Source organism: Tenrec ecaudatus, chromosome 3 (genome assembly GCF_050624435.1).
Source record: "Tenrec ecaudatus isolate mTenEca1 chromosome 3, mTenEca1.hap1, whole genome shotgun sequence".
NCBI classification, from domain to species: Eukaryota; Metazoa; Chordata; class Mammalia; order Afrosoricida; family Tenrecidae; genus Tenrec; species Tenrec ecaudatus.
The window spans coordinates 115,129,326-115,251,221 of record NC_134532.1 but is presented as its reverse complement, the minus strand read 5'-3'; the positions used below and the strand labels follow the sequence as shown (position 1 = coordinate 115,251,221).

At 42.9% G+C, this 121,896-nt stretch overlaps 1 protein-coding gene across 4 annotated transcripts; it reads left to right on the top strand.

Annotated features, from left to right (window-relative positions):
* Positions 1-749: 749 nt before the first annotated feature.
* NPNT (nephronectin) lies at positions 750-76,851 on the top strand. 4 transcript variants are annotated; one of them, XM_075543960.1, is made up of 14 exons: positions 750-1,027; positions 3,336-3,436; positions 16,522-16,572; positions 33,521-33,613; positions 39,176-39,268; positions 44,182-44,301; positions 45,960-46,079; positions 46,766-46,900; positions 47,162-47,284; positions 48,757-49,143; positions 66,573-66,659; positions 67,140-67,238; positions 72,538-72,794; positions 74,175-76,851. In XM_075543960.1, the coding sequence occupies exons 1-14, from the start codon at positions 957-959 to the stop codon at positions 74,283-74,285; spliced, it is 1,848 nt and encodes a 615-aa protein (XP_075400075.1). In that variant the 5' UTR covers positions 750-956; the 3' UTR covers positions 74,286-76,851. The 4 variants fall into 4 exon arrangements, with proteins under 4 accessions (XP_075400075.1, XP_075400077.1, XP_075400078.1 ...); XM_075543962.1 differs by lacking the exon at positions 16,522-16,572; XM_075543963.1 differs by lacking the exon at positions 39,176-39,268.
* Positions 76,852-121,896: the final 45,045 nt, after the last annotated feature.

Sequence of the window (121,896 nt, the reverse complement as noted above, 5' to 3'; positions counted from 1 at the left end):
TTACTGAAAATGGTTTCTCCACGACCTCGACCACATCCGGCACGATGCCACTGCCAAGCAGTGACAGCCTCCCTTTTCTGGGGGCACGTGTCCCCGGCGGAGCCTTGGGTGCTGCGCTCCTGGAGCTCCACGGGGGGAGCTGGCGGAGGTGGAAGCAGGCCGCATGCTGCTCCCGCAAAACTCGCCCGGAGAGCCAGGCGTTTCTTTCGGTTGGTTACAAACTAACAATCAGGCCGGTGCCCAAACTCTGTGGGAGAAGCAGCTCCCGGAGGTTGCTTTTCGCTCATTTGCCCACGTCGGGCGGCAGTTTCGCTGAGCGCGGACGGCGCCCCCCTAGCACCCCCAGCCCCTCTCAGGTCTCGCGCTCCGCTGTCCCCCCCTCCCCCCGCCAAAACCAAGGGCGGCCCCGGGCGGTCGCCACCTGTTCCGGCGGGACCCGCCGAGCGCTCCCCCGCGCCCGGGCTCCCTTCCTTCCCGGCTTTCCCTTTCCCGTTCGGCTCGGCACCCTGCTTTCCTTCTCCCCCGCCCGACTGGGAACTTTTCTCTCCGCCTGAGCCCCCAAAGACGTAGCCTTCCCGCAGCACACCCTCCAGCGAGCCCAGGAAGGCGCCCCGCGCCCTCCGCCCTGGCCTGGGGCTGGGAGGGCGGGGAGTCGGGCGCACGCGCACCCCACTCCCACGCCCCTCCCCTCGGGCGCGCAGCTCCCCCGGCAGCGCCTCCCCTTGAGGGAAGGGAGCCGAGGGGGCTCCCTGCGCCGCGCCGCAGACCTGCTCCGGCTGCGCGCCGCGCCGCTCTCCTCGCCGGGTGGCAGCAGCGGCCGCGGCTTCCCGGGCCGCAACTCGCAGGCGCGGCGGCGAGCGGAGCCCAGGAGGCGAGCGCGCCCCAAACCCGCGCCCAGCACCCCAACCTGTTCCCCACGCCGCCGGGCCGCACAGCTCCGGGACTGGGCGCCAAGCATGGCTTTCCTCCTGGCGCTGGTGCTCGCGTCCTCGCTCTACCTGCAGGCGGCCTCCGAGTTCGACGGGAGGTGAGTTGGGGCCCGGGGCGCGCTCTCCCCCTCTCTGGAGAGCTGCCTCCAGCTCCCTGCTCTGGAGTCCCCGCTGCCAGTGGCTCTCGCGGTCAAAGAGCTGTGTCCCCAGCCCAGAAGTTGCGCCCTGCACGGCGGGGAGAGTCTTCGAGCCTCCTGGAGCGGCTGCGTGCGCCCTGGGTAGGACATCCAGGTCCTAGATCGTGACTCCCTGGTCCCCAAGCTCTGGATGAGACTGGGGCCCGTGGGGCTGGGGGCCCCTGAATGAAGGTGGTGCGCGGGACTTCCCTGGGTGGGGAAACGAGATGGCTCTTCCGTGGGGAAATTGCCCACTTCTCTGACTCACTGCGACCAACTGGGTATATGGCAGGGTAGAACTGCGCCTGTGGGTTTGCGAGGCTGCAAATCTCTGACGAAGCTTCTTGTGGCTTCGAACTGCTGGCCTTGCGGTGAAAGCCTAAGGGGTTTAACCCACTGCACCACTTACTGGAGCGAAATTCTGGCTCCACGCAGTCAGAGTGATCACACAGGAGATGGGGGTCGGGAAGTGCATGGGCCACAAACCGGGACCTGTTTGTCTCCCCACTTTTTTCTATTTTTGGAGGAGGAGGGTTTAATTTAAGGGGAGGGGCGCTGTGTGTGTGTGTGTGTGTGTGTGTGTGTGTGTGTGTGTGTGTGTGTGGAGTGCCCGCACACTGCCTCTCAGACCCGGGCCAACCTGCCTGCTGCGTGCTCTGACAGGCTCCAACCACCCTGGCCCGTCTCTGCTGTCACTCAACTGAGCCTCTGGCTGCCGCCACCGCCGCCACACCCCCGCCCCCCTGGATGCCCGCTCGGGCGTGTGTGTGTGTGTGTGTGTGTAATGACTGTACATGTGTGTGCTGGTAGGGTGCGCGCAACTACAGACTGGACTGTCCCGAATGCAGATGGCAGACGCTCTTGCAGAAACCTAGGCAGGCACTGCCTGGAGGGCTTTGAACCCGGGTCATCAGGCCTCTCAGTCACTCTTTGGCAGAGACTCCGCCCTCCATCCCACCAGGGGCCTCTCTGCACCGCCCCAAAGACCCGCACCTGTTTAACCTGTAATCTCGGAACGAATCAATGCCACGATAGATTGACCGTATTGTACCTGGAAGAGTGGAGGCACTGGAGCGCTGAGACGCAACAGCACAGCTGCTGGTTCACCACCTGGCGGGAGGAAATGAAAGCTGGGGGGTTATTTTGTATTTTGTGCTTCGGGGGTTAGGGCAAGGTAAAGGGAAGGGCGCTTGAAAAGGTCAGGAGAATTTTCAAAACGTGGCTGGCAGCCAGAGGCAAGATCTTTTCAGTAAAAAATTTTTTTTTAAATCAAAGCAGTCTTTAATTAAAAAATTAAAGTGGTCCTTTGTCTAGGCACACAGCGATGTGTTATGCATGTCTCACACACATGTTCCCAACAGGAAATGAATGTACACGCGAAGTTTTTGAACCCCTGAAGCAGCTAATCCAAAACAGCCCACTGAAATGCCAGTCCTTCCTGCATGCTCCCCCAAATGTCATTTCGCAGTGACTGAACAAGGAACCCGTTTTCCAAGTCAAGTGTCAGAGCGGAATCTGGGGGGTGAATCAGGAGTCTAACTTTCTTTAGTCCTGATGTACAGTAGAGAAGAAAATGGAATAAAATCTTCCACGCAGGAGTGTTTCTGGGCACAGACACTTGAGGTGTCAGGTACACGCTCAACTGTCCTTCTTCTCATTTAGATTTCCATTTGGTGTGCTTTTGTTTTTCCTGGGGACTCTTTCTGTCAAACTCGTATACCAAGAAGAGTCCAGCTTCATTTGTTTCTGCTCCCCTCCCCCTTTGCCCTTCACATGAAACAGAAATGAATTGTTTTCTTCATTGACAAGTCCTGCATAATTTAACACGTGTCAGGTTCGGATCCATCATTCAAAAGTGACTACTCCTTCCCCTGGTAACAGGTGCTTGGCTTTGAGGAGTCTGTTTTATTTCAAGCTTCAGAAACCACCCTGGGGAGAGCAGCCTTCAGAATTCTTCATGTCAGCTGATGCTATTTACAGTTAAGAAAAAGTCCCCCACCCTCCTTTGTGTCGTGGATACTTGCGGATGTTGAACAGTCTGACATGTGTCATTAGAACATAACAGAACGATTTCCTTGAGGGTGCTTGATCGCTCAACTTTCTGCAGGCAGAAAGGAGTTAATAGAAAATTGCTGGATGCCATTTAAAAGGAAAAGCTAACAACAAGGAGAAGTTTACTTTTCCAATGTCAAGTGTGTCTTTATTTACCGTGAATCTTTTTGTTTGGTAGGTGGCCCAGGCAAATAGTGTCATCCATTGGCCTGTGCCGTTATGGAGGAAGGATTGATTGCTGCTGGGGCTGGGCTCGCCAGTCTTGGGGACAGTGTCAGCGTGAGTATCCCTGGGGCCTCAGCTACCTGTGAGGTGGGGCTTTCCACAGTCCTTCCACGCTTCCCTCCACACACCACGGGGCTTGTTACGGAGAAAGGCGTGGTGGCGTGGGTCTGCTTCGTGAGTCTTCAGGTATAGTCCCTGCCTCCTGAGTGCTTCCCTCATACAAGCCAGAAGCGCCAGCTTTGTTGTTCTCACAGCCCTCTCAGGTGCTCCTTTGAGCATTTGTGTTCAATGTTATCCCCCATCCCCCAACCCCCCACCCCTGGTTTCTTTATCAGGCTCACTCCTGCCTTTCTTCTAGGCTCGGAGATGAAGGTAAGATAATGAGTCTCGACAGTATTTACACTAAATAATTCCCTAACTGAATGAATAGCATTCATAAACGCCTCCCTGTGGCTTTGGTGTAAATTGGCCCATTTCTTGGTCTGTTTTTGAAATGAGGTTGTATCCACTGTGTTCTAAATGGACCACCCAGTAAAATCAAATAAAACCTTTGAGACACCACGATTCCTAAGTCCTGTAAGTAATCAGCATCCTGTGCTAGGAGCCAAGTCAGAATTCTGGTTTTACCTTCCCGGCATCACAAGCGCCTGTTTTATTGGCATTATTCAGAGCCCCATCACAGGAGTAAGTGAGAAGACTGGGGGTAGAGGGAGGAGTCTGGCTTAGAGAAAGATGCCTTGGCAGGGCGGGGTGTCAGGTAAATTTAAGTTCAGGGAGGTTCAGGATTCCCTCCGCTATTTTAATCTGTGAGAAGTTAACTCTGTGAAGGAGGGAGAGCGATGGTTGAGGATGGGAAATGAGGAGGACTGACACTTGCAGGCCACAGAGCTGACCCTTTGCCATTTGCCCATTACATCTCGTGGGAGTGGAATAGGCAAGATACTGTGCTCCCACCGGTTAGCCTACTGAGCATTGTGTTGACGGGATGATATCCGAAAAGAGAACAGATGTGCATGAGGTCGGGGGGGGGGCGGTGGTGGTGGGGCGGGGGGCAGCTTTTAGACTTCTGTCTAGTATACCAGGGTAGGGGAGAATTTGCAGAGCTGGTGGTCACAGGTGTGAGATGTTAAAGAGATAGGGGATTCCAATGACCAGGAGACCATTCTTTTGTATACACACATGAATCCACTAACCTCCCAAATAAAAATGAACTGCTTTGGTGGTAAGAATGGCAATAGCTTTCTTCTTGGCTGTCTTAATTTGTAGGGCACTTCCAAAGTGAGTTTTGAGGCGCTGTGAGGTAGACACAGCCCCTGAGCCCCACCTAAAGACTAGGGCTGTCTTAATTTGTAGGGCACTTCCAAAGTGAGTTTTGAGGCGCTGTGAGGCAGACACAGCCCCTGAGCCCCACCTAAAGACTAGGCTGTGCTGGCAGCGTGCCAGGAGCAGCACTGAGTGCATCTACGCAGAAGGCAGAGTGGCAGGCTCTCGGGAGAGGTGTAGGAGTATATATGCGCTCTGCCAGATGTGCTAAAGAATTTCAAGAGATAACACGGTGTATTCTTAGAGGTTCACCAACTGTGGAATTCCCCAGGAAAAGCTTCTAAGAGCTGCTTTATTTCTGTTTATTATGTAACTATGTTTTCTTTACTATGAATTGCTTGGCAATTCTGAATTTAACTTAGTGAAAGACCTTTCAAATAGAGTGGCCTTACAACATTTAGTGCTTCAAGCTACTTCTTAGAATTTCTCTTTCTTTCTTAGAAGATAAGGGGACCCTGTGTTATTATTTTTTTATACCTTAGTTTTGTTCTAAAAGAATGTGTGTTAGTCCAGGTTGACTAGAGAGACAAATTCATAGACGCTTATATATGTATAAGAAAAGCATTATATCAAAGAGTAATTTTATATTAAGAAAACATCCCAGCCCAGTCCAAATCAAGTCCATAAGTCCGACACTAGCCCATATGTCTAGAACCAGTCTATAAATTTCTCTTCAGACTCATGCAACACATACAATGATGCCAAATGCAGGAAGATCTCAGACCAGTGAGTGGAAAGTCTTGTGGATCCAGTGGTGGTAGAAGCATCTCCCTACTCGTGTGGGTCTCCAAGTGGTTCCTTCAGCTCCAGGGCTCTGGCTCTATCAACATAACTCCTTGTAATTTGTCATCAGGAAGTATCTTACAGCAAGTGTGTGTATCAACTTTAAGGAGGAAGACAGGAGTTCCCAGAACCCTCAGGAGAAGGCCACGGCCACACAGAGGCATGATTGGCTATGACCTGATTGACAGGGTAAACTCCACCCCTATAACCTATTCAACAAGTTGACATGACATTTGTAGCTACCACAAATGCAACATGGTTATGTGGCGTGTTTGATAGCATGGGCCTTTTCTTTACTCTTCCTCAAGAATCTGAGGAAATGGCCACATAATATGAATTAATTTTTGAGCTAATAAATATAAAGATGTGTAAGACGATACTATAGAAGACCGTTTATTTTAACGTAGGCTTGGCAAAAGCTTGAAGCACTGAGAGGCAGCGTGATGAAAGAGACTCTAGACTGGAACAAAAGTAACCAAACCAAACTGACTGCGACTGAGTCAATTCTGACTCCTAGTGACCTAGATATTGTTTTTGAGACTATAAATCATTATGAGAAGAGACAGCCTCTTCTTTCACCCTCAGAGTGGTTAGTGGGTTTGAACTTTTGACCCTCTGATATCCAGCCCAACACCTAATCCACAGTGTTTCTAGGACTTCAATGTTTTAATTTCAGTTTTGCCTTTTAGTTGCTGGGTGACCTCGGGATAGTCACTCAGTCTCTCTGTGCTGTGTGTCCTCATATCTAAATTGGACATTCAATGGTATTTACCTCATGCCAATATGCAGCTCAAAAAATTACTAGTTGTAAAGCACTTAAAATTTGTAGCATGGAATAAACTCAACATATATGTGTCTGATGAAATTCAAGAAATAGAAATGCATTCGCTTGAGCTATTGTTGCTTGAACTATATCTATGCCTGCCCAGTGGCTTCTTGGTCATTAGACTGGCTGTGTGTCTTATTTTGACATTTCTATTGCATAAATTCAAAAGAGTTTCAAGATTTTCTGCGTGGCATAGAAATACAACCCCTGTTTGCTAAAAAGGGGTGAACGGTTCTTTGCCAATGATATTGAAGATGGGAAGGTGGCACGTTTTATTTCAAAGATTGACATTTCCTTCTCTTGTGCTTGGCTTCCCTCCTTCCCCCCATCTCCCTTTGCCAGAATCTCTGATGCCCAAAATGTATCTTGTCATTTCAGAGCTCTGCCTGCCTTTGTTTTGGTATAAACAGGTAGAGGAATGTAGGGGCCAGAGGTCAGCTCAGAACAGCACCAACAGGAGGCTAGTGAGGACAGATGGAAAATCTCTTGACAACAACTGACAGTTTTCTACAGAGAGCCTGGATGAAATGAAAATCTTGGTTTCTGCGAAAGTGCATCGTTATCTTTAACACCCACATCTCCTTAAGGAGCATCAGCAAACATTCCAAAGCTTCTAGGATATTGAATGGGCCAATTTTTGTTCTTCTTTTTCTTCCTGACCCTTATATAAGCTCAGCGTGTTTCTCCCAAGAAGCATTCTCCCCTCTGGATTGAAGGAGCTGTAGAATTTTCCCTGAATCAGCACAACAAAGCATAGAACCCGATAGAGCCGCCTACATGGAACCAGATGTATCCACGATAAAGGGTGTGTGTGAGCGCATGCGTGCGCGTGCGCACACAGAAATGGGGGAATAGGTATCCAGCTTATGCTGTTTATCAGACTCTACTCTTTTTGTCCACTCCTGACTCAACTTTAATTCAAGAGTTACTGTCTCAGAACCCCGCAGGGTGGGTCTGCCCTGCCCCAAAGGTTGTGAGTCAGAACCAACGCACTGCCAATGAGAACTGCCCCAGAGTTTACGTCTTAGGGCAGCCATCTGGTGAATGGTTTGTTTCCTTTGTGTGAGCATTTATACGACGACGTTGTGACTCTGTCCTTGCGAGTCAAATATCCTTGTCTCTGTAACATTTTGCATTCCATTTTCACTCGCTCTTTCCCTTTTCTGGGCTTGTCTGGAGAGGTGGGCTAACCTCACAGGGTGCTAGAGATGCTCACAGGAGCCCTGGTGGTGTAATGGTTCCGCGTAGGGCAGCAGTTAGAAACCACCAGAAACTCCTCAGGAGAGACATTGGGTTTTCTACTCCCATGACCAGTTGCAGTCTCTGAAACCCAGAGGGGTCCCGATGCGTCAACATTGACTCAATGGCAGTGATTGATGGCAGGGAGGTTGGGGATTTTGGAGAGCTGCCAAAGCAGCCTCATGGCACAGTGGGTTATGCTTTAGACTGCCAACCAGAGGCCCGTATTTCCAGCCCACCAGCTGCTTCTCCACAGGAGAAAGACACGGCCGTGTGCTTCCGTAAGGCTTGCCTAGGAAGCCTGCTGGGGCAGTTGTGTGGGGACGATAGGCGTTGGAATCCACTTGAAGGCAGCGGCTCTGGTTTAATTAATTCAGAGTGGTCAAATTTCCTGTACTGGATCATTCTGTCTAGCCTAATGCCCCAGCCAGGCAGGAGACTGCCTGTCCTCCCCTCTGGAACCGAGGAAGGATCAGCGGAGCTCTCCACCCAAACAGGCATAGGAGTGCCCCTGCTTCCTGTCTGCACCCCCTCTGCCCCAACATTGCTGCCCGCTGGGAAGGCAGCCTGCTCCAGAAACAGGCAGCCCTTGTTTTCAGAATTCGGTTGTAAGTCTGGCTTTTGAAAAGTAGGCTTTGATTCTTGTGTGTGTGTGTGTTCTTGATTCATAAATGGATTTCTGGCATATTGGAAATTCAGTATCTGATTTCCTGGGTGTCTTGGGCTTGACCTTGATTGGCTCATGCTGTGACTCTTTACCAAAAGATAAAATTGACTGATTACATTCCCTCACCATTGGTGAGGCATTCATAGTACACAACTGCTTCGTCACTCAGGGAGCAGTGCAAAATATTTCTGTTGCTTGACCTTTCTATACTGTAACTTTTTCCTCACCTCGATGCACATTTCTTTTTAATTATATTAACGTAGTCCTCTACCCCTACCAAAGGGAGACCTCTGCAATTAATATGCCCCAGTGTTTGTGTGATTTGTTTATAACAAGTTGTGTGTGCTAGAGAAACAAATCCTAACAAAGAACACTGGATGACTCTGGGAGACCCGGGTTCAAGTCCTGACATTGGCATTAGATTAGTTCTCTAACATTTGTCAGCTGCAAAGGTTGTGTGTGTGTGTGTGTTTGATTTTACAAGCTGATTTCTAAAGTGCATTCCCATTTTAAACCCCGTCTGATAATTTCCTTAATGCGGGAAAGCACATATAGGATGTAGACACTCTGTCTATTGACTTGGAGATTTGTCTGCACGTGTGGCTTGTGAGAATACCGTTGCTGCTGAAAGTGTTTCATGGAGCTGTGAAGAAAAATTCAAAAGACAACTTGTTTCAATACGTTTCAACAAAATAATTAGTTTTCTGGGTGTTTGGGCTGTCAGCGAGCAATTTGTGGTTTCTGAAGGAAATTGTGTGAATTGGGATCGTTTTGCAGCGCTTATCCTTTGACCAGGGAAAATGTAGACACGTTGCCATGTTTCTGTTGGAGTTTTTAGCGTGGTATGAAGCCAAGTGTAAGGGCTTGGCTTGGCTGTGTTGCTTCTCCACCTCCTTTCCTTCTGTCTTCTCTTTGAAGTTAAGAAAGGGTGAACAGCTGCTTGGTAAAGTGGCAATTTCTTCTCAGCTTTAGATCAACTCCTAGGTTAGTGCAACATAGCAACTGTGAAATAGTCACCCAGTTTGCAGCATTTTGGAGTTATTAAATAAGACAATGAAAGAAATCTTGGTTGGATAATGCATCTGACTAGTTAATGATTGTGCGCCACTGGAAAGAATGCGTCAAACAGATATATTTTTGTTTCTTTCTGCATTTCACCTGCAAAGACTCCTAGTTTAAGGAGATAACATTTTCTTTTGCTGTATAGTAAATGAAACTAACTTAATATCATGTCTTGTTTCTTATTCAGAAAGCTCCATTTTCAGCCTTTCTTTAGAATAACCAAGAGTCAATTGAAGATATTGGGGTTTGACTTGAAGGTCATACAGAGTGGTCTTCTTAATAAAGAGGTGCTTCTTTGTGGATGTCATTACACTTTTGGTTAAACACAACTGACATCCTCTATTGAACATGAATCCAGTTTTATACATACATGACTTTTAATACCCACAAAACCATTTACAACTGAGGAATAGTTGGCAATGATGGAGGGGGTTGTGCAGTCCAAAGTTCTGGGGTCACTTGGTGGAACTGGGCATGCTCCACTTTCTTAATGTTTATTACCTTCTTCTGCTAATTTTGGGGTGAGGTGTAGAATTTGCTTCTCTGTTGGGAGGTTCAGAATAAAAAGGAGGCAGTGGATAATCTTACCGTATAACACTTTTTAACACTAAACCTGAATTCCCAAATCTGTTTTAGGAAGTAGAGTTTTTGCATGAGATTATTCAACCACCACTTTGCTTGAAAAGGTTACTTAAGAACATCACGTACTTTGAGTAACTTCAAGCAGTCTTGGAATGCAGATTTCAAACTAAAATGAATGTTGAAGAAGTTTGACCTTTTAAAACAGGTAGTTATGAGCATGTGGTGTCTTCAAAGTTAAATTTCAAAGAAATGACTTTTAGTTCTCTCCATCTTTCCCCTCATTAGGGCTGCTCTTTATAGAATACTGTTCAGATCTACTGATTCCTTAGATCCCCCACCCCATAAACTTAATCCAGGCAGGTCTTAGAAATCCTACTGCTTCGCAAACTGAGGGGTCAGGCCAAATGAAAGAAAGCACTTTTGTATCTGCAAATTCAGCTGATAAACGTCCCCTCAGATTTGTGCCTCTGTGATCTGGTGCTTTAAAGCGTGTACACACACACACACACACACACACACACACACACACACACACACACAGTGTTTGGTCCCATAGGCCTTGGCCTTTTTTTCTACTATTTTTCTCTAGTGGTTTTTATTGTAGAGTTCATGTTGCATACCTGTGGAATCAGTAGCATCAATGACACGTTTGTAAAGTGATAATCCTGTCGTGTTCAGTGATTCCATCCAGGTCAGGGCGAGCAAGGGGAGATACTCATCCCTGGGACAGGTGATCATTACTGGGCAGGTGAAGGCGAAGGAGAGAAGGCTCTGATGACCCAACTCTCACCACGCCCACCTTCTCTCCCACAAAGACTCTCTGCCCCAATCTCACCATCAAGCTCTTGACAGTGCTTGTTTGGGAAGGTAATACATGATATATTGCTTTGGAACACCACTGGTGTAGCATAGGCTGAATGTGACTTTGCATCCCCTGGACCTGGAATCTACAAATTAAGTATAATATGTACACAAAGTCAGTTAAAAAAATCTTTTCAAGGTCTAGAGCAGGGGCCCTCAAACTACGGCCGTGGGACACATGCGGCCCGCAGAGGACATTTATCCGGACCACCAGGTGTGTTTGTCCCGTTTGTGTCTTTACTTCAAAATAAGATATGGGCAGTGTGCCTAGGAATTTGTTCATAGTTTCTTTTTTCTTTTAAACTATAGTCTGGATGGACCTCCAACGGTCGTAGGGTGAGTGAACTGGCCCCCTGTTTAAAAGTTTGAGGACGCCTGGTCTAGAGTTTTGTTATAGAATATAGGAGTTTTCCACTTTAATGTACTAAAGATTCCTATCACCCTTTTTGATTTCATCCCAATCTCTACTAGTGCACATTTAAACAGATAATAATGTTTTCAATAGAATTCCTAATAACATTACTAATAAAGCCAGGAAAAGGAGTATGCAGTAGCCCAGTTATAATTAAAATATGAAGACATGTAGTATAATACTGACAGGCATCTGTGTGTTTGCAAAATATTACTCTGCTGGTGCTATGAAGAATGTTAAGGTGGTATAGCTGGTCATGCACTGGGCTGCTACCCGCAGAGTCAGCAGTTTGAACCCACCAGCTACTCCAAAAGAGTGAAAATGAGACTCTATTCCCGGAAAGACTTACGGCCTTGGAAACTAGCGAGGAATTTCACTGTGAGTTGGAAGAGATTTGATGGCCATGAATGGATGGCTAGCAATACTTTTAGTTTAAATTGATCTGATGAAACACTATAAAGTCAAGTATTTATTTGGAATGCTAATGGAAGAAAGAGGAGGCCTGTTGGCTAGTGAGTTACGCCTTAGACTGCTAACCAGAAAGTCAGTGATTCAAAGCCCCGAGCTGTTGTGAGGGAGGAAGATGAGGCTTTTTTCCTCCCAGGAAGATTGACAACCTATAGGGGCGCTATGAATCAGAATCCATGTAATCACAGCAAGTGAGAGAGTGAGTGAGTAGTGAGTGAGGAGTGAGTGAGTGAGGAGTGAGTGAGAAGTGAGTGAGTGAGACAGTGAGTGAGTGAGACAGTGAGTGAGGAGTGAGTGAGAAGTGAGTGAGAAGTGAGTGAGTGAGACAGTGAGTGAGGGAGGGAGACAGTGAGGGAGACAGTGAGGGAGACAGTGAGTGAGTGAGTGAGTGAGGAGTGAGTGAGTGATTAAGTGAGTGAGGAGTGAGTGAGTAGTGAGTGAGAGAGTGAGTGAGTGAGGAGTGAGTGAGGAGTGAGTGAGGAGTGAGTGAGGAGTGAGTGAGTGAGAGAGTGAGTGAGTGAGTGAGTGAGTGAGTGAGGAGTGAGTGAGTAGTGAGTGAGAGAGTGAGGAGTGAGTGAGGAGTGAGTGAGGAGTGAGTGAGGAGTGAGTGAGTGAGAGAGTGAGTGAGTGAGTAAGTGAGACAGTGAGTGAGTGAGTGAGAGAGTGAGTGAGTGAGGAGTGAGTGAGGAGTGAGTGAGTAGTGAGTGAGAGAGTGAGTGAGTGAGGAGTGAGTGAGGAGTGAGTGAGGAGTGAGTGAGAGAGTGAGTGAGTGAGTGAGTGAGACAGTGAGTGAGAAGTGAGTGAGTTGAGTGAGTGAGTTGAGTGAGTGGAAAGAAAAGAGAGAGAGCTGAATAATTACAAACAGCTTCTTAGCTTTCAAATGTAGTAGTGTTTTGAAAAAGAAGTTTATTTTCTTCCTAATTATATTTTCTGCCTGACATTAATGATCTTGGGGACCCTCTTGGTAGTTACCAGTGTAGAGAGGGGAGTCCATTTGAGACTGCAGATTTACCAAAGACGATTAGCATGTGGATAACCTGACTCAACTTAAAACTAAACCTTTCGGTGGTCAATATCTCTTTAAGCATTCTTCAGATTAATATGAATGGGTTAATTAATAAGCTAAGATGAATATTAAGAAGTTCCTGGATGCTGCAAACAGTTAAGCATTCAACTACTAACCAGAGGGTTGGTGCTTTGAATCCACTCAGAGGCACCTTGGAAGACAGTCTGGCCGCCAGCTTCCCTAAGGTTACCCAGCCTTGAGAACCCCATGGAGCAGTTCAGTTCTGCACACAGGGATCCCCAAGAGTGGGAATCAACTCAACAACTGGTTACTGGTTAACTGGTATCATGACATGACCGGTTAACTGGTTAATATGACGTGCCTCCTCCAGAGCTGACATTGTTTCCCTGGCATAACATCATGAGGTCACAAGGTGAGGGCTGCCTTTTGAAAAGACTCTTTTTGACACATCAGGAGATGTTAGGCTGTTAGGCTATATGCTTCCCTCATTTAAATGCGCGGTGATATGCAGAGAATGGAGAAATCACTAGAAATCCCTACATTTGTGCTTACATTATCACAAAAATGTTGTTTTACAATAACCTTGGCCACCTTTCATAAATTGTAGCTCTCACACTCAGGTTCAATTGAAGGTACCCCTGTGGTCCAAGGTATTGGTACTGAATTCACAGCAAATGACTCTGTGGATTAGCTTTCCAATGACAAGTGTTCTGCCACCCCAAATATTCTTTCCCAAACCTTTGATACAGCCTGTTTTATTTTATTGTTAGCATAGACAGCATTTGGTCACTATTTTCTAATTGTTTTCATGCCAACAAAATAGCAAAAGTTTTGAAAATGAATAGACAAACACAAAATCACAGTTCATGCTACTCACTGAACTTAAAAAAAACATATATGGGTGTTCCTAATTGATTTTACATCACATGCGTTTATTATGGTAATAGTTTCTACTGGTTAAGTCAGCCCCCAAGTGCATGATTATAAGCATGTCATGATCTTTCACTTAGAGAATGATGGTTTTCAGGGATTTTGTCCTTTGGGTTAAGTTTTAAAAGATTCATTGTGTATTAGCATCTGTGTCAGACCAAAGTTAAGGCACTCCACTGTATATTTTCATCTCTTAACCAAAGCAGAAATGTTTTCTGAACCAATCGCTTTTTAGGGAAAGTCATACAATTATCAAGAAGTAATTTGCCAATTGGCTAAATGGTCTGGTTTCTGACCTTGGTCTCTTCTACAATTTCAGTACTGATAAAGCAGCATGCTGGAAAAAGGAACTATTCCAAAGTTGTTCCTAGGACGTCTTGTCTCGGATGCATACCCTATAATTGTGCAGAGTGGCGTAGTTGTCTGCGAGGAGAGTCTGCCAGGATAATTTGACAATGAGAAACAATAGTATCCAATTTAAGATCGAGGCATGGAGAATGGTTCGAGTTATTACTAAAGGTCAGGGTTGCAAGTTAGAAGGACCGTGTTCCAGGGGACCCTTTCCTCTCACGGGCGTCGCTGGCATTTGTTTCCTTTAAGGGTTGCATGTGTTATGCTGTGCTTTTTGCTCTTGAGGCTATGACTCCAGTCTGGGTCTGATGACTGCATTAGCATGTAAGTCGTTAGAAAGTAATTATTTCCTTTGCAAAGGTTATGTTGCTCCAACATTGAGCCATTTTAGAATCCTATGTAATGACTAAACTCTTCCCCAGCGGAGACAGGCACTTTTGGATAAGAAAAGGGTGTGGGTCCATAAGGCTTCTCCTCGCTCCTTCTCTTTGACAGTCTAATGCCCAGAATTGGCTTCACGTCCATAAACCTGTGCTTAGTAGAAGAGAAAACCCATAAGCCTCAAATAGTTTAGTTTCTCTGCTTTCTGTGAGCCATCTTTTCATAAAATCACCAGAGGTCTGGTGATTTTTTAGCTACACCCAGTAAGGTGCGTGATATGACTGGGAGTCTTTGTTGGAACTGAAGTGGTGGACCTTGGACAGGTTGCAGAAGGCTCTGCTGTTATAAACTATAACTCAGTGGCTCTCCTAGCAATGCCGCATGTATTTGCCACTGTGACCACTTACCATATCAAGAGAAACTGAGGCAGATGTTTCTATCCCGTGTGCTATTAATGAATCCTATTTTAGTGCTTTTTACTTGAGTGGAGTTTATGATACCACTGAAGACACATGGAGGGTGTTTCTCTTTGGTAACTTTCACAACCAGTGTGCTGGTTGCCTGTGAAAATTTCCTCATGCATCCGTGGAAAATAGATCCCAGAAACTTCTTAGATGTTGCCTCTTCTAGTCTTAACACGTAAGCTTTCTTTTAAAATGCAGTTTTGTGTAGTTTTAAAAATGAAAATTTCCATTAGGTTATCAGCTAACATTTTGTGATAGAGATTCTATTTTAAAAGTATACATATTGAGATCATTGAATTTATTAAATATGTATTTGTTACAGCTATATTATGGTTAATAAGAGTGAATGTGATCTATCTTTAAGATATTATAAGAAAATAAACTATACAGAACTGCATGGCTGCTTGGGCACTAATACAACTAGTCTAAAATAATGATGTTTGCTATTCTTTATTGAGTTGTTTTAGTTTAGGTTTAAAAAATTTAAATATACATTTCCTTATAAATTATATTATTCATAATTGGCTATTAATGAGTACTAAAGAAATGGTATCCTTTTATACTTTTCCTTCTTATACATAATCATAGTCATATTTTTGTAATTATATGATCTAGAATGTAATTTATTACTTATCTTTGATTTATTTCAGCTTTTTGCTTATATTTTATCTGACATATTTTATTATCCTATTTAAAGAAATATGCGTCTACGTGAAGACATTATTGATGAGTTTCTTAAAAATATTAATAACAAAAATAAAACACTGATGTGCTACAAAATCTAACCAATATGACAAACAAATATAATGTATGCCTTTAAAAACACAGAGCAATCATTCTGGATCAGTACTTCAAATTATTGCTTTGATCAGATCAAATTGGATGCCGAACTTCCCCCGCCCTTTCTTTTGCAACTAACTCTCACCCTAATTTTAAATCAGACAAAGAAATCTATACATCAGACTTAAAGCAAATGTTTTAAGAGGAAAGGTTTAATCCAGAAGAGAGTAGTAAAATCACCTCTTCTCTTACATCTAGGACCTCTAGGCGGGTCTGAACACAGCCATGACTGGTGGTATTTCGTGTATCTTCCCTTTACTTTCATCAAACTGGGTTATTTCTGTCTCTTCGTATGAAATGGCTGAGCCTTCACAGTAATTCTTGTTGCTATTGACAACTAAAGCAGCCATGCAAGAAGAAAATGCTGTGGAAGGGAAGGTGAAAAAGCAAAACAAATCCTTAATATCGCCTCCCTAAAACTGGAGAGAAAATTGACTGTACAGTATGTAAGAAACAGGTAAGTAAAGACATCCATTTAAAAATTCCTCATCTTAGTAACTAATTGATCGAAAGTTTCACCTTTTTTTCCAGATGTTTTGCCCAACACTAATTTAAATAAAAGGATACTGTCTCTAGGACCCCAAAATTAATATTCTGAAAATGAAAAAAATTGGAAGGTACAGTGTGAATTTTCATTTAGAATTTGGTCTGGGGAATTTTCATTTAGAATTTGGATTACAGAAGAATAGCATAACTTCAATTATTGGTTAATATTTTTGTTACAAGTTGTTTATTAATAACAAAATGGTGACAAAATATTACTATTTTAAACATGTCCTAGATTTTTTTTTTTGTTTCAGAAAAGCACTGAAAGTTGACTATGTGTAAGTCTCCGGGAATGTAACAAGTTGATAAATCCCCAAGTCCAGCCTCCTTACCGAAAAAAGATCTGGAATTTCTTTTTTTGGATATTTGTTTTGCAGCTTTCTACGTCTTAAGGCAGAGAATAGCCAGGATAAGGTGCCAACTCAAAGGTTAGATGAACATTTTTCTTGAAATAATTTTGGCTAATCGGTGTCTTAAAAGGCATAACTTCTGAATAACTTTCCAAACTCTAAACAAAACTTAGCACTACTTGCGTTTTTGAGTTGCTTTTTGCTGGGGGCATAGGGTGGGGCTATAACTCTTCAAGCTATGCTTATTTTCCTCATAATTTTACTAATTTAATTTTAATTCAATTTTACTTCAAACTTGTCTTTTTCAATATGTAATTTTTTTCTCCTGTTTTGAGTCTAATAAATTGACCTCCATCCTAATACAAATCACAGTTTATATTTTTAATACTTAAAAAAGAAAATATAAAAAACAAAACCCACCAAATGAAATTACTAACACCAGATTATGATTAACTTGAGGGAATTGTATCTCATATTCATTAAGTCTTCATGGACCAATTCAGGTAAGAAAGATTTTATTGTATAAAATACACAAGAAGTTATACTAGAATCTGTGGGTATTGATGGCATTGTTTTGGTACAGAAAACATTTCTTTAAAAAAATCTTCCAATGTAAATAATATTGATTAATAAATCCCCCTTATGACACTGTAGTGGACACTTTTGGTGATATTCTAAAATTGAATGGAAGTAGTCCCAAAAGACCAATGTACTTTGAAATGGACTCATGAAAGATACTACTTGGTGTCATAAATAATCTTTTTTTAAGGTAGCATTTTAGTAAAGGCATTTGAGAACAAAATTACTCTGTTAGAAATAAAAATTAAGCAGTTGCTATATTTAGAGAAATAAAAAATTCAAGTATACATACCCTGTAATTATTACTAGCAGGTAAAAAAATTGATGGGCCGATGGGTGGCTGAGGTTAGGGAGACGCAAATGTAGAGAGGAGTGGAATGTGTGCCCCCACACATCTGGACTGGGGCTGCGGCTGTGGCCTATCAGCTGGGAGATACTGAACATTTCACTCAGTATTTCGGAACTGCGATTTCCCAATCTTTAGACCTGCTTTGCAAGATTGGTGTCGGCCTTAACAAGAGTGCCTTTTGCAAACAGTTCTTGATTAAAACTCCTTATTATTAAAGCGTGAGTTCGGCATCGGGCCGCTCTCTGGGAGATTGGTGATTTGGACTCTTCGGCTCCTTGGTGGGAGACAGATGTGGCAGTCTGCGTCTGTAAAGCTGTGTAGCCTCGGAAACCCTCTAGAGAGATTGCACTGTTCCCTACAGGGTCCCTTTGAGTCAGAATTAATTCACAGTGGGCTAGGGGCTATTCTTCCCATGGTTTTGCTCTTAATGTGTGGACAACTCATAGAATGCCAATGGAGAACCTGGAGCATTGTTTGAGTTCAGCATGCCAGATGGTGGGAAACCCTGGTGGCTCGGCTTAGTAAGGGTTGGACTAGGAATTGCAAAGCCAGCTGTTCAAAACCACCAGCCACTGCTCAGGAGGAAGATGAGACAAGCCGCTCCTATAAAGATGTGCATGTTCGGAGACCCTAAGGAGCAAGTTTCCTCTATTCTGTATCGAGGGGCTCTCGGAGTCACAGTCACCCTGGTGGCTGTGAGTGATCACAGCATTAAGAGCCCTGGGCGTCAGCTGGTTATGGTTTGGGCAGTTAACGGCAAGATCGGTAGTTCAGACTCGCCAGATGCTCAAATGGAAAAGAGAGGAAGCTTGAAGATTTGGGGGTTCTAATCCGCCAACTGCTTTATGGGAGAAACATGAGGCAGTCTGCTTTATTTACAGTTTTGGAAAATAGAGCAGTTTTATTCTCTCCTTTAGGGACCCTGGTGGCACAGCGGCCGGCAGCTCACGACCCCCAGCTTCTCTTGGGGAGAAAGACAGGGCTTTCTGGGAAACTCAAGGGGCAGAGTTCCACCCTGTCCTTATGAGGTCACTATCATTAGGCATAGACTTGATGGAAAGTTTTTTTTGTCTTTTTAAGGGTTGTTATTAGTCACAATTGACTTGATGACAGTATATCTTTAAATAAATATATTATTAAATAAATATCTCTTTGCCAATATATCCTGTGGAAAAAACCAGTTGAAAGTAGTACAACATTCAAATCATTTGCTTCTGAAGGAAACCTTCCAGTGGGTGCCCATCTGTGATTCTGAACCATTCTGTCTCAACTCTTACTGTATTGCCACTGAGCCTCAGGATGGAGTACAGTTTGTTTACCCAGTAGTGTTTGCAGTTGGAAACGGATTTGAAAGGAGACAGAGTGGGTTTATAGAACTTTAGTTATTTAACAGACCTGAGGGGCAAGGAGTAAAAGTTAGATTCTTGGAGCAATACAAGACGGACTAAAAAATGGGTCCTGCTCCAATGGTTGCCTGTTCTTTCCATGAATGTAGAGAGTGAAAAAGCAAGGATAAAGACTTGAGGGCACTTGGCGAAGAATCATTCACTGCCAAGGAGGATAAGGGAAGATTTATGGATGCAGGAGCAAGAACCTCCGTTTGACGGAGTGGGGGGAAATGTGTGAACTGCCACTCATGAAAGGTGAGGGGGAGAATTGTGGATGGATTGACTTATGGAAGGTCTCTGATAGTATGTATACGTTAAACTTTATCTAAAACTTATAGATGAGCATTGTAATATTTGAAGCAGGAAGCCTACTTAATCAAATTACATTATAGAATGAATTATGTTTCTTTGTGTTAACCATATCACCTTACAAGGAAAAGAAACCATTAATTCAACATGCATTTATATCAAGGCCTTAAAAAATTGCCCAAGATAAACGTCATGTCTCTCCCACACTCTTCACCCCCATTTGGTTGGCCTTCCCCCGTTTTACGCTATTATCCTGGGAGCGCCAGTGGTGCGATTGGGTAAGGTTGAATCACTGTCCACAGGTTGGTGGTTCCAACCTACCCACTGCTCCATTGGAGAAACATAAGAATATCTGCTCTCAGAGATGTCTAATTTGAAGCCAATGTTCTACTGACGGCAAGCTATTGTTAGGAATGAATAACCACCACAATTGTTTTAAAACTAGAATGTCCTCTTAAGTCAACATCAAGAAATCCGCCCAGCATCGTGTCCCTGCTCAGATGCCGGCTTCTGCTCTAGGCCTTCCTGACGTTTTCCAATCAGGGCTTCCTCTCTCCTTTCTCTGCGCTTCATTGTTGATACCTGGAGACGCTCTGGAAATTGCTCTGTAATATGATCATCTGCAGGTCTGTCTCAGTTGTTCTACTGGCTGCTAGTGTCCTGAAGATGGGAACGGTGTCTTGTATGCCTCATCAGATCACATCAAATAACTTTGCAATGCTCTCCCAGTGTCGGCCCGGGCACCTCTGAATGGCACCTCAGGAAAGATGATTTATTGGTGAAAGGAATATATTCCATTTGTTTTCCTATCATGTGAGCTTACGTACCTTATGTCTTTTACTCTTGATTGAGATTCTGAAAGGAAAAATCAATTTACATTTACCTCCTACTCGAAAGCCATTTATTGTTCATAATTGTGACTATAACTCCAATTAGTTGAGTATAAGGACTCTTTAGACTGGCAACTCTCTGTGTTTCAGAAATAGCTGTGTGCATTTTTAAAAATATAGGCACAGTCACAATGGACTGTTGCCGCATTTCCAAATACTTTCTGCAGCTTCTTACCTTTCAGACCTTTTTGGCTTTACTTATGCTGCGTATTTCAAGCACAGGCCGTTCACCCCTCCACAGGCTGGATTCCCATCCTTTATGGTGCAATTCGCACTTCCTCTTCAAAGCCTGTCCTGACACCCTTCCTGCTCTCCCCTCCCTGCAGAGAAAGCCCTTCTTGTGTACTCCTTTAATACCTTGTACACCTGTCATGTCATGTCATGTCTGTCTTTGTCAGGAGACTATAAATAATTTCAAAGCAGAAACTGTGTACTTAAAGAGCTAACAGTGGAACTAGATAAAGAAAATAACTACGACATGTATGTGTGTATATAGAAATATGAACCCAGTTTATGCTGGGGATAAGTATGGTAGATGATACTCCAAACTCAATAAAATGAGCTAAAGGGAATCTGGGAGATGGTTACATTTAAGCTGAGTCTTGAAGTCTGTCAAGATATAAGTCTGGCTAACAAGGGGAAAATGACATTCCATATAGGAGTGTGGAGGGTTAGGGATTGTTATTTGCTGGAAATGAGTGTGTTTGTAGGTGTGATTGGAGAAGAAGCTGATGAGATACACCAGCATGGGGTCATGGAATGTGGTGCAGAATGTCAAAGCAAGACTTTGAATCGGTGTGAAGATCTAACTAAACAGGTGGGGAAGCAACAAGTAGATTGGTTTATGAGATCCTTCCAATGCGGTTCGAGCTTGGAGTCAAGTGTACACTACTGAAGCAGGAATACTTTCGTTGCCGCTTATTTAACTAGTCCTTGTGATGAACTTGTAGATTGTTTCTAAAAATTTTTTTTTGGATTCCAAAATTTTGTATAAGTTCATTATCGGGCAAACTTGAAATAAGTTTAAAATGAAAACAAACCAAATTATATGGATCCAGAAGGGCTAACTAACAAATGACTTTCATCATATAAAGCTATGATTGTTATAAAGCTAATTCCCTCTATTTTTTAAAGTAAATATTTAAACATTTTGTAATGTAAATTACATTACATTTGTAATGTAAATATGAGGGGCTTCAAATTGAGGGAAAATGAAATTAATGGAATTTTTCGGGAGACTTTTTGAAGCCGCCTCACTGCACCCCGCACAGCCATTCTTGGCCTATTTGTCTCCTTAAACGTAGCTACTCAAGGAGAGCTTGCTCACCTCTTCGTCTTGATGTCCTCAGTTGTTAGCACAGTGCATTCGACACTGGGGCTCCTGTGCTTGGCCATCCTCCTAATCCCAACCACTGTAACCACCAGATTGCATTCTTACTATGAGATGGACCCCGTTCTAAGTGCCTTCTTAGAGTTTTCTCATTTAATCCTCCCAGTAGCATTATGGGTAAGCATGAACCCTGCGGATTTATTGTTTTGTAAGTAAAAAATGGCGATGTTATCAATTCCTGACAGTTCAGTGGTCTCCACTTGAGAGCGCAGAGAAGCTGGACTCTGTGCATGGTCTAAATTTGTCTGTGGTTTCCTCTTCATCGGATTCAGGTTAAGTCTTTTCCCACCAAGAATATTACATAGGTTATTAAATGTTACAATATTTCCATGCTTCATGTCAGTTCCATTATTGCTGATGCTAAGTTTAATGACTTGGAAAAATCCACCAGATATATTTACCAGAAAAGCACCTTTTATTCTTTGTCATTTGTAAGTAAACTGTGAGATAATACACTGAGATTGCTTGAATATCCAGTTTGCTTATGAATTTTCATCCCATCAGATTTATTTAATATCTATGGATAATCTTCTCAAATCAATTATTTCAGGGCTGGTTGCAAAATGCTGCTTTTCAAATTCTGTTACTCATTCTACAAATTATTTGGCATTCTTCAAGGCTCAGCCCCTCTTTGTTTCCATCACTTAAGACTTATGGGTTTTTAAAACTATTTTTACCTTACTTGCTTTTTCTGAGAGCCTTGATAATTGGTTGTGGTTTGGACTGCTAATCACAAGGTCAGCAGTTCGAACCCACAAACACTTCTGCGAGGGACAGATGAGGCTTTCTGCTCCTGTAAAGACTTACACATTTGGAAACCCAAGGGAGCAGTCTATTCTGGCCTGCAAATGTGGGGTCACGGGGAGTTGGAATAGATTAGATGGAGTGGAATCTTTTTCTTCTGCTCAGTTTGTCTCACATTTGGCCCGCGGTGACCCCGCTCCTCCAGCTTCTGTGATCTTTTCGTATGTTTCCAGCATTCTGGGAGCAACTCCTTGGTTTTGGCAATAGCAAACTATTCCAGCCTCCCTACTGTGCCCTGCCCCGATTCTTCTTGTTAGGGAATTGAATTTATAAACAAGGATCGTGGACTAGACATGCTCATTGCTACTGTCTTCCGACTTTAAGTAAACATTTCTGGGAACTTCTGACTAACTAACAATGCTTGTTAATTAATTAGTTTACAGCCTGCTTTTTTATTACAGCGAAATGGAAATAAAAATTCCAAATGCAAGTAAATGACATTATTGTTCAGAGGAAGGTTTTCTTGTTTTTCAGTGGAAAGGGATATTGCTTAATTGTGATAAATAAAAGTTGGCATGAGATGTAAATTCAGTAACTCATTTTCCCTTGGACTGCTTCAGGAGTTAGTAGTTTCCTTGTGTGAAGTTACAGAGATATTTGAGGTCTGTGTGGATTGGAGGCTCCCGAAGCAGAGTGGCATCATCAGACAGCCCCTGACAGACAGGACGTGGACCAGAGCCCTCTGCTTACTCTCGCTGCATGCTCTCAATCACTAGTTGATGGATTCACGGTAGTTGGCGCTACGTTATGGCTAGTCAAGTTCTTAATGACATCAATATCAGATAAAATGTGAGCCCTGAAGCCAAATAAGAATAAGAGTAATTCATCGATGTAATCCTACCTCCGAAGAGAGAACAATCTTGCACTTCATTAATGGTTAGAAAACTGGCATTTGTACAAAACAGTCAACAAAAAGATTTATTTTAAAGCATTCTGGCAAGGCTATGTTAAGTTGTTCCCCCCCCCCCCAATTACTGATTGTGTTCTTAATTGCAACTTTTCCTTCCTGAAAATGCAATTTAAATACCCTCAGGCCTTTAATCACTATTGACTGTTCTCTGATTTCCTACATCCTCCTCGCCTGCTTCGTGTCACTATGAGCTCACCCGCCACACCAAATCCACTCCAAATGATGGTCTTGCTGGCCTGTTTTCCAACAACCAGAGGAACCAGTGAACTGGCTGTGGAATCAGGATAAGAAATTTTTACTGAAATCCAGCGAATCACTGACCCTTCTTTGCTCTCTGGTGGTAAAATGTGGGTGATCGCTGCCTCTCTCCAGCCTTATATGGGTATCGTGAGACTAAATGTCATCAATCATATGAAATGGGTTTGCGTTCTGTATTCCTGCAAGCATTTTAATAGGTAGTATTTTATAAGGATAACAATCAAAGAGACACTTTTATTTTGTTGGGGTTTTGTTGTTGTTGCAGCACGAATTTAGATTTAGTTATAGGATAATTGATTCCTCTCTAGTTGGTGCCATGAGGATCCAGGGTCTTGGGCAAGTTGAACTTGTTTTCCTCTGGAGATCTTGGATGGTTGGCTTGTGTCCTCTGAGTTTGTTTTACCTGTAATATGAGATGACTTTAGGTGCTTTCTAAGGGACACCTACCAAATTCTACCCAAGGTTCCATTCACCAGCACTGGGTTATTTCATTCTTCTGCCAGCCACATCCCCTCCCCAAAGGCCAACAGCTTTTTGAGAAAAAAAAAATCATCATGGTGCTGTTTTCCTGTGCCCTTTGAATGAGTGTAGGCACCGTATCTGTAACCCAAGCTCTTAGCGTTCCCCAACTTTGTTTCTATCCAGATATTCTTCTGCCTTACATGCGCCTGCACTGTTCTCACCTTTGTTTCTAAGTTGCATCCCGGAGGAAGAAGGTTCTCCTTCCTGCTTCTCGTGGTGCCCTGTCTGAATAACCAGACACACTGACAACATTGCGTAGCTACAGGCATTACAAATGATTCCTTGACCTCCAAAGACCATGTTCTTTGCACTTAAGCATCTTTCTCAAGGTATTATCAACACCTGAATCTAGTCAATTTTTGTCTTTGTCACATCAGCTGCTTGACTTCTCAACCTGTCCTCAGATTCTTAAAACAATATTGGCACTTAAAGACCATTGTGGGTCATTTACATAAGAAACATAATAAAGAACTGAAATTGCATAACTTACTCAAATGCTCACTTAGAAAACACTGCCCACATCTCAGAAGCACAATTTTAACAGTTACAACAAATTCTGAAGATGGCAATTTTAGATTGTAGCCAAGCTGAAGGTCAGATGTTCGTCCCAGAGGCGGAGGAGCAGTGCTTGCCAGTTGAGACTTCTTTTTTTTGGCTAGTAAATGAGTGACTCCGTGGCTGCTTTAAGGACATTTTGGAGGTTATGTTTCAGGGATGTTAGAGGCCATGGTTTGGGCTTATGATGTGCCCATTTTGGGCTTGATTCTAGCAACCTGTTTTAGCAGGGAAGGCGGGGAAGAGAAAGCAGGGGCGGCTGTCTGTTATTCATTGGCAATCTCTGACCCTCATCTGCCTTCTGTTTACTGAAATGCCAAACAATGTGTGGATATAAGGGGAGTCAATCACCAAGAAAGGTCCAAACTTCTTTTTAATGAGCTAGATCGGGGGTCTGAAAATTGTTAAGATGGAAGAGCCAATCCTGTCCCTCATGACAATTTAGGAATTATTCGACCACTATCATGACCCAGTTCTACCTTATGAATCCAGCTAGACCAGAGTACGTACATTGGTACAGACAAGAGCTCTCAACACATGGAATCCAGGATAGAGAAACCCCGTACGCACAGTAGTGGGAGCAGCAATAACATAAGGGTAGGGAAGGGTGGGGACTGGGAGAAAGGGGAACTGATCACAAGGTTGGATATATAGCCCACACCCCCAGAGTGTGGGTACAAATAATAGAAATGTAGGTGAAGGGAGACAACAGGTGGTGTAAGATACAAAATAACAATAATAATATATAGTTGATTAAGGATTCATGGGGGTGGTAGGGGAGAGAAGGGAAGGTGAAAAAGCGGGGCTGATACCAAGGGCTCAAGTAGAAAGAAAATGTTTTGGAAATGATGATGACAACATATGTACAAGTGTGCTTGATGATGATGGATTGTTATAAGATCTGTAAGAGCCCCAAATAAAATGATTAATAATAATAAAACAACTAACCTTAAATATATGTATATATCAATAACCAAAAAAAGAATCAATCGAGAGCCAGCACTATTTTTAAATGAACAAATGAAACCGTTATCTGAATAATATCGAATTTTTCAGTTTTACTAGAAGGATCACATGTGCATGTCAAATGAGCCACATAGAGCTCTCAAGCCGTGGTTTGCCAACCCATGATGAAAGTCAAAGAGGCAATCTGTGTTTTTATGATTAACCATTAGATGCATTGCTCCTCTGAAGCAAGGGCATCCCCTGTTTTTTAAGTGTTTCCCAGAGACCTCAAAAAACAAATCACTTACACATCTGTTTGCTCGCCAGCTGTCCACAGAGCAATGCAGGTTGCGAAGGTTGGTTTGTGATGGCCTCTGAGAGCGCACATTACCGTGGAGTTCAGTTAGCAGCAGGTGGACCCATTCAACAGGTTGGGAATCCTGTCTCTCTCCTGCCAATCTATGTGCTTTCCTTGGTGCTGGGTGACAATACTGATAATAACTTTTATTTTTACCATTCTTAGGGCTCCCTTTTAGAGTATTCCCTATTCTAAGAATATCCTGAGGTGTAGATAGGAAGTTTTCCGCATAGTCCCATGACGATGTGCTTTGTTGTTAGGTGCCGTGAAGTCAGTTCTGACCCATAGCAACCCGAGACGCCCCAGAACAAAACCCTGCCCGGTCCTGCACCCGCGGCACACTGGTCCCTGTGCTTGAGCCCATTGTTGTGGTCACGGCGTCAGTCCATCTCGGTGAGGGCCTTCCTCTGTCACTGTCCCTCCACTTGACCAAGCATGAGGTCCTTCTCCAGGGACTGGTCTCTCCTGACATGTCTAAAGTACTTGAGACAATGTATGACCTACAGGGCACTCTGACCATTCTTCTTCCGAGACAGATTAGTTTGTCCTTCGGGCACTGTCCTGCTTGGTGCGTTCAGCATTCTTCTCCAGCACCACAATTCAGACACATCACTTCTTCTTTGGTCTACCTTTTTCCGTGCTGTCCAACGTGGTATGGTAGGGTAGGTCTAAAATAAACTTGATGAGTTGTATTTCTTTATTAGGATCTACTCACAGCTTTTATAGGAAAACCGTTCAGTAAGGTAAGTTTTATATTAAACATAGACTACAGTCCAGATTTCACTTCATGGGGAATCAATCAGTAAATTATTTTTGGTTGCAATAAGTAATAGAGCTCTATTGCTAGCTTGCCCTTTTAGTTTAAAGTGGTGACTTTTCACCACACCCCTCTTCCATTCTTAACCTACCCTCTAGTCCTGAGGGAGCCGTGATAGCTTTCGTCATTACTTGGGGGTTCCAAAGACAGCCTGGTGGCCCTGGTGAACATTGGAGTGCTTTCCTCCATTCACTCACCAGCTGCTGCACGGAGAAAGATGAGGCAACCCCCTCCCATAAGGATTTGCAGCCTCGGAAGCCCTGCGGAGCATCACTATGAGTCAGAATTAACTCAATGGCAGTCAGTGTGGGGGTTTGGACTTCAGGGGAGTCCAGGTAAGAAGACACAGAAAAACATACTTTTTAGCCCCATTTTAAGTAGCAGTCCAAAAGTCCCATCCACTGACGCCTATAGTTTTCTATAGAGTCCAAAAGCTTCTAGAACAGTGTTCTACAAACTGGATGGCTTAACATAACAGAAATGGATTCTTTCACTGTCCTGCCCGTGTTGGCAGGCCCTTTCTCCTTCACAGATCTCAGGGAGAAAAACCTGCCTTGCCTCTTTTCGCTTCTGCTGGCTGCTGGCAATTCTTCACAGTCCCTGGCAGTGGATGCATCCTTTCATCCTCTGCTTCAAACTTCACAGGACCTTCTCCCCAGTGTATGAGTGTCTGGGTTCAAATGTCTCTTTTTTTTTAATGAGGATGCCAGTCATTTTGGATCTAGGGCCCGCTTGAATTCAGAATGACCTCATCTGAACTCATTTACATCAGCAAAGAGACTATTTCCAAATAAGGTCACATTTACAGGTTCTGGGTGGACTTGAATTTTTTGAAGCACACTGTTCAACCCGCTGTATTTTGCTTGCTAAAATTTAGTCTCATGGTCACCAATATCTGCCAGAGGGGATCGAAAACTCATTCCCCACTTCAAAAAGTAAAGCCATTTTATTAGAAAGAGGGAGGAAAACATAAATATCGGTAAATAAACAGCAGTTTCTGCTATCAAGGCCTTTTATGATCGGCTCCTGACCATTCTTTCAGCCTCAGCTGTTGTTGTAAGCTTTTTACCAAGGAGCCCACTAGCACACTTGACCTTCATCTCTCCCCCCACCCCACCCATGTTGGTTAGTTCCTGAAAGGCTTTTGTCTCCCATTCTCACTGTCTCTGCCTCTTAACCCCTAATGTGTCCTCAGAGCCCAGTTCCTACCTGACACCTTTCTAGGGTCTGAAGTCAGTGATTCCATCCCCCCCCTCCCTATGCCCCATGCGCATGGCCTTTGTCATGATTTCGATAATGTATTATCATTCCATTATTCATTTTTCATGTCCCCTTGTGACTTTTATTCTACCAAATTTGTTTAGCCAATTTTTCCCAAGAGGACTTTGAAACATTCGTGGAAAAATGAAATTGAAAGATAAAATAAAAAACTTTCTTTTTTCAAAAAATCATTTTATTAGGGGCTCATACATCAACTTTATTTCTTAAGATAAGTTCCATCAAGATCAAGACATTTTTTTTTATTTGACGATACCAGCCATTTAGATCTTCCCATAAAGAACTGAGGGGTCTGGGAATTTCACCAGGTCAATATAGTTTTCTTTACCTTATTAAAGACAAATGGGTGCCCTTTAAGTATATTTTTTAAGATGAGGAAGCAAAAAGAAGTCGCATGGAGACAAATCAGGACAGTAAGGTACATGCCTGATGATTTATCATCCAAACTTTCACAGAAACTTTACTTGTTTGATAAGATGAATGAGCCGGAGCATTGTTGTGGTTGAGAACGCTCTCTGAAAGCTCTAGCTAGATTTCCCGGAACACGCTCAAAGTAAGCAGATGTTATCATGCTTTGGCCCTCCAGAAAGTCAATAAGCAAAATGCCTTCTCCCCCAAACTATTACCATAACCTTTTCTTTTGCTTTGACTGGACCATGTCTACTTGGTGCCATTGTTTTCAGTGTGTTTTGCCTTCAAGATGTTACTGATAAAGCCCTGTTTAATTTCCTGTTCCAGTTCTCCCAAGAAATGGTTCAGAATCTTGATTCCACTTGTTTAAAATCTCCATTGAAAGCTATGCTCTTGTCTTTAGCTGATCTAGGTACCAAAGTTTGGGTACCCATTAAGCAGAAAGTTTGCTCAATGCTAATTTTTCTGTTAGGATTATGTAAGATGAGCCAATTGAGAGATGTCTGTAGTGTTAGCTTAGGAGTCCTGGCAGCATGGGCGAACCTGCAACTGCAAGGTCAGCAGTTTGAAACCACTAGCAGCTCTATAGGAGAAAAATGAGACTATCTATTTCCATAAAGAGTTATAATCTCAGAAACCCACAGGACAGTCCTCTGCCGTATAGGGTGACTGAGTCTGACTCCATGGCAGTGAGTATAGTTATTGCTATTGTTAGCTTAGCTATTGTTTGTGCTCTTTATTGTTGGTCCTCTTCAATTAGGATACAGACAAGATGGTTTCCTTACAATTAATATTGATTATCTGCTAAGGCAGGCATCATCTTCAACATCATCTTGTCCCTTCTTAACTCAAGTTATCCATTTGAAAATGGCTTATTGCGTTGGAGGCAATGTCCTCATCAGTTTTGCATAGAGCACCAATGATTTCACCATTCAACCATCCAAACCACACAATGAATGAGATGTTTTGTTTTTGCAGTAGTCCTGCGCTCTGGTAGGGAATCTTTTCATGCTACTATCTTAACCCTTCTTAGGGCCGCAACCTAGATGCTGGTCAGGCACTTTTAGCAAGTTTGTTGTTGTTCAGTGCCATTGAGTCAGTTCCAACCCATAGTGACCGTGTGCACCACAGAAGGAAACTGCACGGTCCTGCACCGTCCTCACAGTTGCTCCTGTGCTGAGCCCATTGATGCAGCCACTGGGTCACTCAACTCTTCCAGCGCCTACCTCTTTCTTGTCGCACATCCACTTTGCCAAGCATGAGGTCCTTCTCCAGGGACTGGCCTCTCCTGACAATATGCCCAAAGTATGTATGACGAAGTCTTGCCATTCTTGCCTTTAAGAAGGACTCCAGCCTTACTTCTCCCAACACAGATCAGTTTGTCATTGCAGGGTCCACAGGACTTTCAATATTCTGCTCCCGCACCACAGTTCAAACGCATCCATTCTTCTGTGGTCTTCCTTATTCGATGACCAACATTCACATGTTAGTGTGAAAGTGGTAGCAAGTTTGTGTGATGTTAGTGGCTTTTGAAATCCATGCATAGCTTCTTCTAAAAATGAATTTTCCATGACCCTATCTACCAAAATTTCCACCCCTTTCTATGAGCACCTATACCAAAATGTTCAGTACATCTCTACTGAATTCAATTTCAGACAAAATCTAGCAAAATTGTAGGAGAATGTCCTGTTACACAGCATTTTTTCCCAAGAGTTTGTTTGTAAAAGAAAAAAAAACAACAACCTGTGTGTAACCTACCACTTTTACTAGCTTCTGAGTGTATTTGGTCCCTTGGGTTGATTGTCAAAGTACAAATAGCAATTTACTTTAAAATCCTGACTTCATAAACAGGTAACAAACATTAACAGTCTTGACCTTTTGGTATGTGTGCTTTTGATGTGCCCGAGATTAGGCACAGCGCTGAGGAAAAACAATAATAAAAGGAAGAGTGGCAGGAAGCAAGCTTTTGTTCTATAAATACTTAACCTCACTAGAAATGAAAGCTCATTAATTTGGTCTGGGGTGGGTGGGTGGGTGGGGAGAAGGGGTGCCAATGACAGAATAGCCTAGGAGTATCAAGTCTAATTGAGGCATAAAGGTCTTCTTCTAAATAATTTTTTTCATATGTTTCAAGGATATTTTCTATACTACATTTTTTGCATATTTGCATTTTAAGAGCTATTTTAAAATTCTGAAAATTCCTGTGGAGGCGTTAAATGATTTGACTTGCATTCAGTTATTTGGAGATGTATGTGTTTTGTTTTAAAATATAACACTCTGGCTACCACAACAATGCTTGATTCATTCGGAGTGTATTCTAATCTAAAAAAAAATCAAGATTTGTGCAACATTTCTTCTAAAAGCATTTTAACACGTAACCATTTTAAAAGTAAATTTTGGTTAGGGTGACATAAAGAATTGTTTTTAGGTCTGTTTTAAACTCTCCTTTTGTCTGCATGCTTTTTAATTAAAACCTCTCCAGCAGCACCATGGACTGGTAGGAGTGAAGGATCCATTCGGGCGACAAGCAAAATAGCGAGCAGAGCTTTTAGAGTATAATTGGCAAGTAAAACTTGTGGGAAACCAGGTGAGGAAAGGGCTGGTGAGGGTCAGTGAGGAATTGTAGAAAGCAACAAAGACAGCAGACACCACAGAAGAGAGTGAAGATTTTGAAAGAAAGCATATTTGAGATTTGCCAAAGAGGAACTTGGTTCCCTACCCCAGTTTGGAGAAGAGCATGAGCTAATATGAGAACGTGTTGGGCTCAAAGGCTTTGAAATTCAGTGTCACTCATGAGCCTTTCCCTTTAGCCTTCAGGGTCTTTGGCAACGCCTTCATGAGTACCGAACCTGTTTCTTCAGTAAATCACGCCTTCCTCATGCCAGACCTGAATGATTCCATTGTTCTTTCTGCCTGTGAGGGTTACTTGTTGGGATGGTACCCAGAAGGTCAGTAGTTCAAAACCACTAGCCACTCTGAAGGGAAAAGATGAGGCTTTCTACACCCTTGGAGATTCACAGTCTCAGAAACGCTCTGGGGCAGCCCTACCCTGTCCTAAAGGATCACTGTAAGCATGGATTGAGAGTTGAGTCTCTCTTCGTAGCATGCTACATATCATCGCCATGCCGATATTCCTAGAAGTTTAATTTAACCAGGTAGTTCTCTCAAGAGTTATGAACTTCCCATTTCTATGGAGTTCATTGGAAATTTAGGGAACATCGTCACTGGATCTCACTCACTATGACTGTCTGCCTTGCTCGCTTCTCCAGCATTACCCTCCTCTTTAGCTTGATAAGCGTCGGGATGCTGCCAGTGGGAAGAAGACGAGGCTCGTGGCTCGTGCTAAGGTTTTCAGCCTCAAAAACCCTACATCATTCTACCATGAGTCAAGTTGACTCCAGGGCCGTGGCTTGGGTGTTTGGGTTTGTTTTGGGCAGCTTGACAAGGGTCTCCATGATCCTTAAGTAAGCAATGCTCTGTCTTGTCGCATGATTCTCCTTGCTTAGGATGTTCTTATCCCTTCTGCCCATTCATGTTTTAAGATCCAACCCAGGCATCTTCGGCAAGGCATTCTTTACAAATCCATGTGGATTTCTCAACCTGACTCTTTTTTTGGCCCATAAATGTGCCATCTGTTTTGATCATAAATAAATGGCTTGAATTGAAAACCTGGGTGGTTTTGCCTCTTCATCTAGGTTGTACGTACCTTGACCAAAGTGTGTAACCCATGTTCATTTCCTGTAGTACATGACATCGTATGACGGCTATTTTTGCAATAGAGCAAGATTTAGTAGTCATAGCCGCATGACATTTTGGGCTAGATAATTTGTTCTTGTGGGGTGGCTGTGCGAACATTGTAAGATGTTTAACAGCACCACCCCCCACACTGGCCTTTACCCAGTAGATGCCAGTAGCACCCCTTCCTAAGTTGCAGTAACAACAGCAACAAAATCTAGGTATCATCAAATGTCTCCTGGGGAGCAGAAATTCACCCAGCTGATTATTGAAACCATGGAGCCATGCCTGTTTTATTAATTTAGTACAGAGTGCTTTATACCATTGGTGAATAGAGTAGACAAAATGACTTCCAAGTGACTGAAGTCTTAGGAAAAACCTGAGAGATGCGGTAACGCATTTTGAGGTCCTGCTGGAAACATAACTCGTTGACAAAGAGTAACAATAGCAAAGTGAGCATTTTGTGCTTTGTATTCATCATGCTCAACCACAATAGGAGGAGTCCGGGTGGTCTAATGGTTCTGCACTGGGCTGCTAACTACAAGGTCAACAGTGCAAAAGCACAACCTGCTCCTTTCTACTCCCGTAAACAATGACAGTTTTGGAAACCCACAGGGGGCAGTTCTACCCTGTCCTGTAGGGTTGCTTTGAGTCAGAACCAACCCGATGGCAGTGGTTTGGGTTCTGGTTTAGTGATCAACTGCAGAAATGCAATTATAGATCGATAGCGGTTGTGATGCACCTTGAAGTAAAGGGGATCCCTGGTGGAAGAGTGAGCTAGTTATGTGTTGGGCTGCTAAATGCAAGGTCAGCAGTTTGAAACCACCCACCTCCCCATCTACTCCCTGGGAGAAAGATGAGGTTCTCTGCTCCCATAAACATTTACAGTCTTGAAACCCACAGAAGCAGTTCTACTTGATGAGTTTGGTTTGATGTGAAGCTAAGGACGATCAATGTGATAGCAGAAATATTCTTAAAGATCCCAGAAATGTTGGGGCTTAGTGTTTATTTCATTTTATGTTCCTTTATGTTCAGCAATACCATTTTCCATAACATATTTTCTATAGAATTTAACTTGAAATTTATCTGGATTTCACATCTGATGTCATTAGAATAAAAACTATTTTTGAAATGTATTGGGAGAGTGAATTTGGAATTAAGAATACAAGTAATCGTTAAGCTATAAGTAACTTGACTAACATCAGTAATGTTTATACAGTCATATATATGCGGGTACTTTAGTCTTTATTATTGGGATATCATCCTTAATTTTAGCAAATTGTCTAGGTTTAAGTGACACACACATGCACGCACACACATACATACACACACATATATATGATAGTGTGTGGTTTAGGTAGTTCTTATCATTTGGCATGAACAGTAATTTTATATCTTTCTGCTACCTTGTTGTAAGTTGTTTCTTATATTTTTCCTTCATTATTAAACTCGTAAACTCATGAAAGAGATGCTATGTGGTTGATGCACTGCTGCTATAAAAATCATGTGAGATGCTCTCTTTTCACAGCTGTGTGTCAACCACCGTGCAAACACGGCGATTGTGTGGGACCAAACAAGTGCAAGTGCCATCCTGGATACGCCGGGAAAACCTGCCATCAAGGTAAGAAATCAGCCTGGCACACAGCCCCTATGCCACGCCCTCTCTATTCCTGCCAAGTCTGAAACGTGGTAAATTCTTGTCCTTACAGGGTCTGCTTGCTAGGGCTGTTTGTCTCCAATATGTGAGCTACCCTTTTGTGAATAGGTAAAACTATGATGAAAGTAAATGTTGTTTAATTGTTTTCATCAAAGAACAATAAAAATGCCACCTTAATCTTAATCTCTACGACTATTTATGAAATCTATTTTGAAGAGCGTGTCTGCAGCAGGGAGGTAACTTTGAGCATTACTTGGGCTCCCTTAAACTAATTGAGTGGCCTTAGGTAAATTGGTAATCTTTTCGAACCTCAGCATTTACTTTAGGTAAAACCCCAGTATAGCAGAAGGCAGGCAGGCTTGCCTTGAAATTTGATGTTTTTATTTTAAACATTTTATTAGGGGCTCATACAACTTGAAATTTGATGTTTCTGAGAACTCTGAGAACTTTGATTTCATTATGAAATTTCACTTCACGAGGGGACCAGTTGAAATGTTCTTTTAAGAAATACGTCATGTCAGAGGAAAAGCACTTTGAAGTAACAGAAACTGACTTGGAGACTCAGCTTTGCCTATTTTTGATTGACATCAGACATGTCTCTGAATCCCTTGACCTAGTGTCCTTATTTGTAAAAATCAAGCGATCTTACTAACAGGATTGTGGTGAGGAATAAGTCAAGCGATGCACTGGGCATAATGCATTGCACATAATGGTCATTCAACAAAAGGACGTTCTAATTTTTTAAAAAGAAATATGTCATTGAGTCATTTAACAAATTATATTTCATTGGTATAAATTACTTATAAAAGCACACATTTATTTAATACTCATCCTGTCCCAGGTATTTCACATATGTCATCAGTACCCATCCTTACAGCAACATTAAGTCATTAAAAAAAGAGAAACCTCTCTAAAACTCACTGCCATTGAGTCAATTCTGAGGAGAGGGATGTTGCTTACATAATAACTTTAAAATAATAACTTACACATCATTGTTCCAATTTTCAGTTGAAAAGACTAGAGCTTAGAAATAGGAAGCACTCCTTGAGGTTCACAGAATTGGTTGTTTAAAGATACGGGATGTCAACTTCGCACTATTGTTTATACAAACATGGCGGGGTTTCTTCTGCCGTATTAGTTGTGGATGAAGAAAATAGCATTAGAAAGGAGACCCTCTGGCTTATGCTAATAAGTCCAACAATGCCTGTCAACATTTTTAACTAAGCTCAGCCACCAAATTCCTGCCACTAAGCATTAAAGCGCCATATAGAAGGAAATCTATAGGGTCAGGTTTAACTAGAACGATAATAGAGAGTCAATTTTCACTTCTTTGTGAAATTAAAGTAATACTCCTGCCATTTTAAGGTTCAAATGAAACTGGTGTGGAGTCTAAATGTCCCATAGATACTTGACCTTATATGAAAAAGAAATGATAATTCTGAAACGCTCTTGCTAATTAATAGCTGGTATTAATTTCAGGATGCTCTCTGAGAGGTGTCAAGTGAACTGTGCTTTATAAACAGTTTTTACAACAATTTCCGACATGGATGTCTGCAAGTCCACGCATTCTTCTTACACTATCTGAGGAAATCCATTCTAATAAAATGCGATATGCTCAATTATAGGCTGAAGTGTTATTGTGAAGTATGCTCTTATATTACCGCTAGTTAATTTATAACTAATATTGGCAGTACTTCTTTTCTGGAAAAAATTGTTTTAACATGGTTTGTTTGGTTTCTTACCAAATGTATCTGGGCAGACTTTTTGAAATCCTGGTGTTCTAAAGATCTTCATTCACCCTTTTAAGTGTCCATTTGATGTTCTTTCCCCAGCCGCAGTTCGCCTGGGAGGTGTGGGATGTTGAGTTATCAGTATTCATGTTGGCATCTCAGTGTATTGCTTTTATAAAGTGGTGCCTACCACCACCCTTATAGTCATTACAGTGGCACCGGGCCACTTTGTCACTTGCGGGGCAGAGCACTGGGGAGTGAGTGACGTCTGTGCAAAGAAGCCAGGTTTGGGACTGTAGACAAACTCACATACGTTTCCTTGCAGGAGCACCTCCACTTTCATAGGCTTCAAAGACACCAAAGCTGTTATTGAAATGAGGATGCATCACTGGTATCTCACATTTTCAGAAAACCAGTTTCCCACGAGCATTTGCCTGTAACATATACTTCTTGCTTTAAAGACAAAATTGAAATACACTGAGTTACAACATTGCTTTCCAAAACCATATTCCTCAGAGGGAAGAGGCATTCAAGATAAGTTTGTACACGTGCAAATCTACCACTGGCATTGAAAATGTCATATCAAGCATGCTCTGCAAAATAAGACTCAAACTTAGCCTAAACATTCCAGTTTTAATGATCTCTTACTTGGACCTCCATGTAAAAAAGCAGATGGAAAGGTTATTGCTCTTTAAGAGCTGGAAGCTCCTTGTCTCTCTCTCTCTCTCCCACTCTCTCTCTCTGCTTTCTGGGTTCCTGAAGAAACTTGTTAAAGTGATGTGCACATAAGTGCACATTAAATATTGGTCAAATAGGCAATTGTTTCCTGTGCTGCTCTTGGTCATGAGAGCCATAGGGACTTGAAAAGTCCATGGCGTGGTCTGGTCCAGTGAGAGACTGCTGTGACTTAACTCACGAACCACTTTTCCTGTACTCAATTTGGACTCTGCCCCCTCTGTTTCAGAGTGGAACTGTGTTAGGATTTTCAGGGCCTGCGATCTTGCAGAAGTAGTTTGCTAGGCCTTTCTTCCGAGGCACTTCTGGGCGGATCTGAGTGACCGGTTTTTAAGTTCATAGCCACGTGCTTACCTGCATTTGCCACCCAGGGAGAACTGCTTATTGACCTCATACAAATGATCTGAGCAGATGTTCCGTATCGGCTTGATCAATGAACTTTGCCTTCAAAATATCCCGGTCCATAAATTGTAATAAAGGAGAAAACGTTTTGATTAAATGTAGGCTCCCTAGTGGCATAGTAGTCATTCGTTGGGCTGCTAACTGCAAGGTAAGCAGTTCAAAAGCACCAGTTGCTCCGAGGAGAAAGACAGATGGGACTTTGTACTCTAATAAAGAGTTACAGGCCTGGAAACTCGCCTCACTCTGTGGTGTCGCTATGAGTTGGCATCGACCTGATGGCAGTGAGTTTGGTTTGGGAATAAACAAGCATTTGCTGAGAATTTTGCTGTGAGTTAGGTACTGTGAGAAATAACCCTTTCTGAAGGGAACAAAGAAGAGCTGATCCCAAGGGCTCAATAGAAAATAAATGTCTAGAAAATAATGATGGCAACATATGTATAAATAAGCTTGATTGATATATTGATGATACATCAATCCAATTGATATTTGGATTGCTATAAGAGCTCTAAGAGTCCCCAATAAAATGATCTTTAAATTAAAGAAAATTTTTAAAAGAAAAAGAAAGAATCCCTTGGAATGCAGCAAGCTTGAGGAAGCCAACAGCCTGAGTATACGGCAGACACTTAAGGAGAGCCTTCCGAGCTGCCCCGGTAGCGGCCAGAAGAGCAGGCCCAGCTGCACTTTGGAACCGGCTCCATGTAACTGCTTTGTCACAAGGCTGTGGTGAATTTGTTGTTGGTGACTTGTTCGTCCCTCTGAGCCATTGTATGGATTTTCCACACCTAGGTCAGATATAGGGCGCGGTACCTAAGCGTGCAGCTGCTAATGGAAATATTGGCACTTGGAGTCCACCAGCTGTTGTGTTAGAGAAGGAGGTAGCATTCTGCTTCCATGAAGATTTTCCATCCTTGTTTTTCTGAAGGAGCTCACCAGATCTTTCGTCTTAGTCCATCTTAACGTAGAAGATCCACTGAAACCTGTTCATCACGGGTGACTCTGAGTTAAAACACTGCTGGGATAGCTGCCCGCATCATATGAACAGATAAGCCACCCTTAAATGACGACAACCTGACAGGGGCAGAAATATGGTGGGCGTAGATACCACCATCTCTGTTTTGCAGATGCAGAAACAAAGGCTAAGAGAAACATATTAATGGATTTGAGGTTAATGGTTTGTTGTCAATGGAACACTGAAGATGAAAGTCTAGGCTTCTTGACTTCCCATGCCAGGCATCTTTCCAGTGAATTCCCTGCTATTTCTGCATGCCTACACTTAGTGTGCTTGACTTAATGTCTACAAATAAGATATGCCTATCACTAAGTGAATTAGCAAGTGTCATATGTATACATTAATGAAAAAAGAAAAAAAAGAAAAATGACTAGCATCTTTGTAAACCCTGTGGGAGCAGTTCTACTTTGGTCCTACAAGGTCAGCATGAGCCAGAATGAACTTGACAGCATTGAGTTTACTTGGTTGTCTCTGCTTGCTTGTTCCGATCAGATGTAAAACCATAGATTGATCATTACTGTGCTCTATGAGGCCCATCGTACCTTTTACTCAGGAGTCCAATAGACAGTGGCTAGATTCTCCTTGATTTCCTACCCTCAGTTTCTCCAGTAGTCTCATTCGTGGAGATCCTTTCTTCCCACTACTTTGAGTCTCTGTAGCTATACGTTTGTTTAGCTCCCCCCAGCCAAACAAAAATGAGTACTATTGTAGGTGGTGGTTTTTTAATGTAATGTTTATAGAACAGCATATTTTCAGGAATGAAAGAATTATGCTTTTGAATTCACAACATGCTTTCTAATATTAAGATTGTTACTTGCAGCTGGAGTTTTTGAAAGATGTGTACATTTGACTCCAGGAAACAATGTTCATTTACTTTGGAGGCTTAGCTGGTTGCTGATAACATAATAGCTGTAATTGATGTGATTGCTTTATTGACTCTCCTTTGATTCTCACCTATCTTAGAGTATTTAGGTAAGCCAGTAACGGCAGCCGGTAAGATTTGGAGCATAAAACTTCCTATGCATGTTCTAATCAAGTGCTACCTACATAGAATACAAATTACTACATTTAACGGAAAGTCTTTATGCTCTTTTATGCTGTTTATTTAAATAAGGCCTTATACAGATCAAGAATTTTTCCATAATATTGAAGTATTTGAAACTATTATACAATTGCATTATTTTTCAATATGATTATATAGGAAATATCTGCTTCATCTATAAGACCTCATGGTCCCTACAAATATTGTTTGTGATCAATATTTAAATAATCTCTTTTAAAACTGAGCCTTCTACTGGTGACTAGTCTACCCTTCTACTGATGACAAAAATCATGCTTTTGAAAATTGCCCTTTTTGTGTAATACATTTTTCAAACTATGCTCAAATAATGAGTAATCAATTTATAAAGTCGGTGTCTTCTTGAGTAGGAAGATAACAGTGCTAGATTTTAGGAAAATTAAAATTTTTAAAAAGGAAAGAACAGGAACTGGCAAGTTGGTTGTGTATGTGTGTGTGAATCATCTTAAAAGCCTTCATTCCAAATATCAACAACTTTCTGTACTTGTGTAATATATACTTGTGAAGATTTTTAGGGTTAGAAATGACATCAGTTAAAAGTTGACTCTTATTACCTTCTTCCTGGGGTGAAGATGACCACCTCCGCCCAGCTCCTCCTGGCCAAGGCAGTGAACAGCCTCTTTTCCAACCCTTGGATCATCAAGCCACAAGTTTGCCTTCAAGGGGTGAGCGTGCATTGTCACAGGTGGTCTGCTCCTTCCACCTGCACGGCTTCCTGCGGTTCTGTCCCTTCTTGCAGCTGGGTGAAGACTAGCCCCAGGTCCCCCAGTCTGCAGCATCCTGAGCATGTGAAGCAAGCAGCAGGAATTGTACCTGGTGCTGACTCGCTGCGCTCTATAAAGCCTGGAGCCTCCACTGTCCTTCCAATGCATAAAGCACCGTCCTTTTTCTTCTTTTCTAGGTTTCTTGTGTATTCTTAAAACTCAGACATGCAAAGTAACTTTTGTTTTCATCAGTAACAGAAGTCAGAATTCCCAAACAATGGAAATTTGGGGTTTTGCTGTCTTTGGCCAGGCACAATTTATAAACAATTAAGTCTTCTTCCCCACCATCTAGATGGAGTGTGTGTACAATTGAAATTGTCTGCAAACTAAACCGACATCCACTTCTTTCATTTTGTTGTACATACTTCAATACTAAAAAAACAAATTGCTGACCCCAGTACAACCCTTCATTAGTTTGATAATTATGAATAAGCCCTTAGATGTATCTGGGTCTTACGAACTGAATTTATACCAATATGGAGAGTGTTGCTGTACCATTACTGCTGCCTCACTTGGAAACAGTGATATGAGACAGAACACCCAAAGCAAGCTGTGCATTATGCTGGACGGCTTTACAGAAAACGAGGCAGTAGCATTATTTTATAATTCTTCTAAAGGACTGTCTCACCCACTTATAATTTTAGGACCTTTTAGTAAGTTTTAATAATGGCTTCCTTTTGGCTGATAGGAAACTTGATACATTAGAGCAATGAGATTCATTTTGGAATCGTTGGTAATTTTTTTAAATGGAAATAATGGCAGTTGATTTATTCTCATCTATTTGTTTATGCCATCCACTTTAGACAGATGACATTCAAAAGCTTAGATTTCTGAATCGTTGCCAGGTCTAGCCTCAAATTTGGAGAGTCCAAACGGATTCAAATGAATGAAGGATAATTTTCCTTAAAAACTCATTATTTTATTCCATTCATTTCTTCAAGATTTGGCAAGCTAATTTTCAGTGTTCTGCATGTTAATGACATTTCTGATTCCTGTTGTTGCCCTCCAGTAAAATCATAATGCTCTGCAGCTTGCATTTCTGTTCTAGACTAGCTCTCCTCGCCACTCTTCCCTTTCCGGCCCACCCTCATCCTGCCAAGCGCCCAAATCCACCAACCTGCTTCAGTTGTCCTCGGACGGGAATACATGTTCTTTAAGCATTTGTTACATAATTGTAGAATCTGAATGTAAGTAATTTAATGGTAGCGTTGTCTTCCGGAGTGCTAATATAGGCACATGATGGTTTCATTAAATATCTTTTTATTACAGATTTTCCTTATAATTTACAAGCTTCTAGACAAAGCATAAAATAATCAAACTTAAAATACATGCACAAAACCTTCCGATTTCCCTCCGAAGTTCTCTTATCAACTCTTAGGATTGACTTGAGACAGTGTCACAGGAGAATTTCCACATTCTTACAATTATTTTTCTTATTAAAACCAGAGCCTTTTACTGTAATTGGGAAATGCCACTTTTGAATTCCTGACTTATTTGATCTGCAGTCCAACAAACAGATAAGGAAAACGGCAGTCATTGGAAGTAGCACATTATTAATTTAACTTGATAAGGTCATTAAGAAAATAAAATATATAGTCATAGACTAGAACTCTAAAGACTATTAAGAAAAAGAGTTTTTCCACTGTTAAAGCACCCAGCTATAGCAAAAAGTGTGTGTTTGGGTAAGTATTGATGATCAGGGAAAACGGTGGATCCTGCTTCATACCTCATTCGTAGTTTCTGCCGTGGTCTGTGTAAAGGTCAGGGTGAAGTCTGTGGGAGACACATGCCTGCGGCAGACAGATGGGAAAAGGGCAGCAGCCCTAGCGAGGTCAGTCCTGGCCAGCTGTCAGGGGTGTCAGCCACCCCGTCAACACTTGTTGAGTACCGTTCCCGCAAGTGGTTTGCAACAAGCAAACGGAGAACGCTTTGCCAGTAAAATGTCACTATGTTTACTCATCGTTATTTGTTTTTCCATGTTGTTTCACAGTGAGTCCCGGATTTTTAGGAATGATGATAGCTTATCTCCCCCTCAACCCCCAACTCCAATCCTTCCTTCCAGAGTACTTGCACCGCAAGAGGAAAAGGAAATCTTGGGGTTGAAACGCGCGTGTGTGTTCCCCCGTAGCAGCCCCAGTGTGGACCACGAAGCCCCGCCAAAGCAGTCCTAAACGGAAAGCAAAAGACCAAACCCACTGCCTTCTAGTCCATTCGGATTCACGGTACCCCGATGTAAGGCTTCTGAGGTTGTAACCCTCCACAGCAGCGGGTCTCAACCTGTAGGTCCAACCCCTTGGCGGGTGGAACAAGCCCTTCACAGGGGTCACCCGATTCATAACAGTAGCAACATTACAATTATGAAGTAGCAACGGAAATAATGTCATGGTTGGGGGTCACCCCAACATGAAGAACTGTATTAAAGGGTCGTGTCATTGGGAAGGTTGAGAACCACTGCCCTAGAGGAACCGAGAGCCTCAGTTTCTCCTGGGGGGCAGCTGATGAACTGCCAACCTTTCCCTTTGCAGCCCAGTGCTTAACCCACTGCATTACAAGAGCGGGGCCCACAGGCTGTCCATGACTCTGAAAATTATCATTGGGATCCTTAATGGACGCCTATTTCATATCCATCACACTCGCTCCCGTGAGACATCAAATGCCATCTTAGCTATCATCTTGTTGTACTGCTCTGTTTGGGTTCAGTGCAAAAAGTATTTAAAAGACAAAGTATGTCTCTAACAATGAACTCAGATTTAAATACTGTGGTATGAATTTTATAATATGTACCTGTACAATTTAGAGATTTTTTTCAAAACCAGGTGGTATATTGGAAAGGACGATGAACTACTTACGAAAAATGAGCAAAGATTCCCTACCGCTGCTTTTTAACGTGCACCGAAGTACAAGGTAGAAGGATATGGAAGGTGATAGCATTTCTCAGTCTTCCTTGATTAAAAGTTTCTACTTATTAAAGGGAGAAGTCAACTTTTTGTTCATAGAGCAATCTATAAAATACTTTCTGTGAGGGAAACTAATGAAATGTTGTAAAAATGTGAATTTGGTGCGACTGAGCAAGAAACAGTCAAGAATTGAAGAGACGCCTCAGAAATAACAAAGACATCTTGTTTGTTCATGTAACTGTCTTAGGCTATCCCAGAAGCCTTGGTCAAGTAGTGGTTACTCACTGATCTGCTACCTGAAAGGTCAGCAGTTTGAAACCACCAGCTGCTGTGCTCAGGAGGTGTCAAGAGCTACAGTCTTGGAAACTCACAGGGCAGGTCCACTCTGTGCTGCTGTAGGGTCCCTGTGTTGCAGGCTATACCCAGCTAAGAATCTGCTTAGAGTCACAGTAAAGATTTAAATTTTAAAAAATCAAGCTAGAAAGTCAGTAGAGTATTTGTAAAAAATTAGATGCAATATTTTTGTGTGACAATTTTATCTAGTAGTTTAGTTAAACAAAATATATAGTCTACTAAATGAGCAGATCAGATTTAAATTTGTTTAGATTTGAAAACTTTGTAAGTACATATTTTATCATTTGTGTTTCTGATTCATTGATTCAGATAAATGGACAATTAAATTATGGTAACCAGGTGGTTCCAGACAAAATTAGCCTGTGGTTACATTTCTTTTTTAATGAAGTTTCTATTTTGGACATTACCATTTCAACATTCACTTGTCATTATGAGTTTTATGACCACTCAAGCAGTGTTCCACATGGGTTGAACATTTTCCATAATGGGAAGGTCAGTAATTCATATAACACTTACATTTAAACCAGTAAACCTAAGATGCATTGCTATAGACCATTATGTATTGTCCATTAATATTTCCATATGTCTACCTTAACTGCTGGATGAGTGAGAGTTGGAGGGTTTTTATTTTAGTTTATTTATCATTTGAATGCTCTACTTAAGTAGGAAACGAAAGTGTCCTTCTTTAACTTGAGATCGGTTTAGAGTAGTCTACCTATTGAACGAGAAGAAAACACAATACTAGTGAGTCTAATTCTCGGAGCTAATCTTCCCTTGAAATATGTTTCCTTTGAGAAGGTCGATGTGTTCTAATGCTTTGAAATCTGTACAAAGTAAAATAGATTCATGAACCAGCTTTAAACAGAGAAAGAAAGACATGGGAGGAGTACAGTGATATTTTCATGAGACATTCGGGAATGACCAAGCTATCCTGAGGACATTGTCGTATAGATGATTGAAGCATGCTGGTGATACAGCGGTTAAGCACTCAGCCGTTGACCAAGAGGTTGGCGCTCTGAGAAGAAAATCCTGGCGATCTACTCTTGGAGAGCTTGCCTGTTGCAATTGAGTTGGTTCTGATCCATGGCGACCCTGTAGGGCTGAGTTGGACTCTCTCCTAGGGTTTCCCAGACTGCTGCGTTACAGCAGCAGCCGGTCACGTCTCTCTCCCAGGAGGGATGGTGGGCTGATCTTTGGGGTAGCAGTTGAGCACCCCACCACTGTGCCGCACGTAGGGCCTACAAACCGTGTATGCAGTTAGTTCTGCATGCTCTCTAGGGAAACGTGTTAGGCACTGACATTAGTGGGGACGCTGCTGAAGACTCTTCCTCGGTTTAAGGCATTAGAGGTCACAAAGGTTAGACAACTCTTGGTCACCCCCCAGTGTAACCGATATGTAAATGAAGATGGCATGAAAGTAAGAATCTCTTTCTTACCTAATTAACCAGTCACGATAGCTCAGCCCACTTTTCTCTCCTATTCTTCGCTATGAAGAAGTATGTTGAATGTTTGACAGCGGTGCCGCGGTTTGGTGACTTCCACTTCCACCCCCATTCTTTACAGATCTAAACGAGTGTGGCCTGAAGCCACGGCCCTGTAAGCACAGGTGCATGAACACTCACGGCAGCTACAAGTGCTACTGTCTCAACGGCTATATGCTCCTGCCGGATGGGTCCTGCTCAAGTATGTCAAGAATCTTAACTGTTTTACAAGCGCGTTGGGCCTGCTTTCATGTGGTGCTCTGGCAAGCTCCCTTTTTGAAAGCGACCTCCCAGCCGTCCTGCGCAGCATACTGTACGTGGGTTCATAAGTGTGCCTGGAGAATTGTAAATCAAACAGAGATGCCCATTTCAATTGTACAACATTTATTTACCATGGGCGCCAGTGTTAAATAGATTTGGACGTGGGATTTAGAACGGGACTCCCCAGACTGTCTTTCCTAGTGTCTTTTCCTAGGCATGGAAACATTAGTCCAGCCAGAAGAACAACACCGTTGGCCATTTATAGCATAGGTTCCCAAACTGATTTGGCCTACTGCTCCCTGTTCAGAAAATAAATTACTCAGTGCCCCCTGGGAATGAAGAATGTTTGTCCTCTAGCTCATAATCCAGGATAAGGAGTAGGCATCTGCTCTTGCAGCAGCCCCCTGGGTGGTTCCCGCATCCCTCAGCCATGGTATCACTCCCTTTGGGAAACACTGACTTAGCACCCATGGTCGTACTCTTAAGGACGTACACTATTGGCTGTAGGAAATGCATCAGATTTGTTGAATGATTATAAACCATTCATAAGTGCCTCTTCCATTTTTATATTTCTATAGAATGGTATAACCATTTAAGTTACTTTCCTGGAAACAAAAAAAAACCTGAGTTAAACAAATAAATGACTGTATGCCATGAAAATAGTAGAATGCATGCGTACCTGGTGTTTCCAACTATTCTTTCAGGGTGACTATAAGATGCTCAAAACCTTAAAATTCGCTACAGGCTGAACATTTCATGGAAGTCATGCTTCTACAGTATCGCACAATTAGTAGCTTGACTTTTCTTATTACTAAGTTATCAGTTATCAATGGCATTTTTTAAACTTACATTCTCCTTACCCATGTGTCTGCTCATCAATCTCCATTATTGCCGGATTTTATGAATAAAAGTAATTACTGCTACTGCCTCTAGCGCTTCCTGTCCTCCCAGCGTGCAAGTTTTATGTTGAATTTTCACTCTGTTGACATCACCCTCATTTTATTATTTTTGGCCAACTTCTCTCCTATTAATGATTTTACTTCTAATACAAAAGGCCAGCTAATATTATCTAGCACGAAGCATGAAATGTTCTGGAAGGCTGTGGGTACATATTTAATAATGTGTGCTGGTGGTGCTGGTGTCTTCCAGCATTGTGCAACTCCATGAGAAATCTCCACTTGGCCTCTGGCGGAATTCAGTGGAGAGTTGAGCCATGACTTGGATGTTTTATTCAAAATAGCACTTAGCTTGTATAAACGAACAAAATCTCTATTCTCCACTTTCCTTGACCACTGAAAAAATTTGCAGACAATCCATGCAGGATACAGTTTTACATTTCTTTTTTAATTCTTCAAAAGGACTCAAGGTCTCCCTCAGAGAATAACAGAGCTGGTCACTAATCTTAATCATCCCTGGTGGTGTTTTTTGACCTCTTGTCTCTACTTTCTCTGCACTCTCTCTAGAAAGTTGCATACTTCAGGCCTCAGTGTGTTCCGGGTCATTCGGGTCACTGATTTCAGGAAAAGAGGAGAACATAGTGATTTCAATTGCAGAGCCTGTTCTCTGTCCCTCTCAGTCAGCCAGACACTCTGCTTCCAGGTGCCCTGACGTGCTCCATGGCAAACTGTCAGTACGGCTGCGATGTGGTCAAGGGACAGGTCCGGTGCCAGTGCCCCTCTCCTGGCCTACAGTTGGCTCCCGATGGGAGGACCTGTGTGGGTGAGTTGTGAAGTCAACATCCATCAGCAGCCTCTCGAAGACAAAAATCGTGAATGGTGATGGGAGTAGCCGTTATTTGCAAAAGGTAGTTCGCTGTCTTTTAGATCTTGGTCCTGCAGAAGGAAGCCTTCAGGATGTGGGAAGGAAGGTGTACTTAATTCCCAAAATCAAGTAGAAACCTTTAAGTGTGGTCAAGACTCCCCGGTCATCAACAAGATCACTTTGGTAGTTGGTTAGGAAATGTTTTGGAGGGATAAGATCGGCATTGACGAGATCAGTTTGGAGACAGACCCCTCTAAGCCTGGAAATGGTAGTCAGGATCAGGGTCATGGTCGTGGGTGAAGAGAAGAGTAGATGGCTTCAAATAACTTTTCTGAGATAGAATTAAGGACGACTCCTGCGTGTAGTTCACAGAATTAAGTGGATACAGGGGCAATATGAGCTGGGGTAGTATAAGAGCAAACTGGATTCAAGGGGTGAGTTGAAGTTTGAAAATATAGAACTGAAGTTCCGGGTGTGTGTGGTGGGGTGGGAGGAGGACGGGGGAGGCGTGCAACTAGATGATTTCTATGCTCCAGAGAAGTTGGGTTGCTTGCTTGCACATAGTTCCATTACTTGCGTGAGAGATCTAGACCGTTGGAACATGCCCTTGTGCTTCCTACGATGTAATTGGCTTATATTTCCAGATATTGATGAATGTGCAACTGGAAGAGCCTCCTGTCCTCGATTCAGGCAGTGCGTGAACACTTTCGGGAGCTACATGTGCAAGTGTCGTACAGGCTTTGACCTCATGTACATTGGAGGCAGATACCAATGTCACGGTAATGCAGCCCAACCGCTGCTCTGCGTTCCTTCTTCGAATAGTGCTTCCTGGGCAGCCTTTACGGGGGTGAGGGCAGAGATGTTTGTGGCTGGGATGGATATTGCTGTTAAACACACAGAAATCCAGTTCGGTCATTGCTAGTTCTGGACTGACTTTTACATTGCCAAAAGAGGAGGGAGAGAAGTTTTTACGTTGGAAACAGTGTTGGGGCAGTTCTAGTCCTCTCCCAATTAACCCCTCGTCCTTCTTTCTGATGCAGATGTCGACGAATGCGCTCTTGGTCAATATCAGTGCAGCAGCTTTGCTCGATGTTACAACGTACATGGGTCCTACAAATGTCAATGTAACCAGGGATACGAGGGCGATGGACTGAGTTGTGTGTGTGAGTAATACTCCCCCCCCCCCATCCTCTAAATGTGAGCAGAAAATACAGGCTTACACGATGGCCATTGTGAGGGAAGATGAGCAACAGGGTGATTTAAGAAGGAAGCGTATGATTCTGCGCTTTCCACGATGAAATGATTTTCTCAGTCATTTCTCAAAAGTCAAGCTTTTAGCGATACATTCTAATCTTACAGCATCAAATCACTCTGCTGAAGACCTCGCCATAGCTCTCCTTAAGTAAAAAAAAACAAAACCAGAGAGTCCGTCCTGAGAATCTGAGTTTGTAGAAATTAGAGAGAAAGATTCGTTTCTCGTTGGCACTGGGGCCGGAGTGGTGGGTTACTCTGAACTTAGTCTACAGTTTTTGTTCCTCTGGTTTTTTCCCCTCCCAACTCTACTATGAAGAAAATCATTCTCATATTTACTTTCTCTGTTTTCTCAACTGCTTTTCAGATTTCCATGAGCTATATTTGGAGTCATGGTTATGTTAGTAGATAAACATGAGAAATGTATAAACCCCCAAAGCATGCATTTCATGTGGCAATAGACAATTTTTAAAATCGCCTGAGTAAAATATTTACTGAAAATCATAGAGCACAAAGTCACGGGGATTAAAAGATTTTCTAAGGGCCATGCAGTCACCCTTGGTCGGGAGTATATCATTCCAGGCAGATTAAATATTGATTCTTTTTGCTAAAAATTATCAAGGACAGATTCCACAAATGATTGTGGTCACCTCTGAAAATTTATTTTTTTTAAGCAGTGGTATAAATTAGTCAGGCTATGAAGACCCACTCCAGAACAAAATGTAGAACTTCACTCAAAATATTTTTGCAGAAAATATTCTTACAAAAGTGTAAATGAGGAAAAAAATTAGTGTTATGGTAATTCTAAACACGATCTTCTACTATAGATAGCATATGGATACTTAACATAGACTATGTATATCTCATTTTAAAAAACAAATTGAGTAACTTTGCCCCACTGTGCATTTTTAAAGTATCATTGAATTTTGATTAGTTCTTAAAACTGTTTCAGGCCATCCTATTCATCCCCCAAACACACCGCCTTTTTTCCTGCTTTCTGACATAGATTTCTACTCTATAAATATTAAAATCTTTTTGCTTTTCAAAAAATACATGTTCATTACAGAAGCACCAATGTAACTTTTGTATACATCTAATGAATGGGTATGTGGATATGTTTGTATGTATAAGGATGTATATATAAATATGTATGTGTGTATATACATAGTACATAAGCACATATGTATATATATGAATATTTCATATATACGTGGAACTGACTTTTTAACTTGTCAGATGTCTTGGTTTATATTAGGGGGATATTCTGAGCATGAAAAGCAACCAAGTTGGGAAGAGATTTTTTTTTTGGTATTTATTTTTAGGTTGTTGCTTTAATTTCCTTTAGTAAGTTAACATATTATATTAAATCCTTTTACTCTTTCAGATATTCCAAAAGTCATGATTGACCCTTCAGGTCCAATTCATGTTCCAGAGGAAAATAATACTAATGTAAAGGGTGATGGCGGACACCATAATTGGATTCCTGATGCCGGAAGTACTAGATGGCCACTGAACACACCACATGTTCCTCCTGTCATTACCAACAGGCCCACTTCTAAGCCAACAACAAGACCTACACCAAAGCCAACACCACAGCCCACTCTGCCCTTACCACCATCAACAGAGTTCAGAACAGCTCCACCACTAACAACCTCAAGGCCAACTACCCGACTGACTACCATAGCAGCAGCGACCAGTACATATCCAAGAGTGATTACAGTTGACAACAGGATACCGACAGATCCTCAGAAACCCCGAGGAGATGTGTTCAGTAAGTCATTTCAATATTTAGACACACTTTAAATAGATCCTTTGTGATGATATTGCAACCACAGGCCACGTCTTGAGTGGGAAACTCATGAAAAGAATCACCAGGACAAAGTATAAATGTGTATATTCCTATGGGTAATCATTATAAAAAGTTTTACAAAGACTAAGTCAATTAGCAAAAATGGAAGACTATGTGGAAATGGGGGAAATATTATGAAGCTCTATGTAGCCCTTAGCTCCTATCCAGTATGGAAATTCTGATTCATATTCAGGTTTACTTGGAAATGTGTGCAATCAGAAAACCTTTTTACTGGCACAAATGATTAAGGACTGACTGCCATCTAAATGGTCTGCGGTTGAAAGCCAAAGAGGGACCTTGGATGATAACGCTGTCTGTCTGCTTCCCAGAGGTCACAGCTTTGAAAACCCAATAGAGCTGTTTCGCCTTGCACGCATATGGTTTTCTATAAGTAGGCACTCTAAAAGCAGAGGAAAGACGTTCACCCAGAAGTGAACCATGGTCTGCGGGAGGTGCTGTGTAAGGTGTGTAGGCAGGACATTGTGGGAGCCGAGGACCCTCATCAGTCTTTGGGCAGAGAGTAGACGGGGAAGGCTTCCTGCATGTAACTGTTCATCGTTCGGAGATTGTGGACACAGGCCCTTCCTTAAAAGGCACTGAGTCACAAGCAGCAGACGCCCTGCAGTAAACTGCCCATAAATTGGTGGTTTGAGGCAAGAGGAGGTGAGGGAAACTGGACAGCTTTTCCCTACGTTTGTTGTCAACTGAGAGTTGGATCTAAGCTGGAGCTGCATTTAGATGTAAGGACTTTCAGATTTTAATGGCAACCTGGTAGAGGCAGGCACCACCAATGGAGATATAAGAAGAAACTCAAATTTAGAAAGAAGAATCTCTTTTGTCCTTTTTATCAAACTGAGCGTGGCATTTTCAGAACATGTGTGCTTATTGTATTTATTTATTCAATGGACATGTTTAACTTTTCTCCTCCTTAGCTACCTTCCCAGTAACTCCTCCTCGCTCCTCTCCTCCTATCTGTAGTACCTCCTCTTTCCTTTCCCCATCCCTCCATGACAGAACTAAACCTTTTAAACTATGGAAAAACTTCATAATTTTTTCATCGGGTGAAATGAGCATTAACATTTCTATTTTTTTATAGTGAGGAATGCTTCTTTTAACTTGTATGTGACTTTCAAGTGCATTTCCTGGGTTATTGTTTCTTTCAGGAGAGATGCTAGCAGTGAGCACGTTGGCAACAAGCCTGCAGAGGATTGGATAGCTGTTAAGACAGATGCTTTATATGCGCATGTTTTTACACTGTGCCCCCACCCCCGCTCTGTCTCTGCTCTCTTTCTCACTGTTTTATTTGTACTCCATCCCTTTGTGACCATATACTATGCTTTCATTCAAGGATGGTTCACTAAATCTGGTATTCACATTCTTCTGTTGTTTGCTTTCAATCGGGCCGTTCAGTGTGGAAAAACAACCCAAACACGATCACATGGATATCAGAACCTTCTGAGCCTTCTTTGTAATGTTTTCATTTTTTAGAAAGCCTTTGGCCTCCTTATTCCCCTCTAAACCCACACACAGCTGAATCAAAAATAATACTGGAATTTAGCAGTAGAATTTACCAGCAGGCTAAAGCAGACACTAGAGAGCTTTGAGAGTGTTTGAGAGCATGCATTATAGAAGAGTGTAATCCTAACAACAGACCCTGGGAATGGATCCCTTTGATCCTATGCCAAGGCTATAGCACGTCAGAGATATAGATCGTTGCTGCCTGCAGCATGTCTGCCAAAAACCTTGCGCCAACTCTCATTTCACCTCCTGCTCTAGCTATCTGCTGGCAAATTTTGGCATGTGTGAGAATATTTATTTGGGGCGCTTCTTACTTACTATGCTGTTTTGTGATTATAGCATGTATTCAAAATAAAGGAAATGTTCTAGGTTTTAACGCAGGTCAGATAACTGGTGTCTATTCACTCGAAAAACAGAAAGGAACCTTAGCACGATTTTGTTTCAACACTATTTCTTCATTGAACTTTTCCTGCGTAGTAACTTCTAAAAACAACCGTAATCCCCACATGTCTAATCCCCACATGTCTAGAAATAAAGCTTGGTGTCCCATATGTCGTTGCATTGTCAGACAGGGCTAATTACGGCCACTGTTTGGTAGTCTCCCCTTGACCCTCCCATTCTTCAATTGTGTTTTTTAAAACTTCAAATAGCTTTGGTATTAAATGAAAAAAATTGTTAAATTATATTTTCTTTAGAATTGATATATGTATGCTGTCCCATAAGAAAAGATTATAAGGATATAGTAAAAGAAAAAATGCATATAACAAGAATAAATATCTAGCCTCTTCTCAAAATGGGATCAGAAGATAGTGAAATTTTTGTTTGAACATTTTTAATCTCACCCATATATCACCTGTCTGTTTTTTCTGGTTGGTTGGATGAAAATAGATATCTGAATTTCAGCGTATCTGAATTTTCCCTGATTTTTTATCAAATCACTCCCCCTGGAGCCTTCCTAACCCTCCTGGATGCTGTCTCTTGCCCCTCCTTCCTTTTCCCTGCCATAGAGTCCATTCTGATTTGTGTGGGCTCCAAGGACATAGCAGAACTGTCCCTGTGGGCTTCTGAGACTAAAGTTTTATAAAAACTAAAAAGCCTTATCTTTCTCCCATGGAGCGGCTGAAGGTTTTGAACTGCTAACCTTGCAAATTAGCAGCCCAAGGCATAACCGCCTACACCACCAGGGCTCTTAGGGCCAAAGAAATGAGAGACATATTAGATTCCTGTTTTCATACTAAACGTCCAGCCTATAAGGAAAGCCTATAAGCTCAACCTTCAAATTATAACCAACGGGCATTTCTTACCATCTCCAGCGTTATCACCAGTAACTCATCTCACAGTTGGAATGTTCTTTCTTAAATTTAGCCTGAATTCATATGACATGCATCTTTCGTGTTGTCCTCTTTCATACTGTCAGGTCCTAAGGGGGGTCATGGTTCGAGCTGATCTGATCTCCCCCTGTATTTTTTGTTGCTAAGGAGTGTCTTGGTGGTGTAGTGGTTACTCATTGGGCTGGTAACCGCCATGACAGCAGTTCCAAATCACCAGCCGCTAGTTGGAAGAAAAATGAGGATTTCTACATCATTTAAGAGTTATAGTCTCAGAAACCCTGCCCTATAGGGTTGTTATGAGTTGAAATTGACTCTAGAACACTGAGTTTTTTGTTTGTTTAAGGACATAAGGTATATCATGATGAGGAAAAATTTAAATAGTACATGATTAACAAACTCTTTCTTGTAGGATTTGAAATATCTTTGTTAATAATTTTCTCTGCCTTTGAAGGTTTGAGTGATACTATGGGGCCCAGCAGGTTTTCACGGAGCCTCCAGACTTGGCTGGAGTAGGAAGAAAGGTTTCAGAGTCTACTTAAAAAAACAAAACAAAACAAAACCACCCACTGAAAACCCTGCGGTGTACAACAGTTTGATCCTGCGGGTGCCAGACCAGGCTGATTTAGCGCCATTGTGCCCGGGGTTACCAGGGATCAGAGATTAACTTGACAGTAGTTTGCCACAACATTATGTACCCTAGATTTCTTAGGTCTTTATGAATACAAATATTAACAGATACATTTCCAAGGCTAGCCCTATTGCATTATTTGAGCGACAGTGACATGTCTTAATACAGTATGGGATTTCTGCTCTGTCACTAGTGTGGCAGACCAGTGCTTCCTCAGTATGTTTTACAGAACATTCATTTTCTGGGATATTATACGATTGTATGTTTAAAGAGTTCTGAAGTCAAGTCGCTTTGGAAAATCCCAGGAGTGGCCAACTTACACAGGTCTGTTAACTGCAAAACTTCTCAATAATGTGCTAATGGCCATTGCAAATCTCTCGGAGAGGCATATAATATGCATCATCTCCCAAGTGGAAGTAATCATCGGATTAGAGTTCAGTGGAACATGAATGTAGTGTAACAAACTTCAAGCCAGGATGACTGAACTAACAAGTGTGGAGACTTGCTCCCCACGGAGCCCAACGGTCTTCTCTGGCTAGCTCATTTGCGTGGTTTCTGAGATGAATAGGTTGGTCTTGGACTCTAGGGATATTCTGGTGAGAGGGTATGGGCAAAGGAGAGGGCAGAAAGTGGCTTGGAGAGCTTCTATCTAAAGGAGAAAAACAGATGTGAGTGGTGGAATGTCTTTAGAAATGCCAGAGGTTTGCTACAAGGGGCTGCTAAAAAAGTTGGGATCAGAGCACCAAAAATAAATGTCTTTATCAGACCTGATGTCCGAGTGGGTAGGAGCTGCCCCTGAGCAAAGAAAATAAGAAAAATTTTATTCAGGCAATGGAAATGAAGGGAAAATACTTTCTACAATGGATCCACTAACAGGGTTCTTGGATAAACACTCATGTTATATAGTGGCAAGGAACAGGAGATACAAAACCATCTATGCCATATGAACCGGTGAGATATAAAATGCACATTTACATGGCTCCATGTAAACACCAGGCTACTCCTTGGGAGAATGAGGAGGCTTTCTACTCCCAAAGTCTCAGAAACCGATGGGCCAGTTCCACACTGTCCTAAAAGTTTGCTGTAAGCCAGTGAGTTTTTTTGTTTAAATATATAAGTCTACATTTTAAAAAGACAGTAAAAGTAACTATAAATATATCATTTATGATATTTTGGGAATTTTCTTTGTCTTTTTTAAATATTCCCATGCAGCGATTCTTCAAATCTTTCTCTCGTGGATATATTTGGTAACACTAATCAGTTATAGCAATGTTTCCTTAGGAGAAGAGGGCAGTGGTGATTTTTTAAAAAATGTAGTCCAGGCGATTCCAATTGTTAATCATGTTGATTTTATTTCAATCCCACCATTGTAAAATATGAATTAATGTATTAGTTTCTGTTTTTAATCCCACAAAACTTTCCTTATAACTGAATATGTCAAGTATGTTCAAGTTTAGCTAGGAAAGTCAGGATATCACTTGGATCAGAAAGTAGATTTTATTTTTCTAAAGTGGTCAGAAGCTCATTTGAACCAGAATAAGCTGTGGTGCTTATTGAAGAGGTATATTTCTAATGGATGCAACAAATTTACTAAATAGGATTTTTAGGGATATATTTCTTAGTTTTAACAAAGCAGTGAGCTACTAACCACAAGGGGGGCAATCAAACCCCCAGCTGCTCCTTGGAAGAGAGAGATGGCAGTGCGTTTCTGAAAGCGGGGCAGTTCTACTCTGCCCATAGGGCCTCTGGGAACTGGAAGCAGGCAGGAGCAGTGGGTCATGTGCGTCCGGCTAGCGAGACTCTTGTTAAAATGCTGTCGATCTGAGGTGCACCAGAAGATTCTGCGTTTCCAGGGAGAGGCCAAGAAAGCAGCTTCTCTGAAGACCACGTTTTGGGCGGCAGAGCTCCTTCAGCCATAATGCTGCAGCTCAGCAGAACTGTGTCATGGATGCAGGGTTTTGAACTGATGAAAACCATGGTCAAGGAAACATAGTCATGCACAATTTGAAGCACAGGGAATGACTAGCATAGGAAAAAATTATAGGCCGACGCCCTGGAATAGGAGACTCAGAAAAGATGGAGTATGCCCCTCCAGAGACTGAGGTGAGAGAATGGATTATGGCCAGGGCTGCAGGCACTGACATGCATACCAAGCAGCCTGGTCTGCGGCCGTCTATGACAGGGGCCGCTCTCTCTGATTGTGCTAATCTACAGGTTTGGTTGCTATGCAACATACCCTCTGCCTTTGCCTTATAAGAGAGAGACAGCGTTTCTCACAAGATGTCAACCTGTAAGTGTCCCCATTCCAGTTTTCTTCCTGGTCCACGCAGTTCTACAAATTTGAGTCTGCTCTGGTTTGACTTCATTAGCCATGACGGAACCGGGAAGACCCCGGAGGTAACCCTATCTTGGTGGTAGGCCTGGCTAGGATGGAAACAGTTAGCCAGGTGTTGATCCTTTGCAATCCATCCCTTGTGCCTCAGCGTGCATCCCCCTGAGTCCAGTAAAACAGAGGGAAAGGTACTGAAGACTCCCGATGACAAAATATATTGTGTCCCCATACCAGAGAGGCAGATGATTGCGGCTGTTCATACAGGAACATGAGGATGGGTGGACATTTTAATTCCCAAGCAGTAAGAATAAAACCATTTCCCTTTTTCTTTTGACTGCTGCATGCTGACCCAAGGTCCTTTCCTTCATTGTCCATCTGTAGATGTGATAGAGCGTGGGACTAGTGTGGGCACACGGTTCTCTGTCCTGGAAAGATCATTCCATCTCTTTCCAACGCAGGATGGTGATGAGTAAAAAGATTGTTTCTACTGAGGGGTGAAGAGGTCCTCAAACTAGTTTGCTTTCCCGTAATCCTGAGGCTTGGAGGCACCCTGAGGAGAAGGCGGACATCACCCTGAAGATTAGATTTCTGCTCGTGTTTTGAAGGAGAGGCCTGTTACTGCTTTACAGGTCAGGAGCGGGTGCAGTGAATTCTGAACAGTTTCAGGATTTTTGATTTATATTTTAATTGGTGGTGGAAAAGGGGAACAACAGTTCTCCCTGGAAAATAAAAATTGAGTTCTTGGTGAATGTCACCAAAGTCAGAAATCAGACCTAAAATATTCCACGAAGATTGGTTTTGAAACTACTCTCATGCAGAACTATAATTAAAAATGCCGTGTTCCTACAGCTCTGTGATTCAGGACATGTTATCATTGACCTATGCGTTTGGAGTTGGGAATAATCATATTATCTGCCTCACTGGGTGGTTGTGGGAATTAAACCAGAGAGTGCTTGGCATTTCATGAGGACTCTCAATTAAAAAATCACTGCTACCGTGTTGTTGAACACGGATATGAGGGTGAGTCAAAAAGTATTGCTGCAAACTCATAGAAACCCTTATTAAATAAAAAGACCAGAATGTGAAACCATGGTTTCTCAACATATTCTCCATCTATACTTCTGAGGTACTATTTCTATCTCGAATCATTCCCCCAAGAATTCTTCATATCATATATACTCGTGTATAGGCTGAGTTTTTCAGCACATTTTTAATGCAGTTTTTGTGGTAAAATTAAGTGCCTTGGCTGATACTCAGGTTGGCTTATACTCGAGTATATATGGCATTTTGCAGGTTTAGCATCTTCAAGGAACTCAAATGGTGTGTTCTTTTAAATGGTCTTTAAGTTTGGGGAACAAGAAAGAAATATGAAAAACTGAGGCCAGGCCTTTGGGTGGATGGGTTACAGGGCATAATCTTAAAGAAACATGTGAGGACAGGACAATAGCATGATGAAGAATAATTCCAATTGTTAAGGGACAAGAAGCTCAAATATGATGAGTGGTGAGGACGTTTGTCTTCTCTTCCCAGTAATGGGAATAAAAGGTGCCACCTATTTACTGCTGATGACTTGTCAAAAAATAGAAAAACAATTCCTGGACACAATTTTCCTGGCCTTTTTTCCCCACCATTGTAGTTTTCAACTTTTTGAAAAATCCTTCATAATACCTCCTCAAGGCCATCCCATGTCCTTTGAGAAAATCTATCCTGATATGCCTTTGGAACCTCCCCAAAGGTTGCTGTGACATTAGCTGACCTCTCTGCCTTGAATGTTACTCCACCAGCAGATCTCCTTAAAAGCCACTGCTTTGATTGGACATTTTGGGGGGAGAAGGTACCCTAGTAAGACTAAGGCAAGTGTAACACGGATAGAACTATCAGCAGCCATCCACGGACTACAGAGACATGTTTACACACGTTTTGTTTGGCATGAACCAGTGCGTGTATAAACTGGAAACCAAGTAGCAATCCTTTGGCGTACCCACATCTATTGTAATAGCGTTGCCTACTGAACCCAGACTTTGGGCGTGTTATCAGGAGGGACCAGTCCCTGGAGAGGGACTGATGCTTGGTGAACTAGAGGGCCAGCAAGAAGAGGAGGCCCTCAAAAAGATGGGTTCACACCAGGTCTGCCACATAAGGCCATTGGCGAGGAAGGCGAGGACCCGGCAGGGCTTCATTCTGCTTTACACAGGGTCGCTGTGAGGCAGAACTGACTCTACAGCACCCAACAACAACAACAACAACACTTAACCCTTTTTAAAAGGCAGCTGTATTTTGTGTTCTGGTTCTGAGTTTATACTTTTCTCAATTATGGCTCATAGGGATTCTATAGTCACTTTTGGCAAATCAGATCCTTTTAAAACAAAATGAGTTACAGGTGAGGCATTACATGAGCTGAGAAAATGTAAATCTTGTTACTTCAGACATCTTTATTACAAAATAATTGGAATGCTATGGTTTGCTAAGGTACTTAAAGTATTTAGCTGAGTAATTTGTATGTTAAAATAGAGACAGCATCATTTCAGCTTCTTTATGACGACATAGAGACTAACAACTGCCTTTTCAGAGGTGCATCTAGATGGAAACCTCCTGTAGTGGGGTTGGGCCCATTGACAGCCCTCCTCTACAACTCATGGACTTCCACTCCCAACCAAGAAGGTCTGTGTGTGCAGACCGACCAGCGAGTGCACTTACCTGGGCACACCCTGTTCTGCTGCACTTCGCTCTGATAGGATCTAAGCCTCCTACTTTTCTTGCTTGGAAATAACAAAAAATAAAACACAATAGCGAGAGAGAAATGCTCCTTGAGTCTGCAGAAGTCACGGTCATGCTTAGAAAAGAACAATCTCTGAGCGAATTTGTTGTCCTGGGGTTGGTCCTGGTGCTTCAGAGCTCCTCAAAAGCTTTAATAAAGACGTCTTTCAAAAAAGCAGAAATAAGTGTGTCGCAAAACCAATCCTCTTACTGAGTCGCTATGTCTATACTTCACCTTTCCCAAATATTTCTCACTCTCTCTCTCTCTCTTTTAATATTCCTGCTCTTTAGTGAAGTTAAAGGGTCAGCAATGTGTGACTCTGGAGGTATATACACGTGGCTCTGGAGGTGTATGCACGTGGCTCTGGAGGCATATGCACGTGGCTCTTGAGGTATATGCACGTGGCTCTGGAGGTATATACACGTGGCTCTGGAGGTATATACATGTGGCTCTGGAGGCATATGCATGTGGCTCTGGAGGTATATGCATGTGGCTCTGGAGGTATATACACATGGCTCTGGAGGTATATGCACGTGGCTCTGGAGGTGTATGCACGTGGCTCTGGAGGTGTATGCACGTGGCTCTGGAGGTATATGAACGTGGCTCTGGAGGTATATGCACGTGGCTCTTGAGGTGTATGCACGTGGCTCTGGAGGTATATGCACGTGGCTCTGGAGGTGTATGCATGTGGCTCTGGAGGTATATGCACAGGGCTCTGGAGGTATATACATGTGGCTCTGGAGGTATATGCACGTGGCTCTGGAGGTATATGCACGGGGCTCTGGAGGTATATACACGTGGCTCTGGAGGTATATGCACGTGGCTCTTGAGGTGTATGCACGTGGCTCTGGAGGTATATGCACGTGGCTCTGGAGGTGTATGCACGTGGCTCTTGAGGTGTATGCACGTGGCTCTGGAGGTGTATGCACGTGGCTCTGGAGGTGTATGCACGGGGCTCTGAAGTTAAACTGAACATATTTAAAGGAGATCATTCAGATATCAGTGATGTCCTTTGTTTGTAAAAATATATTTAGATGGCTCCAGAATAATTTCTAAATTGCGATGAAGGACAGGATTGGCTCTTCCATCTCAACAGTTTGCTGACTCCTGTTCTAACCCCAAAGTATTTCTCTTAATTTTATAGATTCTTTTCATGGGATGAAATCTGTAGAAGGACAAGGGGTTTGTTGTGTGTGTGCTAGTATTCAATACATAGATTTTTCGGTAAGATAGATTTTGTGCTAAGAAACTTCTGCAGTATGTCTAAGGAAATTACAGAGAAAGGTTTTATCTTGATGATGTAAAGCTATAGTGCATACACTTTGGAACTAGAGAGTGATTTTGAAAGTTAAAGACAGAGAGAAGAGGAAATACCCACAAAACTCCATCATTCTGCACCCTCCAATCTATGTTGTTGTTGTTAGGTACTGACCCATAGCAACCCTTTGTCCAATAGGACCAAACACCGCCCGGTCCTGTGCCATGCTCACAGTTGCTACCTTTGAGTCCATTGTTGCAGCCACTTGCAATTCATCTTGTTGAAGGTCTTTGTCTATTTCATGGATCCTCTAGTTTACATGATGTCCTTCTGCAGGAAGTAGTCCCTGCTGATAGCATGGTCAAAGTCTGCGAGACAGAGTTTCAGCATCATTGTTTCTAAAGAGACATTTGTTTGCTTTTCTGGCAGTCCGTGACATATGCAATATTCTTTGCCAACACCATATCTCAAAGTCATTCATTCTTCTCTGATTCTCCTTATTCGTTGTCCAGCTATCACGGGCACGTGAGGCAATTGAAAATCACATGCGTTGCTTCAACACACCTTAGCCCTCCCAGTCCTCAAATCTCTGCTTCTTAACTCCTTAAAAGGGTCTTTTGCAGTGGGTTTCCTCATTGCAATATGTCATTTGATTTCTGGACTGTGACTTCCATGGGAATTGACTGTAGATCCTAGTGAAATGAAATCCGTGACAGACTACAGCCTCTATATATCTTTCTCTCTGTGTATCTATACATTCAATCTATAGGCTCTAAACATTTTGAGGTTCTACCACCATAAAGAACATACAAAATAATAGGAAAATTATGTACCATTTTCTTGAATGAACTAAACCCATAAGCATAGCATTTACATTTGGGTTACCTTTGATCTTTGAGCCTGACACTAAATGCCAGAGCCCATCTGGGCAGTGGCATTGGAGCCATTGCAGTACAGAAATTGAACTTGCAAACTTACCCGTAATAAAAAGTGCTTGCATTTTGCTCTAATTACTCTTTGTAAGAACACAAGCAAAGGATCTCTCTGGTAATATTTACACTGAATGTTCCATGCTTGCTTTGAAAACATTGTCGACAAAAGTGCAATTTATTAATTTGGGAAACTTCATTCATGAATTTAGATTATATATTGATATTATCACATCACCAGGAAATATGTATGTAATATAAAGTTTGGGGTCAGGGTTTAAAAATTTTTTTGGCTTATTTTTATGGCTGATTTCCCCCCTCTGGATCCAGGACTGCATAGCATTATGAAAGAATCCCATGTCCCTAACCCCAATCCAGCTTCAGTTTTATTCTTTTATCTGTTTGCTTCAGCAACTATAGCAGTATTCCCATTACTTCTAGTTTACGCAGAAGCTTTACAAATTAATGTAAGAAATATTTTTGGTGGGTAAAATATCAACCAATGTAAGAAACGTCTGTGAGAAACGAGACTTTTAAAGCATAGACCAACATTCCCTGGTCTATACCAATTTGGGTGGTAACTGGCAGCCTTACACTCACTCCCATCTCTCTCCTATTCCTTCTCCTCTCTGGATACTGCAGAGTTGATTTTAACATGCAGCTCTGCTCTTCGTACTGTGTAAAAACACTTCATAGGCTTAGCTTCCACCAGGATAAAGTCTAAAATATCTACTGAGCTTAAAAAGGCACTCCACGGCCTGCTAACTGTCTCCAGTTACATTTGTTGGAGTCTTCGTGCACCCTGTCCCTCCCCCGTCAGCTCTCCCATGATACTGCTGCATGTGTCCAAACGCTTACATTCTCCAAAGCCCTAGTTCCCAGTAACTCATCCGTTATATCCTCGTGTGAGCATCACTTCCCGGAGAGTTTCCTGATAGCCCTTCTCACCCAATCCTCATCTGGATAGTGTGCATCTTCTGAATAGGTTAGACGTAACGGACTTATCACTCAGGGAAATAATTAGGTATCTGTTTTCCCCTCTAGAATATAGGCCCCATGATGGCAAGATTATGTCTCATCATTTTGTTTCACAACAAGCTCTTAGCCTAGTGCCCAGTGTCCAGTCAGTTCTCATGAATTATTTCTTGGTCGAATCGCATAAATGAGTAGCTTGATGGGAAGGAAGGAAAATGAGTGGTAGATATAAAAATGGTGAGAGGATTACATTGTTAACAATTCTGTTCAATTTTTAATATCTTAAATTATAACCATTCTAAAAATTAATGACCTAACTAAAACGAATATCAAATATGTATGTGTTTCTATTGAATTGCTGATGTTCTCATAGTAAACACTAGCTCAAGAATAAATGAGGATGAAGACTTAGAAATATCATATATAAATATCTTGGGTATGTTTCTACTTTTTGGCAAGGCCAGTTGTTTATGATCCACCATTCATCTGCAGTTTGTTGGACTCCGATGGCTTGCATTTTGTGGTGATTCTGGAAACTATGCCGTCGGTACTTCAAATATGAGCAGGATAAACAAGCTTCATCGGAGCTTCCGTAGTAAGAACAGACCGTGAAGCAGAACAAAGCAGTTCACTCTGAGGTATCCGCCATGACAACTTGATGAATAGCCGCGCAACACTGGTTGCTAGAGTGCTGGAAGAGGCTCTCGTAGGTGGTAGGCACTTGTGTTGGGCCGGGTTGAAAATCAAGTGAGTTGTGGGATGACACAGAGAATATCTTACAAAAGATCTTTTTAAAAAAGAAAGAAAACACAAAAATAGATGTCAGAAGAGACTCTGAAACCGGCCCTTGAACACAGGCATAGCTAAAGCAAGCGTAAAACAATGATGACGTCAAAGAGCTGAACAGAAAATCCAAAAGACACCTGGATAAGACACAGTAGAGCATTAGAATGACATGTGCAAAGGCCTGGAGTTATAAAATCAAAAGGGAAGAGTCTGCTCAGCATATCTCAAGCCGAAAGAGCGGAAGAAAAATTGAGGCTGTTAGTTGCAATATTGAAGGATTATTTGCGCAAAATGTTGAATGATACAGGAAAAGAATAGGGAAGAAACATGCAGAGTCACGTTACCAGAAAGAACTGATCAACATTCAACTATTTCAATAGCTAGCATATGATCAAGAACCAGTGGCACTGAAAGAAGAAGCCCACGCTGCACTGAAGCATTAGTGGAGCTCCAGGCATTGATGGAATCCACATTGAAATGTTAAAAAAACAAAAACAAACCTGAGGCACTTCTGGAAGCACCCACTAGTCCATGCCCAGGAATTTGGAAGACAATTATCTGACCCATTGTCTGGAAGCGATCCATATTGTGCCCATTCCAAAGAAGGTTGACAGAACAGAATCCAGAAATTGTTGACTATGATTAATAGCACCAGCCAGTAAAATTTTGCTGAAGATCATTTTTAAATGGTTGCAGCAGTACATGGTCAGGGAGCGTCCAGAAAGTTAAGCTGAATTCAGAAGCCATAGGGATATCATTCCTGATGAGTGACCGATCCAGCCTGAAAGCAGGACACCCCACCACAACTTTCACTGGTGTTTGATTGAGTCTGCAAGCCATTCAACTGTGCGGATCATCCCCAACGATGAAGAACTTTGCAAAGAGAAGGATATCTAGGACACTTACTGGCACTCAGTGAAAAGGATAGACGTTCACTGAGATGGGATGGACACAGCGGCTGCAATAATGTGCTTGAGCCTAGCCACGAGAATGCACAAGACCGGCCATTGTGTCATTGTGCTGTAGATAAGGGTCATTATGGGTTGGAGCCAACTCAATAGCATGTCACAGCAGTGACACTTCCTTTAACATAGATGGGCGAGTTGCTAGAGAAAGACATCATGCGTGGTAATGCAGAGGGCGGTGGAAAAGAGGAAGACCCTCCCCAGAATGGATTGGCACAGTGTCTGCAGCAATGGGCGCAAACACGGCAGTGATTGTGAGGCTGGTTGTCGTGACGGGGCAGCGTTTGTCTGCGGCACGTGGCCTCACCGTGTTCCTTCTATTGGCCGTGGTATAACTGGATGACCCCACAGCAGCTTTGATCTAAATGGCTTCCTTAGATCCGAGAAAGTGTTCACATTTCACCAATGCATTTCAACTTCAGAGTCTTGAGTTTAACATCATGTATCCAGAGTTATGGTGGGTTACTTTGTAATGTGCTCAGTTATTAACAGAAAGTTCGAGGTTCAAACCCACTAGCAGCTCCGTGGGAGGAAGCACTAGCAGTCTGCTTTCATTTAAGGATTGACAGCTTTGGCAATCTTAAGGGGGCAATTCAACTCTGTCCTTCAGAGTTGTTATGAACCGGAACTCACTTGATGGCAGTGGGCTTGGCTGATTTATCGAGACTCTATTTGATGTTCTCTTTGAGCAAGCAAAACTGAAGTAGGGATAAGGACATGTACTTTGTCAAAAAACTCTTTAGACAAATTTTAGGTAAGATTTTACTCCCGTAATAGAAATTCCTTCTTCCTGTAGACAGGCTTACAAAAATGGAAAAGGGAAAAACAAAGCAAACCATTGAATGAGACCATGCCCCACCACTGGTGTATTTCTTTTTATATGTTCTTCCTAGCTCATTTTCCCCCTATTCATAGTTGATAAGACACTGCATGAGCAATTTTGTCCACTACTTACTTCACCTAATATTTTCTTATAAATCAAACAATAGACTAGATTAGGGTGCTTTTTTTTTTTTTTTTTTTTTACATTTCTTGACTCAGGGGGCTGTGCCCATGTGAGTGAAAAAGGAGGAGGAGTTAAATAACTGGAGAGGATTACAAAATGGAGCACACGAAGTTCTAAGAACTAATAGTGGCTGAGCATCGCAGGCCCCTGAATTCCTTGAGACCTGCTATGGACCATCTGAGGCTTGCAATTTGTAAGATAACTAACTGTTTGAATCACTGTCTTCCAAGTATGTAATCTAGACTGTACTCTTTTCTATAAAGCCACACCCCTTCCACTTTTTCCATTTTTCTGTGGTCTCCAGCCACTGTGAGGCCCTTCCTCATTTTCAAACATTTGAGCACTCTCTCTGTACGTGCTGTCAGAAACACTCCATCTGTCTTTGTCTCAGCATTTCATTTTTTGGCTCGACATGTTCCATCGTCTCAGTTGAAATGGTGGTCCTCAGAGAGAACTGTCTTGTCTCCCTTTATAAACCACCAGCTTCGTCTCTGCCAGACAGTGTATGTGATCCTCCCTCTCTAGACTCAAAGCCTTAACCATTGGACAACCCTTCCTCATCTGGATAAAAAAGACAATCATAATATCCTTTGAGAAAATATCATACTATCCTTGCACTATGGCACTGTACATATTGAGCGATTCCCTTATGGAGATAATGTTGCATAAATTAGAAGGGAAGAGAGGAGAACATGAATGGTTTCATAGAAATATTATAATTTTCTTGCTGTCATGAAAAATGAAGTATGCTTGCCTGTAACTTTGTAACATTTCTGGTCATATTTCTTACAATACTTCGTGTTATTTCTAAAGACGAAGGCAACTCTTTCTCAAAACCCCAAATGAGGAAAGGAAATCCAAATGGGTTGTCATTGCTGTCAGTCTTTGGCACAAAAGAGAGGGGTGGTTGTCTCACCCCAAGAGACCCGTGGTCTGGTTGGGTCCCTAGAGCTGGTCTGTGGAGCAGCTTTTCCTCACAGGCCGGGTACATCTGAGTGTCCGTGATGAGGAGAGAGGGGCGTCACTGGATGGACTCTTGAAACAAAAAGGAAAAGGCGGCAGAAGCAGTACGCTAAGCAAACAGTGCAAGCATTATGAATTGTTATTTATAAGGAAATCTTTATTAAAAACAACAGGAACATTGTTGATAAAAGAACTCTTTTCAATGATGTCTACTACTTAGTGTTCTAAGATCATCCTTTACTCCCTGGCTTATAAAAATAAAGCCAATTAATATATAGTTCTGGTGAAGAAAAGGGAGTCTCTGGTATTTCGTCAAGAATTCCCCTTTCCACCACCAATATTCTCTCACCCCTTTTCCAAGCCAGTGTACTGTTCTTTGCTTGTTTTTCGTTTCTAACCCTTACCACCTCTGGGGCTGAACGCACTCCAGGGAAGTGAGTGAGTGAGAACACCCTCATTAATTACCAAGAATGAGAATACTCCCTTATCTAATGCCCGCTTCTCCCATTAGAAAGGAGGCCTGGTGGTGTAGTGAGTTATGAGTTGGGTTGCTACTCAAAAGGTCAATGGTTCAAACCCACCTGTGCCCCGAGGGAGAAAGATGAGGTTTTCCGCTGCGATAAAGATTTACAGCCTGAGAACCCCCCTGAGTGGGCAGTTCTAGCCTCTCCTGCGGGGCTGCTCTGAGTGGGCATGAGCTCAATGGCAGGACGTTTGAGGAGTGGCTCTCCCATCAGAAGGGCAGCGCTCTGAACGGCAGCCCCTGTTGGTCTCATGCTGTTCACCCTGGCCTCCCACGGGCTTCCCACAGTGCTCGGCGTGTGGCTTACAATCAAATGTAGAGTGGTTGAATGAATAAATTAAAATTTTGAATGAATGAATGAATTTCTAAATGTGTTTTCTTAAGCTCTGTCCCACTTATTTTTCGGGAAAGGGCTGAGACCATACTTGACTTTCTGACAGGATCTTTGTATTCACTCAGCAAACACTCACTGCCTGCCTGTCACCAGGTCATGCCCTGGAAAGGGCAGAGGAGTAAGACGTGATTGATGCCCTCCAGGACCTTAGAGACGCGCAGAGGGACAGGCAACCACCGGCGTAAATAACCGCAGTCCTTTATGAAAAACTGGAATAGATGTGTGCAAACAGGAGCTGTGGACGTTCAAGGGGGGAGAATTTCACTCTGCCCGGAGCATCCAGGTTGTCTCCGAGGCAGTGATGTTTACCCAGGACCTGGAGCCGAGAGGGCAAGCTTGGCAGGTTAATCACCGTGAACCGGGGCATCCCAAGCTGGGGGACGAGGGTGAGAGATGTGAAAATGAATGGCATGTTTGGACAGTGTTGTGTATTTTGGTGGGGTGCATAGTGAAGGCTCTTAAAGAGGTTTGGATTTGATCTTAAAGGAGCCAAGGAGCCTGCGAGAGGATAAGGAATAGAGCTTAGAGTGGAACAATGTGCAGAGTTCTGTTGTTTAAAGAGAAAACAAAACCAAAACACTTGTGGCTTTTCACTGAAGTTGAAGATATTTTTGTTAAACTAGCTTTCATTTAGAGTTCATAATACCGCCATGGAATTCAGTAGAGGTGAATATATTCCCCAAAATTGGTAGTTCTTTTAAGAAATGGTTTGGCTTCTTTTGTTTTAGATAAAGGCATTTTATGTTGCATTTGAGAAACTTAAAAATCAAGCATCATTTTGTTTTTAATTGTACCCAGGTGAGCGGTAGAGTACAAATCATCCCAGTGCAAACTTGATGACCCTGCATAGGAAGCGGAAGGAAGTCTCTGGGACTCTTTCAAAGGCGCAAATTGCTTAGTCTGCTTTCCTCTGGCCCGGACGTAAAAGGCAATGATTTTCCTCAAACCTCACTACAAAAAAGCGTTAAACATTTCTTTCTTGCAGTTCCACGACAGCCTTCAAATGACTTGTTTGAAGTTTTTGAGATAGAAAGAGGAATCAGTGCAGATGATGAGGCCAAGGATGATCCAGGTAAGATGCTCTTATTTTCAGTGCCCTTCTAATCGTTTCCCTGCATCCGTGAACATAGCTCTCCAACTGTAGGTTGACTAGGTGCATCTGGGGAAATGATGCACCTTTAAAAAAATTGTTAATAGCACATGGCTTTTCCTGTAGTTAAATCACTGGAGCAAAAATAATTACGAATCATCTCTCCCCATCTTTCTTTTTTTGAAAATGTATTGAAACATCCCTGAAACTGTAAGGAAATCATCATTTACACGTGATGATTGAACAAGGTCACAGTTTGGCAAGACTCGTGTGCTCTGTCTTGGCAGCTTAGCATGCTTGCTCGATTGTTCCGACAAAGGATGTCTGTCACTTCCCTCCGGGTGGGATAGTGAAGTGTAAGCAGGAAGAACGCTTGTGCAGAGAGCCTGGGTTCACAGACAGGGTTTTGTGATCATCTGCTGCTTTGATGACTTACTCGTCTTTCTGATTATTTCCTTTCAGGTGTTCTCATCCACAGTTGTAACTTTGACCATGGGCTCTGTGGCTGGATCAGGGAGAAAGACAATGACTTACACTGGGAACCCATCAGGGACCCATCAGGTAAAACCATTTCATCTGACTCAGGCACATATTTCATTTGTCCTTCTGGGAAGAGCCTCATTCACACATGTAGCACAGCCCTGCATTTACATAATAAAGGCATTAATAAAACCACCATTCCGTATTTATGATCCGTATTCTTTTAGTCAGCTAGATTTGTTAGCTATCCATTAAGATGATCTTATTCGAAGGTAAGTAGTTAATTAAAAGGTCAGCATATTTCTCCCAAAAAGTTTTGAACAGGAAAACATGCAGACATACTCCGGTATGTCACTTTTAAGCGATTGTAGTGGCTGTTCGTCAGGTATAACACGAGTATAACGAGTATGCAAACTATGTTATTTTCTCAGTTACATTCCACCCCCCGACAGAAAGTAGAAATTTCGCTGAAGTTGTAAATAGCTCTAAAAATTTTTCAATTCTACTCGAATGCTAGAAAACTCATTGTGTGTGTGTGTGTAGATATATACACACACACACACATCCTGCGTTAGGGAGAGATTTTTCAAGAAGTGGTTTTAGAAAACTGGAAAAGTGGTTTGGGGAATCGCCCCTTGGAAAATGCAAAGATTTTCAGTTGCACAATTTTAACTGAGGAAACATTTCGGTTTCCAAATGCTGTTTTGTCTCCTAGTTTTAGGAAGCAAAGCTACATATTGTTGTTGATTAAATTAAATCAGTAATTAAATCTTTAATGGGTGAGACCAACATAATGGAAGGGTAAGGAATTTGGTTTCTTTATTTCCTTTTTAGACCCCTCTTTTTACACCTCAGAATGAAAGATGCAAGACATGAAGGAAAACCTTTAAGTGTATAATTTAGCCTCAAAGGCCAGTGCTTAAATACTGTATCTGTTATACAGGTACTGCACAAACCATACAGAGATTAATTTGAGAGAGCTTTGGATCTGTTAAAACAGTTCTTCTCCAACTTCACTGTGTGTCCATTGCCTGGACACCCAGATTCTGCAGATGCAGCTTTTGAGACAGTACGTCTGATTTAGAGCCTGTGACTAAAAGCTTTCTGAGATACTTGCGGTGCTGGTCCTCAGTTTGCTTACTGAGTAACTAAGTATTAAAAGATCATTCTAACAACAAAATTCATTTGAGCTAATAAGATTAAATTATAAACTTAAAATATGAATTATACGTTAATGAAATTCGAGATCAACTTTTTAAAACTAAGACTATTCCATAGATTTAAATGGCCTTTACATTTTCTTTTAGCTATGAAATCAACTACTACTTAATGTCCCCTCTCCCTCTCCACACACACACCAGGTTCGTCTTTCTCCATCTTCTTCTTAAGGTTACCTTTTCGCTCTTGTAAGGTTAATTCTGAACAACACAGTCCATGAGTCATGTCTCGGACATATGTGGTTAAGAGAGAACCTAATGTTTAACATTTACTGCAGGTAATCAGCAAAAACTCTTTGCTGCCCAGACCAGTCTAATCCGTGGTGGCCCCATGTGTTACAGAGCAGAATGGCTCCTTAGGGTTTTCAACACAGAAGCAAATGGCCAGGCCCTTTCTTCCACAGTCCTGCTAAATGGGTTAGAACTGACTACCTCTAGGTTAGTCATCAAGCATAAGCTACTTGTATCTCTCCAGTGTTTACAATATTTACTATACCAGCGGCATCAAGTCAGCGTTGACTCAGAGTGACCTATAGGGACAGTGTAGCCCTGCTCCCTGAGGTTTCTTGAGGCTGTAAATCTTTATGAGAGGAGATAGCCCCATCTTTCGCTGAGAGAATGCCTAGGGGTTTTGAACTGATAATCTTGCAATTAACAGTCCATCATGTAACCCACTAAGCTACCTGGGCTTCTTACAATAGAGTCCTGGCTTATCCATCATTTTGTTAATATTGTTTACAACATGAGTCTACTCTATGAAGCAGGTAATACTGCCTTTGTTTCATAAAGGAAATACTGAGGTTGTACACATTTCCTAAAGCTAGGGATAGGGGAATTTAGTGTCAAACCCTGGTCTTCTGACTTCTGCCCTTGTGGTCTCATAGGCATTTCAGTGTCTGGGAGATGCTGGGCTTTTTGCTATCCCCCAGTCTGACCTCAGCTTTCTTGTGGTGGAATGCATGATCTGATTAGCAGATTACAGGCCAGTCGATTTGATGGACCACTGACCTGGAGAAGTTTGCTACAGATGGAAGGATCTTTGGCAGTCATGTGTGAGGAATGATAAGTAATGTTCATCGTCATAATGAGTAACTCGCTCAAGGTACATTCAGGAGGGTAATTAATGATAAAATTAGATGTCGTTATACTTCCGTGTTAGTAAATCATTCTGTGTAGATAGTAGAATGCTTGATCTTTAGACGTTAAATACTATACCTAAAGTCAATTTAGTACTTTCCCTCTTTAAAAAATTCTTCAACACATTTATAAATGTTTAAATTTTTTGTGACCCAAATTCCCCTTTCCCTCTAGTGGGGAAAAAAGTAGCAAGAGAGCTAATGACTTAAATTATAAGCAAAAAAGTTTGTTATGATTATTATGCTGTGATGCGCAACACAAATCGAGAGGCCTTGTTGGCTTCATGGGTGATTGGGTAGCTCCTGTGCTCAATGAGATACTCTTCCAGGTTTGCTCCCAGTTTTTACCAATAACTTGGGCAAAGACATTGAGGACATGGTCACTGTACTGGAGATGACTCGAGGCCAGAGGAGAAAGTGGCTGTGGGCACGAAAATAAGAAGGATCCAAAAGATGAGGTCCAAGAGCCACACTTAAAAGGCTGGGATGGGAATGAGTACCAGGTGTGTTGCCCATGGTCCCTGGGAGGGGAAAGGTATCGGTTAGTATTCGGTGTGAAAGACCGCAGACTTGTAGTAGAGAGGGAAGTTCATTTGAGTGAGATACTGTGACTCTGCCACCAAAAAGTTCTTTTCATAGAAATACGGTATTTTCCCCGAGTGAGGGCAGGGTGATCCCAGCTCACTTCAGGTTAGCGAGAGAATTTGTGCGGTTCTTTCGTATCCACGAAGTGTAGACCTAAAGCACCTGAGTCGGCCATTCAGAGGAGAGTGATGGGGTGGCAAGCGTGATGAGGCCCCTGAAAAGCAGACAACGGAATGGGCTGTTTAGCCTGGAGAAGGGATGGTGGAGCAGAGCTGCTGTAGGTCATTGTCGGCTGCCCTTTGACCATCCTGTAGGTGGGTCGCTGAGGCCACATGGCATGATTAGGAGTCAGCTACAAGGAGATTGACTTCCCTCTCAGCCTGGGAGTCAGAACTATCTCAAAACAGACCAGGCTGATGTGGGAGGAGGAAGGTTTGTTTGTTTGTTCATTTGTTTGTTTATGGAGATATTGATCCTTGACTGGTTGACACTCGGGAAGATACTGTTAAAAAGCTTTGATCATTGGATGCAGACTGGATTGAAAATCTAAGTCAGCTTTGAGAGCCTCGGATTCAGAATGGAACTCCCCAGGAAATCTGTGAACAGGTTGTAATTTAGATGGTTATGTCTTAGCTGGATGGAAGACTAAGATGTGACAGAATTAGAAGCAGGGCTAGGTGTGTGTGGTAAAACCAGGCCGGCATGGAATTATCGACAAATCCTTTAGAATATGATGGGATGTTCTAACCATAAACTTGTAGAACGATGGAGGAGTAAAGCTGACATTTCATGGGCTTTATTCCTCTGGGAAGTTCAGGTGGGGTTATGTTTTGGTGTGTATTATTGCATGCTAACATCAGAGAAGAATATAAACTATTTGAAAAATTATTGTGTTATTTTAATTAATAACCTGATTGTTTTTTCCTATCCAAATTATGTTTTTTCTAAAGAACATCTGTTTGGATTTCTACTGATATGACAGATTCTAATTGAACATCTTTTTCCTAGGATACAGATTTGAACATATTGTTATATGCTGAAATCTGTAAGAAAACTCTTAATTAAATAGCCTAAAACCTTGAGAAGGAGGTGAAAAAAGATGTACTGTATAACTGCCCTTTTGTGTGGCTATTTAGTTTTATTTAGCATGGTCAATTGTGAACTGAATTGCACGCTCACAGGGCAGCTCTTTAGAGGAAAATCTATCATAACCTCTGTGTTTTAAACATAGAATCTGAAATACCTCTGCAAAAGGTTTATTTAAAACTTGTATTAGGATGTCTTAGTTTGTTAGCTTGTCTTGCTAGCAGGAACTCTCTAGAAGAATAATAGCGATCTTTGTGGTGTGCTTCCCCACGTAAAATGGCTGGTTAACTGTAATAACCTTATATCTTACCTAAAATATTCAAGATTATTCAAAAACCGACTTATGGGGAGATCATAAAGGCCATGCACATCTGTTGACCCTAAATGTTGGTTTAAATAATTTGAGGACAGGGGAAAATGTAGGAAGTGCTGTGCCTCTTTGTTTTTGTCAAGTCCGTGAATCCAGGACCGAATTCTCTGCAGTTTTGCTGGATTCGTAGAGCATCATTCATTTGTTCCAGAAATAGCCGTAAAAGCCTTGCAATAGCATAGCTTCGGGGGAAAGTTGGTTCCAACGTCAGGGAGTTCACAGACCCCTGAAGAAGAGAAGCATGTAAAGCACCATAGCACGTGGGGCGGACCCACAGGAAATTCTGCCTAACCCAACCAACTCAACTCAGCCTTCAACTGGTGGGGCTCACGAGGTGGTGAATGTGTGTGTTCATATATGTCCACGCCTATGATCATATCCCATGGCTTTTGCTTTGCTAGTTATTTGGCATGACTTCAACATTCTGCGAGAACCATAAGACTGTGTTCTGTCCTCCATCCCCCGGGGAGGAAGTTATAGGTACATCCTTGTCATCAAGGGTCTTTGCAACTTCCTCCCCGGGGGATGGGAAACAGAAAAGTGGATGAAGATGTTGGACAGTGTAAGATATACAAAATAATAGTAATTTATAAATTATCAAGGGTTCATGAGGGAAGGGGGAGTGGGATGGGAGGGGGGAAATGAGGAGCTGATACCAAGGACTCCAGTAGAAAGCAAATGTTTTGAGAATGATGATGGCAACAAATGTACAAATGTGCTTCACACAATGATGGATGTATGGATTGTGATAAGAGTTGTACGAGCCCCCAATCAAATGATTTTTAAAAGAATGTGTTCTGTAAACATTACAACGTAGAATTTAATATATGCAGAGAAATCAGGCCTATTTTACTCCTTTTTTAAAAACACAAATAGCTGTCAGGTGTGCAACTTTTAATGCAAAATTGTAAAACTCCTGCCCATGCTATTTATGATAGAGAGGGATGTTGGCATGGACACACACAGCCCTGCTTTTCCCATTCCAGGTGGACAATATCTGACCATCTCAGCAGCCAAAGGCCCAGGGGGAAAGGCTGCGCGCCTGGTCCTACCTCTCGGCCACCTCATGCATTCAGGGGACCTGTGCCTGTCGTTCAGGCACAAGGTGACTGGGCTGCACTCCGGCGCTCTTCAGGTGTTTGTGAGGAAACACGGTGCCCACGGAGCAGCCCTGTGGGGAAGAAATGGTGGCCATGGCTGGAGGCAAACCCAGATCACCTTGCGAGGGGCTGACGTCAAGAGCGTAAGTAGTACTTCCAAGGAGGCAGAGCCTGGCAGTTTTCCTTTCATAGGAGGACTCTGGGGTCTGGTGATGAAGAAGCCTTGTCTCTTCATTAATCCAAACTCAAAAGAAGATCTTTGGTTTATTTCTGGGTGTGATGATATCACTCATTGCCACTCAATATAATTTCCTTTCTGCTCCTTCATTATAATCTATAACTACCGTTGCCCCACCCTTTCCCCTTCTTTTTAAAATGGGTGGGGAGGAAGCAAATTTAGGAATAGAGTAAGTTTTTAGAAACTCAACCAAAAATATCCAAAGGTGGGGATCACGAGCTTCTCTGGCCCTGCTTGACCTGCTCCTTCCATTCTCTGTATTTCCGATGATTACCGTCAAGCTGACCCTGGCAATCATGCAGCTTTCTCTTTTGATTGATTGATTGAAAGCTTCGTTTTCTTTTCCTCTACCTCAGCCGTCGCAGTTCAGCAGCCTTGAGTGGGAAGCTAGAAAAATCCCCTTAGCAAGTCCTATTCAACCCAGGACAAAATGTGGCGAAATCTGTGATTGAATGTATATAGTTTACATATGTACGCAAGACCCTGGCTGTAGTTGGAGAGGTCTTTTTGTGTTGATGTTTGAACAATATTTGCTCTTAGAAGATCCTGCACCTATGTCTCAACGTAGCATTTGTAGGAACAATTCTAATTTGAATTCATTCAAACTGCAGTGGTGATATTTGGATATGGTTTACAGTCTGATTTTTTAATAATTTTTTCCTCATATTTATATTGCTTAGAGCAATAAAGATAATCAGTTGGTTCAAGTCATAGCACTGAAGGCTTTCTCCTTTTTATTTTTTCAAAGAACCAGGGATGCTTTATAGAAGATAAATATAGAAGGATAGTGAAATTTCGGATTTTTACATAGATCACATCGGGATAAGACGGTGATGCTTAATTTCCACCCCACCCCACCCCCCAATTTTAAGTAGCAAAACCAGGTTAACTCCACAGGGGAGGATGAAGCAACTTCTAAGATAGGCTGCCTAATTTCGACCTCCAGATCTGTGCCTCTGCATTTCTGCACCTTCATTTCCCAGCCCCCTCTTCTGCCTCTGACCTTGATAATCTATGACAGAAGTGTCCTCTTCAGGAGCCTTCTTCGATGGAGCAGCTTTTTAGAGGTTCGCTAGCTGGGAGTGCTGTGGACGGAACCACAGCTTACTTGGTGATATCCATTTTCACCCCAAAGCATGCCCTTCTTCCACAGAGACCCTGGCGGCTGTGCGTCAGGCTTTTCCTTGGACAAAAAGCCTAACACTTAGCTGTTAGAGATTTGTGGAATGAGCGACCTTGGAGAGGACCAGAGGCGGCTTGACTGGCGTGTGCGTTCTCTCCCTAGGTCATCTTCAAAGGTGAAAAAAGGCGTGGCCACACTGGGGAGATCGGACTGGATGATGTGAGCTTGAAAAGAGGCCACTGCTCTGAAGAATCCTCTCGACTCCCGAACTAGCGCGGAAGTCCCGTGCTGCCCCATCCTCGCCGCCTCTCCTCCCTCGTAGCAGGCCTCGGAGAAGAGTGGGTCAGGGGAAAGTCTGGCCGGTGACCCCGCTCTTGCTGGCCTGTTTGTGTGCAATTCCAGTGAACAGCGAAGCCTCCTTGAACTATAAGGGGCACCTCTACACATCGCAGTCATGGTTTAGTGTGACCTTCCACCCATGCCTTCCGCATGTGTGACCCACCCACCCTTCATGTAAAGGTCAAAAGGTGCTCCTTGTAACACATTAGAGAAAAGTTTTCAAAAGAAAGCTTCTGTGCTATTGGCCATCGTGCTGTCTGCTCAGTGTTGTACCGGGAGTGCTTGGGAAGTGGGTTCCCTCCTCCTCTAAGTGAGTTCTGACTTGGACCTCAACTCTTGACTTCTTATACAAGAAGGGCGTGTCACATACCAAGATGCATTTATTCTGACCTGGTTGTCTGTATCTTATTTTGAAGACAATTGTGTAGAGTGGGCACGGACCTCGTTAGTAGTAGTGTGTTTTGTGTCAATGTGCTATCAATATTTACCTGATATTTACCGACTCTAGTTGCAAGGTAGAAGGCAGCTTGGTGTAAAGTCATCCTGTTTCAGGACCTTCCACTGGCAGCAAATGAAAGTTGGAGGGCGTGTCCGAGGGCTGCAGTGAAGTGAAGGCTTTCTTTGTGTTTAACGACACTGAGCTTGATCTCTACGAAGGCTAGCAACCCATCCGCGGAGACAAGAAACGACCATGAACGCATACACCGCTCCCGGTTTAGGTTACAACTTCAAAACAGCAGCTTTTATCACAAGGACGTGGCACTCTGACAATATGTAAGAAGCTTGGTGAAGATTCTGGTTTTACGGAAGGGCTTCGGTTCATGCACGGGAGCAGAGGGGAGGGATGCTCCTTGGACAGATTTCACGTTCATTCTTATTCATCTGAATTCAGGCAGGCCGAGTTCATAACGTGTGTGCAGACACGTCAGGATGGGACAAGTAAACCTGTTCCTTCAGGCTTTGCATGATTGACTGAGATTAACAACACCCATAGCAGCTGGAGCAAGGCAAGCCTGAAGTCTGAACTAAGCTCCGTGAACCCCTCACTACACTTCCTCCCTGTCTATGTTCCTTTTTAAAAACTATGTCTGTGTGCGCATGGAAGTGTAGCTATACATTTCCGTACATATCTATAGCTTTGGAAAAGCAACTTACTCCTGCAGCTCTTTTATCTTTCCATTTCCGCTCGAGTAATCAACTATTTTCTGCTGTTTGGCCAGGACTCACAAAGCTGATTAAAGGGTGGGACAAAAAGATCTGTGATGAAAAGGTAAAGGAACCGGGATTATTCCGCCTGGAGAAGAGGTCTGAGGGCAAAGCATTGGTGGTTTTCAAGTGCACGGTGGGTTGGCCGGGGAGGGTGGCCAGCAGCTGTCCTCCGTGTGCACTAAGGATAGCACCGGAGGAAGCAGGCTTAGTCTGCAGCGTGAGGGAGCGTTTCCTGGCAGGGACACTTGTGAAAGCAGAACCCTTTATCAAAAGAGTGAATTCTTTTATTGGAGGCGTCTAAAAAATGGACTCGAACCTTACTGACGTAAGGTGGTTAAAGATGTTCTGATGCCTCCACGTCAGAATAATGCATAGTCCTCCAAAGGTTTTGATCATCACCATTCAGTGCACAGGAATTCAGAGGCGCTCTTAAGGACAAAGTACTTTAGACTAGGCCAGGAGCTAAGTTAGACATTTCCTTGTTGAACTTCTATGAGTCACTGAGAAGGGCCAGAAGGGGCCAACCAAGTGGCCAACTCCCTAAAGTAGGTCTCCCTTATGCTAACCCCAGCAGTGGTAAACAGAAGCAGAAGAAACCAGGAAAAGAAAGAAACTGTTTCCAAAGAGATTAGCTTAGGTATTTTAATACTTAGTAATATCTTAAAGTTGTGGTGCCTCTTAACATGGTCAGCAGAAGAAGATTGGGATTTTCAGAGACCTTGGTCCAGGGACCCAGTTCACAGCTGTTGTTTTTTCCCTGGGACATTTTCTAAGCCACGTATGTGAGAACTTAACCTGACTACTGAAATACTGCACTGCCTAAGGTTTCCCTTCACGAAATCAGTGTAATTCAATTTGATTTAGGGTTTGAAATCTCTCAGCTCCCATGAGACTGTAGTTTGTGTAGGTGTGTGAGAACAAATGAGAGAATGCCTTTCGTAATTTCACTTGGTGGAGAGGGGTGGGTAGGTTAGAGGGGGATTTCAATCATTGAACCTTTGAGCAGGGTCCAGAAAATAGGGCCTGAGATCTTTTTTTTTTTAATGATAACTTTCCTTTTTGGTCATGTAACTGCACAGCTGAAGAAGAAAAGGGGAAATAATTAAAACTTTCACTTGTAGGTGCCAATAATACATTGCACTAAGCTGGTGGAAGAAGTTATCCAAAGTACTGTATAACATTGTCTTGTTTATTATTTAATGTTTTATAAAGTTACCACTGTTAGTGATTTTCCAAAGCAGTCAAATAAAAATAATTCTTTGTAAATTAAAGACACTGTTAATAATGCCAATGGTTTGCTTCTGATTATTTCGAGTTTTATTTCTTGTGCTTGGGAGGGTTGGGGTGGGACATTGATGTTTCACAAAAGCCATCTATTGTAGGGATGCCCTTTGGGAGAAGGGAGATTATGACTTTACTTTCTAGATGATAAAATGTGAGACTTTTTAATTAGCATGCACTGGGAAAGAGATGAAAAGATCCCCAGGTTTTCCTTAGCAAGTTGATTTATGATTTATTATATATATTTGCCTCGAATCCTTTTATAGAAAGGCAAGATAAGCTATACATAAATGCATGAGTAAATTTTAATTTTAGGTGAGCCGTGTTTTTAATTTCAGTGATGCTGTTCATTTCTGATATTTTACTTATACACCAGCAAACATATCTGATGAAGACAGCTACCTAAAATATATATATTAATTAAAAGATGAAAATTCAGTCTTGCAGAATCATGTTATTGTTGTTGTTAGGAGCCATTGAGTCGGTTCCGAACCGTGGCGACCCCGTTCCAACACAAGGAAACACTACCAGATCCTGAGCCACATTCACAATTGTCCCTCTGACTAAGATCCTCTGTGTGGCCTCAGTGTCAGCCCTGCACAATGCAGATTATACATGTCTTCTATAATTCTGCAGCATAACTCAGAACGCCCTTACCAAGTGGGAGACTCACATCTGGGGTGAATAAACACTTCATGCTTGAGGTGAAGAAGAGACCAAAGCTTCAAACCAATGTTTGTTCAAGCACTCTGCTTAGAATTAGCTTCTACACTGAATCAATGTATACTATACATGAATTACAGAGCCGACTATCTCTTTCAGAATCCCCTTGTGATCTTGTTAACTAGATTTTGATTCAGTTATTCTGGGTGGGAGATGCAAAGTCTCAGCTGAAGGCCCAGCCGGAATGAATTGCTTCCAATCTCGAAACAAACAGGATCCTTCTTAATCATCGAGCCCTGAGAAGGTTCATATTTTCTGAGTTGTGTTTATTAAAAAGTTAAACCTCTTCTGAGACCCATTTGTGGCCGGTGGGGAAGCAGGCTAGTATGAAATTCCAGGGTTCGGTTCATTGATTTACTTAATAGAGTTTAGGACACTGAACTTAAGGAGTTCAGTGCTTAAAGAGCCCTGAGCCCTGGTGTCACATCTGATTAAGGGCTTGCTGGCTAATAGGTTGGCAGTTCAAAGGCCCCCATGGGTTTCCCAGGAGAGGGACCTGCAGGTCGGCTTCCCTAAAGGTGACAGCCTAGGCAGCCATGTGGCAGGTCCACTCTGTTAGCCTGGGACTGCTATGAACCTGAATGGGCTTGACACCGAGCAACAACTATGCGTGGCTTGGAGAACAACAGCAGATTTGCCTTTTTTAGAGTTCAGTGTAAAGTTAAAGATGGGCATTTATTTATGAAAGTCAACTAACTCAATGTAGACTTCCTTTTCTGATCAGTAGTGTGCAGTGCCTTGGGGGGCTTTGAAGGCCACAGTAAGTCATGGAAGGCTGCATCTTTGAAACCAGAAGAACTAGATGGTACCTGTCCACCAAGGCCATTTACTCTGAAAGGGGCCACAGTAGAAAGTCCTGGACATAATGTGAGGAGAATGTGAACATAACTCAAATTCATTTAAAAAAAAAAGTGGGCAGTGGTGGGCAGCCTTACTGGTTTCACAGATGGTGGGACCTCCCAGTTTGCAGAAAAGCAAACTCACTACCATCGAATCAATTTCAACTTAAGCAACCTTATAAACCAGAGTAAACATGCTGTTAGGGGTTTTTGAGACTAAATCTTTTTGTAAGTAGAAAGCCTCATCTTTCTCCCAAGGACCAGCTGGTAGTTTCAAACTGCTGATCTGGTTAACAAGCCAATGTGAAACCCACTATGTCACAGGGCACCTCAAGACTATGGCATTTCCACATAACCCTGGAAACCTGGAACTGAATTCACTCCCAAGGTCAACCTTAAGCCAAACAAGAGGCAAGTTTATGGGGTGAACAGTTATCCAAGGGAGGTCACGTACGAGGTCTGGGGGGCAACCTTTGCCCAGGGCTGAAGTTCTGAAGACAGAAATAAGAAGGGTCAAGTGAAAATATGAAAGAGTTCTGTTACCTTGTAGAGCTTACAGTTAATGTCACAAAGCAAAATGTCCAGGAATTGCTAAATGGAAAATGAATTTATTATATAACTCCCCCCCCCCACCGCCCAAATGAATGGTTCTCTATGGAGTTGACGCTGACTCCTGGCAACTCCTGTGTGTCAGTAGAATCGGGACCTGTGCAATTTCCAGTGGCTGTGTTTTCAGAAACATGTAGCCAGCCCTTTCTTCTAAGGTGGCTCAAGGTGGATTTGAACCTTCAACTTTATCAGTTGAGCACGTATGCATAACTAGGGACTCAGAACTTTAACTCCGTGCTTTTCACACTTTACTAGCCACATAATCACCTGGACAGCTTCTGAAAGGGTAAATCTGTGATGGAATTTAAGATTCTGCCTTTCTGGCTTGATCACCAGGCGTGGCTGATTGATGTGGCTTGTCCTGGAGCCTCGATTTGAGTAACATGGTTGTAATATTTCTGTAAACAACCAACTAGTGGAAGGCTTAAAGGTTCATAATCATAGGGCCTGGAAGATCTCCACGCATTATGTTCCATTGTATATTTTTTCTTTTAAAAAATACTTGATGTGGAATATTGAAACTTACCCACCTAGCCCAGAATATTTCTTTGCCTAACAAATGGAGGGACCTTCTGATGAAGTCACAATGGAGGATGCAAACATCAGTGAGGCTGTGTTCCTGGAAGCCTGCATCTTAAAAGAAGAAGAGACAGTCATCAATTGAGGATGTTGTTTTATAGTTAAGTGCTGTCCAGTCGGTTGGGTAACGGAATGAAACCCTGCCCGGTGCTGCTCCAACCTCACAATTGCTATGCTGATGCTCATTATTGCTGCCATGTTTGTCAATCCATCTCCTTGAGGATCTCAATTGAGGATGATTTACTAAAAATCATTCTTGGAGTACCAGGATATAGAATCCAGGAAACAGCCTGGAATTACAGCGATGTCCGTTCCAGCTTGATAGCCCATGGTTAGGACATTTGGAACTGAAAGGAGAGCCTTTCATTATAATGTAATAATTTAATTTCCACGTAACAAATGCACAACTCAGGATGTACTAGGCCCTTGGTAGGCTCTTTTCCAATGTTCACTGTTATGCATAAACTTTATCTTCCAGACCATGCCCTTCTGCTGGTGCTGTGGGTTTGCTCGCACTGTCTCTTCCCAATAAGTTGACCTGTCCATCAGTGGTTCTCGACTGGAAGCAATTTTAACTCTCAGAATATTCGGTGATGCCTAGAGACACTTTTGGTTGTCACAACTTGGCATATGCTAGTGGCATCTAGTGAGTAGTAGCAGGTCTGTTGAAAAGATCCTATAATGCACAGGAAAGCCCCCACAATACCAAATGATTTGTTCCCCAAAATCCATAATGTTGTGGTAAGGAGCCCTGATTTACCCCCAAAGGAGCAGTAGCAGCAACAACACTGAGAATAACTTACAAATGTAGACTCTAGGCTCCATGTTTGCCTACAGAGTCTGAACTTCTGGGGGTGGGTTCCATAAATGTGTGTTACAGCAAAATTCCAGATGCTTCTAGTGCACTTTAGTGTAAGATAATTTTGACTTTTCTTACTATTTAATATTTATTTTCCCTATTCTACCTAGAAGGAACGACCAACCTACAATGTCTTCTTACCATACTACTTTTCAATGTCTTTCTTTATTTTAAAATAGGATTTACATATTTTATTTTTCTCATTACAAATGTACACCAACTCAATGATTTCTACAGGTGTATTTAAATGAAACTGATTATATTCTTCAAGCCTCACAACTGTTTTCATCTTCCTTTTCTGCACAATTAATACTTTAAACATTAACAATCCCCCCCACAATTAACAGAAACTCCTGACAACCAAGTCTCCCCAACCTTTTCAAGTTGCTCAAGATGGCTCATTACAGGTAGTTCTACAGAAGAGCAGAAAGTCTAAGGCAGATGTTCTTTATTAATTAAACTATTGTTTGGATTAAAGGTGATTCCAGGGGATATTCCTGGCTTTTTAAGGTCTTCAGGACAGGGATTTCAAAGGTTCAACCAGACTCCGTGGTTCCAGAAAGACTGGATTCCACTGGAATCAAAACTATTGTTCTGTACTTCACTCCCTTTTGATAAGGATCATGCTATGGAATCTTGGATTAAAATGTCTAGACATGGTCGAAAGGCGCCACCCTGTTCTGGTCTCTTGACAAAGGCATGGATCAGGAGGAAAATCAGCCACACATTCCATCGCCTTTTCTTATTCCTCCCTCCGGTGCTCCAGGCCAAGAGAAACCAGCTGTGGGGCCTCCAGTGGATTCCACCCACAAACTCTCAGAGCACTAGCAACCCCATTAGGCCAATAATTGGGGTGTCTGATGAAGATGTCCCTAAACCTTCATCTGAAGAAACCAAATCTCATGGTGCTTGGCTATACAAAAGCAGCTTTAGCAACAGCTTTTACTCTTGTTGTGAACATAGGAAGGAGCTTACTACTCCATCTTAATACAATGCCACACTACCATCACGGTTTCAATCTTAACTCTGCATTTTAATATCACTCTTTTTTTTTTTTAAGCAAAAGGGAAGAAATTTATTGGAGCCCATGCGGGAAACTCTAGTGGGGCCCAGCTTACCCTACTGTGTAGGCATGCCCAGCAAAGGGTCATACCATTCACTGTACCCCCATGTCCCAGAGGGACTCCCCTTGAGCCAAGCCCCAAGGCCCCAGGACTGGCTGAGGATGGGGATGTTAACATTACTCTTCTACCAAGACACTCTTTTGAAGGCTTTTATTATTTTGCATATGGCTCCCATGCTCCATCACCACGTATCATTACCACGGCAGCACTTGGCAGTGGTGCCTACACTCACTTTCTTGAAGTTCTCTTCTCCTTTGGTGCCCTTGAACCACACTTCCCCATTTTCCATACTGTGATCAAAAAATCCAAGGGACGTCATGAGGGAACCCAAATTTACCACATTCAAAACAAGTCTCAGTCTCACCTTTCTTTCCTCCCCCAAACCTGCCATCCCAATCCTGACTAACTAGGGTTTCCGCCTGTGAATGACATCACTGTCATATCAATGTCATTTCATCCTTGAATGCTTCACTTTCGTATTGTTTGGTGCCATCAAGTCAGTCTGACTCAGCAGCCTGTGGACAACAGAACAAAACACTGCCTGCTCCTGTGCCGTCCTCAAAATTGTTCTTCTATTTGAGCACACTGTTACAGTCACTGGGTCAATCCATTATGCTTTGGGTCTGCCTCATTGCCACACTGCCCCTCTAGTTGACCAAGCATGAAATCCTTCTGCAAGGACTGGTCTCTCCTAACAACATGTCCAAAGTATGTGAGACAAAGTTTCACCCTCCCTGCCTCTAAGGCTGTACTTCTTCTGAGATAGATTTGTTGTTCTTTGGGGAGTCCATGGTATATTCATTATTCTTCATCAGCCCCACAATTCAAATATACCAATTATTCTTCCATCTTCCTTTTTCAATGTCCAAATTTCACATGCATATGAGGCAACTGAAAATATGGCTTGAGTCGGGCCCACCATAGCTCTCAAAGTTGCATCCTTGTCCTTTAAGTCTTTATGAAGAGGTCTTGTACAGCAGACTTACCCAATGCAATGCGCCTTTGACTGGACTGCTGAGCACGAGCATTCATTGTGGATCCAAGCAAAACGGAACACTTGATAACTTCGATCTTGATTCTGTTTATTATAACACTACCTATTGGGCAAGTTCTGAGGATTTTTGTTCTTTACATTGAGTTGTAATGCAGGCTGCAATCCATGATCTTCAGCTCATTAATGCCTGGGCTATCAACCTTTATGTATTGAATTTCACTTGTGACAACTTGCAATTTTCCTAGATTCATACTTTAAAAAAATCATTTTATTGGGGGCTCATACAGCTCATCACAATCCATACATCTATCCATTGTGTCAAGGGCATTTATACATCTGTTACCATCATCATTCTCAAAAGATTTGCTTTCTACTTGAGTCCTTAATATCAGCTCCTCATTTTCCCCCTCTCTTTCCTTCCCCCCCATGAACCCTTGATCATTTATAAATTATTTTTGTCATATCTTACACTGTTCGAGGTCTCATTCCAAGTTCCAATTACTAGTAGATTTTTGAAAATGTTTCTTCTCACTTCATTAGCAAATGCAGATCCTGAAGCATCCATCCCACAGACTTCACTCAATTCATGTCACCGTGGTCAACTTTACTTTGCAAAAGCAGCTCCCCCGAAGGCATATTCCTAGTGCTTTCTGACCCAAGGGGCCCATCCAGTGGCACTGTCTCCAACACGGAGCTGCTTCTATTCGCCAGGCCTTCAGTCGTTGGCAATGTTTCCATGCTATGTGTACGATATCCAGGGCCTCCTTCCGCTCAAGGGAGCACCCGATTCTTCTTCGTTGGCTCTTCTTAGTGTGCAGCTCCACTGAAACCTGTTCACTTTGGGGGACCCTACTGGCATTTGAAATACCAGTGACCTAGCTTCCAGAGTCACAGCCACACATAAGCCACCACAATAGGACACACTGGCAGACAAGTGATGAGTGGTGCTGCTGGTGAGTTTGACTTGCTGCCAGACTTGCATTCAGGAACCAGTGATAATTAGGTTTTGTGTTGGCTTGGCTGGGCCAGCACTCTCAGTGATTTGGCAGCTGAAACCCCGTGATGTGACCCAATACAATGTATTCAACTCCAGGACGGGATCTGCTTTGAGCAGCCAATTAGCTGTATGAGGTTTGGGATGAGGTACAACAACCCTACTCAGGTCACAGCCCGGATGCAATTGAACAGAAGTTTCCTTGGGACTGTGGCACTCTTTCTAGATAAGTGGATGCTTTGGGGGAAATTGTTTGCTTTTTTCTCTTGGACCTGGATACAGCATATATGTCATCAACTTCTGGTTCTTTGGACTGGAGCCAATGGCCTACCATCTGACTTGAGGGCCTGAGATTCTTTCACCTTTCCAGTTACATTTCTTATCTACTGATAATGGATTCATCTGCTTCTACAGACACCCGCCTGTGGTCTTCTGAGAATATGAAAGTCTGGAGAAGACCAAAGCCTAACGTATTACCCATGGACTTGAAACCTACCTCTATTCGGATTGTATTTGTCTGAAATGGGGCGATCCATTTCCTTGCTCCAGACTTTGTTCTGTACATACAGACATAGGTAAACTTTGCGGATTTTGCTTCTCTAGAGCTCCCAAACTAAGACACGGTCTAAAACTTCACCCACCTTGTGGTTCTATCGACCAACAGCTATGAGGATGACACAGTTTCCATGGTGGCTCCTGAGTAGCAATTGATGACTCAATGTTATTTTATGTTAATAAACGTGGATCATATGTACATGTAAATAGAAAATCCCGTTTACAGAAAGGTTTCTGCAGATTAGGATACTGACATTGAGGACAACTAAATGACTTGCTAAAGGACATACTAACATATTACGAAATGGGGCTGGTCTTGGAACCAAATATGCTATTACAAAGTGATCTTCTACCAGTTGTGTGAAAAGTTGAAGAGACTTCCGGGAAGATGGCGACGGAGTGATACACACCAGAGGGACTCCGCCGAATCCAGCCCAGGAGAGTTGCTCAGAGTGAAATTCAACGCCACTGGATCGCAGGAGGTGCATCATAAAGATAAGTAGGCACAGATCCACGGGGTTTTGAGGGGCTGGGGGCTTTTGGCTTACCTCAGTGGAAGCCGGCTAGGGCTCGACCCTAGTCCAGTTGCCGGATCTGCCCAAGCCGGGACCATTTGGAGCCTGTAGCAGGGCCTGGTCTCAGTACAGCCACAGTTTTTCCCTATCTGCCTCAGGGCAGGAACAGGACTCTTGCGGCTCCACAGGCAGGGATCGGGGTTCATCTACATTGTTGCTTCTGTTTGCGTCTCTGCTTTATATTCCCACACAGCCTTGGAAGGCTGCGCAGGGGCTTTTTCAAGGCACAGCCGCAGCCACAGCCGCGCCGCGTGGTCTGAGCAGGGAATAAACCCAAACCCCCACAGCTCCATAGGCAGGGATCAAGCTTCAGCTACACGGCGGCGTCTGTTAACATCTCTGCTCTCTGTCCCCCCTCTCTGCTCTCTGGGGGTGGCTCAGCAGTTTTCTTGCGACCCTTCTTGGGGCTCAGCTGCGAACTACCACTGGGGCTTGGGGCAGGGAGTAAGCCCTTGTAGATCCACAGGCAGGGAGTGGGACTCAGCTACATAGTTTCTTTTGCTTCCCTCGCTTCCCTGTACCCCTGCACAGTCTAGTCTCACTTTTTGATTTTTCTCACCCCCCTTGTTCCTGCCCTGCTCTCTCACACTCCATTGCGGACTTACGGGGCACTCCCATTGCCCTAGGGCATTTGCGCCTGGGTCACACCCAGCTAGGTGAGCTCCACCCTGCATAGATAGCCCAAGGCTAGGGTAAGGCCTGCTTGCTCTCCAGGGGAAACTCCTCAGACTTCTCACCAGGGAGTTCCTGCCTGTGTACCTGGGGACAAAAGGCAGCTCAGCCAACACTTATCAATATTCAAACCAATATCGGGAACTTCAGCCCAGCCTCTGCAACACTGGTGCAGGCAGTCGATCTGCCATCTGGGGCACTCCCCTAATAGGGAAGCCACAGGAAGATAAAGTGGTAGGTTAATCCCATAGCAAAATCAGCTGTAGGCAGATCGAAGAAGAATTCCTATAAGTCTTCCAGAGAGAGACTAGAAAATGGCACCTGGTCCCTCAAAAACAACTCAACGCAAACAGCCATCACCCCCAATGACCTCAACGAAAAAACAAGAGAAACAAAAGGCAAAGGAAGAAGATGTCCTGAACATAACAACATACATAGAAGAAGCAGACATTGAGATGCCATACAAAGAAGCTCTCAGAATGGTGCTTGGAGCGATGCAGAATATGAGGGAAACACTACAGAAAAAGGATGAAATGATAGAGGATATAAAAGACACATACCAAAGGAAAATACAGGAGCTTGAGGAGCAGGTAACGAAACACAATAGCAGAATCATGTTCCTTGAGAATCGATAGGAGGAATCAGAGAACCGCATCAGTGGCGTGGAGGACAGCCAAGCAGACTTTAATAAACGTGAACAAAAATCTAATAAGAGCATCAGAGAAGCCGAAGAAAACCTAAGAGCTATGTCTGATGCTATGAAGCGGAACAACATTAGAATTATTGGCCTACCGGAGGAAGACACAACAAAGAAGTCATCTGCAACAATAGCGAGAGAATTCTTGGAGGAAAACTTCCCCAGCCTAATGAATGAAAACCAAGCAACCATCCAGGAGGCTGAAAGAACACCAGCACGACGGGACCCCAAGAAGAAATCACCAAGGCACATAATAGTTAAACTTTCAAACTTTGAGGAAAAGGAGAAAATCATGAGAGCAGCTAGGGAAAAGCAAGCAATCACATATAAAGGTTCCCACATAAGGATATGCTCAGACCTATCAGCAGAAACTATGAAAAAAAGGAGAGAGTGGAGTAACATATTCCAAAAATTGAAAGAAAACAACGCAAATCCAAGAATACTCTACCCAGCCAAATTATCGATCAAGATCGATGGAGAAGTAAAAGTCTTCCCAGACAAGGAAAAACTCAAAAAATACGTTACAACAAACCCAGCATTACAAAAGATCCTCGCCGACTCAGTATGGGCAGAAGAACAACACTCACCAAGCACAAATAAGACACCAGCACATAGAACAACTTCACCCAGAGCACAACAAAGAGAAAACAGACCCCAAGATAGCAATGACTTAAGGATGGAAAGAAGTCAAGAATGATACACACACAAAACACACACTAATGAGAAAGGAAAGTAGGAAAACTCCCAACACAAAAAGTATAAAATGGCATCACAGAGTCCGCACATGGAGATAATAACCCTGAATATCAATGGCCTGAACTCAGGCATTAAAAGACTGAGACTTGCAGAATGGCTTAGAAAACACAACCCATCAATTTGCTGCCTACAGGAGACACACCTCAAGGCTACAGACAAAAATAGGCTGAGAATCAAAGGCTGGAGAAGGACCTACCAAGCAAACAGCAACACAAAAAAAGCAGGGGTTGCAATCCTTATCTCGGATAAAATTGACCTCAAAGTGCAAACCATAAAAAGAGATAAGGAGGGACACTATATAATGCTCAAGGGAATGATAGACAATGAACCACTAAGCATTGTAAACATATATTCCCCGAATGAGAGACCAGCTCAATACGTGAACCAAACACTCCAAAAGATTAAGAAAGAAATCACAGACTTGACAATTATAGTGGGTGACTTCAACACACCACTCACTGAGAAAGATAGATCACAGGGAAAGAAACTCAACAAGGAGACTAGAGAGCTAAACTCCACAATTAGACAATTTGGCCTAATAGATATTTACAGAGCTTTTCATCCAAATACAAAAAATTTCACATTCTTTTCAAGTCCTCATGGCACATATTCGAAGATAGACCACATGCTGGGGCATAAGGCAAATCTACATAAATTTAAGCACATTGAAATAATACAGACCTCTCTCTCTGACCACTGTGCCATAAGACTGGAAATCAACAAAAGGAAGACAAAGAAAATAAGAGCAAATAATTGGAGGATGAATAACTCTCTACTGCAAAAGGAGTGCATACTGGTGCAGATCCGAGACGAAATCAGGAAATTTCTCGAAACCAACGAAAATGAGCACACGACGTACCAAAACTTATGGGACACAGCAAAGGCAGTCATCAGAGGAAGGTTCATAGCAATACAAGCACACCTGAGAAAGGAAGAGAGACACATGACGGATACGCTGACACAAAATTTACAAAAACTAGAGCTGAGTCAGCAGGACAACCCTACTAATAGCAAAAGAAAAGAAATTATAAAAATCAGGGCTGAGATTCAGGAGAGGGAAAATAAAAAAACTTTGGAAAAAATTAATATCGCTAAAAGTTGGTTCTTTGAAAAGATAAACAGGATCGATAGACCATTGGCAAACCTAACCAAAGAAAGGAGGGAACAAATCTCAATAGCAAGAATAAGGGATGAAAGAGGGGTCATTACAACAGACCCTAATGAAATCAAAAGGATAGTTACACAATACTATGAAGGATTGTACTCCAATGAATTCAACAATTTGGAAGACATGGACAAATTCCTGGAAAAACAATCCCTCCCTAGACTATCCTCGGTGGACATCAAAAATCTCAACAGACCCATCGCAATAGAAGAAATAGAAAAGGTTATCAAGGGATTACCAACAAAAAAACCCCCTGGACCAGATGGATACACTGGAGAATTCTACCAAGCATTCAGGGAAGAACTAATACCAATCCTACACAAACTTTTCCAGAACATAGAAAAAGATGGCAAACTCCCAAACTCCTTCTATGAAGCTAGTATAACTCTGATACCCAAACCGGGCAAGGATCCCACAAGAATCGAGAACTACAGACCGATATCCCTAATGAACATTGATGCAAAAATCCTTAACAAAATACTAGCCAACAGAATACAAAAGTATATAAAACAAATAATTCACCATGACCAAGTGGGATTCATACCAGGGATGCAGGGATGGTTCAACATACGAAAGACCATTAGTATTATTCGTCACATTGACATGAAAAAGTATAAGAATCACATGATAATATCAATAGACGCAGAAAAAGCATTCGACAACATCCAACACCAATTCCTGTTTAAGACACTAGCGAAGATAGGAATGGAAGGAAAGTTCCTCAAGACAATACAAGCTATATATGAAAAACCAACAGCCAAAGTGGTAGTCAATGGAGAAAAGACTAACACAATCCCACTGAAAAAGGGAACCAGACAAGGATGCCCCTTGTCTCCACTCCTATTTAATATCGTGCTGGAGGTTTTAGCTAACAGCATAAGGCAAAGAAGTGACATCAAAGGTATTCGTCTGGGGAAGGAAGAGGTGAAACTATCGTTATTTGCAGATGATATGATTTTATATATGGAAAATCCCAAAAGTTCCACAAGGGGAGTACTGGAAGCAATAGAGGAGTTTGGCAGAGTGGCAGGATACAAGATCAACAAACAGAAGTCCATCGGACTGTTATACACATCAGATAAGACCACAGACGAAGAGATCAAAAAGGTGGTACCCTTCACAATAGCCAAACACAAACTGAAATATCTAGGGATACACTTGACTGAAAAAACAAAAGATCTATATAGGGAAAACTATAGAACACTATTACAAGAAACCAAGAGCGACCTCAACAAATGGAAGAATATTCCGTGCTCTTGGATTGGGAAACTTAATATAGTTAAGATGTCAGTTCTGCCAAAGGCACTATATAAGTTTAATGCTATCCCGATACAATTACCATCATCTTTCTTCAAAGAAATGGAAAAACTGATTACCAACTTCATATGGAGAGGGAAGAAGCCCAGAATTAGCAGAGAGCTCCTCAAGAAGAAGGACACCGTGGGAGGGCTTGCTTTACCTGACTTTAGCACATACTATGCAGCCACAGTTCTCAAAGCTGCATGGTATTGGTACAATGACAGATACTCAGACCAATGGAAAATAACTGAAAACCCAGAAATAAAAGCATCAGCATACACACAGCTGATCTTTGACAAGGGCCCCAAAAAGAGCAAATGGGAAGCAGATGCCCTCTTTAACAAGTGGTGCTGGAAAAAATGGATATCAACATGCAGAAAAATGAAGCAAGACCCTTATCTCACTCCATGCACAAGAATAAACTCAAGGTGGATCACAGACCTTGAAGTTAAACCCCAAACTATTAGGGCCATCAATGAGGGAATTGGGACCAACTGGAGAACTTTGGCGCAGGGAATACACAGGCTATCAGAAATAGGGAAGGACACAAACACAGAGGAGGCACAAATCGACAAATGGGATATACTGAAGATAAAACACTTGTGTACATCTAAAGAATTCACCAAGAGAGTAATAAGAGAGTCCACAGACTGGGAAAACATCTTTAGCAATGACACATCAGACAAAGGCCTTATTACTAAAATCTACAGTACTCTGCTAGCTTCCAAAAAGAAAAAAACCAATAGCCCACTTGAAAGGTGGGCAAAGGACTTAAACAGAAGTTTCACAGGGGCAGAAATCCGAATGGCCAACAAACATATGAGAAAATGTTCCCGATCTTTAGCCATAAGAGAAATGCAAATTAAAACAACAATGAGGTACCACCTGACACCCTCAAAGGTAGCCCAATTCAAAAAATCAGAAAGCAACAAGTGTTGGAGGGGCTGTGGGGAGACAGGAACTCTCATCCACTGCTGGTGGGACTGTAAGTACGTACAGCCACTATGGAAATCAATCTGGCGATACCTAAAACAGATGGAAATAGAGTTACCATATGACCCAGCAATCCCCCTACTGGGCATATACCCAGAAGAGGCAAGAAACAAACCAAGACCAGACATCTGTGCTCCAATGTTCATTGCGGCACAGTTCACAATTGCAAGGAGTTGGAAGCAACCCAAATTTCCATCAACTGACGATTGGATTAAAAAACTGTGGTATATACATACAATGGAATACTACGCATCACTAAAGAGCAGTGATGAACGTATGAGGCACATAGCGGCATGGGAAGAACTGGAGGAAATCATGCTAAGCGAGGTAAGTCAGGCACAAAAGGACAAGTACAACATGAGTCCGCTGAGGTAAGAATTAAAAAAAAATTTTTTTTTAAAAAAGCAAAAGTGGCACAGGGAAAAAAGCTACTATATACAAACATTTTAGGGGTGAAGACGGGGTAGTATGAAAGAGACCAGACCAAAACCAGGGATGTACATGGTAGACAATGGTGGAGGAGGTGGGGAAAGGAAAACAAAAGGATAAATACAAGGAAGAAAAGGGTAGTGGGGTCATAGGGCATTAATCCACCCAAGGGGAGGGTATTGTTTATATCTCCACAGGGAAAGTGGGACCAGACTTCAACCCAGTGTCGCAAGGTGTGAACGCAATATCCCGGTGTGGAGGAGGGAACCGGTGGAGAGGTCTGGGAGGCTGGCCCCAGCACCATAAATTAAGTGGATTCCTGCCCCTCCCCCGAAAAGAATTTTTTCCAAAGGACGACATTGACTCTGCAGCTCTGGGAGATGGACATATTTGATCAGAGCACACGGGAGCAGATGAAGGGGCAGGAGGAGAGAGTGGAGCACAGCCTGGCCCACCAGGCCGTGATGATGATGTTCCTGAGTAGAGCAGCCAGTCTACAGAGAGAACAACATGGCTGGCCCCACTATGAGACATGATGCCCCTCAGTGACTAAGGGCGATACAGGGGACAGCACCGGAGACACAGTGTGGGAATTACACCTGACCTGATCCCACCACACCGAGGCAAATCACTGGGGGAGTGCAGCGGAACAGCAAGGGAATGGAGTGGCAAGGTCCCCAGGGAATGCTGAAAGTGGACTTCGGGGCCAGGGCGTGGTGCCCCAACAGACTGGACTGGAAAACGCTCCTAAGGGCCAGCAAATGATCCCTGAACTAACTACAAGCTTTTCTCTTGTGAACTGTTTTATTCTGTTCTTTGTCAGTGGTTTGTTTTTGTTGTTTTGTTGTCTGGTTGTATACTGTTGCTTTGTTTTCCTCTGTCTAGTTTTCGTGCATGTTAGTGACTCCACAGGTCTGTCTGAATAGGACAGGCTGGAGGAACTATCTGGAGGAAAAACAACGGGACCGACAGTTTTGGGGGGACTTGGGGTGGGGGGGGTAGGGGGGGGTAAGGAAGTGGTGTTAACAAACCCAGGGACAAGGGAAAAACATGGGACCCCAAATGGTAGAGAAGTGGGAGTGGCAGGCCTGCTGGGAAATGATCAAGGGTAAGGTTGCTTAAAGAAGAGGTATACTCTAGCCCAGGTGGCGATGAAGCATGGTAGTAGGGCAGGAGGAAAGTCAAGGGAGATGGAGGAAAGAGCTAGGAGTCAAAGGGCATTCATGGAGGTCTAGACAAAGACATGTACATGCAAATATATATAGGAGGATGGGGAAATAGATCTATGTGTCTATATTTATAGGTCAAGTATTAAGGTGGCGGAAGGACCTTGGGCCTCTACTCAAACACTCCCTCAATGCATGAATACCTTCTTTTATTAAATTGGAACTCTATGATGCTCACTCTCCCGACACAACGGCTGGAGCCAAAGTGGGTGAACAAGTAAATGTGGTGAAGAAAGCTGATGGTGCCCGGCTATCAAAAGAGATAGTGACTGGGGTCTTAAAGGCTTGAAGATAAACAAGCGGCCATCTAGCTCAGAAGCAACAAAGTCCACATGGAAGAACACACCAGCCTGTGTGATCGAGTGGTCCCAAAGGGATCAGTTACCAGGCATCAAAGAACAAAAAATCATATCATTGACTGCACACCTCCATGATAGGATCGCTGAAGACAAATGGGTGCATAAGCAAATGTGGTGAAGAAAGCTGATGGTGCCCGGCTATCAAAAGAGATAGTGTCTGGGGTCTTAAAGGCTTGAAGGTGAACAAGCGGCCATCTAGCTCAGAAGCAAATAAGCCCACATGGAAGAAGCACACCGGCCAGTGCGATCACGAGGTGCCCAAGGGACCAGGCATAAGGCATCATGCAAAAAAAAAAAAAGATATAAGTGTGTGTATGTATGTGTATATATGTGTATATGTATATATGTATGTATATATGTATATATATATCATATTAAATGAAGGGGGAAGTGCAGAGTGGAGACCCAAGGCCCAAGTGTCGACCAATGGAGATCCCCTCATAGAGGGGTTTAGGAGAGGAGATGGGTTAATTAGAGTGTGAGGTAGTATCGATGAAGAACACAGCTTTCCCCCGGATCCTGGATGCTTCCTCCCCCCAACTACCATGATCCGAATTCTACCTTGCAGGGCTGGATAGGACAGAGGCTGTACACTGGTGCATATGAGGGATGGAGGTACAGGGAATCCAGGGTGGATGATACCTTCAGGACCAAGGGTGTGAGGGAAGATGCTGGGAGAGTGGAGGGTGAGTGGGTTGGAAAGGGGGAACTGATTACAAGGATCCACATGTGACCTCTTCCCTGGGAGAGGGACAGCAGAGAAGGGGGGAAGGGAGACTCCGGATAGGGCAAGATATGACAAAACAACGATGTATAAATTACCAAGGGCATATGAGGGAGGGGGGGAGGGGGAGGGAGGAGGGGAAAAAAAAGAGGACCTGATGCAAGGGGCTTAAGTGGAGAGCAAATGCCTTGAGAATGATTGGGGCAGGGAATGTATGGATGTGCTTTATACAATTGATGTATGTATATGTATGGATTGTGGTAAGAGTTGTATGAGTCCCTAATAAAATGTAAAAGAAGAAAAGAGAAAAAAATGAAAAAAAAAAAGAAAAGAAAAGTTGAAGAGAGGACAGAAGTGAGACTAAAAACTCTAAAATGTCTTCTGCCTTGGGCAAAAACAATTTCAGATACTCACAATAGTACAGAAAGACCTGTGGGAAAAAAATCACAACTTTCTTTTCAAAAGTTCAACAAAAACATTATATGGATGTATTTGGCCAGGTTGACTAGAGAAACAAATCCAGAGACACTCATATATGTGTAAGAGAGAGCTTCCTATCAAGAAGTAATTACGTATCAAGAAAGCATCCCAGCCCAGTCCAGATCATTCCATAAGTCCCTCTTCAGACTCACACAGCCAAATGCAGTGATGCAGAATGAGGGAAGGTCACTGACTGGTGGGTGCAAAGTCTTGTGGCTCCAAGGAGGTCGATGCATCTTCAGGGCTCACAGAGGTCCCCACATGACTCTTCAACAGGAAGGTGAAACCGAGAGAGAGAGGGAGGTTATGATCATGCCCACAAGAAGGCACCATGAGGCTGTGACCCGGTGGATGAGCTAGACTCCACCCCTACACTTCAAGCTGAGATGTAATTATGTAACTGCCACAATGGATATACAAAGGGACTTTCAAAAGTTCATGAGAAACTTCCATTATCGTTTAATTCCATTGTCCAGGCACTTCCCAAAGCCCCTTGTGTTACACACATATATTACATATACGTGAGGAGATACACACACACGCACACACACACACACACACACACACACACACACACACAGACCATGAAAGAGAATCAACAAGGCCAAATGTTAGCATTTGATAAATGTAGTTATTCTGCCAACTTTTCCCCCAAAAATAAAATATTAGGAAGACAGCCCTAGGAATCTACTTCTAAAAATCCACCAGTGAAACCCTGTGGATGGCAACAGTTTCAGCCACAAGCAGTTATGAGACGGCACAGTGTGCCATGGGTGCCCATGAGTGAGGGACAAGACAAATAACTCATACATGCCTGCACTGTGAGAAAGCAGAAAAGAAAGATGAGTAATAATTTTAAAATGCATTTAACATTTTCCCCTTTTGCTGTAAAGCAGTACATTTAAGCATATGTTTTTAATGGGGTCAGTGATTCATTATCAGAAATTACTAGTCACAAGTTAGTTACTTGTCATTAACAGGGCTGTGTTCTGGCATAGACACCAACCCATTTCACGGAGAGCCTTCCTGGAGATTTTTTAAAAGAATTCTTATTTGACTTTAATGTGCTGCTTTGACCCTGAGGTTCTGAAGCCATGGCCACATTTGGCCATGTCTCGGTGCATTTCATAAACTGTTCCTTCTATTTGTAGACCATTTGGCTCGTTTCCCGGCTCGACTTTCGTAAAACCTTTCTAATATTTCCATAGACCACGCGAGTGGCACAGCGGCTGAGCACTCTGTGTTTCTAGCCCACCAGCTGCCCTCAGAGGAAAGAGCTGAGAGTTCGCTTTGGAACCTTATGGGTGGTTCTGTTAGATTTCTCAGGTGGGAAATGCCTTGGTTCTTGGCTTCGCACAATAAATACTTTGCGCCAAATCCTGGTTTATGATCCAAGTGGGTTTTTATAAAGGACAGAAGAAGTTTCAGGTTTTACAATCACCGAACACTGGGAACCTCATGGGACTGTACACTCACACGTGGTCGCAGCAAGGTCGAGCAGAACAGGACAGGAGCCAAAGGGTAAAGAAGAAGGGGTTCTGGGGATGAGGGCTGGCGTCACAGTCAAGGTACTTGAGGCCTATGGCTGGAAGGTGTGGTTGAAGGTATTGGTTGACCCGATTGGCTGAATTAAGCCCACCTGGGCCTAGTTTGGACCTGGTTTGGGCTTGAATTGGCACAGGTACAGTTAATCTTTGTGGCTGGCTAAGGGCTCTCCTGATTCTCCTCCAACCTTCAATAGGGGTCTTCAGGCATAGAGAGGGACAACCCCCAAGCCCTGTTTCTCACTACCTAACAGTTCTACTTACTCTGATAAAATGGTTCTAGATCAGCAGCAACGAGGGTGCTGTGCTGTGGCTAGGTTAAGTTACTATCTCCACTCCTCCAACCTCTACCCTAGGCTCTTTCCATTGGTCTCTTACCCACGTTATAGTTACATAGCTTTCTGTCTCTCACAAGCAGGGGTCCACTGTGATGGAATCTTCTGATGGTACTACTTCTGGGAGGAGCTAGTTTATGGGCCTGTTTCAATCCTTGGTAGAGTTTGTGCCGGAGTACTAGCCAAAAGTTTGGTAGTTCAAATTCACCCACAGCTGCTGGAGGAAAACAATCCTAGCAATTACAGTCATCGGAAACCTCAAGGAATGCAGTTCTTCTCTGAAAAACAAGGCATTGCAATGAATGAAAATGACTCTAGTAATTTGCAAAACTGTATACGCTGTAAACCTTGATAAAAGGATGGATGAGTGGATGGATGAATCTTTTGAAAACAGAAATTGATATTTATCTCTCTATTTTAAAAATAATTTTATTGGGGACTTGTACAACTCTTATCACAATCCATACATACATCCATGGTGTCAAGCACATTTGTACATTTATTGTCATCATCATTTTCAAAACATTTGCTTTCTACTTGAGCCTTTGGTATCAGCTCCTCGTTTTTCCCACTCTCTCCCCCCTCCCTCATGAACCCTTGATAATTTATAAATTATTATTATTAAGTGATGTCTTACACTCTCTGATATCTCCCTTCACCCACTTTTCTGTTGTCTGTCCCCCAGGGAGGAGGTTATATGTAGATTCTTGTGATCGATTCCCCCTTTCTATCTCATCCTCCCTCCACCCTCCCAGTATCGCCACTCTCACCACTGGTCCTGAAGGGATCATCTGTCTTGGATTCCCTGTGTTTCCATCTCCTATCTGTACCAGTGTACATCCTCTGGTCTAGCCGGCTTTATAAGGTAGAATTGAGATCATGATAGTTGGGGGAGGAAGTATTTAAGAACTAGAGGAAACACTATGTTTCAAAAAAAAAGTGTTATATGTTTCATCAGTGTTATACTGCACCCTAACTGGCTCATCTCCTCCCCATGACCCATCTGTAGGGGGATGTCAAATTGCCTACAGATAGACTTTGGGTCCCCACTCCACACTCTCCCTCATTCGCAATAATATGATTTTTTTGTTGTTTGATACCTAATACCTGATCCCATCAACACCTCATGATCACATAGGCTGGTGTGCTTCTTCCATGTGGGCTTTGTTGCTTCTGAGCTAGATGGCCACTTGTTTATCTTCAAGCCTTTAAGACCCCAGATGCTATATTTTTGATAGCCAGGCACTATCAGCTTTCTTCACCATTTGCTTATGCACCCATTTGTCTTCAGTTATCGTGTTGGGAAGGTGAGCATCTCAGAATACTGGATTATTAAAACAAAGTGTCCTTGCATTGAGGGAGTACTGGAGTAGAGGCCCAATGTACATCTGCTTCCTTAATACTAAATCTATAAATATATGTACATAGATCTATTTCTCATCATCATATATAAATATGTTTACATATGTACATGCCTGTATTTAGATCTCTATAAATTCCCTTTGCCTCCTAGTTCTTTCCTCTATTTCCTTGAACTCTTCTCTTGCCTCACTATCATGTTCACCCTTCATTTGGGTTTCATTAATTCCTCTCAGTTACATTGCCCTTGACCAAGCCCTACCAGACCTTCTACACCCTTCTCGCCATCAATTTTCGGTCACTTGTTGTTCCCTTATCCCTGGGTTTGTTAACACCCACCACCCTTCTCCAGCCTCTTCCTCTCCCATATTCCCCTGAAACTGTCATCCCATTGTTTTCCCCTCCGAATTGTTTATCCCACCTATCTTATTTAGACAGACATGCTGAGATAATAATGCGCACAAACACAAGACAGAATAAAACAAAGCAACAATAGAAAATAAAACAATAACTCCAACAACAACAACAAAAGCCAATTGGCTCAATTGGCTTTACAGGTTGTGCTCCACTCTCTCTTCCTCCCCTTTCATTTGCTCCTGTGTGCTCTGATCAGACACGTCCCTCTGCCTGAGCTGCAGATTCAGTGTTGTCCTCTGAAGTGAATTCTTTTGGGGGGCAGGGCGGGGTAGGGGAGGGCTGTCCACGGAATTGGTAATGGGTCCGGCCCTTAGCTCTCTATTTCTAAAGAGGAAACAGACACACTTTTCAAGCCAAGTTGCCCAGATTCGTCAGAAATTCCAATGTCCTAAATGATTAAAGAATTTTTTTTAATGTAAGTAGTTTAGGGACTACATTTTAAAATATGTAAGTAGTTGAGCCTCAACTACAGAAGGCCCACAGTAACCTGAAAATATTTTCATTGTACACTTGCTTAGGAAAAATGAATTCTAATGACTATTGTTGAGATGACTCATGAAATTCAATTTGGGTAACAGAATGATATCAATGTTAATTTTCTGGGTATGATAAGAATGTAGCAATTATGCAGGCCAGGAGAACATGTCCGTCTGCCTCTGGAGAGCTGTGCTTGAGAGTTTAGGGGTGAGACATAGTGTCTTCAAATAACTTTCATTTATTTATTTATTTACAACGAACTTTTAAATGGTTCAACCTGAACAAAAAAGTGTACAGAGACAGAAAGGAAAGAGCAAATGAGGCAAAATGGAAATCTTTGGTGAATCTATAGGAATGACTTACAGGTGTTGACTATTTCTGCAACTATTCTTTATGTTGGAGATTTTGTTTAAATAAAAGAGTTGAAGGTAAAGCGTAATCAGACAGTTCTAAGGCGTGGGTGTTCGTTTGGCAGAGTAGCCCAAAGCAAACACTATCGACAGATCCAGGTCAGTTCTAGCTCCTCCCCTCGTTGGCTGTCCCACAGACCCAGACCTCTTAATCCCTTGATTTACTCACCTGAAACGTGGGGTGGAGACAATCACAGCCAATTTGTAGGGAAATTCAGGCAGTGAAAGAAAAATTTCATGTCAAGTGTTTAGCAGTGAAAGTCATTTCATGCTCATTAATGATAACTATATCTGTAAGTATAATTTTAAATCTCAAGATATTCCATAATGGGTTAAGCACATGGTTCCTCTGGGCTCCCGTTTCTCAGTCTGTAAGACAAGGATAATAATAATTCCCTGACTAAGTCTCAAGGCTGCACCAGTGTGTCTAAGTATGTCATAAAATCAAAAGCATCATATGACCCTAATCGATTAGGATCTTACGAACAGTCCTGACTTTCCTATCGCTCTACTTTTTCATAAATTTGGATTTTGAATGTTTTCAATAGATAACAATATATTTAAAATAATATAGCATACAACGAGTAGTTGATATAGAACACCATACATAACCATTAGCTACTTTTATATCAAGTTTGGCCTGTGAAGAAAGAAAATTTCTGTCTTCAAAATGATACATCTTTCATCCGGTGGTTACTGGTTTGAACTGAGTTGACCTGGAATTGATGCTTTTGGTTTGAACTGAACATGAACAATTTTATTCTGTAAATGACTAACTAGATATGAACAATAATAATAACTGATTTAAATAGGTGGATAAAATTCATACAGGAGGTAGGAAAGGGAAAGAACATTAAAGCGTTTAGTTAGACAGCTTCTTCACTGCCCTTTCACAAGCCTTTCAAGAAACACAGCAAATGAATTCTTTGATTTTTAAAATGCTATGACATTTTCGAACTAGAGTCTAGGGTAACAAAGGGGTTATATCTAGATAAGATATATAATTTTATGCTTCATTTTGCCACTAAATTTTAAAATATCTGTGCTGCCTTCATTTATGCCAAACAGTGTGGTTGTGCCAAGAATTAGATAACCGTGCAAAGGTTCCACACATTGGTGCAGCCCCAAGCTCTTCAAAGCTCCCAAAGAACCAAAATATTTCATGCTCTACATGTGTACAAAATGCAAGCCTAAGGGGGAATTGCACCTGGTGGCTTCTACTTTAGTTCAGGCAGTGTGGGTTTTCTCTTAAGCCCCCTCCTCTCAAGTACTATCCCTGGGTGGATATTAACGTCACTTAAAATGTTTTAAATTGGAATCTGGAATCATTAAAGTCAAAGCTCCTGTGCGTCATATTTGACCAAAGCATAGGCATATTTGCCAGATGCCCTACATTTTCACCCAGAATAAAAAGTATATGCCTAAATAATAGGCTTAAGGACATTCTAAACTGCCCTAATGGTGTAGTGATTACACGTTGGACTGTAATCCAGAAGGTCTGCAGTTCAAAACCACCAGCCGCTCCATGACACAAAGATAGGGTTTTCTTATTCCAGTAAACAGTTACAGTCTTGGAAACCCACAGTAGTTGCTATGAGTCAGCATTGACATAGTGGCAGAGAGAGAGAGAGAGAGAGAGAGAGAGAGAGAGAGAGAGAGAGAGAGAGAGAGAGAGAGAGAGAGAGAGAGAGACTGAACTCAGTTGGGTTTTTTTCCCCTTCTTTCTCTTTCTTTCCTCTTTCTGTCTTTATTCTCTTCGTTTCTCTCTCTGCTTGTATGATTCTCTCTGCTCCCTCTCATTCCTTGCACAAGCCACTGCGGGTTCCCAGACCCCTACACTCGGCCTAGGGCAACCCTGTCCCCCCGTGGGCAGCCTGACCCCTAAGACAGTGCTGCACACAGGACGAGTCAGTGCTCCACACAGCACAGCACAGCACAGGGTCAGCTGTTTCTTTAACTATTTCTAAAATTCTCTCTCCCTCTCCTTCCTTTTCTCTTCTCTTTTTTCCTTTCTTTGTGCTCTTCTTACACGTTTTCTTCTTTGCTCCTCTCCTTCAAGCTCTTCCCTATTTCCTACCACAGCCTCGGCAGACTTAGTGCTCCTTTTTAGTTGTTTCCTTTCTTTCTTTCTTTATTCTTTTACTGTTTTCACCTTTGTTTACTCTGTGCATTTTAGTTGTGCGTGGGTGAGTGGGTGTCAGTTTGCTAGGCATTATTGCTCCAGTCTGTGTCTCCTCTCTCTTTCTTTGCCCTCTCCTTTCACTCTTTCCTGTCACAAGTCACTAGCGGCCTCCAGGCCACACCCCTCCACCTAGGGCAACTAGGAAGGCCCAATTGGGGGAGCTCCCACCCACATTTATTGATTTGGCAAGCAGCTGGGGAATCACGCTGGTCCTCTTCCACACACCAAGCAGCAGGGGGATCTCCCCTACAAAAAGTCGGGGAATCCGCAACCTAAATCCTGAGGCCCTACAAGTGACTGGGGGAAATGACTGACCAGCACTGGTGGGGCTCCCCGCTACTGCGGGAACATCCACCCACCCCCCAAGGCGATCTCTCTGTCTACGGTAATTCCCCTGACAGCTACAGAGCTCCACACCAAGGAGGCTACACCCGCCCGCCCTACTCAGTTGCAGAGAAAAACACCACAGACCAGGCGAGGTACTCCAAGAACTGTGAAGTCTACTTAGAGATCGGCCAGGGAAACGATCCCCTCGTGGGCCCATAACAACCGACCAGTGTCACATGAGAGGAATGTCTACCTACATCTTTCAATAAGTGATGAAACATTGGAAGCACTCACTCATCCATGTCAAGAAATTAGGAAAATAGCTACTTGGCCAACTGACTGGAAAAGAACCCGATCTGAGGGCTTCAGAAGACGCTAACTCCACTGGAGACACTGTGAATGAATTTGGGGCTTTCTCTGTGTAGAGGCGCTGATACCTCACTTAGACAGCTGCTTGTTTTAAGATAAACCTTTTAGAACCCAGATTCTGTTCTTTCTGATAGCCAGTCACCATCTGGTTCCTTTTTAAATTATTTTATTAGGGGCTCATGCAATTCTTATCACAATCCATACATGTATACATTGTGTCAAGAACATATGTACATTTGTTGTCATCATCATTCTCAAAATATTTGCCTTCCACTTGAGCCCTTAATATCTGTTGCTCATTTTCCCCCTCCCTCCCCACTCCCCCCTACCTCATGAACCCTTCATCATTCATAAATTATTATTATTTTGTCATATGTTACACTGTCTGATGTCTCCCCCTGCCTTCTTCTCTGCTGTCCATCCCCCAGGGAGGAGGCTATACGTAGATTTTTGTAATCAGTTCCTCCTTTGTACTCCACATTCTCTCCACCCTCCAGGCATCACCACTATCACTACTAGTCTTGATGTAGTCATCTGTGCTGGGTTCCCTGTGTTTCCAGTTCCTCTCTGTACCTAGGTACATCCTCTGGTCTAGCCAGATTTGTAAGGTAGAATTGGGATCATGATAGTGGGTGGCGGGGAGGAAGCATTTAAGAACTAGAGGAAAGTTATATATTTCATCGTTGCTACGCTGCACCCTGACTGGCTCATCTCCTCCCCACAACCCTTCAGTAAGGGGCTGTCTGGTGGGCTACCAATGGGCTTTGAGTCTCCACTCTGCACTCACCCACATTTACAATGATATGATTTTTTGTTCCTTGATGCTTGATACCTGATCCCTTTGACAGCTCGTGGTCACACACGCTGGTGTGTTTCTTCCATGTGGGCTTTGTTGCTTCTGAACTAGATGGCCACTTGTTTATCTTCGAGACTTTAAGACCCCAGACACTGTATCTCTTGATAGCCAGGCACCATCAGATTTCTTCACCACATTTGCTTGTGCACACGTTTGTCTTCATTGATCTTATCAGGGAGGTGGGCACTCGCTGATATGATTTTTAGTTCTTTGATGTCTGATAACTGGTCCCTTCTATACCTCGTGGTCAGACAGGCTGGTGTACTTCTTCCATGTGGGCTTTGATGCTTCTCAGCAAGATGGCCACTTGTTTATCTTCAAGCCTTTAAGATCCCAGACACTGTATCTTTTGATAGCCAGGCACCGTCAACTTTCTTCACCACATTTGCTTATGCATACATTTTTCTTCAGCAATCATGTTGGGAAGGTGTACATCCTGGAATTCCAAGTTAATAGAACAACGTGTTCTTGCATTGAGTACGTGCTTGAGTGGAGGCCCAATGTTCATCTGCTGCCTTAATACTAAATCTATAAATATATACACATACAACTGTTTCCCCACACTCTTATATAAATATATTTACATATGTACATTCCAGTCTTTAAACCTCTATAAATACCCTTTGTCACCTAGTTCTTTCCTCTATTTCCTTTTACTTTCCTCCGTCCCACTATCATGCTCAGCCTTCATTTGGGTTTCAGTAATTTCTCTCGGTTATCTTGCCCTTGCTGAATCCCTACCAGGTCTCATACACAATCCTTGCTACTGATTTTGGATCACTTATTGCTCCCCTGTCCCTGGCTTGGTCAGTACCACATCCTTAACCCCTCCTCCTCCTCTCCCGTGCCCCCCCCCCCGCCGGTACCATTGGTCCCACTGTTTTCTCCTCCAGATTATTCATCCAGTCCATCTTAACTAGATAGATCTGTAGAGATAATAATATACACCAAAACTCAAGTCATAGAAAGATAGGCAATGAGTGAGAACACAGCGATGACAACAAAAAAGGAAACCAATTATCCATAGAAGAATAAATTAATTAAAAGAAAAAAATTTTTTAAAGAAAGAAAAACCTGTTAGTAGATCAAGGTCTGAGTTTTTATCTCTAGGCGTGTCCTTCAGTCAGGTCTAATGGGGTACCATGCTCTTCCCAAGTCTGTCCTTTGTACTCCCTTGGGGACTCCCTGCTCTGCTCCCATGGTTGCTGTGTCGCACACTTTTAGTGATTTGCCTCAGTGTCACAGGGTCAGTCCCGGCCAGTCCCGACCCTGAGTCCTCAGTGTTGTCCCCCTTAGGGTTCTGGGCCATCAAGGGATGATGGGTCTCCTAGTGGGATCAGCCATATTGTCCACTCTGTTCATTGACTGTTCAGAGAAGGGTTATTGTCCTCCAGGCCTGGTGGGCCAGGATGTTCCCCACTCTCTCTTCCTCCCCCTTCATTTGCTCCCATTTGTGCTGATCTGACATGCCCCTCTCCCCTAGCTTGAGTTTCAGTGCCGTACTCTCAAATAAATTCTTCTGGGGTGAGGGGCAGTTGTCCATGTAGCTGGTTTGGGGGCCAAACCCTCAGGCCCCTCCACTGGCTCCCCACTCTTTTCCGGCATGCTGCATTTGTCTGGCACTGGCTTTTTATCTGGTCCTTCATTCCCTGTGGAGAGACAAACAATACCCTCCTCTTGGGTGGGTCAGTGCCCTATTCCCCCATCACACATCTTTTTTTTTCTTTCCCCTTTCCTCCCTCCACCCACTTTTTAGTTGGCTACCATATGTATCCCTGGATTTGGTCTGGCCCTGGCCATACTACCCAGACCTCACCCCTGGAGTGTTTGTATTCAGTAGCTTTTTCCCTGTGCCCCTTTTGCTCTTACCTTTCTTTTCTGTGTGTGTGTGTGTGTGTGTGTGTGTGTATATATATATATATATATATATATATATATACTTACCTCAGCGGACTCATGTTTACTTGTCCTTTTGTGCTTGGCTCACTTCACTTAGCATAATTTCCTCCAGTTCTTCCTACGTGGCGATATGCTTCATGCATGCATCACTGCTTTTTTAGCGATGCATAGTACTCCATTGTATGTATGTACCACAGTTTTTAATCCATTCATCTGTTGATGGAAATTTGGGTTGTTTCCAACTCCTTGCAGTTGTGAACTATGCCGCAATGAACATTGGAGCACAGATGTCTGGCCATGGTTTGTTTCTTGCCTCTTCTGGGTATATGCCCAGTAAGGGAATTGCTGGGTCATATAGTAAGTCAATTTCCATCTGTTGAGAAATCCCCAAATCGATTTCCATAGTGGCTGTACATACCTAAAGGTTCACCAGCAGTGGATGAGCGTTCCTATCTCACCATGGCCCCTCTAACACTTGTTGCTTTCTGATTTTTTGAATTGGGCTATCTTTGAGGAGGTTAGGTGATATCTCATAGTTGTTTTGATTTGCATTTCTCTTATGGCTAATGATCAGGAACATTTTCTCATATGTTTATTGGCCATTCGGATTTCAGAAACTTCTGTTCAGGTCCTTTGCCCACCTCTTCAGTGGGCAATTAGTTTTTCTCTTATTGTAAGCTTGCAAAATATTGTAGATTTTAGTAATGAGGCCTTTCTCTGATGTGTCATTGCTAAAAATGTTGTCCCAGCTTTTGGACTCTCTTATTACTCTCTTGATGAATTCTTTTGATGTACACAGGTGACTTATCTTCAGTATATCCCACTTGTCTATTTGTGACTCCTTTGTATTTGTATCCTTCCCTATTTCTGATAGCCTATGTTTTCCCTGTGCCAAGGTTCTCAGGTTTGTCCCAATTCTCTCATTAATGACCCTAATTGTTTGGGGTTTTCTCTCAAGGTCTGTGATCCACCTTGAGGTTATTCTTATGTATGGAGTGAAGTAAGGGTCTTGTTTTTATTTTTTTCTGCAGGTAGATATCCATTTTTCCAGCACCATTTATTGAATATGGCATCTGCTTCCCATTGGATATAATTTGACCCCTTATCAAAGATCAGTTGCCGGTATGCAGATGTTTTTTAAATTTCTGTGTCTTCAGCAATTTTACATTGGTCTGCATATCTGTCATTATGCCAGTACTACACTGTTTGACTACTGTGGCTGTATAGTATATGCTAAAATCAGGTAGTACAAGCCCTCTCTCTTTGTCCTTCTTAATGAGGAGTTATCTGCTAATTCTGGGCTTCTTCTCCATCCATATGAAGTTGGTAATCTGTTTTTCCAATTCTTTGAAGAAGGGTGGTGGTATTCATATCGGGATAGCATTGAACTTATATAGTGCCTTGGGCAGAACTGACATCTTTACCATATTCAGTCTGCCAATCCATGAGCATGGGATACTCTTCCGTTTGTTGAGGTCACTCTTGATTTCTTGAAGTAGAGTTGTATAATTTTCCTCCTACAAATCTTTCATTTTTTTTAGTGAGGTATATCCCTAAGTATTTCAATTTGTGCTTGGCTATTGTAAAGGGTACTACCTTTTTAATCATCATCTCTTCTGTGATCTTGTACTGATCTGTACCCATTCCAAAGAAAGTGACCCAACAAAACACATAAATCATAGTACATTAAAAGTGATAACATGTGCAAGTAAAATTTTGCTGAAGATCATGCAACAATGGTTGCGGAAGTACATTGACAGGAAGCTGCCAGAGGTTCAGGACAGACTCAGAGGAGAATGCGGAATGGGGATATCATTGCTGCTGTCAAAGGATCTTGGCTGAAAGAGACTAGCACAACTATGTGCTTTATTGACAACACAAAAGTGTTTGGCTCTGTGGATCATAGCAAACTATGTGTAGCTTTGAGAAGAATGGGAATTCCATAACATTTCATTATGCTCATGGAAACATGTATATGGATCAAGAGGCAGTTGTTCAATAGAACAAAGGAATCCTACCTGGTGTCAAATAAGGAAAAAAGTGTGTTAGGGTTGTATCTTTTCACCATACTTATTCACTGTGTTTGCTGGGCTATGTAAAGAAGCACCTGGCATCAGGATTTCAGAAAGGCTTATTAGCAACCATAACCTTGCTTGCTGAAAGTGGGGAGAACTTAAGCACTTGCTGATACAGATCAAGGATTGCCGCCTTCTGTACGGAGTGCAACTCAATGTAAATAAAACAAATATACTCATAATTCGATCAATAGTTAGTATGATAAACAGAGAAATGATTGAAATTATCAAGGATTTTCTCCTACATGGATCCACAATCAATATTCATGGATGTCGAATTCAAGAAATCCGAGATTAGATGAATACGATCAGTTAAAAGAAACAAGAAGGCAAAGAGACATACATGGGGAAGAAGCTTCCAGTGAGTGTCCTCTGGCCATGGAATGGTGATTGAACAGCCTTGCTATCATGCAGACTGCATAGCAAAGTGGGTTGTGACAGTTACAACTAGGTTAAACTCTAACATTTTATCATTTGATCTCCCCTTTAACCCATTTTAAAGCTGTTCTTATTTTTAATATTTTCTGTTTTCTTTTCAACTGGAGTTTTCCTCTATTTTATTTTGCATTATTGTTAGCTTGTTTGACTCTTTATTTTGTATGTGTTCTGTGTTTGAAATCCAGGACAGGTGAATCTATAGAGATAGTAACTGAATTAGTGATTCACTGGGCGTGTGGCAGGGGAGGTCAGGGGCAAGGGAGATAGGGGAGCTAATAACAAGTCATACAAGAAAAGAGAAAATGTTCTAACATTGATTTTGATAATGATTATACAACTATTCTTTATATGATTGAACTATTAAATTGTTTGATATTTGGATAATTTCCCAATAAGACCATTGATTTAAAAAAAAGAAAACAAATGTTATATTACTTTCAGCAAATCTGCTGCATAAAATCAAAAAACCATCCAGTTGAATCTGATTCATAGTGGCCCTATATGATAGAGTATAATTGCCATTCCAATTCAGAGTGACCCTATATGACAGTTAGAACCCTATAGTTCTAAATGCCCCTGTGGGTTTCTGAACCTGTAAATCTTTGTAGGAGTAGAAAACCTCTTCTTTCTCCCTGAAAACAACTGGTGGTTTCAAACTGCAAACCTTGTGGCTAGCCGCCTCCTATGCTGACAGTGATCCTATGCATAAGACCTTTTTAATGTAAAGACATCACATTGAGGACTAAGGTATACTTGACCTAAACCATGATATTTTCAATCACCTCATATGCACTTGAAAGTTGGACAATAAGAAGGGAAATCACAGAAGAATAGGTGCATTCGAATTATGGTGCTGGAAAAGAATATTGGAAGTACCGTGGTCTCCCAGATAAACAAACAAATCTGTTTGGAAGAAGTATAGCCAGACCCTTCCATAGAAGCTAGCATGGGGAGACAGTCTGACGTACTTTGGACATGTTGTCAGGAGAAGCCATCCCTGAAGAAGGACATCATGTTAGGCAAAGTACAGGGGTAACAAAAATGAAGAATTCTCTTGGCAAGATGCATTGACACAGTAATGGGAAAAAATGGGTCCAAAGATAAGAACAACTTTGAAGATGGTGCAGGGCCATGTGGTGTTTGTTCGGTTGTGCGTATAGGGTTGCTGGAGTCAGAATTGAATCAATGGCCCCTAACACCAATAACCGCAAGCGCTCTCCAGGGGTTCTGATTCCTTTGGGAGTGTGCTGTGGACCTCTGGGTCAATCTGGTGAAGCCATTCAAAATAATGCTGTGAGAAATGGGGACAATAGAATGCACAGCATTGCGATGGAAAAAAATTCCATTGAATTGTAGTGATCAACATCTTTGGAAAATGAATTCATCATAAAAAATATTAGTGCCCTGTCATTAAACCATTAAGCAACAAGAACCAACAGCAGGTTTATTAACTACCATACTATTTTTAAAAGAAAGAATCTAAATACTTCAAGGTAATCGGTAAGAATAACATGATATGAGACTACCTGCTGTTTCTAAAGAAGACAAAAGTCATGTGGTTGTAGTTGTCATCAAGTGACACCAAGACAGTTCCACCCCATATCGGCACCAGGTATGGCAGAGGGAAACACTGCCTGGTCCTGTACCATCCTCACCAGGGCTGCTATGTTTGAGCTCCTTGTGGCAGCTACTGCGTCAACCCATCTTATCGAGGTGAATAACTTTCAGCCTGTTAAAATATTTCCAGCATGACAAAATAATAGGTTTTGCTAATAATAATCATTTTGCTGGGATTGCTTGCCTACATTCAAAATGGAAAGGAATGATTCATTGCAGTTTAAAGTTAGGAAAAGAAAGTGGCTATCTTTTTTTTTTTTTTTTCAAATAACTCTATGGATCACATTTTAGAGACCATGAATCCCAGCTTACAGGCTCATTTGTGTATCTTCTACTCTGGTGTAACTGAGTGATATGGTTCAACTTATCTAGCTTGATAACATGCTTGGCTCAGTTACTAATAACAGCTAAAATATACTATAATTAAAAATAAATTAATTTAAAAAGTAGTCCAATGTTAATTTACCTAAAGTAACATCATTAAATCGAGGATTATTCTATCTAGAAGGATGGTTATACAACCACAAGCCCTAGCCCAATTGTACGGAATAACCCTGACACACTGGTCATGGGTCCTCTTGACTTTTCCTATGTATGTATGTGACTCCTTTTCCTATGTATGTATGTATGTGGCTCCTTTTCCTATGTATATATGTGACTCCTTTTCCTATGTATGTATGTGACTCCTTTTCCTATGTATGTATGTATGTGACTACAGAAAGGGGATCATTCTAGGAGAGCTCACAGTTGTCCTAGGGTTGGCAGAGAATTTTCTATCTCATTTGACCTATTTGAATGAGCATTTCATAGCCATAGGCCACCTCAATCAAGTCAGGCTCGATTCTAGGTAAATCAAGCTTGATTCGGGCTCCTCGCGTTAACCAAATGTTCAAGAGTCACTTTAATCTTGCTCACAGTGCTGGGATTCAAGCTGGAGTCTGGTTTTACCTTTTGAATCTCCTGCAGAACCAGAGTACCACGTTCTAAGACACCAGGAGCAGGAAGATGTTTCATTGGTTGAACTTTTTGTACTCAGGAAACCCAAGGGTTTTGCAATACACCCACATGGGAGAACATTGAGAAGATTCATGAAAGACGAAGGTAAGAAGGACAGATAGAAGCATGGGACAGAGGGAGGAAGGGAGAGAGGAAGCTACATTATACCGTAACTTGCATCTTGGGATACATAGCCCCTAAGACACACCATGGCTATCTAAGGAGTCCCCAGAGTGGTGCCAATGGCATTTTAATGAGCCCAGTTGCTAACCCCAAAGTTTGGAGATTTAAGTCCACCCCAAGGGGGCCTAGGGATAAAGGGCAGCGACTACTTCTGCAAAAGTAGCCAGCGGACACCTGTGGAGCTGTTCTCTCAACACCTGGAGCCACTGGGTGGGGGCGGGGGGGGGGGGTGGGAAAGCACACAAAGAAACTATTGGAGATGAATTGCTGTGAGAATCTACAAGAGCTTATACTGAATATTTAATGAACAGTTTTCCTTAAAGTTCAGGATACTTTTACACTGCCCCATTTTGGACTGTGATCTGAAAGGTCAGCAGTTCGCAACCAACAGCCGCTCTGAGGGAGAAAGCAGGAGCTTTCTACTCCTACTCCCAGAAGCAGTGACAGTCTCAGAAACTCACAAGGAAAGTGCCACCACATCCTAGAGCGACACTGTGAGTAAGTAGTGACTTGATGGCAGTGAGGGTTTTCTTCAATAGTCTTTTGGAAAGGTAACTCATACGTTGTTAAATTGTGCCTGTGGAACTTTAAATGGCCCAGGCAGACAGACCCGGTTGAAATTCCAGAAGCTTCATTATGCTGCACGCAGGATTCACAATCCATGCGCAATTGCTGCCTCTCTCCTTTCCTTCACTTGCTCTATGGAACCACAGGGCCAGTCCTTGGACGCCTGTGGTGTGGAGCAGGAGGGTAGATTCCTGGGAAAGCCTAGATATAGGGATGGAATGTCAACAGGAGCCTGTCTTTTCAGTTCCTAAAACATGTCCTTTAAAAAACAGAATTTAACGAAAGACCAACAAAGTTTGCTGCTTCCTCCCAGCCATCTAATGGGCCATCGGAATGGGAATGAATGAAGTAGGAGCGTAGTGGACCCTGTTAGACTTGTCTAGGCTGTGCGGGAGCTCATGGTGTGCTTTGTAGCAAGCTTCGTGAGTAAAGACTCACAACGCTGGGAAGACCCTCCAGCAGTTCTACTCTGCCCTTTAGGGTCACTGGGAGTCTGATTTGACTCCGTGGTAGTGGAGTTTAGGCTATGGGAGCAGACAGCCTGATGACACTTTTCAATAGGGGTGCCAGACAAGTTCATACTGCTGGCTCTCCACGCCTCACCAGTCACTGAATCAGTGTGCCGCCAGGCTTCTTATTCACCACATAGGTTGTAGGAATGTTGGGCATCTGGACGGCGTGCGCTGTCCTGCCGTAATGCATCCTTGGAAATGAAGAATTATCTACTCCCAGAGCAAAAAGCATATTTGTGATATGGTCTCCTCAAGCTTTGAAATGACACTGCAACACTTTATTTCCCACATAGTTGTTATTGTACCAAGGAGATACTTTTAAAAATTAACCATAATGCAAATGCAGAGACAGAGGGTGCATCCTTTTCATTCCTTAAAATGAAGAACAGACTTCGTATAAACAAAGGCTCAAAGGTCATTATTTCCCTTTTTCTTTGTTCGTAGCTAATGTTGAAAGGACTGAAAGGCAAACTCTCTTCGTCCTGTTTCATCTTTGCCTTGTTAGCACTGCTTCTCCAGTGTCATGGAGACTCAGCAGTCCTTGCAGCCATCCAACCAAGGTCACTGAAACTAGTTCTGAACAGTGCTGCCCGCCCAGGACCATGTGAGGGGCAAAGAGATCCGGCAGCCCCCTGAGACCCTCGTCTCACAATGCCACTCTCCTTCGGGAGAAACGATAGCCTAGTTTTCCTCCTAACCTGAAGGCAGATCTATTACAGGGCTTGGTAGCGTTCCATTTCTAAGTGGACCCTGGACCTTTTGATTTGTAAAGAAGCAGCTACTTTGTCTGGGGAAGATCAAACCGTCAAATCTGGGACGACTGGAGTGAACTGACCAGGGTACCTCAGACATCATGTCAAAAGGAGCAGAAGAAGGTGGGACAAGGGTTCCCAGGTCATGGGAGAAGCCTCATGCTGCTTGAGCACTGCTTGGAATATCAAAGTACAAACCCCAGCTCTTCAGATGAATTTTAACTATTGCCCTTAAGGTGGGAAATAGTTCTCAATTTTCAATGCTCATGCGAACAGATTGAGAAGGACTGCCTGCAGTGTGGTCCAGGGAAGGGGCCTCGAGGGATCAGGTGAGGAACGCACTCTTGTGGAAGACAGGTGTGCTTAGGAAGTGGGAAGAAGGCGAGCCAAGGCTGAGGTGGCTCCACAGGGAAAGAGCTGGCCAGACAGAGAGGGCCCCGCTGCTCGGGAAGACACCTCCTTCCCAAGTGTTCATGAAACACTGCTGAGGCTACACCTCAGGATCTTTCCAAGCAGAATAAAGCAAGGGTGATTGTTTTTTAATGCATGATCTGAAAGGTTCAAGACGTTGGCACTTCTGTAAAGAATTCTCTCAATGGTTAATCCCAGCAAACAGGATTTTACACCAACATCCAAGATTTAAAAATATCTTTGGGAATAAGATACCATTTTAAAGAGAAGCGCAGATGGAAAACAGCAGGCTGTGTATTTTCCATCATGAGGACTCCACGCTACATTTGAGGTAGAAACTGTGGTTGTTTTGTGACGATCAGTATGTGGCTACCCAGTTACCTGATCTCCCAACTCCAGAGTGGTTCGTGGGTATTTGCCTCCTGCGGAAGCTTCCAGAATGAAGGTAAGTTATCCAATAGACACTCAACCTTTGACTTTGGCCTTACTCTCACTATGCTTTAGTCAAACACCCTAAAGCAGAGGTCCTCAAACTATGGCCCGCGGGCCACATGTGGCCCATCAAGGACATTTATCAGGCCTGCCGGATGTTTTTGCCCCATTTGGTTTTTTACTTCAAAATAAGATATGTGCAGTGTGCATAGGAATTTGATCATAGTTTTTTTTCTAAACTATAGTCCAGCCTTCCAACGGTCTGAGGGACAGTGAACTGCAATATTCCCGTGTTTTGTGTGTACAATTATCTGTTAATCCACGTACAGATTCTGCATAAGCACAATGAGATATTCTGGAATTCCCATTCTTCTCAAGACGATCCAGATTTTGTTATGATCTACGCAGTCAAATGCCTTTCCAGCGTCAATAAAACACAGGTAAACATATTTCTGGTATTCTCTGTTTCCTGCCAAGATCCACCTGAGATCAGCAATAATATCCCTTATTCCCCATCCTCTTCTGAATCCAATCTGAACCTCCCTGTCGATGTTCTGCTGCAACTGTTGTTGGGTGATCTTCAGCAAAATTTTACTTGTATGCAATATTAATGATATTGCTCTATAATTTTACCATTCTGTTGATTCGCCTTTCATTGGAATGGGTGCAAATATGGAAATCTTTCAGTCCGTTGGCCAAGTAACTGTCTTCCAATTTTCCTATAATGATGAATGAGTGCTTCCGGTGCTTCATCAGCTTGTTGCAACATGGCAATGTATATTCCATCATTTCCTGGAGCCTGTTTTTGGCTCATGCTTTCAGTGCAGCTTGAGCTTCTTCCATTGGGATCCTTGGATTTTGCTCATACGCTGTCTCTTGAAATGATGGAATGTTGATTAGGTGTTTGGTGCCATCTGGGCTTTTCTTCTATCTGTTGTCCTTAAACTAAAAAACCAAACTCACTGCTCTTTTGAACGCTGGAGGCTGGTGGTTTCTAACTGCTGCCCTTGCAGTGAGAAGCCCAAGGGTCACCACTCTGCGGCCAGGGCCCCTATTCTGTTGCCCTTTGATACGCTTAAATGCGATGTCTGTCTGACGTTTCTGAATGTGGGTCACACAGCTTGCATGCTTTTGTAACCTCTTTGAGGTCGTGAGAAAGTCCCTCTGTGCACAACACATTTGCAAAGGGCTGTAACCATCCTCAGAGGGAAACATTGCAAAATTCTGTTTCTACTTTGATGGTTGCTGTGCTCGCTTTCATATTCAAAATCAAATGTGTCCCTATTCATATTCTATGAGATCACCGAACAGCTGAGCTGCCATAAATTACCATTAAGGGGTCACACAGGCAAAGGGGACCAAGTTATTTTTATACAACTCTTAAGTCCCCAGATACTTTTAAAATCACGTTAACGAGGAATTCTGTCCATTGCGTGCTGCTGTTCTCACCACTTCAGTATCTTTTCAAGTTGGTTCCAACTTGATTAATCCAAGATTAACCAGCTGTCCCAGACAAGTTCTCATTTGCTACAATGTTTGTGTGGCCTTAACAAGGCCCTCCTGGGAGGCCTCCTGGGACAGGCAGCCACGGCTAAACCCTGGCTGGATTCCCATGCTCTTAGTCCCAGTATAGAAACCCCATGATTTCCCTGGGCACACAGGAAATCCTCCCATTAGTGGGAGTGGTTGGCAGCGGGGATATGAAGTCACTGGCAATTCTGTCCCAGGTGCAAGACTCCCCTTTGACCTGGCCACACCCCTTCCGAGTCCCCAGCTTTTCCAGAGATGGTGATAAGGGCCATGTTGAAAAACAAGGTTATTCTCATTGATTTAAAATCTTGGAAAAATAGAATAACGAAGAGATTACCTCCAGTCACATTCCACAGGGCTCTTAACCGATTTAATAAAAAGCACAGTCATTTAAATGAATAGTCCAATCTCAGCAAAGCTCATGAAAGGTAAGTTTTTGATGCAATGTGTTGCTTTAGAATGCCACCCTTCTTTGATTGCTTCCTCTTTAGGTCTTATGTTTCAGTAATTAAAGAATTGTCTACAACAGCGGTCCTCACTCAACCTGTGGGTTAGGACCCCTTTGGGGGTCGGACAACCCTTTTATAATTTTTTAAATTTTTTACTGGGAGCTCATATAACTCCTTTTTTTAATCATTTTATTGGGGGCTCATACAATTCATCTCAATTCATCCATCCATAGAGTCAAACACATTTGTATATTTGTTGCCATCATCATTTACAAAACATTTTCTTTCTACTTGAGCCCTTGGTATGAGCTCATTTTCCCCCTCCTCCCCCCACCCACTCTCCCTCTTTAACCCTTGATAATTTATAAATCATTATTTTGTCATGTCTTACACTGTCTGACATCTCCCTTCACCCACATTTCTGTATCTGTCCCCTTGGGAGGGGGTTATATGTAGATCATTGTGATCAGTTCCCTTTTTCTCCCCATCTTCCCCTCCTGGTATCGCTACTCTCAATTTTGGTCCTGAGGGGGTTATCTGTCCTGGATTCCCTGTGTTTCCAGCTCTTATCTGTACCAGTGTATATGCTGTAGTCTAGTCAGATTTGTAAGGTAGAATTGGGGCCATGATAGTAGGAAAGAGGAAGCATTAAAGAACTAGATGAAAGTTGTATGTTTCAATGGTGCTATACTGCACCCTGACTGGCTAGTCTCCTCCTCGCGACCTGTCTGTAAAGAGATGTCCAATTGGTCTACAGATGGACTTTGGATACCCACTCCGCACTCCCCTTCATTCACATGGAGATGATTTTTTGTTCTAGGTCTTTGATGCCTGATATCTGATCCCATCGACACCTCATGATCACACAGGCTGGTGGGCTTCATCCATGTGGACTTTCTTGCTTCTCAGATAGATGACTGTTTATTTATCTCCAAGTATTTAAGACCCCATATGCTATATCTTTTGATAGCCAGGCACCATCAGCTTTCTTCACCACATTTGCTTATACACCCATTTTGTATTCAACAATCATGTCAGGAAGGTGAGTATCATGGAATGCCAGGTTATTAGAACAATGTGTCCTTGCATTGAGGGAGTACTTGAATGGAGGCCCAATATCCACCTTCTACTTTCATACTAAATCTATAAATATATGTACATAGATCTATTTCCTATCCTTATATATAATATATTTACATATGTACATGCCTGAATTTAAACCTCTATAAATGCCCTTTGCCTCCTAGTTCTTTCCTCTATTTCCTTTTACTTTCCTCTTGTTCCACTATCATGTTCAACCTTCATTTGGGTTTCAGTTATTCTTCTCGGTTACATTGCCCTTGATCAAGCCCTACCAGGCATCCTACACCATCCTCGCCATCGATTTTAGACCACTTGTTGTTCCCTTGTCCCTGGGTTTGTTAACATCCACTTCCTTTCCCCTGTCTCCCCCTCTCCTCTGTCCGCCCTGAAACCATCGGTCCAGTTGTTTTCTCCTCTGGATTGTTTGTCCCACTTATCTTATCTAGATAAACATACATGGCCAATAATAAGCACAAAAGCAAAACAGAGCAAAACAAAGCAACAAAACAAAACAAAACAACAACAACAAAAACCAAGACAAAAAAAAAGCCTATAAATATTTCAAGGTTTGTTTGTTGAATTTTAGGAGTGTTTTCCGGTTGAGTGTGATGGGTGCCATGCCCTGGCCCCACAGTCTATTTTTGGTGTTCCCTGGGGACTTCATTGCTTGGCTCCCCTTACTGTTTGGTTGCACGCCTTTAGTGTTTTGCCCCAGTGTGGTGGTGTCATATGGGACACAATTCCCACACTGGGTCTCTAATGTTGTCTCCCATAGCGCTGTGGGTCAGTGAGGGATGTAGTGTCTCTTGCTGGGGCCGGCCCTATGGTCCTCTCTGCATGTGCTGCTCTGAGCAGGAATATCGTCCTAGGGGGTTGGGGGGCTAGGATGCATTCCACTCTTCCCCCTGACCCCTTCATTTGTTCCTGTGCGCTCTGATCCGCCTTGTCCCTCTCCCTGAGCTATAGCTTCAGCGCTGTTCTCTGAAGTGAATTCTTGGGCAGGGGGTGGAGGGGCGGGGAGTGGAATGTGGGCTGTCCACGTAGTTGGAATTGGGCTGGCCCCTCAGACCTCTCTATTGGTTCCCTGCTTCATGCTGGTATGGTGCATTCACATCTTGGTGCACCGGGTTGAAGTCTGGTCCCTCTCTCCTTCTGTGGAGATATAAACAACATCCTTCCATTTAGGTGGGTTAGTGCCCTGTTTCCCCCACTACCCATGTCTATTTTCCCCCCTTTCCCCCTACTTTTTAGTTGGCTACCATATGTATCCCTGGGTTTGGTCTGGCCTCTGCCATACTACCTGAACTTCATCCCAGGAATGTTTGTGTACAGTAGCTTTCCCCCTATGCCCCCTTTGCATTTTTAATCTTACCTCAGTGGACTCATGTTGTACTTGTCCTTTTGTGCTTGTCTTTCTTCTCTTAGCATGATTTCCTCCAGTTCTTCCCACGTGGCGATGTGCTCCATACATTCATCACTGCTTTTTAGCGATGTATGTGTGTATCACAGTTTTTTAATCCACTCGTCTGTTGCTGGAAATTTGGGTTGTTTCCAACTCCTTGCAAGTGTGAGCTGTGCTGTGATGAACATTGGAGCACAGATGTCTGGCTGTGGTTTGTTTCTTGCCTCTTCTGGGTATATGCCCAGTAGGGGAATTGCTGGGTCATATGGTAACTCGATTTCTATCTGTTTTAGAAATCACCAAATCAATTTCCACAGTGGCTGTACAAACCTACAGATCCATAGCAATGGAAGAGAGTTCCTATCTCACCACAGCCCCTCCAACACTTGTTGCTTTCTGATTTTTTGAACTGGGCTATCTTTGAAGGGGTTAGGTGGTATCTCATTGTTGTTTTGATTTTCATTTATCTCACCCAAGCCTGTAACTCTTGACGGGAGGAGAAAGTCTCAACTATCTCCCAAGAGGCAGCTTGCGATTTCTAACTGCAGACAGTGCAGTAACACAGCCCAGCGTGTAACCAAATGTAACCACGATGCCGTCAGGACTCACCAGAAGAGTCTCTCCGAGCTGGCCATGATCTCAGCAGCCAGGTCCACACAGAGAGGGAGGTGGAGAGACCCGGATGACCCTTTCCCAGGGGTTGCCCGATTCATAACAGTAGCAACAAAAATAATTTTATGGTTTGGGGGGTCACAACAACAGAGGAACGGCATTAGGAAGGTTGAGAACCACTGGTCTACAACATTGTAGATGTTTGGAACCCTGATTTATTTTTGAGTATGGTTTAGTTTTCTCGTGTTTCTTTCTTTTCTTATACTCCTCCTACCCGTCCCCCACCCCACCATTGTCACTTTTCTTCCTCATTTAAAATTGCCTACAGAGGTGAGAGGAAATTGCTTGGTCCTAAACTCTTCGATGTGAACAGGGATGCAGGTGAGGTGGGAATTGCTGTCTCCCCTTCCCCTGAGCTGCTGTCTGTCTACAAATAAAGGGACGTCTGTTCTCTTGGAGAGACCGTGGAAGTGGCTGCCGTCTCCCTCTCTTCCCGTAGCAAGAATGGTAGTAAGAGGAGAAGGGCTCAGACCAGATGCCTGGCCCGGGGTTCCCTAGGAAGTGGGTGCCAGGACCTCCCTCTGTCTCTAGCAGCCTCCCTTCAGTCTCCTCATGCTTTTCTCCATTTGTAAGACCCCAGGGCAGACCTTAAACCTTGTGCAGGTGAGGGGGATGAAGTCTTATAATTGTCCAACTGCTTGGACTAAAGGCATTCTTAGGCTAATGAGTAAGAAAAGCCATTTCGGTTTCAGGTCCAACCTGCTCTGAGTGATACCGCTAGAGTTTTGCTTGCTATTTTTTACCATGGCCCAGTCAGAGGTGAGAGGGTTGACAGTATTAACACCCTCAAACGCTAATAAACTGCTAATAAGCCTGGCCTTGCTGCCCTCTTAACCTTACCGCGAGGGAGGGCGCAGGGACGTCTGTGGCCAGCAGAGTTTGCATTTCACGGGACCTGGTCAGGAAGGCAGACAAAAAGACGGAAATCCTGCCGAAGGAGGGCACCAAGGCATCAAGTTAAGTTCTTCCTGCTGCCAGCAGCTCACAGAAGAGAGGCCAACGCGTCCTCGGAGACTCTGGGCAAGAAGCCAGGCCTAAGAAACCTACTAAAGCATGCCCAGGTGACAGGTGACAGTGCACAAGAGTATCATAAGGTAGGCATCTTGGTGAGTCGCACTGTCTGAAACCGCTAGCCAGGGCCCAACTTCCAGGAGGTACTTTCCAGTGCGTGTGCGGCACACACACACACACACACACACACACACACACACACACACACACCTGCTTCCAAATGGACGTACTTCACCCTTGACCCGAAGGAGCGTGAGACAGAGCTGGCCCAGGCAGGAGGCTGTTTCTGAAGGGAATCTCACTGATTGCACCAGAAACAAGGGCTCAGCCTCCACATGAATGAAGAGGCGTGGAAGCCATGGCGCCATGAAGTGAAGTGCACCCGGAATCTAAAGCTTCCTGCTCCTCCCAGAGCACTCGCTCCAACCCCTCTCAGCATCGGCGGGCCTTTGACTCGCAAGACCAGTGCCCGCAGCAAAGACTTGCTCGAAGCCTCCCGCGGTTTCCTCTTGGGAGCTTGGAGTGAGCTGATGGGGCAGCTGTGCGCTAGGATGTCATGTCGGGAAAGGAGCTTGGGTTCCTGCAGCGAGGCCACCGCACTGCCACTCCGAGCCCTGCTGGCCCGGCACAGGGCGATGTCACCCGAAGCAGCTGCAGCGGCCCAGAACTCACGTTCCCACCTCTCTGCGTGGCCCACCGTGCAGCCCACTTGGTTCTCCCCGGTAGGGGTGCTGGCCTTCGAGAGGCTGGTGGGTGAGGGGAGCCGTTTCAGTGGAGGCTCCTGGTCCCTCTGGCCTGCATCCTGCCTTCCTTCCTGGAGGCCAGAGTTGCTTCACCCAAGTCCTTTCAGCCAGGCTCTGTGGGCCGTGGATCCGAGAGGATCCTCATGCTCTTTATTGCTCCAAGCTCGTTTCCCAAGCCAGTCATGCCCAGCGCTGCCGAGACCAAGTGTGCTGCCCCGGGTGACTTAGTCTCTCTGCCCTCAGTTTCCTTACATTGAAATGAGACTCACGATATCCACTTTGCAGAGTTTCTGAACAGGCTATTTTGAAGAGTTTACTATTTTCTAGGTATTTTAATATTCTAATATTTTAATAGTTTAATATTTCTAAGACTTAAAGCAGTGCCTGGTCATAAGAGGCGATCAATAATTTCCAGCATTTCCATTTGTATTATTCCTGGTGCTACTGCTTTTGGTGAACATACGTGTATATATTGGTGTGTACCTGAACAGTTAGACCTTTGAGCGGTCAGTGCCTATGTCCAGATGCACAGCGCACATATTACTGTAGAAAACCCCTGCTAGTTCAAGGGAAAAGGAGCAATAAACAAGGGAGTTTTGCTCTTATAGCTCGTTGGAGATAAGACCAATACCTGGGCTTTAATTCCTCATAGTACAATTGCCTTGTGCTGTAAAATAGATGGGCACATTAAGCTGGTTTTCAACTATAGATCAGCCCAGCAAAGGACTCGGGGCTTCTCCCGCATTAAGGACGAATGGAAGTGCACAATGGCAGTGGATGATACATTCCAGGGTAATGAATTCAAGGAAACACAGCTCGGACAAAACACTCATTAGCTAGTGGTTACGAGACCCTGACCGATCACCTCTGATGTAACAGAATTCTAGAATACCCCTGAGTCAAAAGGCATGGGGAATTTAAACCCCATCCAAGACAGCAGGGCTTAAAGAGCTAAAGAGTATAAACGTTTGGTATTCAAACTAATTCAAGCCATTCATTAACCAATTGGACACAACAAAGTGTTAGAAATGCATTAGCTATTTTCCCTGAGAATCTGAAAGAGGAAATAAAGGGACAAAGCAAAGCACCTGATGTTTGCAAAGAAACCGAGGGACATTTTGTTTTTGTTCGGTGCCATTGAGGCAATCACCCACCTCCTCAAAGCTGTGTGCCACAGGCACAGGAGAAGGATGCACGACCCAGGCCTGTGCCATCGCACCCTGGTTGCAGCCACGTGTCAACCCATCTTTATTTCAAGAGAGCAAGCTGACTGAACTTCTTCTAAGACAGCTTTGCTTGCTCTGTCCGAGCGCAGTATATTTCATAGTCTTTGTCAATTCCAGAAGCCAGCTCCGTAATGGACATAGCGCCCCAGTTCTTTGCCAGGCTTCCTTCCTTTCATAGGCACACAAAGCTATCGAAACACCATGGCTTCCGGGAAATTTTTCAAAGCAAAATGTACAAATAATAATAGCCATTGATTGAGTGACCAAGGAGCCCTGGGGCACACTGGTTATGTGCTGCGCTGCCAACTGCAAAGTCAGCAGTTTGAAACCACCAGCTGCTCTGCAGGAGGAAGACGAGACTTTCGGCTGCTTTAGAGTTAGCATCTCAGGAACCTACAGGGCAGTTCTACCTTATTCCATTGGGTCCCCATGCGTCCACATCTCCACAATGGCCATGAGTTTCTAATTTGATTGAGTGCCTGTTATTGGGCCAAGCCATGGATCCATTTTCTTTTATTTAAACATCACAATAAACCTCCAAATAAATAATATCATGCCCATTCTACAGATGAGGAAACGGAGGTCAAGAGATGTTAAACAACTTAGCCAAAGTCACTTTGATTCCTTAGTGGCAGTTTGGCTCTGAAGTTCTTATGCGTTCCAATGAGCCACATGGTATTTCACTATTTATTGCATCGGTGCTGTTCCCAGTCCCCAGTGTTCTAATCGAAGAATCCCTGGTGGCCCAGAGGTTGATGAATTCAGTGGCTAACTGAAAGGTCGGGAGCTCTAATCCACCATCCGTTCCATGAGAGTAAGTTGTGGTAGTCAGCTTCTATGAGATCTCATCTTTGGAAACCATCTGGGACAGTTCCACTCTGTTCTACAGGGTCACGATGAGTTGGGATCAACGAGATAGCAATGGGTTGTTTGTCTGTCACTGGGATGGGACTGGTTCATACTATACTCTATAGTCAGTTCTACCCAGTAGAGGCAATGACCTTTTAAAGCCATTGTAGACAGGATGAAGGACACATGGACAGAGGGTAATTCTATCTTCTTAGGAATCTTTGAGATTCTCTCTTGGAATCATGTTTTCTAAGAGGTGATATGTCCTGTTAATCTCCAATCCATCAGCACCTTTAAAAATGATCGGAGCCAGTCAGGGTGCAGTGTACAATGATGAAACACACAATTTTCCTTTAGTTCCTAAATACTTCCTCCATATACACACCCCTCACTATCATGATCCCAATTTTACCTTACAAATCTGGCTAGACCAGAGGATGTACACTGGTATACATAGCAACTGGAAACACAGGGAATCCAGGACGAATGATCCCTTCAGAACCAGTCGTGACAGTGGCAATACCGGGAGGGTGGAGTGAGGGTGGGATAGAAAGGGGGAACCAATTACAGGGATCTACATATAACCACCTCCCTGGGGGATGGACAACAGAAAAATGGGTGAAGGGAGACATCGAACAGTGTAAGATATGACAAAATAATAATTTATAAATTATCAAGGGTTCATGAGGGAGGGGGAGGAGGAGGGAGGGGAAAATGAGGACCTGATGCCAGGGGCTTACATGGAGAGCCAATGTTTTGAGAATGATGAGGGTAATGAGTGTACAAATGTGCTTTATACTATTGATGTATGTATGGATTGTGATAAGAGTTGTATGAGCCACCAATAAAATGATTAAAAACAAAAAGCCAAAAAACATGATACTTTTGGAATTTCATAAGCTGATATTTTTAAAGCAACACCAACACTAAATGTGTTTAAATGAATTTAATGTTTAAATGGTAGTATAGTTTTCAGACAGGAGACCAGGATGCTTGGCATTTGAACCCCTTAGTTGCTACACAGAATGGTGTGGCAGTTTGCTTGCTTAAAGCGGTTTAGCCCTCGTGGCCGACACACTGTCCCGCTAACCACAGAGTCAGCATTTTGAGAGGCCCAGCTCTTCTGTGGCAGAAGAGGAGGCTTCTCACTCCCATCAAAATTTACAGTCTTGGGGCAGATATGTTCTGTCTTACAGGGTCGCTGTGAATCACCCACGTTTCTGTTGTTCGTGCCCTGTGGCGGGGGGCGGGGGAGGGTTGTTATATGTTGATCATTATGAC

Excerpts from the sequence above, each read along its gene's own strand:
- NPNT (XM_075543960.1), top strand. The coding sequence starts at position 957 with ATGGCTTTCCTCCTGGCGCTGGTGCTCGCGTCCTCGCTCTACCTGCAG. Across the intron at positions 33,614-39,175 it reads CGGGAAAACCTGCCATCAAG|ATGACCACCTCCGCCCAGCT; the intron begins GTAAGAAATCAG and ends CCTGGGGTGAAG. Across the intron at positions 67,239-72,537 it reads ACCCATCAGGGACCCATCAG|GTGGACAATATCTGACCATC; the intron begins GTAAAACCATTT and ends TTCCCATTCCAG.